The 129,988-nt window shown below is 44.3% G+C and overlaps 3 protein-coding genes across 10 annotated transcripts; 1 reads left to right on the forward strand and 2 right to left on the reverse strand.

The window, feature by feature from the left end:
• Nucleotides 1–3,812: 3,812 nt before the first annotated feature.
• Nucleotides 3,813–22,733, forward strand: LOC105090457 (signal transducer and activator of transcription 5A). 2 transcript variants are annotated; one of them, XM_031468751.2, is made up of 19 exons: nucleotides 3,813–3,939; nucleotides 4,765–4,902; nucleotides 5,227–5,383; nucleotides 6,477–6,566; nucleotides 8,938–9,112; nucleotides 13,296–13,426; nucleotides 13,658–13,809; nucleotides 14,265–14,420; nucleotides 14,840–15,019; nucleotides 16,332–16,419; nucleotides 16,520–16,642; nucleotides 16,974–17,066; nucleotides 17,481–17,687; nucleotides 18,275–18,369; nucleotides 18,463–18,593; nucleotides 19,031–19,186; nucleotides 19,855–19,906; nucleotides 20,216–20,323; nucleotides 21,352–22,733. In XM_031468751.2, the coding sequence occupies exons 2-19, from the start codon at nucleotides 4,775–4,777 to the stop codon at nucleotides 21,512–21,514; spliced, it is 2,385 nt and encodes a 794-aa protein (XP_031324611.1). In that variant the 5' UTR covers nucleotides 3,813–3,939; nucleotides 4,765–4,774; the 3' UTR covers nucleotides 21,515–22,733. The 2 variants fall into 2 exon arrangements, with proteins under 2 accessions (XP_031324611.1, XP_064351798.1); XM_064495728.1 differs by lacking the exon at nucleotides 16,974–17,066.
• Nucleotides 22,734–23,979: 1,246 nt separating this feature from the next.
• STAT3 (signal transducer and activator of transcription 3) lies at nucleotides 23,980–82,032 on the reverse strand. Of its 6 annotated transcripts, none has more exons than XM_031468750.2 (24): nucleotides 81,813–82,032; nucleotides 50,682–50,810; nucleotides 49,622–49,766; nucleotides 49,065–49,163; nucleotides 43,088–43,183; nucleotides 42,866–42,947; nucleotides 42,576–42,670; nucleotides 42,254–42,405; nucleotides 40,320–40,478; nucleotides 40,070–40,162; nucleotides 39,119–39,178; nucleotides 35,617–35,646; nucleotides 35,422–35,515; nucleotides 35,276–35,323; nucleotides 33,316–33,399; nucleotides 32,384–32,482; nucleotides 32,123–32,258; nucleotides 31,324–31,376; nucleotides 30,999–31,093; nucleotides 30,741–30,880; nucleotides 30,081–30,290; nucleotides 27,053–27,095; nucleotides 26,654–26,716; nucleotides 23,980–26,005 (listed from the first exon to the last, which is right to left on the reverse strand). In XM_031468750.2, exons 2-23 carry the CDS (start codon nucleotides 50,807–50,809, stop codon nucleotides 26,692–26,694), a joined length of 2,166 nt encoding a protein of 721 aa, XP_031324610.1. In that variant the 5' UTR covers nucleotide 50,810; nucleotides 81,813–82,032; the 3' UTR covers nucleotides 23,980–26,005; nucleotides 26,654–26,691. The 6 variants fall into 6 exon arrangements, with proteins under 6 accessions (XP_031324610.1, XP_031324608.1, XP_031324609.1 ...); XM_031468748.2 differs by having other exon boundaries at nucleotides 26,654–26,766; XM_031468749.2 differs by having other exon boundaries at nucleotides 30,078–30,290.
• Nucleotides 82,033–94,142: 12,110 nt separating this feature from the next.
• Nucleotides 94,143–106,866, reverse strand: CAVIN1 (caveolae associated protein 1). Of its 2 annotated transcripts, none has more exons than XM_031468745.2 (2): nucleotides 106,186–106,844; nucleotides 94,143–96,600 (listed from the first exon to the last, which is right to left on the reverse strand). In XM_031468745.2, the coding sequence occupies exons 1-2, from the start codon at nucleotides 106,654–106,656 to the stop codon at nucleotides 95,899–95,901; spliced, it is 1,173 nt and encodes a 390-aa protein (XP_031324605.1). In that variant the 5' UTR covers nucleotides 106,657–106,844; the 3' UTR covers nucleotides 94,143–95,898. The 2 variants fall into 2 exon arrangements, with proteins under 2 accessions (XP_031324605.1, XP_010980088.1); XM_010981786.3 differs by lacking the exon at nucleotides 94,143–96,600 and adding an exon at nucleotides 99,452–101,063 and having other exon boundaries at nucleotides 106,186–106,866.
• Between the last annotated feature and the right edge of the window lie 23,122 nt (nucleotides 106,867–129,988).

Raw genomic sequence — 129,988 nt, forward strand, 5'->3', positions numbered from 1 at the left:
AGGGCGGACAGGCTTCTCCCTGGGGACCCAGAAGCCCCTTTCCCTCCCCCACATTCACACAGATTCCCTCACCACGTGCACACACCCACCCTCCCTGGGTGCCACTCTGTCTTCAGGGACAAGAACCAGCTGTATTTCCACAGGGATGTACCAGGGTGAGGCGATTCCAGGAGAGGCAGGGACAATGGTCTCCAGGGTGTAGTATGTGCTGTGTGTGGGCCTGTGGCCCCCATTCCAGGAGCCTTGTGGGTGGGAGCAGAAGTGGAAGTGGATGGTCCCAGCAGAAGCAGGATGCGTAACAGCCCATGGGCTTCAGCTGTGCCCTCTCTGCTGGGGCAAGGAGATACTTCCTGGAATGCCTCCAGCTTTCTTGGGAAGGCTCTTCACCCCCCCACCACCACTCCCCACCTCCCCTCTGGATCCTACACAACAGGAACTCTCCTTGAAGAAGAGACTTGGAGCAGAGGAGACAAAGGCATCTCTGTACCATCTCCCCCCACCCCCAGGGATGGTTAGGTCAAGGTGGCCTCAATCCGTTCTCCCCAAGGTAAGGGCATCATCAGGGCCTCCTTCATGGCTAACCTCGTCTTCAAGGGCCAGAAAGAGGACTTGGGATAAATCTTCCCTTCCTGCATAACTGGAACCTACCTCCATGTAACACACAGGTCACACTGCCTCATTCAACAGCAGGAGACTGGCATGGCCATGGAGGTGCCACGCTTGGTGCCACAGAACAACCATGGGCTAGAGTGAAGACTGCGGTGTGTGCTCAGGTTGGGGAACATTGAGAAAGTTTGCACAGAGACCCTGCCCACAGAGCCAGGCAGCTTGGATCCTGGTGCCAGCTGTATACTTCCTGGCCAGACTAGACTACTGTGGACTGGACTTTTTTCTGGACTAATCAGAGAGGGTGCTGGCTCTGCCTTCTTACAAGTTGTTGCAAGAAACAACTGAGTTGAAGAGTTCAACCAGGTTTGTACACGAGTTTGCCAAGATTCAGTTCAGAATACGTGCATAATGTGTGAACTGCAAACTAGGCTGGGGATTATTATTATTCCTGATAAAATAAGGCCAGTCTTCTTTTGAAGACTGTATTCCTGTGAGACTTTTTAAAAATCCTTCCTCATTCCCCATGTAATACTGTGACTTGAAATTGGGGGTCAGGGGCCGTTAGGGACCATAACCTAGGACCCCAGATCCGTCCAGACACTAGGCAATTTTGGATGTTCCTGACCCCATCCCCTAGGCCTCAGTTTTCCCCTCTATAGTCTAGGCCCCTAAAACCACCAGGGTGCTTTGTGGTGGGAAATAACAGAGACCAAACCAGGGGACTGAAAGCAAAAAGAAACCCCAAATTTGACATTTCCGGGTAGTTGCGTTATCCGGAGTCACGACCACAGTCACCTCTGCCCCCAACCCAACTCTGACACCTTTCCCTCCTCCACTGTCTTGGTTGGCCTTTGCCCATTCTGGGAAAGCTCCAAAGCTCCTCCCCACCCACTGCATCTCAAAACAGGGGCACAAAGAAATGGAGAGAAACCCAGACAGAATTAAACAGAGAACCAGACAGAGACCTAGAGAGAAAGAATCAAAAGGAGGAGAATCAAAAAGCAAGAGGAGGAAACAGTCAATGAAGGATGCCTGGATTCAGGGCCTCACAGAGAGGCCAGGTGGAGAGAGATTCAAGGTGGCCAGGGAAGCAGCTGCCACCATTGGACCCAAGGTTGAGGGGAGGAGGAGCATGTGAGGACCCTGAAGGGAATGGTACACATCCTTTTAGGCCAATCCCTCCAGTTTTGTTTGAGGGCACCCCAATGCTAGCTTTTTAGGATGCAGGAGGACCCATCCCCTATCCAAGCCCAGCCCAACCCAGCCAGATGTTCTGTGGATGGGGCTGACAGCTGGAGCAGCAGGCCCCTGCAGGTCCTGGGGAGGAGGCTGGAAAGGCAGCTGCCTGGAAGTGGGCAAGCAGGGCCCTCACTCTGGAGTCAGCCCCCCATCCCACCCTCTCCAGATGCCCAGATGCAGGTGCATGGCATGGGTGGTCCTCTGCCTTTCACATGTGGCTCAGAGGACTTAGAAACCCAAAGAACCTGCTCCCACTGACTGACTTAGCCACCTGCTCACCGTGAGAGGCTGGAGGGCTCCAATGCCAAGTTGGGCCCACCTACTATGTGGCAATGGGTTTGGATCTGCCACTGATAGTCTTCTTGACACTGGTCAGATCACTTCCCCTCTCCAGCCTCCGTTTATCCATTTGTAGGGTCATCTTTATAGCTGTTTTCAGCTCTGACACTTGCCTGTCATTCCAGGTGACCCCCTAGCTGTGTGTCTGACCCTCCCCTGCCAAATCCATTGCACAGAGTAGGGGAAGGAGGGAGGCAGAGGCGCTGTGCTTCCTCCTCCCTAAAGCAAAGTTTCCCCAGTCCTTCTCAAACCCCTTTACAGTTTTCAATTCCTTTCCTCGTGATCCTGCCAGCTTAGAGACTGTGACCACACATGGAAGTGTGGGGCGGGTGGGGAGACATTCCAGCTTCTGCATCTTTAAACTTTGGGTTTTCTGTAACGTAAAAGAGTGAAAGTAGAGGGAGTAGTGAGTGGTAAGAGGATGGAGGTGGGAGAGGAGTCAAGTAGGGGAGGGAATGGAGAGAAAAGGGCATATCCAAAAAGGAATTAGGGACGGAGGGAGAGGAGAATGATTCCCCCAGGACATGAGGTCTTGGCCCAGCCAGCTGTGAGTGGGCAGCCAGGCTGGCCCCTCCCTTAATGCTTCCAATACCAGCTGCCAGGCAGAGGGGAGGCCCCAGAAGAGAGGGAAGCTGGGTAAAGGGGATGGAAGACTTCCAAGGCAGACTTGCCTAACTCTGCAGGCCCTGTAGTAGGGCTCTCAGGGAGGGGGCTGTGACCCAGGCAAGGCTCAGGGAGGGTGTTCCCTGTTCTGGCATGGCATATATGTTGTCCTGAGCTTCTGAGGATTCAAGACAGCCCTCCCTGGACCTTCTGAAGATAGAACGAGCCTCAGATGTGACTAGGCTGGGGTGAATGGAGGGGCAGGACTATGTATGGACCACAGTCTGCAGACTAGGCCATGCACCCACTGTGTGACCCTGGATGAATCCTTTCCTTTCTCTGGACTCCATTTCTTAATGCAAAATGTCCGAGTTTGAAACATTTGACTGCCAAGGTTCTTTCCTGTTTCGATTGCAGCGGGTAAGCGCAGGGTGGTGGGAGTAATGGAAGGTGGGGAGGTGGGGCCCTCGTGGTGAGCTGGCTTCTCTGGAATCCCCAGTCTTTCCCCGGGCTACAGCTTGGCCTCTGAGATCACAAAAGCTGTGTTCCCAACCCACATAAACACACACGCACGCACACGTTAAACTTTTTAAATCTAGAGACTCAAAAGATGACAAACCCCAGGGCTGGAAGTCATCTCCAGCTGGTCCAACCCTTCTCTCCTCCCTTTTGACAGATGAGAACACTGAGGCCGCGCTGTGGGATTTCCAGAGCCCGGGATTTCCCAGCCGTCCCACTTCCATCCTCCGGCCACTTCTGAGCCTCTTGCCCTGCACGGTCCGCGGCAGCTCCGCGGGACCGCGGGCGAGGGCTGGCTGGGACTCCCGGGAGACCCCGCCGTCGGGGCAGCCCCCACGCCTGGCGCCGCCCAGCCTCTCCGCCTGGGGCCCGGCCGCGGCAGCCGCCGTGCACTCGCCGAGGAGCCAGCCACCGAGGGCGGAGGCAGAGAGGGAGCGACCGAGGCTGGGAGGGGTGTTGGCGAGAGCTCGCGCGCTGTGTATGGTCTATCAGAGGCAGCTGACCTTTGAGGAGGAAATCGCTGCTCTCTGCTCCTTCCTGTAGTAACAGCCGCCGCCGCCGCCGCCGCCACCAGGAGCCCGGGCCGGGAGCGAGCGCCGGCCCCACGGCCGGACGGCTCGGCACGACTAGGTGGGTGGTCCGGCCGCGCATCCCCGGCGGCGTGCGCCGAGAGGGGGCACTCGACTGCTGTCCCGGCCCCTGCGCCCCGGGACCCGGAGTCCGGCGGTCGGCGGGGTACGGGGAACGGTCCCCGGGACCGAGAGGGAGTTTCGGCGCAGCGCGCAGCAGGGACAAGGGATGCGGAACGTGGATGGATGGACGGAGGGGACGAAGAGTGGGCGCCATCCTCGTCCTCATGGGCAGGGGGCGCTGTCGGACTGGACAGTGGGAGACCTTGGGGGCATAGCTGGGGGGGCGGAGAGGGGCGCAGCCCAAGGGAAGGAGCGTTTGTCTCTTCTGCCCTCCTTACTTGACAACCCCAGCCACGTGCCCGGGATAGCCGAGCCGTCCAGTGGGAACTGTCAGTGGTTTTGTCCTAACTTTAGGCTGGAATATCCCTCTTTCCCAGAAATTGGACTCGGGGGTCGAAGCATGGTAGGGGGATTCTTGCAGACCTCCCCAGAGGGCCCATGGGCCTCCGCCATCAAGTTTCTCTTTCAGTTTCTAGCTGTTCCCCCCCTGGGGAAGCCCCGATGGGGAGAAGGGAGAGGAAGAGGGGGAGGGCACCTGACTTTCGGGAGCCCCTCCCCAAGCCTCAAGCAGGTTCCTTGCTAGAGGGAAGGGCGGCCTTCCCCTCCTCACCGTCTTTCTTCCCGCACAGGAAAGCGTGTCTGTGGGAGGGGAGGGGCCTGGCCTGACCGCGGTCTAGGGATGGGTGGGCACGGCAGGGCCAGGCGCAGACCCAGCCCTCGCCTCTGCCAAGAAGGCACCTCTTCAACTCTCTGCTCGCCCTAGGTGAAAGGACATGGCGGGCTGGATCCAGGCCCAGCAGCTGCAGGGAGATGCGCTGCGCCAGATGCAGGTGTTGTACGGGCAGCACTTCCCCATCGAAGTCCGGCATTACTTAGCACAGTGGATAGAGAGCCAGCCGTGGTAGGTGCCCCTGCCCTGCACTTTCCTCTGCGGGCCCCTACCACCCAGGCCCCCGGGTCTTCAGGTCTCCTCTGTGGTTTGGTGTGATTCTGGTCCTGTATGTTGTCCCAGTCTGTGCGGAAGGGGTGGTGTCCCTGGGAAAGGGGAACAGGGAAATGGGAGTCTGGGAGGGGAGAGGGGATGTTTCTACACTCTGATGCCTGTGGAGCTCCTAGGAACAAGTCTTGTGGGCACAAGCCTGGAAATTCCATGTCACTCTTGGTGCCTGACCTCCTTGCCCAAGGAGGTGCCACAGTAGGCTTCTCTCTCCTGCGGTGCCCTAAGGGATGCCATCGACCTGGACAATCCCCAGGACCGAGCGCAGGCCACCCAGCTCCTGGAGGGCCTGGTGCAGGAGCTGCAGAAGAAGGCGGAGCACCAAGTGGGGGAAGACGGGTTCTTACTGAAGATCAAGCTGGGGCACTACGCCACGCAGCTCCAGGTGGGTGAGGGCTGTGGGCCATCTGCAGGGAAGCAGTGTCAGCCTTCTCTTTCCAGCACCAAAACCCCTGGGTTTTTTCCTGGTTTGGCCACTGACTCACCGTATGACCCTGAACTTATTAGCAACTTTTCAGTGCTTCAATTTCCCCCACCCCCTCTTTCTAAATCAGACCTGTCAGATTCCCTTAGCCTATTACAAAGCAAGAAGGTTGGGTGTGTTTGCCCCCCAGAGAAGGGGGATGGGTGAACTTGCATTCTAGGCAGATCAAGCAGAAGAGATGGAGGTAGACTGAGTCAAGATTTCTTAGTCGGAGAAAGGAAAGACTAACAGATTCTAGAAATGAAGTGGGGTGGGAGAGGAGCAGAGTTGTCCTGGAGGCAAGATCTGGATAAAGGAGGCTTTAATTAAGGGTTTTGATGTAAGATGTAGCTTCTCCTTCACGTTAGGGTTATGGTGAGGAGGAGTATAGGGGAGAGAGGAAGTTTTTGTGGAAGTAGGAAAGGGGTGTGGGTGGTAATCATAGTCGAGCATTTACTGGAACTCACTTGAATATTTGGAGGACTCTTCTTAAATATAAGGCCCAGAGTGCTAGGGAAATAAAAAGTCCATCCCAGAAGAGGGAGGAAACAGGAGAAACCTGGTGGGAAGAAGGAAGCAAAATAGGAAGCCAGGGCCAGGACTATAGTGGAAAGTAACTTGACCTTGACATTAGATTCCCTTGAGCATTGAGTCATCTATCTGCTCCCTCACTTGTTTGTCTCTGGGCAAGGACTTAACCTTTCTAAGCATCAGTCTCCTCATCTGTCAAATGGGGATAACAGTTTCTGCTTATGTCATAGGGTTTCTATGATGCAAACATCAAAGGAGATGGCAGGTTGGAAGTGCTTTGTCAACTGTGGCATTCTGACACACTGCAAACCAAATGTGAAGATCTGGGAGGGCAAATCGAGTCAAGGAGAGATTAGGGGTTCTGGTGACAGTTACTGAGGCTTCCCAGGGGAAGCTGAGGCAGAGGCTGGAGGAGAGGAATGGATGGGCATGACACTGCGATGGTCAATGCTGGCCACTGGTAGCTGCTGTTGGATTCTTTCAGAACACGTATGACCGCTGCCCCATGGAGCTTGTCCGCTGTATCCGCCATATTCTGTACAATGAACAGAGACTGGTCCGAGAAGCCAACAATGTGAGTGTCCCATGGGTATGGGGAGAGGAGCTGGGAAGTCCTTCCACCCATCTTTCTCTCCAGACACAACTATGTCTTATCAACACTGGCATGAGAGAGCACCAAAGAAATAAAGGACATGGGCCAGTGGGAGATGCAGTATCACATGTAGATGTAGAGTGACCCCCTGGCTTCAGTCCCTGGCTCTACTACTTACTAGCTGTGTGACTTGAGCAAGTTACTTAACCTCTCTGAGCCTCTGTTTTTTCTATTATAAATGGGGATAGTCATAATATCTACCTGATAGGGCTATTGTGAGGATTACAGGAGATACTGGGTGGACAAAGGATAGGCAAAAAGACAAATGAAACTGAAGAGGAAGCCCTAAAAAGACACATACACATTTGGAAATTCAATCGTTGTCAGAGATGGCATTAAAAATCACCAGGGAAAAGATTTGTCATTCAATACATGGGGCTGTGGCCAAAATAAAAAATTCCCTCTGATGCTGTCTGTGGGGAGAAATGGAGCCAAGGTCTGTGTCAGAAAGACTAACCCAGGCAAGCTCAGGGAGGCGCAGCCCAAAGAGGCAGAGGGCTGAATTTCTGAAATGTTAAAGGCATCAGATATCTGCTTGAACAATGGTACAAATGGTCTATCATCTCCAAGAAAGCAAAGTGAGTTTCATAAAATGATATCCCATAGGTAAAGGCCACAGAATAGTGCCTGGAGCACGAGTCCTATTTATTACTTTTTTGTTGTTGTGGACACCGATTTCAGAAATTTGAGTGTTCATTCAGTAAATGTTAATTGAGGCCCTGCTGTGTTTCTGACAATGGACTAAGACAGGAGAAACAGATAAGTCCTGGTCCCTGCCTAGCAGAAATTCCGATGATGATAGATTCTCTAGGGGTCAGCTGAGTGCTAAGGGGGCATATATGGAAAAAGGACCCAACTCAGATTGGGGCAGGCTGGCAGGGGGTGTCCTGAGGAAAGAGGTGTCTGAAAAAGGGAAAGGGGGAAAGAAGGGAAGGAGGCAGGATGAGTTTTCTAGTCAAAAGTAACCGCAGTATATGAGACAGTAGGAAGGCACCGGCCATCCTACTGCATGCAAAGACTTGCAAGTAGTCAGTGCTATTGGGGAGAAGGGAGCCAACTGGGGATCTCCATCAGTAAAACCAGAGAACGGGCAGAAGCAGAAGACAGGTCACCAAGGGTCAACTAGTACAACCCTTGACTTGGTGCAATGACAGAGCTATCTGTACAGGTACAAATGGATTCAGCTTCAATTAAAAATCATGCCTAAGATGCCAATGTTGTCCTGGTTGTGGGGAAGATCATCCTTCTCCCAGCCATCAAACTGTTCTTGAACATCTCTGATGTTCTGGGTTTGGGGGATTTTGTGGTGCACAAGATAGACAAGGTCCCAGCCCTTAGGGAGCTCACATCCTAGTGCAGGGAAGTAGATAAGAAAGAAGGAGATGCAAAAACAAGATAATTTTGGTAAGAGCAGGGCTACATTAAATTGGTTTGTCAGAGAAGGTCACTCTGAAAAGGTGCCAGCCGCAGGTACCAGAATGTTCCAGAATGATGGAATAACAAGTGCAAAGGCCCTGAGGCAGGAACATGCTTGTGTATTCAAGGAACACAAAGTAGCTAGTGTGCTTGGGCAGCAGTGGGGCTGGCAGTTGGAGTAGGCAGAGGCTGTCAGCAAGGGCAGTGGAGGCTATGGGAAGGAGTTTGGATTTTATTCTGAGAGTGGTTAATTGGAAAGGCCCAAAAGACTTGGTTGAAGGAAAAGATCAGACTGGGCCAGTTCAGTGTCTGGATCCACAAAGCCCTGTTGAAGCCTCCCCAGTAACTGCATTTGGAGTCTCCATTGGGTCTTCATTTGGGGACACTGCCTGTGAGAGGTTCATGCTGTCCCCTCAGTCACAAGAAGGTCTTAAGGGAGGACACAGATGATGTGTGTTCACACAGCCTTGTCCCCCACTATGTCTCCAGCACCTGGCACAGTCATAGCATCAGGTCAGTGAATGACTGAAATGAGGGGTCATCATTGTTAGTAGGAAAACTCAGGTAACTCCTAGGATGTGTTGGGTTCTAGTCTCTCCAAGAGAATTCAGATGGACCCAGTGTGGGATACTCTGGTGGAGGACTACAGTAGAAATTTCCACAATAGTTTATGAAGATGCCACCGTCTACCAGGTCACATAGTTCTCCTTCTGTTCCGCCATCCACCTCAATTCTGGCAACTCTTTGACTCAAATTCCCCTTCCTTCTTATTCTAGATTTGGAGTAGTAGTATTGACATTCCCTGAGGCCTGAGGTTTTCTCACATCCTCACTGCCCAGCTAACTGCTGCCCACACTCTCCCCTGATCTGTCTCTAGGGTAGTTCTTCTGCTGGGATCCTGGTTGATGCCATGTCCCAGAAACACCTTCAGATCAACCAGACATTTGAGGAGCTGCGACTGGTCACGCAGGACACAGAGAATGAGTTGAAGAAGCTGCAGCAGACTCAAGAGTACTTCATCATCCAATATCAAGAGAGCCTGAGGATCCAGGGTAAGGCAGGCATAGGAGGGCAGTGCGTGTCTGGAGGACCAAGTGAGACCACTTGCAGCCTGCAGGGTTGGGCCTAGGTCCATGTCTAGCTCCTCAGAACCTTACCCAAGGTGTAATGGCTCCCAGTGATGGAGCCCCTGCCATGGGCCAGGCTCCAGGCTGAATCCTTTGCGTGCATTATACAATTCAGTCTTTACAACAGCCATAGGAAATAGGTGGTTATATTATTCCTGTTTTGCAGATGGTAAAACTGAGTTTCAAAGAGAACAAGTAACTTGGCTGGGCTGCTTGTAAGTTGCAGAACTGGATCTTCCGTAGAGCTATGTCTGAAAATCCCTATACTTTATTAACCACTCTTCAGTGAATATATCAATGAATGAATTAATGAATGAATGAACATGGACAAAGTGTTTCCCAATCAGAGGGATGACTTTAGTTGGGAGTCCCCTGATTGAGCCAGGCTGGGGAGAGGTGGAATTTCAGGAATGCCCCTCCTTGAGCCTCACTGATATGAGGTAAAGCTGGGAGGAGGGGCTAACAGTGGAAAATTCTCCTGTCTCCTAGTTCAATAGTTTGCCAATGGCTGCCATGAGAAGGGTGCGGGGAAAGAAAAATTAACTTAGAAGGAATTAAGCCCGGGTACACTTTTAGGAGTTCTTAAAGGAGTACCTTGAAATGGCTCATCTTCCTCCACTCCAAATTGACCACAGAGCTATACCACCCCATCCTAGTGAGAACAGGAAGTGTCAAGCTGCCTTTTCCTTTGCTCTGTTTTTGGCTTCTTAAGGTAGACCCTTAGGTCATTGATTTAGACCTTTTTTCTTTTCTAATACATATATTCAGAGCCATCAATTTCCCTCTCAGCAGTGCTTTAGCTGTATCTCATGATTTTGGATATGCTTTATACTCATTCTTGTTCAATTTGAAATATTTTCTAGGATCTCTTCTGAGTAATTATTCTACCCATATATTATTTAAAGGTATATTGTTTAATTTCCAAATATTTGGTTTTTTTCTAGATGTCATATCATTATTGATTTTATTTTCATTTCATTATTGAATCCCATTGTCGTTGAAAACATAGTCTATATGATCTCTTCTTTTAAATTTATTGAGACCTCCTTTATGCCCCAGCATATGCTCTATCTTGGTGAATGTATTTTGTAGACTTGAAAAGAATGTATGTTCTGAAGTGGTTTCATTTTAAAAATAGCAATAATCAATTCACTAATGTTAACAGATATAATATATTAACATAATAAAATTTTTTAAAAATCCCAAAACTGAGAAACCAACATCTGTTTTACAAACCAAATTCAGTGAGTAGAGTGGCATTGCTTTATATTTTTACAAATCTCTTTAATGTTAGGCTTAATAGGAGATAATTGGATCTGGCTTTCAATCTGTTGTAATATAACATATCTTGCAGCATTGAGAAAACTCTGCTGTGAGGGGTGTGTATAACTCAAGTGCTTAGCATGCATAAGGTCCTGGGTTCAATCCCCAGTACCTCCTCTAAAAATAAACCTAATTACTTCCCCACCAAAATAAAAAAAAATAAGTAATACAATAATAAATAAATATTAAAAAATAAGAAAACTCTGCTGTATCCTTATAAATAATTAAAAGGAAAAAAAGGCAATAAAGTCTTATGACTTTGTAAAAATAGTTTTGGCTTTGTGGACCACCTATAAAGGTCTTAGGAACACTTCAGGGATCCCTGGTTCACGTTTTAAGAACCACTGATAAGTCTTTATTGATTTTCTTTTTTTTTGCTTAATTATTCCATCAGATGATGAGAGCTATTAAAATCTCCTATTATATTGTGGAATTCTCCAATTATTTATGTAAATATTTGCTTTATATATTTTGAAGCTTTGTTATTAGATGCATATACATTTATGATTAATGACTTTCTGATTGACATATTAATTATGGAATATTTTTCTTGATCTCTGATAACACTCTGACTCGATCTACTTTATCAGATATTAATATAACTACTTTAGCTTTCTTATTCTATATTGAAGCAGCATATCTTTACTCATACTTTTTAAAATTTGAAATATAGACAGCATATAGTTGAATCCTGCTTTTGTATTTATTCTCAATCTCTGCTTTTAATTGAGATTCTTAGTCCATTAATATTTAATGTAATATTAATATAAAGTATTGAGGTCCATATTTTAATATTTATTTTGCTTTGTCCCTTTTCAGTGTTTGTTCCTCTGTTCCTCCTTTTTTATTTTAAAATTTTAAAGAGTCTATTTTAATTTAACTATTTAAGCTTTCCTCCAAACCCTGCCCTATGAGTGTTTTCTACATCCAGAGGTTAGCACATTGCCTGAGTCATAGCAGGTGTTGAGTACATTGGGGGGATGATTCTAGCACATCTTTCTCCCATCTGAATCCATCCCAGATAAACCCGAAGAATGGACGGTCCTCTTCCTAGATTAGGGAACAGGAGGTTTCAGTTGTTATTTCTACCCAAGGCCTGTGACTGGTTGACAGTACTGATGATCCTGTCCTTGGGTCTTCTGTTTCCTATTTGTGCGTTTGGGTTTGGATTCTGGCTGGGTTTGTATCCAACGTGCAGTGTCAGCTCAGTCTCATTTATCAAGTGCACCCATCAGAAACGCAGACTATTGATCTGTTTGCGCAAGGGAAGTCTCAGCTGCCTCCAGTGGAGCAGACAATTGGCTCACGTTTTCTGGCGTCCCTCCCAGAACTTGTGCAGATTGCCAGGAGAGACCTAAGTGGTTCGCTTGCACAGGGAGGTCGGGCCCGGGTGTCGGGATCACCACCTCCTCCCTGCGGATGGCAGGATTCTGAGGTGGCCGTCCAGGTTATTCTGCTGCGTTCCTTGCCTGGACAGTACTCTTCCTGCTCAGTCCCCTGCAGTCTTTATGGAACCGTGTTTCTCAGTTCTCTTCAGTTCTGGGCTTTCCTGGCTGTCCAGAGCTGCTTTAGTCTGTCCCAGAGTGTGCGTCCACGGGGGCAGGGCCAAGGTCAGTGTGACATGGCCCTCAGAGGCCTGCCAGGAACTTGACCAAGACGTGCTGACGCTCACGCTTCTTGACTCAGCCCCAGGGAGAACACTGGGATGTTCAGAAAGGCTAGTGGCCGGGGTAGGAATCCCAGCATCCAGGATAGTGCTTACCTTTGGAGGGAGGGGTGGGTCTGCAAGCAGGGGAGGGTGTACAGGTGCTTGGACTGTGGGGATATTTGATTTCTTAAGCTGGATTATTGACACACAGGTGTTCCTGGTATCATCCTTTCTACTTCCCTGTGTCTTAAGTATTTCATAACAGATTTTTTGAAAAGGGAGTCAGCGAGGCCTCATTGCCTTATTCCTGCCATTGATGAGATTCCCAACAGCTGGTGTGGAGAGAAGCTACCTCCTCTCCTGAGAGCATTTTGCTGCTTTTGTGTCCCCAGTGGGCCTTGGTCCCTCTCCCCACCTCTGTTTCCCCCGGTTGGTCAGCTGAGCTCACAGTGGCCCAACCTGGACAGGCATGTTAGGCACCTTCAGCACCAGGACAGACCCCTCCTTCCCGAGGAGAGGCTGCTGCGCCCGGGAGTCGGGGCAAAGCCAGCGGAGCGGGGCCTTCCTGACGAGGCTCTGCCGTGTGAGGTTGGGGCCGAAGCTGCTGGTCTCCGCCACCCTTCAGTCCCGTCCTGTAACCATTAAGCATAAGGACTGCCTCTCACCTGGGGCGTACCCGTGCCAGGCAGCTTCTGGAGTGTTTTCTGTGTCATCCCTTGTTTAACCTCACGGCGGGCACAGAGGCAGCCGCTGGGATTCTCCCGTTTCACCCACGGGGAAACTGAGGCATAGGAGAGGGAGGGGCTTTGCCCGAGTTCTCCCCCCTGGTGAACGGCGAGGGCGCACTTGGGACCAGGCAGTGTGGCTCCAAGCTGGACCCTGGGTGGGGTGGGACGGCTGTGGGGAAAGGGATGCCATGGGCAGGATCCTCGCCAGCTGTACCCCAGGCCTCCGTCCCCCCATTTCCTGGAGAGGAGCTCAGAGTTGGGGGGGCCAGGCAACGGTGCCCACTCACCTCTGGGCACCCTTGGCTGTAGAACCCGACTCGCCGTTGGTCAGATGTGTCCCTGGAGGGTCTTGCCCGGCTTCCTGCTGGACTGTGGGAGATCATGGTTGCGGTGTCTGTCCCTCCTCTAGCTCAGTTTGCCCAGCTGGCCCAGCTGAACCCGCAGGAGCGTCTGAGCCGGGAGACGGCCCTCCAGCAGAAGCAGGTGACCCTGGAGGCCTGGCTGCAGCGCGAGGCCCAGACGCTGCAGCAGTACCGCGTGGTGAGTGGCTCTGTGTCCCTCTCCTCCCAGGTAGAAAGGTGACATCCCAAGCTGTCCTGGTGACCCCAGAGAGGGAGAGAGCCAGGAGGAGAACAGGAGGCCAGGTCCTCTCCTGTAGACGCCTGCGAGGCAGAGCCGTGGGGGAGAGGGGAGGGGCCCCACCTGCTGAGGGGGCCTGCAGGGTTGTTCTCTGGGAGCCCAGGAGGGCCTGCTGTCCCCACCGCCCTGCAGGAGCTGGCCGAGAAGCACCAGAAGACCCTGCAGCTGCTGCGGAAGCAGCAGACCATCATTCTGGATGACGAACTGATCCAGTGGAAGCGGCGGCAGCAGCTGGCCGGGAACGGAGGGCCCCCCGAGGGCAGCCTGGACGTGCTACAGTCCTGGTAATGGGTGTGGGGGAGGCGGGCAGGGCCCAGAGTGGTGCCACAGCTGCTATTCTGCTTCCCGCCTTTACACGTGCAGCCGGCTCCCTCTGTCCTGGCGCAGGTCTTACTTCACTGGTGCTTCTGGGTCCTGATAAGGACTTTGGTGCCCTGATCCTGGGCTACGTCCCCATGAGGGGAGTCACTGGACCGGGGAGTGGGGCAGGGCCTGATGTGCAGTGTGGCGCTCAGGCTGATTGGACCCAAGTCAGGGTCATTCCTCCTGTGTGCTTCTGGAAGGCGGGGCAGCTCTGCTCTGCCCGGTGGACGGGAGAGGTGGCTAAGGTGCCAAGGCTTCCTGGGGGTGGAGCTGGGTCTGGGCCTCCTCCCCAGCCTGGGAACCTTCCCGCCTCTGGCCTGGGGGATGTGGGAGTGAAGCCATTGTCCTTCCCGGTGGCCTCGGGGCACCCGTGCAGGTGTGAGAAGTTGGCGGAGATCATCTGGCAGAACCGGCAGCAGATTCGCAGAGCTGAGCACCTGTGCCAGCAGCTGCCCATCCCCGGCCCAGTGGAGGAGATGCTGGCTGAGGTCAACGCCACCATCACGGACATCATCTCAGCCCTGGTGACCAGGTGATGGCTGCCTCTTGGCCATGCCCAGCGCCCCAGTTGGCCTGGGTGGGGCAGCAGGGTCTTTGTGGACAGGGAGCTCCCACTTGAATCCTGTCTCTCTGCCTCGCACTCTCATCCCATCCCCCTCCATCCCCTGTTGCTATGGCCTCTGGATGTTGACCTTGCCCGGTGTCTCTCGTGGACACTGCATGGGCTGCCCTTGTCCCCTGCAGCCCCTTTCAGCTGCTGAGTTCATTTCGCTGCCTCCCCTCCCACCACCTTCCCCGACTCGCAGTGGCCTCCCAGGGATCGGGGGCTGTGCCATGTGCCACGTGCCCTTCCTTCTCCTGCTGAGCCCCTGCGAGGCAGCCTCCCTGTGGGGAGGGAGGGACCAGAGCTCTGTCCCCTGAGGCTGCACCCGGTCATTTGTGTGCCTGCAGCACATTCATCATCGAGAAGCAGCCCCCTCAGGTCCTGAAGACCCAGACCAAGTTTGCAGCCACCGTGCGCCTGCTGGTGGGCGGGAAGCTGAACGTGCACATGAACCCCCCCCAGGTGAAGGCCACCATCATCAGTGAGCAGCAGGCCAAGTCTCTGCTCAAGAACGAGAACACCCGCAAGTACGTCGCCCTCCCTCCGCCTGCTTATCCCCAAGCTCAGCCTCTGCTCTACGGCAGGAGTCCTGGGTGATGAGGACAGCAGAGCCGCCCTCTCTGCAGCCCTTTGCCCTGCATTGCTACGTGGTCCGGTGTCTCTCCAGGACACTCTGTGCTGGTGTTCACCTCCTGCTAGAGCCTCCCCTGTCCCTGCCATGCCTGGGACATAGTAGATCAACAGGGATTTCACTGCTGGGGTGTCCGAGGACCTGTGCCGAGCACTGGGACACAGCCGTAAGCCACACAGAACTTGGCTCTGTCCTCGTCTAGCCTCTAAACTAGCAGAGCAAGCAGCAGACACGAGAAATGACTAATGACTAGCAGGGGACAAGGGAGAGGTATAGGGCACGTGGAAGTGGGTCATGGAGCAGGTGGAGCAGAATGACAATTAGTCCCAAGGCTGCAGGATGTCTAGGAGGAGCGAGGGATAGGGCACGGAGAGGGAAGACTTTCAGGCAGAGAGACGTGGGCCTGTCCTGAGGAAGGAGCAAAGAGAAGGCATATGTGGCTAGAGAACCCAGGGGTCCAGGGGTCTGGCAGTCCAGCCACAAAGTGAATGAAGGAAGAGTGAGTGAATGGGAGCCGGGGTCATGTGCACTGAGGCCCACCGTGTGCTCTGGGGATAGGATGACAAATACAACAGAGGTCCTCACTCTCTTGGAGCTTATATTTGGGCTGAGGAGGGAGACAGTCATATATCCTTAAAAATCAGGCAGCATCAAAAGGTTATAGACTCTAGACAGAAAACTGAAACAGAGCCGTATCACAGCGTCTGAGTAGTCATCAAGGAGGGCCTTTCTCAGGAGATATTTGAGTCGAGACCCGAAGGAGGTCAAGAGTGTTCGAGACCATAGGAAGGGCAAGGACAGAAGTCCTGAGGCAGCACAAAGACTGCGTGTTCACAAACAGACAAGGCAGCAGGCTGGCTTGTCCTGAGTGAGGGGAGAGGAGCCCAGTGAGGCCAGGGAGGGGGGCAGGGTCATGACGTTTATCTCAAGTGGCACTAGAAGCTGCCAAAGGCCCTCACATCAGTCTCCATACCCAAGGAATTTTGATAGAGACCAGGCCCCACCCTTGGAGACCTCACTTGGGTGCTCCCAGGCTGATGAAAAAGTGAGCCCAGCGACACGTGGAGGAGGAACGGTCTCAGGGGAGGGGCGGGGGCTGCTGGCTGGGCTTGGTGGAGAAGCCCCGGCCTGAGGTGCGGACAGGACTGCGCTCCTGGCCCTGGCCCCGGCCCCCATCCAGTGGAGATGACTTCCTCTCCCCTTCGCAGCGAGTGCAGTGGAGAGATCTTGAACAACTGCTGTGTGATGGAGTACCACCAGGCCACAGGCACCCTCACTGCCCACTTCAGGAACATGGTGAGAACCGGGCCGGGCCATGGAGGGGGGCTCTGCTGGAAACTGAATCCCCATAACCAGCCGCGTTCTCCTCATCCCGCTCTGACCTCCTGCCCTGCAGTCGCTAAAGAGGATCAAGCGCGCTGACCGACGAGGCGCAGAGTCTGTGACAGAGGAGAAGTTCACGGTCCTGTTTGAGTCTCAGTTCAGCGTCGGCAGCAATGAGCTTGTGTTCCAGGTGAAGGTGAGGCCCTGCTGCTCCCCCATCCCCCACGGGCCTCCGGCAAGCTTGAGAAAGCCAGAGACTTGAATCCTCACCCAGGCACAGTCCAGGTACCCTGAGATGCTCTCAGAAAACCTAATTTCACTCTGCTGGTGCCTGTGTGCTGGGTTATAATCTGGCACCAGCCCACAAAATACAGGCAATGGGCCAAGAAGAATTCTGCTGTGTGTTTTTTGTTTGCTTTTGCTTTGGTTTTGCTGGGAGGGGCTTGAGGAATGAGGTTTGGGAGTCTTCCCCAAGTGGAGGGCAAGAGGGTAGTCATACTTACTCCTTGTTTCTTGGGCCCCCATAGACCCTGTCCCTTCCTGTGGTTGTCATCGTTCACGGCAGCCAGGACCACAATGCTACCGCCACAGTGCTGTGGGACAATGCCTTTGCTGAGCCAGTGAGTCCCCGCAGGACACCCCCCTCAGCCCCTCCAGGCCCTCAGAATCTCCCAGGTTCAACCCCTGGGCCCCTGCTGAGTGGTATTCCCCCACCCCAGGACCCGACCACAGGTCAGGGGGCAGCTGGTGTGAGCGCCCTACCCTCCACATATCCTCGACTCTGTCTGGGCTCCAGGTCACGGGACTGGGGTCTCCTTGGTTCCTCTAGGCTCTGGTCTGGGTCTGCATCCCTGCACACCCACCTCCTCTGCCCCTGTCCCCCGGCCTCTCTTTCTCTCATGTTTGTGTTTCCTTTTCTGGATTTTTCTCAGTCCCCTCTGAGACTAAGTGTGTGTGTGTGTGTGTGTGTGTGTGTTTAAATATCTCCTACTCCCTCACTCTGCCTTTTTTCCTTTTCTTCTCTCCCCCTCCAGGGCAGGGTGCCGTTCGCGGTGCCCGACAAAGTCCTGTGGCCGCAGCTGTGCGAGGCACTCAACATGAAATTCAAGGCCGAAGTGCAGAGCAACCGGGGCCTGACCAAGGAGAACCTTGTGTTCCTGGCGCAGAAGCTGTTCAACAGCAGCAGCAGCCACCTCGAGGACTACAACGGCATGTCCGTGTCCTGGTCCCAGTTCAACAGGGTGAGGGACGGGCGTGCGCCCGCTGCCTGCCGGGGACCACTCGTGCCCTGCCTCCTCCCCCACCTCACAAAGGGTTACTGCCCGTGGTCAGCGGCCCACCTCCACCCTCAGGCCCCCTCTCCTACAACCAGGAGAGACAGGGTTGCTACCCCAAGGAATCCCAGCAGCCATGAGAGCTAAAGCAAGGCAATGGAAGGAGCCAGAGCTGGGTGTCAGCATCCTGGGATTCCCATCCTAGATGTGTTAACTGATTTGCCCAGCCCCGTCCCTCCTCTGTGCTGCAGTTTCCCCATCTGTGAAATGAAGGGGTGGGGTAGGAATGACTTTGGAGGTCTCGTCCAGCTTGGACAATTCTTTGCACTTCCAACCTTCACTCCATGGGATTGCCCTGGACCCCTGGGTTTGAGAGGCAGGAGGCCTTTTTACTCTCTGGTTCTCTAGGATACCAGTTGGGGTGGCTGTATCAGTTTGTGGACTGCTGGAGTCTAGGGCTGGCAGGATGAGGAACTGGGAGAAGGTCTGGGTGAGGACCAGTGGGCACTGTTTTCTGGACCACCTGTAACTTGGGGTTTCCCGGGGGCTCTCAGGAGAACTTGCCCGGCTGGAACTATACCTTCTGGCAGTGGTTTGATGGGGTCATGGAGGTGCTGAAGAAACATCACAAGCCCCATTGGAATGATGGGTGAGGCATGGGGGCCCAGGAGTTGGGAGGTCATGGGCTCAGGGGACAGTGGCTGCTGGCTCAGCAGTGACACCGTATGCTCCATGCACCCAGAGCCATCCTAGGTTTTGTGAATAAGCAACAGGCCCATGATCTGCTCATCAACAAGCCCGATGGAACCTTCTTGTTGCGCTTTAGTGACTCAGAAATCGGGGGCATCACCATTGCCTGGAAGTTTGACTCTCGTGAGTGCCCTGTGTTGCCCACACTCCACGACCCTGTCTCCCATTTCTTTGTTCCCCATTCTCCATCAGGCCTGCATCCTTCAAAGATGCCCAATGGGAAAGATGGGAATTGAACTTGGAGGATGGGAGGAGTATTGCTCAGAAACACATTCCCTTTCTAGGGTTTTCCATTTGGGAGAACCTAAAATCACTGGCCCCCCTGACTCCAGAACTTCCAAGCGAGTCTTTGAGCAGTGTCTGCTCTCCTTTGTCTGTCCTGACGCAGCCTTGTTGGTATCTGCTCGCCCGTGGTCACCTCCTTGCCCTATGCAGAAGAGCACAGGGTGGGGGTTGCATGCAGGCTAGTAAAAGCCGGGATGTCTCTGCAAGCCTGCCGCCAGCCCTGATCCTCCTCCTGAGGGTGGTGGGTTGTGGGAACGAGCTTGGTCTCTTCACAGCGGACCGTAACCTGTGGAATCTGAAGCCATTCACCACGAGGGATTTCTCCATCCGATCTCTGGCCGACCGGCTGGGAGACCTGGACTATCTCATCTACGTGTTTCCAGACCGGCCCAAGGATGAGGTCTTCTCCAAGTACTACACTCCTGTGCTCGGTGCGTCCGGCCCTGGTACTCTTGGGGCTAGTCAATGTGGCCGCCCCAAGAAGAGCCCAAGGGCATTTCCCCTGTGGGTGTGGATCCATGGGACGGTGCAGAGCATGCACAGAGGATTTCAGGGCTCACAAGTGAAGACAGGGAAAGCGATACCTCTACCCAGCTTTATTCCCTGCAAAGCAAAACGCCAAGTGGACTCTCACTTCTGTGCCCTTGGTGAAAGAGGCTACGGGCTGGGGGGAGGAGCCGGGATAATGCAAACCCACAGATAATGCACTACTCCCCTCTTAATCAGCTGCCCTCACCACTCTCCACCCTCAGACCTGCCCCCAGGTTGAGTGGAGGAAGCAAAATGGATAGGTTTTTTCTCTTCAACCTGTCCCTGGTTCATTGGTTGGGTTTGCTCATTGGTGTTGATTCTGTTTCCTGGGTAGGGGGTGGGGGCGGGGAGAGAGAAAGCTAATGGCTAGAAAAGGAAGCTGGAGAAGGGATGAGCCAGGGGTCTAGGGGGGCCCTCAGGCTGATGTTAATTGGGAGTCTGTGGGAAATCTCATCCTTGCTAAGGCCCCAGGGCAATGTAGGGAGGCAGCAGACTGCATGGGTGGGTTTCCACCCACTGGGGAGCTCCCAGAGACTGGTTCTCATCACCGTCCCCTCTCCCCCTGCAGCCAAAGCAGTGGACGGATATGTGAAGCCACAGATCAAGCAAGTGGTCCCTGAGTAAGTGTCCCGGGTCCGGCTCTGCTCTTGGGGCTACCTCTTTTCTCCCCCATCCCCTCCCCACCTCCTCACCTCTCACCATCCCCCCTCCCATTGAGGGGCCCAGTGTTCCCTCCCCCTCACACCTGGCCCAGCCCTGGGGAGGGAACTGGGCCTACTCACGAGGGGGTCAGTACCCAGGGCTCCGCTCCTGCAGCCAGAGCCCCATGCTCAGCAGGCCTTTGTCCTTCTACACCTGAAGAAGACATGAAGATGCCCCCTGAGCCCCTCCCCACATCAGTTGATGCTCCGCTCTGCTCCCTCCCACAGGTTTGTGAGCGCCTCTGCAGACTCTGCTGGGGGCAGCGCCACCTACATGGACCAGGCCCCCTCTCCAGCTGTGTGCCCCCAGGCTCATTATAACATGTACCCACAGAAGTAGGTTGTGTTCTCCTGGGGCTTGGAGGGGAGGAACTGGGCACTTGGCCTCAGGCTGGGCCCCTGGAGGGCTGGTGGGCAAAGGCATCCAGAGTTCCCCTAGGTCTGAGACCACCCAGCCCAGGCCAGGCTCTGGCACTGGCCCAGGTGAAGGGTGGGTGAGATCAGCGGATAAAAAGCATAGAGCATTTTGAAACTACACATAGCAGGGTCCTTGCTGTGGTACTGACAAGCTGTGTGACCTAGGGAAAATTATTGAGCCTCTCTGATACGCAGTTGCTTCATCTGTAAAATGGAGGCAGGAATACCTACCACATGGGATGGGGTCAGGACTAAGTGAGAGAGCACAGGTAGAGTATTTAGCACAGATGAGGCTGTTGTAAGGGCTTGATACAGGGTAGCTGTGGATGGAGTGATTATTCTTAGGAGTTGTGTGGGAACGGGGTATCAATTGCTCTTCTCTGGAGTTCCCAGAGCAGAGAGTTACTTCTCTTTTGAGTTGTGGGTGGCCTGCTGCAGAGAGCTGACCGCAGGCTTGGGAGTCACAAACCGGAATTCCAATCCTGACTCCACCTGCCAACCAGGTGGCCCTGAACAAGTTTCCTAACATGCTGGAGCCTCAGTTTTCTTCTCTACAAAGTGGAATAAAGGCCTGCCTCACAGGTGGCTGTGAGGATTGGTGTAAGCTGGTTGAGAGGCCCAGGGCTTCACAGGTTCTCAGTGAATGGTGCCTGGGATTTCATGGATTAGTGTCGAAGGTGGGCATAGCTCACTCCCCCAACCACCTCGTTTTACAGATGAGGACAGGGACGGGGAAGGGAATTCCCTGAGACCATTCAGTGAGGTCGTGAGTGATGAAATTAGAACTGGGGTGTCTCCCAACAAGCCAATGAGTGATTCAACTTGGGGTGTGGGAATCTAGCCAGTGTTGCTCCTGTTCCCAGTAGACCCTAGTCCCCCAGCTGTCCCCAGGAGCTTTGGGCTGTGAGGCATGCCAGTGGCCTCTTACACTCCTCTCTCTCCACCAGCCCTGACCCCGTCCTTGACCAGGATGGAGAGTTCGACCTGGATGAGACCATGGATGTAGCCCGGCACGTGGAGGAACTCTTACGCCGCCCGATGGACAGCCTGGACCACCGGCTCTCCCCGCCTACTGGTCTCTTCACCTCTGCCAGAGGCTCGCTCTCGTGAATGTTTGAACCCCACACTTCTCTTCGGAAACAATACTCAATATGAAGAGTTCATATTCAGTGTGATTTTATTTTTCTATTGCTGTGCCTGTTGATGGCTTTGCAGGCAGCACACGGCCCTGTGCACGTGTGCGTGCGTGTATCTGTGTATGAGGTGGGCCCGCCTCGCCTTCGCAGTCCCAGGCACGTGGCTGCAGCAGCCGCTGCCTCTTTCTTCAGAGAGAGGTGTTCCAAGAGCCCACTGGGTCTGTCCTTTGCAGGTACTCAATGCAGGCAAACCAACTCCTGCCAGAGCCTTTGTCTGCCCAGCAGCTGTTTGGAAGAAATTATTCAAGAAGGGAAAAGAGACAGGTAATGAATGTCTCTAAGCTCCATTGTGACTCCTGAGTTAGAAGCTTCACCTCCCAAGTGTGTGTGCATCTGCTCTTGTACAGAGCAACATACGTGTTGGTCTCTTGATTCTTCCTCACAGGAGGGAGGCTGGGGTTCAGTTTTGAGAGATATTTTATACTTTGATGAATATGGACTTCAGACTTTTTGTGAACTGAGCTGATCTAGGCCATGGCCATGTTCCTAACAGCAGAAATGGGTGATTTTCGTTGGGGCCTGTTGGAGCTGCTCTGAGTATGGCGTTTCTAGGCCTCTTGGCCTCCAACCAGGGGGCTCTGGCTTCAAGTCTATGAGGCCACTGCCCACAAGCCTACTCTTTCCACCCATTACCCCCTTCCCTCCGGCCGGCCTCAGCCTTCTTTCCTCACCTGTCTTACTTACTTCCTACTTACTTATGGGAAAGGTGAAGGGGAGTGGGGGAGACTGCACTAGGACGTGGTGGTGACCAGAAGGCCCAGGGCTTGCAGGGTTGATCCCTTCCCCTCTTGGAAAAAAACCTGCTGCAAGAAGCAGCATCAGGGGCCTGCCGCACGCCTGTGGAGTCTGGAGTGAGGGGTAAAAGCTGATTGCCTTCCGCTGTGCTGGGAGGTGGAACCTGGAACAGGCTTCATCACAGTTGCATAACTGGCTGTGGTCTGAGGCCTGGCTCCCAACCTCACACACTTCTCCCTCTGAGGCTGCCGCGTGCAGCCCAGGGCAGTGACTGGGAGTCCCAGGTTGACACATCTCTAAAGGAAGGTGGGGATGAGAAGAGGGATTCTTTTGTACTTTGTACATAGGCCATACATCTGTGTAAACTGTGTTTTTGAATAAATTTTTTTTTCCATAAATTTGCTGGTATGGCTCCTGGATCACAGGGACCGCTGGAGTCGTTTTGTTCCTTTCCTCCCGCTTGGCTGGTGCTGCAATGTGTAGCCTGAAGCTGCCACTCTGCTCCCTTTTCTGTGGTTTTAAGGGTGCCACCCCCCTCCCAGTACTGTCAGTGCCTCTCAGAAGACTAAAGAACTCCACGTCTTAGGTAAAGATAGGGCAGGAATTACTGAGGGGTGGGGAGAACTTTGGTCCCTGCCTCTCCTTATCAGCTGCTGCTATAAGCAATCTTGAAGGTGGCAGCTGAGGGCCAGGGCCCAGCCATTCTCAATACCCCTGCCCCTGCTGGAGAGGGGTGGGCACCGCCAGAGTCTCACAGCAGCCCCTCCTCCCCTGGCCTCTCCCCAGAGACCAGCAGGTGGCACCATCCCACTGCCACTGCGTTTTCAAACGGTCGGCCTGAGAAGAGGACGGTCCCCCGTTTGGCCCCTGGCACCTAGAGCCCAGGGGCTGTCACTGAAGGCCTGGGTATGGGGAAGCAAGACCTATGACATGGTTACTTCAGGGATCAAAGCAAGGGAAGAGGGGCTCGCAGGGGCCCAGCGCGGGGCTGGCGGGGTGGGCGGGCGGGGAAGCAGCGCCGGAGCCCTGAGCGCGCTAATCTCCAGCCGCATCTCTGCAGGGGAAGGCGGCGCGTATCTCCCGCACGGGCTCGTCTCCAAGGTGCTCGGCGCGGGGGGAGGGGGAGCCAGCCGAGTGGGCGCCGAGGTCGGTTAATTATCACCGCCCACGGCCCCGGGGCCCGGAGCCTCGGCCGGTTAAGTGTTGACGACCGTCCCCACGGAGCGAACTGAAGAGAAAATGATAATGGAGTCAACTGTGAAAGGAGAGGCCTAGGGGGTGGGAGTGTCTGCGCCCCAACCCCCCTTAGGTAGCTTATCTGACCCCAAACAGGACTCGGTGGCTTGAAAAGGCCCCGGGAGGGAGGAGGGAGAAGGGAGGCGGGAAGAGGGAAGCGAGAGGAGTAAGGCCCCTGGCTCCTCCAGGTACCCCTGAGCTGGAGGCTGGTGGCCAACATAAGATGCGGGTGCTGGGTGCCCCAGAGGTGGGCCTGTGTCAACTAGGGCATGAGAGGCTAAGGCCACCAGCCTGGGAATAGGGGCAACCACCTCCTCTCAATACCCAGGCACCACCTGTGTGTGAGGCCCCCTAAGAACTGAAGCAGGGGAAGAGGGAACAGCCAGAGACAGAGCTGTCACACTATCAGACGGTTTGCTATATAACTTTTATTTCTGGAAGTTAAAGTAGATACAGCAATATACAAAAAAAAAAAAAAAAACCCACAATAATATAAATTTTTACACTATTAAGTAAGTATACATTGGAATCTGAATGCAGTGATCAGGACAGAATCTCACAAACCAATTGGGTAGGTTAGCTACCCATGGGAATCCCTCAGCTGCGCTGGGCAGGGGTCAGGCGGGGGAGGGGGGGGAGCCGGCAGGTCAAGGAGGACTGGGTTCTTTGAGGGAGGGGCCGGAACTAGTCTCAGCCCCTCTCAGGGCTTCTGCTACAATCAGGGTTTAAACCAGACACACAAGTTACCTAAAAGCCACAGATTTTACAATTTCTGTTCCAGCAAAGCCGAGATTCACGCCCCAGGTCCCTCAAGTTAAGCTTATGATTTAGAGAGTGTTGCTGGAGGGAGATTGCTCTGTACTACCTATCAACCCGTTTGTCTTGGAGAGAAGGTGTCGTCCCTTCAAAAACTGGCGAATTTAGGTATAATGAATAGCATTCCTTAGAAGCTCTCTGGTCAACTGGGACAAGGTGGTTTTGGACCACCCCATCCAGCCATGCCTCTGGGTCTGAGGAGGCCCCATATCAGAAACCACCTTGCAGCGTACCAAGTGGTTCTGCGATGCACAGTAAATGTGAGTTGTTCTGCCTCATTGCGGGGCCCCGTGGGGAGGGGACAGTCACCAGCGCTGGGGGGAGGCTGGGGTGTACACTCCCTCACCCAAGGGACAGACCTGGAGCTTATCATTAAGCCTTTGCCCCTGGGTTAACCAAGTGAAGTGATTACAGGTGCCGCAGGAAATCACCAAGAAACTGGGATAAGAACCATATTCCCTGAGCTCAACCAGACCCTTGACTAGGGCCCCAGAGTCTAATTCATGTTCAACCTGTAACTTTCTTCCTCGTATTCCAGGAGGTCCCGAGACCAGGATTCCTAAAGCAAATAGGACAAGGGACCTTTAGACACTGGAAGGAGCCATGCCACCAGGGGGGCTCAGGTGGACTTGGGGAAAGGAAGAATCACCTCCCCCCATCCCTTATAAGGCACCCACAGAAACCACCCAGGCTCAGAAACAGGAGCGAAGTCCAGGGAGACGGGGAGGATGGGCTGTAAGGCGCTCCTCTGCCCAGACTCACCTACTGATAGGCTAACACATCAAAGCGGAAAATAAAAACTTGGTTTATATAAAAAAAAAAGTCTAGAATGTTTAGGGTCTCTTTCAGACTTCCTATTTCAAAACCAAAGGCCAAGCCACATCTTCAGGTGTGTTTTAAGGGTTGGATCTGAAGCTCATGTCAGGATTTATATAAATTGTCAGCCTGAAGAAAGCTGAATGCCTAAAGCACCACAGAGGCTATTAACTGAGTTTTATTAAATACAGAAAAGGCTATGCCAATACAGTGTTTTTTGCCCTTAAAAAATTGTTTTTAACTTTAAAAAGAAACCTAGGGGCTTTGAAAGTCCTATCTTCTATTTGGACATTAGCAAGGTTAAAAGTGCAATGCCAGGAGTATGTAGCTAGAGGCGGCCCGTGGCATTAGCTTACAGAAATAGGCAGAGGGATGCCGCTGGCACCAGGAGGCACTTTTCTGACAAGGACAACAAGCTGCTGAGAAAGGAAGGCAGGGGGGGCAAAACCAGACAAGACGTTTCCTCTTTCTCCCTCTCACCAACCCTTCCACACCCCCTGATCACAATCTCAGACAGCGCATTCTTATTTGCATTTAGATAAAAGTGTGTCCCCACATTCACTCATTTCTCTATTTTAAAAGGTGCCCAGATTGCTCAAAGATAGCCGAAGTAGGAGACGAAAAGAAAGAAAATCTGGAACCACAAAGTTGGGAGTTGAGCTGATCTGGGGCTGGGCTGTTTAAGGGGCGGTGGAACACAGGTAGGTGCCTCGTCATCTCTCTCTGCGGCTTCAGTCCTCGGCTCCTCACATCGGGGAGGTAGCGCACTCCGAGGTCAGCTCCATGTCGAATGTGAGGGACTCTGGGAGGACATACAGGGAGGGCAAGTTCAGTCGCCTGAGCCCTCCAGCTGGCCGGGCATGCACCCCTGGCCTTTGGGGGATGGAGGCTCAGGCCACCCCTGCCATCCCATCTCCTGCCCCTTGGGGCCAAGACAGGGTCAGATCACCCAGATTCACTCTTCTCTCTACAGGGTCTTGCTCTCTGGAAGGGCTCAGCCTCCTTCCTACCTTAACTCATTCCCAGCTCGTCATGTTTAAAGAAGCTATAAGGATGTCCTGCTGAGTGCAGCCGCCTGGAGCCACTGAGAGGTAGCCACCCCCCCCCCAAACCGAGATGGGCTGTCGCCTTAAAACAGCCAGCAGATTTCAAAGACAGCACCCAGAAAGAACCTCATTTATTACCTCATTTATTTTTTCCTAACATGTAAAAATGCTACTCTTTTGAATTTATTGGGCTGAAGAAAATACATTCTTAAAATTAACCTCACCTGTTTTCATCACTGTTTTCAGTGTGGCTACTAGAAAAAATGTACACTTGCACGGGGCAAGCCTACCATTTCTATGGGAAAGGCTGCTTGAGAGCTCCTTCTACCAACGCGGGAGCATCACACCCGGGGGGGCTGACTTCCCTCACAGGGACAAGGTCCAGCAGCTGGATGGATACTCACCAAACTGCCCTCCTGCTGAGGGCTCAGCACCTTCACCATTATTTCCAAACTGCATCAATGAATCTAAAGTGCGGGGGGACATCGGCAGGTCAATGGTATTGCTGCAGGTCGTTCTGTAGGAAATGGGGAGCAGCAGGAGGGGAGAGGGCCGGGTTGACAAGACACAATGGAGAAAAAAAAAAAAGAAGAACAAAACACACACACACAAGCCATCAAACTCTGGTCTCCAACAGAAAAATAAAAGCTCAAGCTTTTTAAACACACGAGGCCACTTTGAGTACTGAACATAGCTCAGAGGGTTCCAACCCTTCATAAGAGAACTCTCACCCAGTGTTCTGTTCCCAGGGATAACTGAGGACATTAGAAATGAAGGCGGAATTGGGAAGGGAAGCCACTTACGGTGTCACACAGATAAACTTGGTCTTCAGATACGGGGCAGCACCTGGGAAGAAGAAAACTCGGGCTTACTGATGGGGGCCCCACTCTGGGTACCAGGCAGGAGGAAGCCGGCTGCCTCCCCAGGGCTGACTCGAAACTCACTCCATCCTTGACCAGAACTGTCTGGAGCCTCCACCACCACCCCCCCCCCCCCCCGAGGCGGCCCTCCTTCACTGTGTACTCTTCGATGTTCTAGCACTTGCAGCTTGAAGTTCAGTCCTTTCCCTAAAGCTTTCCTGAATTTCTTCAGCAGACCTTTGCCCGCACCCCCGCCCCCCAAGCCTAGACAGGCGCCAGCCTGGTGTTCATTCTTCCCTTAGATCACGTAAAGAGTTTAACTGCCTGTAAATGGACTGAGGATTGTATTCCGGCCTGGTGGTATCTCTTAGGTAACTTCTCTGTGTGCAGGACTGGGTCCACGCAGTCTGGGCCCGGCGTCTTGCTCAGGTACCCAAGTCACCGAGTCTTTAAGAGAACATGGAAATGGCTATTGCAGTTCCAAACTTGAGGGTTACAACTTCCGTTCCTATCAGCACTTCTCTGCCTGTATTACACTTTGAGCTGAGGGTATTAGTGCTCCCCCGTTGGACAGCGCTATCACATGGAAGAGCCTCTCTATACAGGGAGATGTCTTGTGGTGCCGTAAATCAGCGGTGGTCTGGGAGACAGGAGGCCTGGGCCTCGTTACATCTTCAATAGCTAAGAGATCCAGGCAAGGCGCTTTCTCTCTTTGTATAAAATAAGAAGGAGGCCAAAAAGGGAGGGACCCATCTCTGTCATTTATAGTTCTTGTTCTCTAGTTAGAAATGTGGAGGTGGAAATAAATGGATTTTAAGTGCCAAATGCTTATATCAAGAGGTCAAAAGGCCCTGGAGACACTGGCATGGAATTTGGGGGGTTCAGGTAAACAAATCACTTAAGAGGCACGGGTGGGGTTGGGTGGGCCAGGAGGAGCAGTTACAAAGCTTGGGGCTATGACTGAAGCCTTGTGCTGTACACCAGAAATTGACACAACATTGTAAATAACTATATTTCAATTTTAAAAAGTATATACACACACACACACACACACACATACACATACTAAGCTTGGGGCTTTTGGAGAAAGGTCATTGCACCAGGGCCCTTAGACTGCCATCTGAGCTTACTTTTAGCCAAGAAATAGAGTAACTTAGTACAGAATCCAAAGAAGCTACCAAGGCAGGGTTCTGGTGTCTTATAAATACATTCTGGCCCAATGCCTGAGGGGAGCTGACACCCCAGACAGAAAAGGACTTAATTCCCAAGGTGATCAACGTTGCTGGGAAAAATAGCTTCAGCTATCGCAACAGTAGAAGCAAAGGAGAACTAAGACAAAAAGCTGATTTATGGCTCTGTACAAGGTTGTAAATGTACTTTACCTAATTTGTAAGATAAGGGATTTGTCATTTCTATGGAGGAATCTCTCCCTTAGGCCATAAGGAAATACTGGGTGAGCTTCTAAGTAAGGAGGAGGGAAGAGTCCTGGAAAGATAGTTTAGTTTATCTCTGAGAGACAGTAATACCTTCATGATGGAAACAGAGAGGAAGCGGTCAGACGCTTACAACTCCTGAGGACTCCACACACCCCGGACCCCATCGCCAGGGGCACACTCAGGTCCTCAGTGCACACTCGGCTCCCCAGGAGGCAGGCAAAGCACTTAAGTAATTAGTTCCTTTCTGGTGACTGGCGTCTTGCCCCTGAGGAAGCACTGGAGTCTCCCGGCAGGAAAGGGCCTTGCCTCCTGGCCGCACAGGAGAGGCTGGGGACTTGGATCTTAGAAGCAAAAATTAGTCAGAGGACCTAAATGTCCTCCACAGAAGGAACAGGGCAGTGTGATGGGGGCTGATAAACAGATCTCCCAACTGAAGCACAACATGGAAAGAGAGATAAGCAGCAGGCAGGAAGTGAGAGTTACGTGCTCCTAGAGCGTGACCAAGACAGCCCTGAGCAAAGGCAAAAGGAAAGCCAGTTGTCAACTAGCTCCGGATTCCCTCTTCCAAGTCTCATTCTTTTCACCCTAAGAAGTTCCTCACAGGGAATTCCTATGAAAAAGTGGGAGGGCAGCTGGTGGGTTTGTGTGTGTGAGCTCTTTGTACAAAAACGGTTTTTTCAAAAGCAACTGGGGCAGGGAAGCCAACCTCAAAGGATCACTTTAAACCACTGCTGACTCTATGATTAAGAAAACGTAAGTAAAAACTAAGAATGGCAAATCAGTATCCTTGTCAGGATCCAGATAAGAACCCACAGAGTCCGAGCCTCAGACACTGATGGGAACAGACCAGGGGGCTCTGTCCTCCACCCTGGCGATGGCACCAGAGATCACGGGTTTAGTGTGGAAAAGTTTATGTATAACCCACATAAATGCACGTGCTCTTGCACATTAAAAAAAATCTTATTTTCAATAGCGGCACATTCTAAATACCAATTCCACCCTCCTCCCACCAGTTCCCGTCTTCCCCTGCAATCACTGCTTTCCTGAGACTCTGCTCTTAAACCACGTTCCAGCGCTGCTAACACTCATTTCCTCCACAAAGCCTTTCTTCATCCCACTTGACGCCTGCTCATACTGCTCAGTGATGGGGAAAAGGAAACACGCCAGACTCAAGTCTGAGTCGCAAACCTTCCAGCATCTGTTATGTAAGAAGCGCTGTGCTGGCTGGGCATCCTGTTACTAAAGAGCTCTGTCCTCACTTTCTCTCTGCCGAGTTTTAGGTATGTCTCGGAGTGTGTGTGCCATTTCCCCCTTCAGACTGGTGCTCCCTGTGCAGCAGAGAGTGGTGACTGGTTCCTCTCCTCTCTCTAGCCCCATCAGCCAGCCCCCAAAGCACTCGCTACCAAGTTCTTTCCTAGAAAGAGGAATAAAGGTCACCAGGTTCTTCAGGCTTTTACCTATTTGTCCTCTGAGGATTCTGCAATTTCCCAGTTTCCCTCAGAATTAAACACCTGTCATGGAAAATCAACAACTACCTGGGTCAGCTTCGGGATGCTCCTGGCTCTCTGGCCGACAGTACTTCCCGAACGCCTCCTCCTTTGGAATGTCAGGATAGAGATAGACCAGCGGAGACACGAGGATATTGGTAGCATCCATGATCTTATAGCCCATGATGATTTCAGCAAACGACATGTTGTTCAGCTGCTGCTTGGTATATGGTTCCACTGACTGGATCTGGGTCTTACCTGTCATGGGATATGGGATATGGGAAGGGAAGACTGGGTGATCTCAGAGAAAAACACCTGATCTATTTTCCCTCATGCCAACCTGGCACTCAAGACTCTGAATCTCCTGCAATGTGGAAATGTTCAGCTGGCTTCAGGAGAGGCTACCCAGTTGGGCCACAGGTAACACACTTGAATAATTACTGACATAAAATATTAACAGTGTAGGTAAAAAAAAAAAGAGATGAAGAATGAAATTTTCATTGCAAATTTGTAGGCAAATTAGCCCCTGGAGCAAGCAAAACAAAACTGGCAAACCAATCCTCCAGCTGGAAGAATTTAGTCATCCAAATGAGTCTGAGGCAGGGGGGTGTGACGCCATCTCTGCCCACGCGGGGGCAGTAGGTGCCTGAAACTAGCAGCAGCCAGGGCGGCCACAATTGCCACCAGGTGGGGTGGGCAAGAGCTTACCACTGATGTCCTTCTCCACCCAAGTGAAGGTGACTCCTCCTTCTTTGCTGCTTTCACTGAATCTCAGCAGGAAGGTGCCTGGGGGCTTGGTGCTCAAGATGGCCCGCTCCCTCTCCTTACTGATAAAGCCCATTATGTACCTGGAGCCAAAGAGAAGCAACAAGGTTTGAGCTGAGGTTCCCCTGCCATCAGCCTGCTGGGAGAGCGGGTGACTTGTCACACCTGTGTACTCAGCCAGACATGAGAGTTTCTACCTACCCTTCGTTCCAAAGGGCCAGGATGTACTTTTTCACAAGGTCAATGATATTGTCCAGCCAGACCCAGAAGGAGAAGCCCTTGCCAGCCATATTTTCCTGGAGAAAGGAATAAGGGGAAAGACACGTCTACCACCACCCTAGGCTTTTCCGTTCTAGGGATGAGGTGCCACCCAAATCCTCTGGTCCACTCAACCCTCAGGCAGGTCCTACTGGCCACTGGACCAAGAGTCTAGGGCCTTCAGGCCCAGCGCCCTCCCTGACAACCTTGCAGGTGAGCCCCTCTGCCCCTCCCTCTCCCAAGAGGCAGCCACACAGAGTTCACTTACTTTGCAAAATTTAGCCCATGTGATCTGACACCCTGAATAGTTCACACCAGGTCCTGAAGGGAAAAAAAAATAATAAAGTAGTATAATTTTTAGCTTTGAATCAAGAGCTTATTTCTTAAAACAGAACACACTTGTACACATTTGTCCCAAGATGGGCCATGAAAACATTAGTTTTCATGTATTTCAATGTTGCCACTGTTGTGTGCATATGTGTGTGTGCACGCCCTCCCAACCCCATCATTTGATACCCCCCCCAGTTGTTGTTGAACCCAGCAGAGGTGGTGGATTATGTATCAGGTGCCCGCTGCCCTCCCTGCCCTTGTGTGATGGTCCAGGGACGAGCAGCACGTATCAATAAGCTGACAGCTGGCATTACAGGGTCACATTTGGTGTCAGCATAGGACAAAGCAGGGGTAGCATATGAAATATTCTACCAAGATTTTTTTCCAGGGGGAAAAATTAAAAACAAGGCTACAGTTTCTTGAAGAAACAGAAAGGGATGCCAAGCCTTTAGCTCTGCCTTCTAACAAGCATTTAACATATCTTCCTAAGGCCGGACAAAGCAGTATTCTAGAAGGATGAGGGAGACAGCCACCAAGAGAAAAGCAGTCTGCCCTCCACCTCATAAAAATGCTCACCGTCACAGAGACCTCCTCTGCACCCTGACCCCCCGACATCCTGGAGCACAGTTTTCCAACCCAGCACAGCAATGTGCCCAGTAAACTCCCCTTCAGGAACAGCCCCATAGGCCAGATTCCTTTTCTGAGGAGGGCGGGAGGGTAAGAGGTGAAGTGCTGACCTAAGAGCTTCTCCGCCAGAGTCGTCAACTGCTCGATGCTCAGCCCTCGCTTGGTGGTGGAGGAGAACTGCCAGCTCAGCACCTCGGCCACTTGATCCCACGTTCCAATCGGGGGCTTGGTGAAAAAGTTCACGTTCTAGTGGAAATGACACGTTTGCATTTAGATATGAGGGCGGTGCTGGAATGAGCTACGCTTAGTACTGTGACAACCTCTGGGAGCCAAGAAGACTCAGGGGGATGCGGGGCTCCTTGGGGACTCACCTTGGGGTTGTTGGTCAGCATGTTATACCACAGGATGGACGCCCAGGCGTTGGGCATCTGACAGATGTTGGAGATCACCACAACTGGCAGGGAGTGGGTCTGCGGAGTAAGCAGGGAGTGAGCGGGGGAGGCAGAGGGCCCTCGTGGCTTCAAAAATCTCTTCACCCATTTCTCGCAGGGTTTGGAATAAAAGGACAGGCTGTAAACCACACCTGCTGCCAACTCTCAGGGAGGAGTGGGACTGAGTCAGCTCAACACCCAAAGCGGAAACAATGCCAAACTTGGGCCACATGACTCGGGTGCTGTCTGAACAGAACCAGGAACCTGTAAAGCTGACTTGCTCACAGCCCCCCGGACTGTGACTCATAGCCCACGGACTCCCCGTTCATAAAACCTGGGAGGCACTCGCCATGAATCGGAGCTGTATCCGTTTATTAGACAGAGAGGTCCCAGGAATCAAAGACTAGGATTCTTGCTATGAGCATGTAAATGCCATGATTGCCTGTATACTACAAACACAGGCTGTTGAAAGACTATTTTGCCCAAACTTTCTAAAGTCCTGAGTTCTTTCTTTTTTTTTTTGGATGGAGGTACCAGGGATTGAACCCAGGACCTTGTGCAAACTCAGCATGTACTCTACCACTGAGCGATACCCACCCCACCCCCACAAAGTCAACTATAATCAATTTCTAAATATAAATTTTTATATCAAGTTTGCTGAAAGCTGAATAGACATGTATCTTCTAAGCACTCAAGCATGATTTTACTCTCAAAAGGGATACTAAGGATATTTTGGAGAAAAAATTAGCAAAAGTAACACAATGCTTAGCAAAGAGTCATTATTCCACCTTCTGGAGTAAAAGCCCCAACTAGAAGTTTTGTCCTGAATCACCCCTGCACGCAGCCCAACCCAGTTCTGCTGTAGAACTCACCTCGAGGTCAATCTTGAGGCCTTGGTGATACACCTCGGTCTCAAAGGTGATCAGGTGCAGCTCCTCGGTCACAATCAGGGAGGCCTAGAATAATGAGAAGGACACGAGTCCTCAGAGAGAATGGCAGTCAGTACTAACAATCACAGCTACGCCAACCAGAAGGGTAACCCACCAGGCGGCCACGGACACACGTGGAGCCCAGGGACTCCCCAATGCTATGTTCCTCCACCTGATCTCTTACTGGCTTTATGCTGACACTATGATGATAATACATATGATGATGACATGATTTATTTTATCATAATAAATATGAATTTAAAATATATGTGTATGTTATAAATATATATTATCTAGTATAAGCACAATATGTAATATAAATAACCTTTCCAATAGGATTATAAAATGGGTAAGGCACAAAGAATGACAAAACAATGCACAGCTGTGTGCCTACCACCCAGTTTAAAGGAAAGGCCGCTACCCCTGAGGTTCCCTGGGAGCCCTTCCCAACCCCATCCATCCCTGTGCCTCCTCCCTCAGAAGTCACCGCTATTTGTCTTTTGAGTTTATCATCCCCTAGCTCTTCTTTACAGTTTTACCACGTTGACATCTCTAAACAAAAGGTATGTTATTGAGTTTGCAGTGTTTGTGCATCTTACACATATGGGGTCACACCCTGTGTCTCTTGTGATTCACTTTTCACATCCCCATGGTTGTGTGCACCTGTGATTTATCCATTTTCACACTGCATTGTGTTCCACTGTCTGACTACATCACAAATCAGTTATCTACTCTAGTGCTTATTTGGGCTGTAATGAGGGTTTAGAGTTAGCCTGCTGTGACATTTTGTACATGTCTCCTGGTGCAAATATGAGCAAAAACTTCTCTCTTGTTAAATCCTGGGAGTGGCACTGCTGGTTTATAGGGTATGTTCATTTTTAGAATGCCGAATTGTTTTCCAAAGTGACTGTAACAATTTATACTCCCACCCGGCAATATGGCAACATTATTCTGAATAAGAATTGCCAATGAATTCTTGGAAATTAAACTCCAATTCATTTTTAAAAGCCTCTTTTTCAAATTACAAAAATAATACGTGTCCAGTTTAAAATGCAAATATTACAGAGGTGGTATAGAGTAGCCTTGTAATAACAGCAGTGCAAATACTGAAGCCCTGTTTTGTATATATTCCTCTAGAATTTTGTAATGCACACTTGAATACACAAAAAACAGTGAATGTATTTTTTTAAACAAATAGACTAATTATACTACTCAAATCATTTTGCATCTTGTTTTTTCCTAAATAAATATGCCACATACATTTTGCCACCGTGGCATAGACTACCTCACTCTTTAACTGCTGTCAAATATTATAAATTCAGTTTTTTTTTTAAAGGCCTGACAGAGGGTAAGAATGGCTCAGGGGATATATATCAGAAAAACAACAGGGTGATATAATTTTTTTAAAAAGATTTAAAACTAGTTTTTTGGTCACATTTACTTTTTTTTTTTAAGTTGATTCCTGACACTAAGGATCCAATAATCTGAATCAACTGGGAGGTCGAGAAGATATAAGGGGGATAAAGCACGAGAGGTTTTTTTTTCTTTTTGTAAAATGTTTAACTCAGATTTGTTGAAACCGATCCCACCTCAGTGACAAAAGTGGGTCACCAAAAGCAGAGCCAGGCTGTGTCAGCCTGCAGAAGTTGGAAGGGGAATTTGGAAAGCCCCAGGCAAGGTGGAAGGCTTCTTTTCTACTAAATGGGTGTGGGCAAGGGACTTTCCACTCCTTAATGATGAGATAACTCCCAGGACTATCAAGGAAATGCTCTGAGCCAGAGAACTCCAAGGCACGTGTCACTTCTGAGGGGTGTATCTCTACTTTCAGGTGACAAGAAGGCTCTTTTTCTCTCTCCCTCAAAGAAAACCCTCCTATTTGGCTTTCCTCCCCAACAAAACTTACATCGCAATTGGCTCGGCCCCCGTTACCACATCTCTGCTCTCTCAGGGTCTGTAAGGAAAACAAAGAGCACCCCTGTCACGCAAGGCTCTCCCCAGCCGCGCCCCGGGCCAGAGGCCCTGGGAGACGGGGAGTCCGGGCGTGCATACCAAGTGCTTGAACTCTGCAGAGAGGCTGCCGTTGTTGGACTCTTCCATGTTCATCACTTTGGTGTTTGTGCCCAGAATGTTAAATTTCCGGGATCTGAATCATAAGACAAAAACACCAACCACGTAAGTGACTGAGTGGCCAGGGTACAAAGTTAGATGAACCAGAACAGGAGAAGGCCTGCAGGCTGAACTCACCCTCTGAGAGCCGCAACGTCCCCGGAGTCCCTGATAAGAACACAAACTGGTGTTAATAAAATAGGGCTGGCGTTTCTTCTAAAAGTTTACTTTGAACACCTGTAATTTACTCTGATGGAACAACTGCTGTTTTCCTGGAGGTTTCTGTAAACAACTGAATTACATTTTATATGCGAAAAATGAAAACCCCATACATGTTGAAGCAGTAGACACAGCCAGCTGCCTACCCAACATCTCCTCCTCCTTCCCTATCAGAACCTTGGCTCTGTTGAGTGATCCTTCCCATCCCTACCTCCAGGGGGTGCTGATGGTCAAGTCCACCAGAACATAGCAGGCCCCCAGTGCGGTGGTCCAGGGGTGAGGATAGGACCTATACTGTCTAAATCAGACCATGAAGGAATTCTATCCCAGGCTGCATTTACGTTCCATAGCTTCAGCTGCACACGAGCAAGGAGGCATGTAGCCTTAACTATGACAAGCAACCATGTTGCAACCTGGAAGGAAACCTTAGAATGCCAGTGATACTTATGGTGACAGAGAAGAGAGATGAAAATTCTGGCTCCCTGATGACATCGATGAGTCACTGATCTCACTGTCAGGAACTTGCCCTAACTTAGCATTTCCAGTTATACTGGGATGCAAATTCCCTTATTATTTAAGCCATCCTGGGTTTCCTATAGAGTCTTACTGTTACCTGCAACTCAGAGTATCCCATTGATACAGCTGGAAATATTCTTCCCAGACAATTGTTCATTGTTTCTTAACTATGTTTTTGAGTATTTTGTTTATACAGTCACATTTCTCAGTGTTTTCCTTTCTTCCTAAACTTTAGTACTGCTTAAAAAATTCTTCTCCATTGCTATATATTTACTTATGCTTTTAGAATTAGTAACAGCCAATATTTATTAAATAGTGCATTCCATGGGAGTTTACAGATTAAAGTGGATCAGTTTTTAAACCCTTCACTAATCCTTCCATATGTCACCTTGGGGGAAAGTTAGGCTTATTTATCTATTTAAGATTGAACCCAGGACCTTGTGTCTATTTTTTTTGAGGTGTAGTCAGTTTACAATGTTGTGTCAATTTCTGGTGTACAGCATAATTCTTCAGTTACACACTAATATACATATATTCATTTTCATATTCTTGAACCCAAGACCTTGTGCATGCTAAGCATGCGCTCTACCACTGAGCTATCCCCTCCCTGCCATATATCAAATTTTAGAGCTTAATAGTCCTCATTATCAGGAAATTCTCCCTCATGTATAGCCTATCCTTTTTTAAAAAACTTTTTTTTGCATTACAGCTTTGATTGTAATTGACAAACAATAAACTGCACTATTTAAAAGATACAATTTGATGAGGCTTGATATATGTATCTATACTATACACACCTGTGAAATTATCAGCCAAGATGATGAACATACCTATCACTCCCATTTCCCCACACCCTTTTGTAATCCATTCCCCACCCCCACACATCACCCACCTCTGTCCCCAGGCAATCAATGATCTGCTTTCAGTCACTAGAGGCTCATTTGCAATTCTAGAATTTTTTATAAATAGAAGCATAAAGTATGTGCTCTTTCTTCTTGGTCTGGCTTCTCTCACTCAGCCTAATTATTTTGAGATTTATCAATAGTTCACTCTTTTTTGTTGGTAATATTCCGTTGCATGGATATACGATAAACTATTTATTCAGTCACCTGTTCGTGGACATCTATCTACTAACCAAGATTCCTGTACAACCCTTTGTGTGGTTATATGCTTTCATTTCTCTTGGGTGAATGCCTGGGAGTGGAATGGTTGGGTCACAGGGTAAGTGCATGTTTAACTTTTTAGGAAACTGCCAAATTGTTTTCCAAAGTGGTTGTACCATTTTCTCCATTTTACCACCACTACGTTACATGTTCACCTACGCTTTTAAGACACTCTTGTTTTAAAGATGTAAATACATTTGGAATTTATTCTGATGGACAGTAAAAAGTAAAACTCTAATTCCTCACTCAAATTCCCCCAAAACCAAGTTGCCCCAAGACCACTTACTGAATAATCCATCCTTTCCTCACTGATTAAAGATACCATTTTAAACATATGTTAATTCCTGATATAAACTTGAGGTCTATTTCTGGACTTCAGATTTTACTTCAATGATCAGTTTATCCCTGCCCTGGTAACACGCTCATTTAGCAACTGAAACCTGTGGTACATTTTAATATCTGGCAAGGCAGCTTCCGGCACCACCCTCCATAATTTTTATTTATTAAAAAAATTTTTTTGGAAAGTAGAATGGTAGTTGCCAGGGGCTGGAGGAAATGGGGATCAGTTGTTCAAAGGATAAAGGGTTTCAGTTTTGCAAGATGAAAAAGTTTTGGAAATCTGTTGCACAACAATGTGAATAAGCTCTACACTGCTGACCTGTGTAGACTTTCAAATGGTCATATGTCAACTACATGTCAATAAAAAAGGAAAAAAGAAAGGAAGCCAACTGACAAAAAATATGAGGCAAGCAGGAAAATCTGAACAGTAACCAGCCATTTGATGATATTAAAGAATTATTTTGGGCAAGATTTAATATGGTTAAGATGATATAGTTTATGTTTACCACAATTAAAAATAAATAAATCCTTTTTTAAAACTATCTTTGCTTATTTTTTTCATCTAAGATATAACTTGAAAAGCAAGTCGAGAGTTTTTTAAAAAAATCCTATTCACATTTAGGTTGGTGCTGTGTTAACTGGGAAAAATCAACGTCTTTATAATAAAATTAAAAGTATTAGTCCAAAAGTATGACTTATCGCCTTACTTTTTAAAATATCATTTCCTCACTAAAATGTCATAGTTTTCTTCAAATAGGTCTTAAACATTTCTGTTAAGTTTATCACAATATATTTTTTTATTTTTGTTACTTATTGTGAAATCATTTTTCTACTATAATTTCTAACTGCTTGATGCTAATTTACGGTTAAAGTTATTAACTTTTGCTTATTTCTTTCTTTATTAAATGTACTACCTTTCTTAAGTATCTTATTTCATTAATAACTATCTTCCAGTTCATTCTCATGAAATTTCTAGATAAATAATTTTATCACCTACATTCTCTGTCCTAATCTCTTCAAAGGGTAAATGCATTTTAGTTTTTTAAAGGTATTTGCAAATTTTGAAAAGTATTCCATTACGTAGTGAAGTGTGGAACAACAAACAAATCAATTTTCTCATATGGTCTCAGTTTTATATAATATGCATAAATTACATTTATAAGTAAAAAATTAAGTAAAGAAAAATAGGGACCCGAGGTCACAACAGCAACTGCAACTCTAATCTGTACCGCCAGCCTTGTGGTTTTGTTCAGGCACATAAATGACAACGCACTGCAAGGTTTTGAAAACTTTCCTTTAAATGAAAATAAAGTCTCTAAGTTCACATGATATCCGTCAAGTTCTCATTTCTCTACTCCTCATTTGAAAAAAAAGAAAAAAGAGCTAAGATAAGGAGTACTTACTTGTCAATGCACACTTTAATTTTAAGCTGATAATTTAACTCGGGGAATTTGACCAGCAACCTTTTCCCAAAAAAACAAAAAGGTAAAGTTTCAGAGCCAAGGAAACAAAAATCCAGTTAAAAAAAAAAAAGACAGTAGCCCCGCCCACCGCCAGCAACTCTAGGTGAAGTAGTGTAAATAAAATTCATAACTCTTCGATTCTAAAGAAGTGAGTAAGTCACAACCCCAAATTCATCCTCCTGCCCGTGCTGTCTTTGATCTCAAGATGTGTATCCCTCCTTCAGGCCAAAAGGGACCGAAAAACTGCCTAAGGACTAACAATTTGGACAAAGTTGTGAGAAATTCACAAAAGGGTAGTAAAAGCCATTTCATGAAGAATATTACAGGAATACATACTCTGCAGCTGGTGTTCTTTCTATTAAATCTGAAACCCAACACCATTCTACCTTTCTGAAGAGGGAAATTTCACTGCAGAAGGGCAAACCCCAGCCTACCTATTCTGACCTGAATGTGAAAGTAACGCTCCACCTGCAGGGCCCCCACCCACCTGCCCTGTGGCTTCTTAGCTTCTATTATCACTAGGCTTTACTCTTTCCCTTACAATCCTCAGGGAAAAGTAGCCTCAAAGAATAGAAAATAACCAGCATCATTTTGCCCATTTTACAGGGCAGATGGGAGATGCTATGGCCTAAGACTTGAGGCCTGGAATCTTCAGAATACAGTGGGCCTTAATCACAGGAATCTGCCCAGGTAACCCCCAAAAGATGACCATTCTTTAGCATTTGACAGGAGAATCAAAGAGCAAGTCATTATGCCAACAAATTCCATGGCTATCATGGCACTGCCTGCAATGCCTATAAAGAACAACCCTGGCCACCACCTCTCCCCCCGCCCTGAGAGCGTCCCTCAGTATATGAATTCTTCGCCAGAAGCAGAGGCGCCCCGGCCCACCTGACTTTAGTTGTGAACTGGACCCCGGTCTTGATGACTAACGGCCGGTCGGGATGCATAGGCATGCAGGGCTGTCGCTCCACCACAAAGGCGCTGGAAGAGAAAGAGGAGGGCAGCGATTCACTTGCTGTGCGGGGGGCCAGTCCCTGTCCTGTTTCTCTGAAGTCAGCCAATCTCTTGTTTAAGGACATTTGTGGGGGAGTCAGGGGCGAGGGTGATGAAGGAAAGGGACCAGGACTCTCTAAGTTACCTTTTCATTAAGTTTCTAAACAGCTCCACAATTCTCTCCTCCAGCATTGGCCGGTGCTGTACAATAGGGTCACCTTTGTAGCTAACTTTCTGCTGCAGCTCCTCCAGTTTCTTAATTTGTTGGCGGGTCTGAAGTTGAGATTCTGCTAATGAGGTTATCCTGCCAATAAAATAAGGAAGTTTCCAGTTACCTACGCAAGTGTATGCAAGTGAATTAGAGAAAGGGAAGGGAATACAGATATAAACACATCGATGCAGTCCCCTCACGTAAGAAAAGGGTAATTTTTTTTAATTGTGGGGAAATATACATAGCATAAAATTTACCTCTTCTAAATGCACAGCTTAGTGGCAATAGGTAAGAAAAGGGAAATTTATTTTGCCTTTTTCTTTTTTTTTAGGTTTTTTTGGGGGGTTGGTGAGGGAAGTAATAAGATTTAATTATTTCTTTATTTTTAGAGGAGGTACTGGGGATTGAACCCAGGACCTCGTCCTTGCTAAGCATGTGCTCTACCACTTGAGCTATACCCTCCCTTCTTTACCTTTTTCAAATGGTCCCTTTCTAAAATTTTACATTTCAAAGCAGGAGGTAGGCATAGAGGAAGAAGTGCCAAAACTTATGTCACTAGGAGGCATTAATGGGGTTATCACTGGAAAGTGACAAACATTAGGACCCAGATATGGAGAACATGAAATATGCAGAACATGAAATATACAGTTTGGCACTCACTCTTCTAAGCCTAACTTGTCCTTCTACCAAAATGTGAGGACTGGGGAAACACAGGCAATTAGCCCAAGAAGATGGATTTGAGCCGGCTCTGTCCCTCACCACCTGTGCAAGCTTGGCCAGGTCCTCGTGGGCCTGGTGTCCCCTTGCCTGAGAGAAGAGGTTGAACTTCATGGTCCCCATGAGCCCCTTCAAGATCAACTTTCAATGGATCAAAGGGTGTGACGTGTTTCAAAATACTGAAACATGCATATAGAAAAAGTAGCCAGGGAGACAAAGGCTGATAAAGTCTGTCCCCAAGAATGGAGAGTATTAGTGTCTTTGCTCGTCTCCCGCTAGTTTACCAGAGACGTCCAAGAGAGAAGGTGGAAGGCAAGGGGCGGGGAGGTCAGCGCCAGGACTTCGGAACTCACTTACCCACCTCTGGCACTTATATTCGCCCATTCCCAGAACTTAAGCTTTTTGGTTTCCTGATCAGAAAGCATTTAAAACTGCCTTCAGTAAATAAGCAAAGCTCAGGGTTAGTGAGGATATGAACAAACAGGCATCTCATGAGAGTTGTCCTAAATTTCCAATTCCATGCTTTATTTGGGTTTCTTTTCATGTCAAGTTTCTCCTAGTTTAAGCTGGTACCATGTACTCACTACTGGGCTTGGCACACCAAGGGTGCTCAGTAAAAATTTGCTGAGTGAATGGAAGTCGAAGAGAAGATTACAGAAGAGCATATAAAGAATCATCCCACCAACGTGAAATATATAGATTTCTATCTACGTGTATATAGACAAAAACAGATGTCTAGAGTGGTGGTCATCAAAATTTGATTTGCATGATTTGATTTTTAAAGTCTTTTCTTCTCTTTATTCATTTTCTGTATTTGGGCTTTTCTCCCTTATAAAGAGCATGTGTCATTTGAGAGTATTAAAATAATTAAAATTTAAAATTTAGTCCATGTGTTAAATACAGTTAAACCAAAAGCTTTCTTTACATCAGTAAGTAAAATATATTTAAAATACAGTAATACATAAATACGCTTTCATTTTTACAAAATTATCCAAACAAAGTAAAAAGCTTTAAACCCTTAGACTAAGTGTGAATATGTTAAAGTCCCCAGCTCTGAAATTTAGTAGCAACTCTTTGCATCTGCAGCTCTGACCATGATTTAGCACCACTTGCTAGAAAGAAAGGGAAAAAAAGTCTCCTTTATCTTTTACCAGTTTTCTAGACGATCTAGGCAGATGTTGGGAGGGCCTCCAATGCAAGCGATCTGTTGCCGCCGCTTCCAGTCAGCCAGCTCTTCGTCCGTGAGAGTTTTCTGCACATACTCCATAGCTGACAAAAGCCCCGCCAACTCACTCACGATGCTCTGGTTGGAAACCAAAACAAAGTCAGAAAACATTTCCTCAGACCATCTCTAACCACAGTCTTCAGTCAATTCCAGAGAAGGAACTCATTAGAAAACAGGCAAGTTCATCCCTGAGATGCCAAAATCCCGCAGAGGAGTGAGACACGCAGGGGAAGGTGTCATGCTCTTACTCGCCGCATCTGGTCCAGTGCAGTAAGCATCTGTTCTAGCTGCTGCATCTTCTGCCTGGTCACCGACTGGTTGTTTCCATTTAGATCCTGCATATCTGAGAAGGAAGGAGAAACTCCCTGAGCACAGGGAACACTCCTTTCCCTAATAACTAGGCTCCCTTAAGCACCAGCAGCCCCTGAATGCTCCCTCCCCCAAGTCTGAACACAGATGAAGACAAACAAGTCCTGAAACTCAAGTAACACAAACTCACTTTCTACAGGAGATTTTAACGTCTCTAATATTCACTTGCCTCCTTGACTCTTGAGGGTTTTATAGTTGAAATCAAAGTCATCCTGGAGATTCTCTACCACTTTCATTTTCTGTTCTAGATCCTGTTTAAAACAAACAGAAGCAGAATTAAAAAAAGTTTTCCCTTGGGAGAGGGAAAAAAGTTTCTGAGAAGAATTAAAGCCAAAACCTCACAAAGGATACATGCAGGACCCACAGGCAATACCCCCAAGAAGCGCTTCACCTGGACTCGCTTCCGAACATCCTGTAGGTGCTGCTCCAGCATCTGCTGCTTCTCCGTCACCACGGCAGCTGTGGGGTGGTTGGCCTGGCCCCCTTGCTGCCAAAGAAGGGAGTCAACACACATGTGAACACAGGAAATATGGGGAGAAAAATACCTCTGAACAGTCTCCACTACCTGAGATGTTGCTGCCATTATGAGGGGAAGGGAAACAGAGCAGCGAGCGGGGCATGGTAGCAGGAAGTTACCTGGCGGCCGGGGCTCTCCAGGTGCTGTCAGTGTGGTGCCAAGAAGCTCTCATAGTCTTACCTGTGTCCTACCTCTAGGTCATACTATAAACCCACTCTTTTTTTTTTTTAACAACCCACTCTTTGTATTGTACCTGGAGACCATATGTTGAGCTAAGACACGGTCTCTACCTTCAAAAAGCTCTTAGAGGTTAAGTACATAAAAAAAATTCAGAACCATTTATGACAGCACATGTTGGATGCCTATTTAAATATATAGAGTGTCTGATACATTTCAGTGGGATAATTAAAAAAACCCACCTGTCCCAGGGATGAAATTCCCTATCAAGAGATATTATCTCAGGCGAGAAGGGGAGGAGGCTGGTGCCTTGATAAGGCTGAATAGCACAGGAAATTTAAAAATAAGTTTTGTCCAGACTCATAGAGAAAACAAACTTACGGTTACCAAAGGGGAAAGAGGAGGTGCAGGGATAAATTAGGAGTTTGGGATTAGCAGATATAAACTAATATATACAAAACTGATAAACAACAAGGTCCTACTGTGTAGCACAGGGAACCATATTCAATAGCTTGTTATAACCTACAATAAAAAAGAATATGAAAAAGAATATATATACGTGTATAACTGAATCACTATGCTGTACACCAGAAACTACCACAATATTGTAAATCAACTATACTTCAAAAAAAAAAAAAAGTTTTGTCAAAGTAATAGGATATCTTCTGACAAAAAAAAGACCATGTAAAAGCCATAGTAACCAAGACAGCGTGGTACTGGTGTAGGATGGAGACATCAACCAATGGAACAGAACTGACAGTCCAAGAAAGCCACTATATACCCAGTTTTCCAACTAGAAACTCCGCTGCCTTCAATTTCACAGTGAGTGACCGAATCTTCCTGGCTCTATACTCCGTAATCTCTCAGTTTGATCTCCAGTGCCACCAGCTCAGTTCAAGCCCCAACTCTTGATCCCTTTGCCTCTAACCTCTCTCACGTCCAGTCTGCTCTCTAAACTGCTACCAGATGTCTCCAAAATCAATCCTAAAGATGCCAGTTTTAGAGGGAGTCATTTTCTCCCTTTCCCACGGTCCTTGTCCAAGCCCACAGGATACAAACTTCCCTTAGAAGTTTCAGGAAGGCAACCTCCAACCTCATTCTCTTGGCAGCGGAGTGACTCATCTGATTGGTGAGACTGGTAGAAAGATTCTGTGCACACAGAGATGTTCAAAGAGCCTGGCATGTATGCTGGTGCCTCTCTCCTCCCACTCTCGCCTTCTGGGGCACACCCGGGGCAGGAGTGAGGGCCTGGTTTCCAGAAGTTCTAGAGGCCTGTGTCTCTGGGTTCAGTGGGTGTGACTGTGTGGTCTCTGAAGCTCCATATGGATAGCTGGGGCAGTGCCGCCCTGCAAACCCAATCTCCCCACCCTAGGACCTAACTCAGGGGGCCCCTATAGTCACACACCCAAGCCCTGCTTTCCAGTCTTGTTTACCAACAATACAGCTGATATTTTAATCTGCATTCGACTCCTACATCTATTTCTAAACTGGCACTGCACTTAAAGCAGGGAGATAGATGTGATCAATTATCACCCACAGAAAGCTGCTCCTAATACTTTAGTGAGAACTCTTGGCTCCCCACTGCTTCCGGGTATAAACAGCTCGGCCCAGCACAGTCAGATGTTTCATACTATTCAGCAACTTAGATCTTCCCCTCCTGTGCTTCAGCCACCCCAAGCTACCCACCCTTCCCCACATACAACATGTTTTCACTCTGACTCCCCCACACCCTGTCCACTTGGCCTGGCATGTGCTTCCGCCTCAGCACACCTGGGCTCATTCACCTTCAAACTCGGAGCGAATGTTTGCTCTCTGGTGAAATCTTACTCAATTTTCCGAAGCAAGAGGACCCACACTCTCTACATTTTTCTCACTGGAAGTGTTTGTATACCTATAACCCCAGCTAGACTGAGAGCCCTGGTAACAGGAATCCCATCTCTTTGTTTTCCTATCTCCTAGTGATTTACCCATGAATGACAGCTGGGAACATGCCAGATGATGTAAACAGAGAAAATCACAGTGAGGCCTGCGTTGAGGCCTCACATATCCAACTTGTAGCTTTATACCGAGGACTGTAAACTCTTCCTCCAAGGGCCAGGTGGTAAATACGATTGGCTTTGTGGGTCACACGGTCTCTGTCATGAATACTCAGTCCTGCCACTGCAGCGGGAAAGCAGCCAGAGACAATGCATACACAGACATGTGTGGCTGTGTTCCCCAAAAACTTCATTTACAAAAACACGCAGCAGGCTGGATTTGAGGCATGGGTATTGGCTGCCAGCCCCTGATCAGTATGACGGGAACATCCTTTTTGTAACTCTCCTGGTATGGTTGGAGCCTCTGTCCAAGTTGGCTTAAATTGATTATTTTTATCTTATGGAAGAGAATGAAAACATAAAGGTTCTCCACAACACAAAATTCTAGTGATGCACAGATAAGTGCCATTTGCTAACCTCCCGTCTCCAGAGTCCTGAACTGTGAGTGTTATTAGTTACCCTCTCACCCACATCGGAGCATATCAGTTTTCTACTTAAAATTCTTTAGTGGGTTCCCATTTCCTACAGAAGTGGGGATGATGATGATGATGATGATGACAGCAACAAAAAACAGTTAACACATTTATTTCCCATTTAGGTGTCAGGTACTGATGTAAGCTAAGCATTTTACATCCATGAGTCAACTTAATTCTATGAAGTAGGTACTGTTATCGTTCCCAGTGGAGGGACAAAGAGAGTAAAGAGTTTGCCCAAGGTTACACAGCAAATGACAGAGCTATGGGGTTCAAACCCAGATGGTCTGGCCCCAAGGCCCTTGTGGTAAACTGCCCTCCCAAGGCAAAGCTGCTCAGCATGACTAACTGGAAAGATTTTCATGATGTGGCCCTTGCCCAGCCAGATGCTGAACTTCCCACACTTCTCCCAAGAATACATGTGCTCTGTTTCCCTGTCTGAACATGGCCTTCGTTCTGACTAGAGTGCTCTCTCCTTATCGTCTGCCTGATGCACATATAATAAGCCTTAAGTCTCAGCTACAACACTACCTTTCCTTTCTCTGTGATGCCTTCCCTGACTCCCTCAGTTAGACCTAGATGTTCTTTCTTTGTCCTGGCTGCATTTTTGTCTTTAAAAAGAAAAAACTGTACACCCATGTTCACAGCAGCATTATTCACAATAGCCAAAAGGTGAAAGTCACCCAAGTTCCATCAACAAGTTAATGGATAAGCAAAATGCGGTACAGCCATACAATGGAATATTAATCAGCCTTTGAAAGGATGGGAATACTGACACAGGCTACAACATGGACAAACCCTAAGGATGTTATGCTAAGTGAAATAAACCAATCACAAAAAGACACTGTGAAGTAAGCCAGAAAAGAGAAAGAAAAATACCGTATGACATCACTTATACATGGAATCTAAAAAAAGACACAGATGAACTTCTCTACAAAACAGAAACAGATCAACAGACATAGAAAACAAACATGGTTACCAGGATAGGGGAAGGGGGTGAGATGGGACAAATTGGAAGTTTAAGATTTGCAGATACTAACTACTATATATAAAATAGATAAACAACAGGTTTATACTGTACAGCACAGGGAACTATACTCAACATCTTGTAGTAACCTACAATGAAAAAGAATATGAAAATGAATATATGTATGCATATGTATGACTGAAATATTATGCTGTACACCAGAAATAGACATAACATTGTAAACTGACTTAAAAAAAAAAAAGACACACACTGTATGACTCCACTTACATGAGGTAACCAGAACAGTCAAATTCAGAGACAGAAAGAATGGTGTCACCAGGGGCCAGGGGAATGGGGAGCTGTTGTTTAATAAGTATACAATTTTAGTTCCACAAGATGAAAAGAGTTCTGGAGATTAGTTGCACCACAATGTAATGAACTTAACACTACTGAACTGTATACTTCAAAATGGTTAAGATGGTACATTTCCTGTTGTGTGTATTGTACCACAACTTTTTTTAAAAGAAGAGGGAAAAAAAGGGAAAAAATTTCCCTGATTGTAAGATATTAAAGAAAATATCTCAGGGAAAGTAAAAAAGTCAAAAAAGTCTCCTATAACCAATGATGTTTGGTATATATCCTTCTAGACATTTTATGACACACATCAATAAATATGTGTATCATATCCATTTATTTTTCCCATTATGAATCAGATCTCCTATTACATCATCTAACGGGTTATTGTTGCTACTGTATAAGAGAACTACTGCGTCTTAAAATATTTATCTTAAATACAATCATCTTTCTGAACGCTTTGTTAGTTCCAATAGTCTGGTGGAGTTTTTTAAATGTTGTCTCTTGCTTTCCAGTATTTACACTCCCACTGCTTTTTCTGTCGTATTACATTGGCTGGATCCTTCAGAAAAATGTCAATGGCAGGAGGCATCCTCAATCTTGTAACTGTTTTCAATGAGATTACTTCAGTGTTTCACCATTGAGCATCACGTTCCCTTTGACTTCTGACAAATATTCTTTATTGTGTTAAGAAACTCCACTATTTTTTATCTAAAATGGACACAATTTTGTCATAACAAAAATACAATTTTTCTTCTTTAACTTACTAATTTAATGAATTACAATAGCATTCCTAATATTGAGCCATCCTTGCATTCCTAGAATATAAATCATGCTTTGTACATTAAGCAGGATGCAAAAATCCTAACCATTTTCTTTACTGACATTGTCTTCTTTAGGTTTCTATATTAGTGTTACTCCAGCCTCATAAGATAAGCTGGAAATATATATTTTTTTTTCCTACCCTTTGGAAGAGTTTAAATGATACTGAAACAATCTGTACCAAAACAATTTGTTAAAACTTTTAAACCATCTGGATTATTGGCTCTTGGTGGAATAGGGAGTATAATTTTTTAAGTCTTTTTCAATACATTTTTATGGTTATTGATCTAATTAAGTCTTTCCCTTTTTAAAAATCGTATTTTAATAATTTGTATTTTATTGCATTATAAAGTTGTCTGATTTTCCATTTCTCCCAGACCACAACCTCCTCTGGGGGAGGTCATAATAACTAGCACATAGTAGGATACACATGAACATACACACATAATAGATTAGATGATCTAGGTAGATAGATATGACTACCATATATCACTGTAAGTGTTATATGATATCATAGCCTTCTGGTCCAAAGGTGAACTATTATAGCCTTCAGGGAAAGCAACCCAGAACTAGCTATAAAATTTATATACATATAAACATACACACCCTTTGATCTAACAATTCCATGCTTGGAAATCTACAGTAAAGAAATCAAAGCATGAGTGCATATATAAAGATATATAGGGAGATACTGCAGCAGTATTTATAGTGGGGGGAAAAAACCCAGAATGAAGTGAATGTCTATCAAAGGGAGAATAATTTAATAAATTTCAGCAAATCTATACCACAGAATACTGTGCAGCAAATAAAGAAAATGAGCTATACCACTTGACTTAGAAAGATTTACATGACATAATAGTAAACAAAAAAAGCAAGATGCCGAGAAGTAAACCAATTTAAGTGTGTGTGTGTGTGTGTGTGTGTGTGTGTTTTCTATCATTTGTACAGAAGAGCAAGCACATCTTGGCACACAAGAAAGAAAGCACAAGTTCAACAGTGCTCTGTTTCTTCCCTGGCCTCACCTGGGCTGCAGTGGCTGCAGTTTGGAGGAGGCGGGACTCTTCCCACAGGCACCGGGCCACAATTCGGGCAATCTCCATTGGCTTCTCAAGGTATCTGCTCTGTAAGTTGGAGAGAAAGATAATGAAAAGTGGCAGTAGATTAAGGAGATGTGGACCAAACTTTGCTAACTTAAAGCTAACTTCCTCCTAAGTTAACAAGTCAAGGAGTATCCAGTTCAGTCAAACTTTAAGCATTTAAAAGAGAAAGAAATAAGACAAACCAACCAACCAACAAAAAAGATAAAAGAATTATCTTCCTATGAAGGGACCTGGTTACAACCATGTTATTAACATGCTAACATAATATGATTAACTAACAATCACATTATTACTTCAACTGACCAAAGAAGTGAATTTCAGGTAAGGATGCTCAAAGGGCTAGTTACTTCTCCTTTGATTTAAAGTACAGGACAGGTTCTCATTATTTAGCCAAATGAGAAAAGAAACACTTTCGGATAAGAAATCTTAAACCCTCCTCTGCGGGTTCAGTTTCTCCTCCACTCAGTTTCTCATCACACCTGAAGGAACTGCTTGATTCTTCGCAGGTTGTGCTGATAGAGAACATTTGACTCTTGGAGGAAGCGGCTATACTGCTGGTCAATCTCACCCAAGAGATTATGGAACACCAAAGTGGCATGTGATTCTTTGCTGGCTGCATATGCCCTAGGAAAAGGAAGAAGGATAAAGAATGATTCTGAAACCTACACACATGCACACACCCAGAATTCACCACCAAGAAGGAGGGAGAAAAAACAAGTTAAACCTGATGCTTTAACCCATTCATTTTAGATTCATCTTGCTCAGCAACAGTAAATATCATCAATTTAAAAGTTATCAACAATTATTCCAGATACTACTAGCCACTGTCATAGTTCTGTATTTTTAAAATACTTGAGTGAAGTAAACAGACATGCTATTTTACTTTAAATTCTCGGTCAATTCTGTAGTCGGCATTTTAGTAGCAAATAAGCAATCTCAGGCTAGGATGGCTTATTTCCAACATCTCTAAGTCACCTCCCTGGCCCCTCACCTAATTCTGGAAAAACCAGGTCAAAGGTGTGAATTTAACTAAAATTAATAGGTGTATCTGAATACATTAAAGTGAAGGAAATAGTTGTTGGGATTCTGTGCCATTACCTCCTCTATGACTGAATTTATTTCTCTTACTCCAGGTCTTGTTCCTTTAATGAAAGGGGAATCAGAAGTATAGACCCAAATTTTCACCCATGACAGAAGTCTCATTCAGATAAAATATATTTGTATCATGTTCCTGAAGTGTCAGAACACACAGAGCATCTCACCAAGTAAATGAGACCCAAATTAGCCTTTAAAACATCTACCAGCAAGCAGGCTGTTTCACTGTGCCAGAAGACAGCTGCCCATATGCCCTTCTAAATAAAGAAAATGATTTTGCAAAACTAAAACTACCTTTTTATCTTCTGATCTCTTTTGCCCCCTCGCCTGTGTCCGTAAGTTTTTCAGTGGAATGGCTAGCAAAGAGTTAAGCATTGAGCAGAACGTGTCTCTTGACTCAGACTAAAACCTAACGACTTGGGGAGTTTCTCAAGAAGGACTTACCAATCTTGACTCTCAATCCAAGGGGCCAGAAACTGCCGTAGCTCCATCGGGAAGCTGTCACTGTACAGCTGGTGAAGCTGCTCCAAATACCGTGTGTCGAGCTGCTGTAGCTGATTCCATTGGGCCATTCTGCTGGAATCAGGGGTCACAACCGTAAACCACAGTGTTCATATGGTCACTACGAGCCCTAGTAGTAGACAGTATAGAAACAACCCACCTCCCCAACACACATGTCAGTCTGTCATTAGGGACAGATGCTTTGGAAAGGACTTCGCATGTTTCTCCCAGTTGAGAACAACACATATACAGTCACAGTCTCTACCACTGGAACCACATCACAGCTTCTTTCTTCTAAACTAGGATGACAATGTGGGCATGATGCCAACTTCTAGGATCCATTATCTACCAGAGGTATGCGAAGCTGAAAAACTACTTAAGTTCCAGATCTCCATTTCTTCCTCTATAAAACAGTCATAATTCCATCCCTCGGGGCTGTTGAGATAATATTTCTAGAGCATCCAGCTCAGTGCCTAGTGCACAACAGATGCTCCACAGATGTCAGTTCCTTTCTTTCTACCATACACTCCTTTTAGGTGAACTGAGAGGTTTAAATACAGGAAACCCGAACTAAGACCAAAATGTGGGATGTGGATGTTCAGGGAAGACAGAGAGCTAATTCCAAGACTACAGGTTAAAAAGTATAAGCAGGGGTCTGCCTGGCATTATCCCACTCAAAAAAAGAGTAAATTTGTTTTTGGAATTTCTCAGTCTGGGGTGAGAAAGAAGAGAAGCTAAAAACCAGGCATTCCAGTTGTTCCCCAGCTCATGAATACCCCAGGGAAATGCTCAGGAAGTCAAGCCAGCTAACCACCCTGAGTCCCCTTTCTGAAAAGCCTGGGTCATGGAAATAGCAATACAGACCAAGTAGTCTTAAGAAGCTGTAAAGATAACTGTGAGTAGTAGCCAAAGACTAAGGTATGCACAGATCAAAGTATATGGAGATGGCCCTCTGGGACAGCGAGAACATTTACTGAAAGATAGAATACATATAAACATACAGGGGAGGCACAGTGGAGGCAGGTATAGCTCAGTGGTAGAGTGCATGCCTAACATGCACAAGGTCCTGGGTTCAACCCCCAGTATCTCTATTAAATAAATAAATAAACCTAATTACTTCCCCCCCAACAAAATTAAATACACACACACACACAAACACAAACATATACACTTAACTAGAGTGCTTGCTTTATTTCTCAGAGAAGGCATGAAGAAGCACCTAATTACTGGTCCTTTCACTGGTGATAAAACTGACAGGTCTTCTGTTCTCAAAGTAGCAAGTGGTTCAGGATCTGGTGTTCTGACAGAATCTGAGAGGGCTGTGCTGCTCCTCTCCCTGCCTCTCTTGGGCGGGAACAGACACAGAAGATCCCCTCACGTTGCTACTGCAAAGATGGCATCAACTGGTCAAGCTTTCAAGCACCTACTCAGGAAAGCAGGGACAATCTCTTCACAGCAGTCTTGTACAATGAGCAATTAAAAATCCTAAAGCAGCATTATTCAATAGAAATGTACTACAAGCCACATGTGCAATCTTAAATTTTCTAGGAGCCATATTTAAGAAGCAGGTAAAATATTTTTTTAATTTTGCATTATTTTTTACTGAAATATAGTCAGTTTACAATGTGTCAATTTCTGGTGTACAGCATAATGTTTCAGTCATGTATACATACATATATTTGTTTTCATATTCTTTTTCATTATAGGTTACTGTAAGACATTGAATATAGTTCCCTGTGCTATACTACATAAACTTGTTTGTTTTATGTATAGTAGCTAGTATCAGAAGCAGGTAAAATTAACTTCAATCATATGTTTTATTTAACCCAATGTATCTAAAATGTTATCATCATAACATGTGATCATATAAAAATTATTAATGAGACACTTCACATTCTTCTTTTTGTGCTAAGCTTTCTAAATCCTGTGTGTACTTTACACTTACACCACTAAGGTATTTCCCTCCTCAAGTACTAAGGGCTTAAATGCCACTGGTGAAAAAGTTCAGTAAAGCAAAGAAATGAAAATGTCAGTATGAGGTATTTGCCCCAATCAGACCAATTTTGTTTCCATAAATAAACTAAATCTTCCAATAATGTTAGAGGGGAATACGTTAAGTTCCCTGGGCTCTTGGGATTTTTTCTTTTAACGGTGTCTTCCTTCCTCTTAGGCACCTTCCAAACATTTTCAGCACCACTCCTTTGCAATTGTCCCTAGCCCCACCATCTCTCACCCCAAGACTAACCTGCCACAGGACCAACGCGATGCTACTTGGGCAGTGGGACATGTACACCAAACACTGGCTAATGAGAGCAGTAACTGAAGCACATGCTACCCACTGAAGCAGTATAACCATACTGTGTTTTACTCTCAATAAGAAATCAAAGGCCATTAAAACTCTTACAATATTCACATTAGGGCCAAGTTAAAATTTGCCTCCTAGGCTAAAAGCATCAGGATCTGCCTTCTGTTTCTTAGGACCTGATTTGCATAGAAATCTGTTTAAGATGCCAATTTATGTAGATTTCTACTGCATATGAACGTACGCAGTAGACCTACATAAGTCAATACCGTAGTCAGTAGACACGTGGTTATTGAGCATTCGAAATGTGACTGGTTCAAACTGAGATACGCTGTAAAATACACACTGGATTTTGAAGACTTAATATAAAAAGTAAAATATCTCACAAATATTGAAATATTAATATTCTGGATATATTTGTTAAATAAAATATATTATTATGATTAATTTCACCTGTTTATACTTCTTTAAAAGATATCACTACTAGAAACTTTACCATTACATATGTGACTTGCCACCTATGTTTTTTGGACACTACCCCTCTAGATTATGCAGTCAAAAAGCTGTGGTCCTCCTAATAGATGATTTAAAGAAACAGACATCTACTTTTCAAAATAAATTCCAGTATCATAAATCAATAAAAAGAAGACTAATTATTTAACTGCTGATCTTGGATACAAATGTAGAGCCATCACAGTCTGCTCCCTGAGGTTGCAAATGAAAACATAAAGCACTGTACCTGCTTAATTAAAGATTAACATTGAAGTCATGCATAAATATTTGTATTTTCAAACTAACATACCATTAAAAAATTACAAGTTGTTGAAGATTTGCCAATTCATTTCTAGCCTATAACTCAGAGGGGTTTTGTTATTGTTGTTTTGGTTTTATTTGGGGTTGTAGTTAGTTTCAGTAAGTAGTATAATAATTATGTTGTTTCTTAAACCAGAAACCAGCTAATAGTATTCTCCATAAAATTAAAGCACCAAAAATGACTGATTGTATGTTCTACCTCTCAGCCTAATCACTGTAGGTAATACTGTAATAGCTATCTTATATTTTTTTGAAAAAATCATTCCAATTTAAAGCCAAAGTGCAGGTAGTATTTTCAAGGAGAACATGGGCAAAGAGTCAAACAGTGATTTTCTTACCAGCTACTTAGCTACAAACCATATTTAACTAACAGGGGCCACAGGGCAACCAGACCAAACACTCTTCATAAGAACTGTATATCCTTAAGAGGTCACTAGCCAAATTGTCTAGGAAAACCACTGCCAACTAGCTTTGTGCTAATCGCTTTACTAGGGAAAAAAATTTTTTAAAGCCCACTTTATTTAACAATTTCAATTCTGGTTTTTCAAATTACACATTAATCTGAAGAACTCCACTAAATTCTAACTAAAGTATTTCTTATCTACGGAATAATTCTAAGTCTATGACTTAATAACCACTTTCACTGAACTCCAGAACACAGAAAGCGATTTGCACAACTATTTGAGTGCCCAGGACCATTCTAGGTGCAGAGGAGAGAAGTCAATTCATCCATAACGGTGGCTGGTTTAGGGTAACACACGCTCTTAATTCTCTCCAGGTGTTTATTCAGTTTAGGTTTGCAGACAGTAAATGTTAGCAGATAAAGGAAAGGTAAGTGTGATCCCGTTTTCTACAACTGAAGAGAAAAGAACAATAAAAATGAAACAGCAAGTCACCAAAGACTTTCTGAACTTTTCAAAACAGGAATTTCTCAACCCCTTGGGGATAACTTACCAACAACAAGTCATAAGGCAAAAAACTATTGTCTAATGGGGAACTTATTACTGTAAAGATCACTAAAAAAGTTTGTCCAAGTCACAGTTCTCATTTATACACTTCACTCTAAATAAACCAAGGGGTATGTTGAGAATCACAGGTCAGGACCACTTACAAAAGGTTTCATTATACCAATCCCATAAAACATCGTTTTAAATTAACATTTGTTCTTCACAGCCACGCACCAGCGGATTTACCAAAGGGCTGAGTGAGGGAGTGAGGGGTGAAAGTGAGGGGAGACACGAAAGCCAGAGACAATAATCCAGAACAGAAAGCGATCGAAAGATAGTTTCTGTTCCACCTTGCACTGTGTCACAAGATTTTTCTTTGGGTTTCAGCCATACTCTATGTTAGAAATACCTATATTGTAAATAGGACATATTTATATGCATTTGTATTTCATCTGTTCCTACACTAAGCTCCTCTCTGCTATCAGGAAAGGCCCAGGGACTAAGGCAACTCAAGTATAAAGTAACATAGAAATTGTACTGATTTCTAAAGAAACCAGTCTTTGTAAGAAGACATTTTTAAGGGATTATAAAAGTAATAATCTTCACTGTGGAAAATTTGAAAACAAACACCCAAAAGATAAAATCACCCATGTCCTATTATCTCACTATCTAGAACTACAATTGACATGTATATTGATATAATTCTTTTCAATCTATCTCCGAGTGTATATATATTTGTTTTTTCTTGAAAGTTGGCATCATAGTATTTTTACAACTTCGTATTCTCTTTTAAATCTTATTGTATAGTAAATATGTACTACAGAAAGATTTCTGCTTCAAGTCCACAGAACAACTGTTTGATTTCTATCAGTGCTTTCAATGTAATCCTGATAATTCCATTCGGAGCCACAGAATTTATTTATATTTATAAGCTCCAACAGTTTATTCTTACCATACCACATTCCAAAAATAGTATGAGGTAGCTACAAACTCATATTATTTAAAGTAAAATGAAAGTAAATTATGGAGGAGAAAAAAAGTGAGAAAAACTGAAAGACAATTAATGCTACAGAGACACTCAATCTTCTTGAAATTGTCACTGTTGAATCAAAGGCGTAATGAGTGATAGGGAGTCCACATTTAGATATTACAGCCTCAGCTATTTAACTACTGGTAATTCAACCATTCATAAACACCCCAGACATTAAAAATTTGGAATTTCAAATTTACAAAGATAATTCGAAATAAGTACACTTTTAAATATATAATTTCACGGCTTATAAATCCAAACAGCTCCTTTATAAAGTTTAAGACTAGATGTTTGCCTTTACAATAAGTCTATATAGAAATCTAGTTTTGACTTCCTAACAAGACAAAATTATTAACACTTGAGTGCCCAGTCTGAACTAACCTTATTGTAATATTCAAATATATTCAATTACAAATAATAAGATTTGCTTGAAAGTCAGAAACCAACTCTTCCTTGCAAAAATAGACACTCAAGATACAAGAGAACTTGAATTATATAGTTCCCTACTAATGTGGCAAAATTGAGTATGAGAAAGAAGTATCAAATAAATGACTGGGCAGTGGAGCTCGGAGAAGGCAGGGAAAGAACAATTTTAATAACACTGTGGAGCACACTCAACCCCTAAAAGTCTGCTATCCCTCATTCTTCTTATTTCACTTTAATTCTTGGGAAAGTCCAAGAATCTTGTGCTGAGCACATGACTTTTTCCATTCCAAATCCTGCCTCATGTAAGCTCTTACCACTGGCACCACTTTTGTATAGTTATCTAACTTAAATCCAGAAACACAGAGAACAAAATGTATCAGATTTACAGTTAACTGTAAGAGGTGGAGACTAGCAGGAATGTAAACTACCAGCAAAAAGGAAGGAAAACCTGGTGCTCTGATCCATGAAAGACAATCAGGATTTTCAAAACAAAACCAAAAGCACTGCCCCAAATCTAGTGCTCACCCAGCTACCTTTGGGAAAAAGATCCTGAAAACCATCTATTGCCAAAGCCTCTTATTATTTCAAATCTAATCGTGTTAAGGAGTTTAAAAAAAAAAAAACAAACCTGACGTATTCTCCATTCTTGATTTGGGATACGCACTACATTTGATCACAAATATTTCGGATTAAAGGAGCAAGAGCATAACAAACATAATTCCCTCAAAAACGAAAGTAACACAACTAGACACGCTTTGTCAATTATGGAGAGTGAAGCTTATGGTTAAAACTGCCTGAGAACAGGTCTGAGCTCTAGACAAAAACCACAAAAGAGACCAAATTGGTGTCACATGGCCTCCCCACTTTGTGACACATCCCTTCCCCCAATCAGACACAGCCCTCTGATGAATGTGGTGTGAAGCCAAGGACAGAGAGACCAGACACTGGCTGGACCTGGGTCCAAGCTCTGCCTGCCATTTCAGCTACTTGTTTGGGGGACATTACTTCACTACTGAACAGCCTTCTCCTTTAGTAAAATGGGGAAGCAGTCCTCTTTTAAGGATTGTTGCAAAAGTTTAAAAAAAATAAGGGATGTACAAGGATGCTTCCTTATCTTGGCAATTATAAATAATGTTGCTGTTAATAGCAGGGTGTATGTATCTTTTCGAATGACTTCTTATTTTGCGGTTGGCTTTATTCCTTTGATAACTACGTAAGTTTAAAAAGCTAAAGCTCTAAACGTTCTTAGAAACAATGAACAGGACATATATGTAAATTTTAAAAAATATGTGCAGTATATTGTGTATATGTATTTACATGCAATATATTGTATATGTGCAGTCAAATTGTAACAATTCTACCTAACAAAACAGAGAACTGAAAATTAATAAGTAAACCTAAAAAAAAAAATCAGGGATTACAGCATCCCTCCTACATGTGCTAGACACCCCTCATTGCTGTATTGTTTCTTCCCCTCAGAGCATCCCTTTCAACATTTCATATGCTAAATCCATTTCCTCAATGCCCTGGGAAACAGAGATTCATCCATCAGATTAGTCCTGTTAAACGGTAAAGTCCGCTTTCCCTGCTGGTAAAATACATGCATTTTCTGGGTCTCTGTACCATATCCTGAGGGAGGGAGGGAGTAATGCTGTGATTTGGCGTCTGGAAAGGGGAGAAGGAAGGGAGAAGAGAGAGTTGGGTGGTGACCTGATATCTCCATACATAGTCCACCTAATACAGCTCCACATTTTAAAAAGACTACAGGTCAGAACACTAAGTGATTTCCAAACGAAAGAAAAAGATGAAAAAGAAGAACGTTGGTTTAAGAGCAGTCCAAATAACTAATGATCATCGTTAATATTTATTTAGCACTCTTTTAAGCACTTGACATATATTTATTTCCTCATTTCATCCTCACAACAACCCTGTGAAATAGATACTACTTTTATATCCCATTTTACAGAGGAAGAAAATGAAGCACAGAATTTTAAGTGACACCCAAGATCAGACAGGTAGTAAAGGCATGGAGCTGGAATCCTAACCTAGCCTGTTTTCAGCATTCCTGCTCCTAACCGCTAGGCTGGGGGGGGGGGGGTTTAATTGATTTTAAGTAACCCATGAACCAACCATAATATTAAGCCGATGTGATCTTATGGTATTTCAACAGACGTATATAGTGTTTGAATTAAAGGGTCTATTAGTCCAGCTGTAACTGGGGCACACCTAATGATACTCTAATCGTATCACAATCTAAATGGCTCACTGTGAAACACACACATTCAGGAAGGGGCAATCAGGGTGTGAGGCGTCCAAGAACTGGAATATTTTGCCCAGTAAGAAGGCTTGGGTTAGAAGTGAGGTTAGGAGGGGAAAAGATAAATTACAGAAGAGTGGCTTTTTAAATATTTGATCTGTACATGAAAGGGTAAATCACTTAAGAACCAGAATCTGTTTTCCCACAAATTCTACTCCCAGATTCTGCTCTCTGGAGTAATTCTCTCTGTATGCAGAGGGTCCCCACCTGTAGGTTAAAATTACAAGGGCAGATATATATATATACATACACACACACACACACATATATATATATATATATATATGTGTGTGTGTGTGTATATATAGATTTTTTTTAATAAAAAATAAAATAGAGATGCCTGGGACCAAACCAGATTCCAAATCAGAATTGCTGAGGGTAGGAACCAGGTTTCAATACTTAAAAGCTCTTCAGATGATGCTAATACCTGGCCAGATTTAGCACCTCAGAATAAGAGCAGAGATCAGGACTCAACTCAGGGTGCAAATCAGAATCACCTGAGGGGCTCGGAGATGCTGGAGGCTGGTCCTTACCCCACATGTACTGAATAATTAGCTCCAAGGATGGGCAGCTGTAACGCAGCAGAACACTGTGGAGACTGCATAAGGGGACTACGGCATGAGATAAGGTCGGAAGGGCTCTCATGTAAGCCATACTCAGAAACAGGGACTCTCATCCAAGGGTAATGGGAAGGTCTGAAAAGTTTTAAGCAGGCAAGTGACAATTTGACCCACATTTCAGAAAAGATCCCTCAAGATGCAATAATCAAGGTGAAAGATGGAGGCAGTCCTGAGCTTGGGTGGTAGCATCAGAAATGTCTTGAAGGGAGCATTTTCCAGAGATACGAAAGGGAGATCTGATGGGGCTTGGTGATGGTTTGAAGGGCAAAGGTGACTCAGAGAAAGGGAAGAGTAAGGGACAACCTCCCAGGTTCCTTTGCGTTTGATGGTCAAATGGAGGTTAAATGTTCACCCTGAGAAATGGCACAGCAGTAATTCCAACACTGGGAGAACAATTGCTGGACAGCCTCTATGGACTGCTCAGTGTATGCGCTATGATCAGGCTGGATTCCCTCTAGACAACAAGGTTACTGCAATCCAAGAATAAGTGCTGCAGTAAAACTAGTAAGTTCATTCTTAACCAAAAAAGGTCCAGGGTTTTTACTCCAGTGACTGATTGACTCCTTTTCTGAGGGGAATGGTGGAGTTTAAGAAAATCCACCAGAAACCTCAGAGCCAAAATACACCTGCGCCACGCACGACAAGAGCTTTTATCTGCCTCCCCACATCTGCAGGCTTCCCTCCAACCCATTTTCCATACTGTGAGTAGGACACCTTTTTAAGACATAGACTTGATCTTGCTACTCTCCTACTTAAAAACCCCGCTAATGACTCTGCGTTGTTCTTAGGCTGAAAAACAAAACATGTGTTACTAAGGCAGCAGTGTGCTGTGCTTAGAGCCAGGATCCCAGAGCCACATGTCCAGGCATGAATCCAGCCCCACTGCTGAGATGGATGTGAGCTAGTGCCAGTGATTTAGCCTCTTTGCATCTCAGTTTCCTCATCTATAAAAAGGGCGAGAAAATAGGACTCACGCACAGGGCCACTGGCCACAGCTGGCACACAGGGTATAAGTGTTTGTAAGTGTGTTATTAAGTGACCCATGGCCTGGCTACCCCTGCCTTTCTTGCCTTGGTTGGCACCAGCCTACTGGCTGAGCTCCTGGCACTCATCCTGCTCAGAAACACTAGGGCCTCCCTCCACAGCCCCGCCACAAGCCTTCCTTCTACCACCATGACCATCACTTGGACCAGGGCACTGTGACTCCTTAACTTGCACTTGTAACCTCTATGCCCGAATGCCAGCTCGAGGAGAGGAAGAGCCTCAGCTTTTGCTCACTAGCGTGTCCTCCCCTTCACCCCCCAGCATCCAGCAGGGTGCCCAGCTCATAGAAGATACTCAAAACACACATACTGAGTGAATGAAGTGCTGGTATGAATTACAACTACACTGACTGAACCAGATTCTCCCAGGCAAGGACATTGCCTCCAGTAAGAAGTATTCCAAGGAGCAGACCAACTCTTTCAGACTTGCTGTTTGAAAAATTCAAGGATGACCTTTCAATAAGTAAAATCACTGCACATCCCAGCTCAAAAACACACACCAACTTCTCATCGTCCAATCCAAAATCTTTACCCCTGGCTAAGACTTCCCAACTCCTTAGCCAGCTTTGACCACCTCTAGCATCTCTCTCCAGCCTCCAGATGACTTTCAAAATGGCCTGTCTTCCTGAAGTCAACTTATTCCCCCCTCGCCTAGACTTTGTTCCTTTTCTTTCCATTCTCACAGATGTTTTTGCCTACAATATTCTCCCTTTGAGGGCATCATATGTCCCTTTCCTGTCTCTGTTGGAGAGGCATTCCCTGACCCCACCCCTGGCCCAGTCACGGCTTTGACTCTGAATGCCCACAGTACTGACATATGCGGCCGAGGCTTTTTCTTGTTTTGATTCCATCACCTCCACTTGACCCTCATGTATCATTCTAATTTAGAGCTTCCAACTGGATATTGGATTTAAGATACCAAATGAACATTTCCTTTGTAGTTTCCTTTACTCACATTTGCACACACACATAAATACCACCTCCACTGCAAAAAGTTCCTCCTGAACATCACTGATGGTGACAGTACTGAAAAGCATGGCACAAGTAAGGCAACTGCATCTAGGAAAACGAGACTAGCTCTACCCTATATGATTGGCTACCCAGAATTTGGGGGTTTTTCCAGAGAGAAGCAAAGCATCCTCCCAATGAGCTGTGACTGCTGAGGGACTCACCCTCACAGGAATCAGAGGCAAGGTGCCAACTTTTTAAAACAGGAGTAGAGCCTCTGAGAAACAGTTACAGGTTGGGCAAGCAAACCATCATGTCAAAATGTCCAGGCTTGAAGGCAACAAAGGGAGGAGAAGGACAAGTTGCTGAAAGAAAAAAAAAAAAAAAAAAAACCTGTGGGTACTGTTATCTCTCGCCAAAGCCCAAATATAAGACTCAAAAAGCATCCACTGATCTGGAATGCTATGTAAGTTGTTAATATTCTTTCAAAAGAGGCAACTAAAATAAAGCAGAGGAAGGGAATTCGAGTTTCTGGATCTCAGTGTCACAGATCCACAATACAGTTCAATACTTACTAAAGAGAAGGATGAACCTTTCCTCAAATTTATTCAGGTCACTTTCCCTATAAGAGATGTTAAGGTAACCAGGTCACTTAGCATGGAGCATGGATAACTAGGGCTGAGAATCCCTATTTGTGGACCCTGTGTTAGAACTCTTTCCTTCAAAGTAACTATGGTTTAGGGGCAGAACCTCAGATTCAAATGTGGTGGTTGTAAAACATGGGCCCAAATTATTTGCTACTCCTCCCTTCAAGAGAAGGGGTCTTTGTCTCCCACCCTTGAATCTGGCTAAGCCCATGACCGCTCCAACCAACAGAATATAACAGAAGTGTCGGTATGCAACTCTGAAGGCCTGATTCTCTTGGAGGGCTCATTCCCCAGAACCTAACCAACATTCGGTGAGAAGCCCAAAGCAAAAGGGGCCCCATGGGGGCATTTCGTCTACAGTCCCAGTTGAGATCAGTCTTTGATCCATCCTGGCCCAGGCATCAGGCATGTGAGTGAAGCAGCCTCCCCATGGTAACTGCCCCCCACCCCTCAATGTTCAAGTTTCCCCAGCCGGGGTCCCAAACTTTGTGGAACAAAGACAAGGCATTCCTGCTGTGCTTTCTGAATTCCTGCCCACAGAATCTATGAGCACATGAAAGTGGTTGCTGCTTTATGCTACTGAATTTGAGTTGGTTTATTGTACTTGGTGACTAGAACAACATTTTTACCAACAGAGTGATGGAATACCATCTTTATAGAGTCCAACTTCCATGAGAAAGGAAAGGCTTTGCTGTAAAAACTATCTGACTAGTAAACCTCTTCCTTCCTCTATGCACTCAATTTCTAAATGATTCATCCAGTTCCACTCCTTCAAAACAAGCCCTGACAATCTCCAAATTCACATCTCCAGCCCCAATCTCTCCCATGAACCCAAGTCCTCTAAATGCCTACACAATATCTCCACTTGGCTGTCCAACAAGCACCCCAAATTTAATGTATCCCAAACTAACCCTTTCATTAAAAACCTCTCCCAGACAACTTCCTCTCCAATCTTCCCCATTTTAGCAAATGGCAACTCCATTCTTGCGTGTGACCAGGCTAAAAACTTTGAATATAAGCCGTGACTCCAATATCTCTCCTCTTCCTGTTCCTCCTCCTTCTCTCCCCTCAATATCCAGTCCATTAACAAATCCTGTTAGCTCTACCTTCAAAATGTATCTAGAATGTAAGCAGTTCTCACCACCTCCACTGCTACAATCTCACTCCAAGCCACCATCAGTTCTGACCTCAACTACTGTACTAAATCCTAACAGGTCTTGATGCTCTCAACCTTGTCCCTCTACAGTCTACTCTCCGCATTATAGATCCTTTCAAAATATAAGTCAGATCATTTCATTCCTCTGCTCAAAACCCATTCAGAAACAAATTCCAAACTCCTACCATGGCTCACCAGATAATCCATTTTGCCCTGGATACCCCTCCAACCTCCTCTCCCACTGCTTTCCCACTGGCTTACACCCGCCTCCTTTCTGCTTCTGGAACACACCACACCCATTTCTGCCCCAGATTTTCATACCTTCTTCTCTTTCCTGGAAAGCTCTTCCCCTAGATACCTAGGTGGCTCGCTCCCTCACTTCATCCAGGTTTCTGCACAAATGTCCCTTGACATCACTCTATGTAAAATAAAACAGCATCTAGCCCTGCTGAATTTTTCTTCACAGTACTCATGACCCGCCAATATACCAGATATTTCTTTTTTGTTTCTCTCTTTCTACTGCCACTTGCCAGGGCTGTGCACTCCAGAAGAATAGATTTTTTCCTGTTCACTACTACTTCCCCAGCACCTACAGGATGTTCAAATATTTGTTGAATAAATGAGCAAAAATTAATAAGCTATAAAAATCTGTAACATACTTTCAGCACAGAGAAGACTGAAATACATTAAACAGCTAATTAACTTCACCTAATGGCATAAGCTAGTTTTCCTTAAGCACAAGCTAATAGATGAAATGATTCATGCAAATTTACTCTAAGAGACAAAGCAAATATATACAAAGTTTCCCAACAGAAGAATTTACATGAAAATGTAAACATCAAAAAAGTTTTTGCCATCATTCAGAAGTCCATAAACAGTAAATGCTGGAGAGGGTGTGGAGAAAAGGGAACCCTCCTATAAGCTGGTGGGAATGTAGTTTGGTGCAGCCATTATGGAAAACAGTATGGAGATTTCTCAAAAAACAAAAAATAGAATTACCATATGATCCAGCAATCCCAGTCCTGGACATATATCCAGAGGGAACGCTAATTCAAAAAGGTACATGCACTGCAATGTTCACAGCAGCACTATATACAATAGCCAAGACATGGAAGCAACCCAAATGTCCATCGACAGATGACTAGATAAACAAGCTGCGGTATATTTATACAACAGAATACTACTCAGCCATAAAAAAGAATAAAATAATGCCATTTGCAGCAACATGGATGGACCTAGAAATCATCATTCTAAGTAAAGTAAGCCAGAAAGAGAAAGAAAAATAACGTATGATATCACTCATATGTGGAATCTAAAAACAAAAGGAAAAAAGGGATACTATGAACTCAACTACAAAACAGAAATAGACTTACAGACATAGTAAACAATCTTATGGTTACTGGGGAAAGGGGGGTGGGAAAGGATAAATTTGGGAGTTTGAGATTTGCAAATGTTAGCTACTATATATAAAAATAGATTAAAGAAAAAAGTTTCTCCTGTATAGTACAGGAAACTATATTCAATACCTTGTAATAACCTTTAATGAAAAAGGATATGAAAATGAATATACGTATATGCATGACTGGAACATTGTGCTATACACCAGAAATTGACACATCATAACTGACTGTACTTCAATTAAACAAAAATAACAAAATTAAATAAAACAATACTCTGCCCAGTAAAAATATTTTTCTAATACAAGGCTTTTCTTATCACGCTAAACTGCTATATAGTAGATCTGATACTCCTAAACTTTTAATAATGAGACTCTAGCACCCTGCCATCATCTAAAAGAGGACATTTCATGACATGTGCCTGTTGGTGGTACCTGAGAACTTAAGAAATTATACTGTAACTAAATACTGTCATGTAGACACTGAAATGAGGCATCTCCTAAAACATTAAACCACTTGGATGAGTAAGTTTATTCTGAGATATTCCCAAAGTGAAAGGTCTAAGACCCAACCTAAAGTCAATCGTAAATCTCTTTACACAGTAAATCTGCCTGCTTTTCAGTGCTTTACCCTCAAGACACTTGGGCTCCAACTCAGTAACAAAAAGCATTTTGCTGTTGTTTTTGCTGTTGTTTAAGAGCTCTTGAAATGTATCAAATCCAACCTCTTCACTTTATAGACATGGAAATAGGCCACCGACATCAGCATTGGGAACAACATTCAATAATCAGCATCTTGACTTAGGTTAGTGTTACTTCCACCACAATATGACTTAAGAGGCGAAGAGTGGATCAAGCCTTCAACTTCACAACTGGAAAACTACGGTGAGAGGGGGAAAAAGCATCTGACTACAAAGAGAAAATCATCTATCCAGGCAGAAAAAAAGGGGCCACAATTGCTATTCTGTTAAAGTATTTTGTTGTTGGGGCTTTAAAAAAATAATGTTTATTATATAGCTGGAACCTCCATAGATAAAAACACACAGAAGCAAAATACACTATTTCTCAAAGGTTTTCTTTCCTTTTCTTTTTTCCCCAGTTTTAATGAGACATAATTGACATGGGGGGGGGGAGGGTATAGCTCAAGCAGTAGAGTGCACGCTTAGCATGCGTGAGATCCTGGGTTCAATCCTCAGTACCTCCACCAAATATAAATAAATAAACCCAATTACCTCCCTCTCATAAAAAAAAAAAAAAAGAGAGATAATTGACATATAATACTGTATATATTTTAAGTATACAACATAATTTGATAGACGTATGTATTGTGAAATGCCTACCACAGTAAATTTAGTTAACATCCATCACCTCACAAAGTCATAATTTTTCTGCTTGTGATGAGAACTTTTTAGAGCTACTCTCTTAGCAACTTTCAAATTTACAATACAATGTGGTTAAGGATAGTCATCATGTTATACATGACATCTCCATCTCAGAGGTTTTCTAGCCAACTGTGACATTTAGAAGGCCACGTGCAGTGCAAAGGTGTCTTGGGTTCACTGAACATGTGAGTGCCTCTTTACCAGGTGCTTTGCTAAGCCCTGAGGAAGACAGAATTGGAGAATTCATAGTACCTCTACCAGAGCAAGGGGAACGCATAACTCCAGGGGGTACTCCTGAGACATAACGCAAAATAACAAGGTGAATGGTGCTCCTGGACTTGTGCAATCTGGTCCCTACTGTCAAGGAAGATACAGTTTTGAAAGAAAAGCAGACGCGTAATGAGATAACTACTTGGAAGTGGAATGGTGCTACACCAGAAAGCACATACTGTACAAGGTACCGTGGCTCTACAGGAGAGCCAGTAACACTAAAAAGGAAGGGCTAACCAGTCCAAGTCGAGGGAACGGCATGTGCAAACACAGAAGCGTTCAAAAGAACACAACACAGATATTCTGGTTAAACATGACCCGAAAGCCTACTAAAGTGACAGTGAATCAGGGGTGATGGGTACAAATGCACAAGGACAAAGAATGGGACAATCTCACCTGATGATGGTAGACAAAAGATGTCAGTATGATTCTGGAATCTAGAAAGTGAAGTGATGGTAACTGACTTAGCACAGCTGAGAAAACTGAACAGTAAGGGCCTACAGAAAGGATTTCCAGCTGGGGTATGCTGTATAACCCTGAAAAAGCTCAAAGTTGGAGGTAGTAGGTATGGTTGAAGGGAGAGACAGAAAGTTTGGCTAAAAACGGGAGAATTGGTTAAAAAAAATCTGTATAAAAAGCATTTAGATTCCCCAGATAGCTACCTCTCTCCGAACCCAGCAGCAGATAGAAAGAAAACTTATTATCTGCAGAAAGCTAAGTCCAGACTTGGGGACACCAGGCACAGCTGGGAGCAAGAGAGTCACTGAACTAAAACAGCGGTAATTAGGTGAGAAAGTACAGACATCAGCTCCCGGAACTTCGGTAGCCAGGGCCTCTGCCAGTCACCCTGCAGGGAAACACAACAAGCAAATAAGACCATTCAACTTTAACTAAGAACTACTGCATCTTTTTGAAATTTTATTTTTTATTGAAGAATAGTTGATTTACAATGTTAGCTTCAGGTATACAGCAAAGCGATTCAGTTATATGTATATATACATACATATATATTTTTTCAGATTCTTTTCCATTATAGCTTATTATAAGAAACTGAATATAGTTCCTGATACTATATGGTAGGTCCTTGTTGTTGATCTATTTTATATAGAGAGTGTGTATCTGTTAATCCCAAACTCCTAATTTATCCCTCCCTCCCTTCCTGCTTTGGTAACCATAGTTTGTTTTCTATGTCCATGAGTCTATTTCTGGTTTAGAACTACTACACTTTTGAAGAAAACTTCCAATATGAGAGAGAGATAAACACAAGAGGAACCTAGGAATTAGAGAATACTAGGATACAAAATTTCACAAAACTATAAACTCTTTAGAGAAACAAACTATATATGTTAAACAGGGGCAGGATAGAAATGAAGATGAAAATGGCAACTGAGAAAGGACCCTTGAAACTGAAAATGACAGCCAGAATTTAACATTAAATAGATGGGTTGAAAGAGCCAAGGAAACCTCCTAGAATATAATCCACAACAAACGAATGGAAAATAGAAGCAGAGGGGAAACAAAACACAACTCAGATGATCTGTTCAAAAGATCCAATATCTGACCTAGCGGATTCACAGAAAAAGAGAAAGGGAAAATGGCAAGAGGGAGAATTATCAAAGAAATAATAAGAATTCCCCTTTCCAGACTGAAAGGAACTCATCTAGAACTCAATCTAACGAAACAGACCCACACTAAGGCACATTCTGTGAAATTTCAGAACAGTGGGAATAAAGAGGTCATACGAACTCCCAGAGAAAAGAAACGGGTCTCCTGGAGAGGATCAGAAATTGGAACAGCACCAGATTTTCAAATAGACACTGAAGGATTATTCAAAGCCAATTGAGCCATCAATGCCTTCAAAATGATGAGTACATGGTTCCGTGTCCACACAAACAATGATGCAAGTGTGAAGAAAGAATAAAGAGAATTCAGATACTCAATAACTCAAAAAATTTACTTCCCGTGCACCTCTTCCTGATGGCGTGTTACCAGAATATCTGCTTCAGTAAATGAAGCAATCAAGCCAAAAAGAGGAAGATCTAGGTAAAAGGGACTTCAATATAGGAGAGTGGTGAAAGGAGACCCGACTGCAGCAGAATGATGGGATGAGAGGGTTACCAAGAAAATGATGAATAGATCGTCACTGTGTTTAAGTATCTGAAGTAAAATACCAGGCATTTATTTGAGAGATCTGCTGGAACATTTGCAGAAAGTTAGCAATAGGTATAAGAAAACTTAAAAAAAATTTTTTTAAATAAAAATATTAACTCCAGAAAAACCAAATATTTGCATGCGAAAGGATACATAATCATAGTAAACTATTTAGCTTATCAGTGAACAATATTTAGTCCAAAAAAAATGCATGATTCATGGTTTAACTGAAGTGGTTTAAAAATTATGATTATACTGTGAAGTATGGGAAGGAAGAGTGGTGGTGAAAGAAATAAATCTTTACCAACGACAATAGGAAGTTAAAAAGTGTCTAAAACTTGATATATCAAAAACAGCAGTATAAGCTTATTACTTAGAAGCCTAGAAGTAAATACCAGAAAAAGAAGCTAAATGCTTTCAGTGGCTGTCTCTGGGAAGCAATGCTTGGAAATGGAAAGGGATGTGATGTAAGACTGTTGTTTTCAATATAAGTCTTTCAGTATTCTTCGACTTCTAAAATATTTGTATGTATTACTCTGGATAAAAATTAGAATTGTGTTTTAAAGTGAAATGCTTAGTCCAAAATAAAAGTAAATTGACATAATATCATTTTATCTTCTCTCAGAAGGAATCTGAATTATTTGCTCTTTCATTCATTTATTCATTAAAAAAAAACAAACCACTTGGTCTGGAACCAAGGACAGGGTATAGAGTGGTGAACAGGAGAGGTCTTTGCCCTCCTTGAGGCAGACAGATAAGTAAACGAGGAAGATAATTACCACTTGCGACAAGAACAGTAAAGATGGTAGGATAGTGGGTGACTGGAGTCATAGAGTTGGCCAGAGAAGGCATCTTGGAGGAAGTAAACTATTTGTTCTGACTCCTAAAGGAAAAGGGAACTTTTTTTGGTAAAAATCTCAGATTGGAGTTTCCAGGACCAAAAAGATAGTGTAAATTCAAATCTTAAAATGTGCTGCACTATGTTTAGGAATTCTTTTAGATTTGGCAGTTTCAACTCCTCACCAAGACCAAGTCCTGGTCTCCTCCCTAGAGTGGCTGTTAAACTAAAATTCTTTAGTAATGGGGATAGGTAAATGCCCTCCAACATCCACCCCTAATATAGGCTAACTTCTCTCTTATTTTGATGAAATTCCATTTGATTTTTGCCTCTGAAGATCTCCCTAGTTTTCTGGAGTGTTCAGTTTATCCAACATTTCTTGGTGTTTTGTACAGGAGGTTTTCAGGGTATCTAGTCTACCAAAGAACAGGAACAGAAGTCAGGATGAGACAAGTAAAGGCATTTAAGGAAACTTTAGAGATGGAACCAACAAGACTTGCTAATGATTTGAAGAGAAGCAGAGGCATGAGAGAAAGGGGGAATTAAGGATATTCCTAGGTTTTTGGGTTGTACAATAGGGAAGGTGGTGATGTCATTTACTTAGATGGGGAAAGCAAGACAGGGAGAACGGCACAGGTTTGAGATAAAAAAAGCTTAAGAGTTATGTTTCAACAAGATAAATAGGAGACAACTACAACTGTCCAAGGGGAAATGTTATTTAAGCAGCAGGACACAGGAATTGGCGCCTGGAGACACCTGGGTTGGAGATACACACTTAGTAGTTAGTCATCAGGATGGAGATAATAGTTAAAGCCAAAGCACTGGATAAGACAAGCTAGGGAGAGAATATAGAAAAAGAGAAGAAAAGACAGAGGCCTGAGGCTCTTCAACATTAGTGTTCAGGCAGAGGATGAACTAGGAAAGGCAACTGGTAAAGATCAGTGAGACTAAAGAAAAACGGGAGAATATGTTGTCACAGAAGCCAAGAGAAGAGAATATTTTAACAACAACAACAAAAAAAGGTTTTTCAGCTGATCCCAATACCACTACAAGGGTGGGCAAGACGGTGACAGAGTGGCATCCAATCTGGTAACACAGAGATCCCTGGTGACACTCTAGCCAACCATTCCTACTCCTTCCTTCAATAAGGATCTAGCAATTCCACTCCCTGGTATTTACCCAAATGAGCTGAAATCTTACGTCTACACAAAAACTGCACATGAATATTTATAGCAACTTTATTCATAATTGACAAAACTTGGAAACAATCAAGATGTCCTTCAATAGATGAATGGATAAACAAACTGTGGTACATACAGACAATGGAATATTATTCAGCAATAAAAAGAAATGCACTATCAAGCTTTGAAAGGACATGGAGGAATCTGAGTGAATGTTACTAAGTGAAAGAAGGCAATCTAAAATGGCTACATATTGTATGATTCTAACTGTATGATATTTTGGAAGAGATAAAACTATAGAGATAATAAAAAAAGATCAGTGGTTGCCGGGGTTCAGAGGAGGGATGAATAGGTGGAGCACAGGGGATTCTGAAGGGCAGTGAAACTATTTTGTATAACACTAATGGTGAATATAAGCTATTACACAATTGTCAGAATTTGTAGACTGTATAACAGTGAAATATAATGTAAACTATAGACTTCAGTTAATAATAATGTCAACAGTAATATATATCATATATCATAATACATCATAATAATTTATCAACATTGGCTCATCAATGGTAACAAATGTGCTACACTAATGCAAGAGGTCAATAATTGGAGAAACTGAGGGAGAGAGAGAAGGGGGTATATGCAGATTCTCTGTACTTTCTGCTCAACTTTCATGTAAACCTAAATGCTTTTAAAAAATATATATAGTTTATTAATATTTAAAATTTATTAATTGACCTTTATGAAAAATATTTTTAAAAGATAAATCTGACTCATAAAGTTTAAACTGTATTCAAGATGAGAGATAAGCTATCTCCCCAATTAGACAAGCTTTTCTATAAAAGTCTTATTAAAATGAATAATATACTTGGAAAAATAAGGGACTTCATTGTACATCAGAGTTTTGGATGATGTAAGCACTCTTCACAGAACAACTGATCTTATCCACCAGCATCCACACAAGAGAAAGAAAAAGTCTCAGTTACTCATGAAATTATAATCTGACAATGTTTAAGTGTGGCAGTGGGCATGGCTTAGCAAGAAGAATAAGCACTCAGAAAGAAAATAATTAAGAATTTAGAAACACTATTCCAGTTTGCATTGGGAGCAGCTTATGATCTAAAATCTAAAAATCACACCCATACACAACATGGCTTGAAGTATGAATTCACAGTGGATTTTCCAGTCAATCACTCAGCCAAAGAGAACCCTGAGGTTCTAAGATAGTATGACAATCCTATCAAGTAGGTTGTTTTTGTTGTTTTGTATTTTCTTACTTCAACTCTGAATTTTGATCCACACACTATTTATTATTTTTTTTTATGAGGGGGAGGTAATTAGGTTTATTTATTTATTTATAGTTGGAGGAGGTACTGGGGATTGAATCCAGGACCACGTGCATGCTAAGCATGCTGCTCTACTACTTGAGCTATACCCTCCCCCAAGTAAGCTGTTATTCCCATTTTACAGATAAGGACAAAAATGTTAAGTGACCATAACAGATAATGATATAACCAAAACACAAACTTGAAGTCTTCAAACCCCCAGGCTAGTGAAGTCAAATTACATGTTTTTAAGTCTTATCTCTGCTGTATAATCTCTGACAAGTTAAATTTCTCTTTGAATTTGTTATAGGAGTAATTACAGGAAGAAAGGAAAATGAGAGCTTTCCTTACATTACATGTACTAAACAAAAGTAAAAGACATGACTGAAACAGAGTAACACTTCTTACAGAATTTACAGACAGTTCTTTACCAGAAATGTCTTTAGAAATTAACCCAAACCTTCAGAAACTATCTGAATACGTTTGTGGATAGTCTCTCAATAAAACCATAAATGTTAATGTCGCAAAGTCATGATTCTTTCAACAGTCATAACCCATCCTTGATTTATATTCAGGTCCATAAATACTAAGTAGAATAAACAGAATAAAAAGAAATCTCCGAAGCATTTTTCTTTAGTAGATACATATCTATCATTTACCTTTATCTCCAAAACAATAATGACTTCTAAACCCGGTGGACATGACTTCACTAATCTGAAGACTTTATAACTTGATCCCTTAGAGCACATTTCTCAAACCAACGACCACCTGTATCAGAACACTGGCTGCCTGTTAAAAATGACTCTAGATCTACTAAATCAGACTCTCTGGAGAAGACCGTGAAATCTTCTTTTTCTTTTTTAAATGAAAATCCCAAGGGTTCTTATACTAAAATCTTTAGACCAGCAGCTCTCAAATTTTTTATTCTCAGGACCTCATTATATCCATTAAAATTGAGGACCCCAACAGCTTTTGTTTATGGAGGCATATTAATATTTACTGTATTACAAATTAAAACAGAAATTGAAAAAAATTATTCATTTATTTAAAAAACAATAAACCTATTACATGTTAACATAAATCACATTTCCATGAAAAACAACTTATTTTCAAAAAGAAAAAAATTAGTGGGAAGAATGGCATTGTTAATATTTTGAAAATTTCTCCAATGTCTGGCTTAATAGAAGACAGCTGAATTCTCAGTTCTGTTTTTGCATTCAGTCTGTTGTAGTAGGTTGTTATGGCTGAGGGGTAAGAAATTTTGACCTCACACTAATTGGAAAAGGGAGGAGAGTATCTTAATAACCTTTGCAGATAATTTTTGATATTCTTTAATACTACACTGAAATTTGGCAAGTAGTAGTTTCTTAAAGGTTAGATGCACTGTGGATTCTGAAACCACAGCAATGAACTCTCTACACTTAGTTACATTAAGATCCATTAGTCTATGTTACATTTTTGAATAGAATGTTTTCCCATGCATGATTTTGTAAGGTCATGCATTGATCATTTGGAAAACACTATTTTGGAGACTTATAGATCTTCCAAATGTCAACACATTTCATTATATATTATCAAAAAAATCACAATTATTACCATCCAAAAAATATATTAATATCAGGAAGCAGTATTAATTAATCCACAGTGGTGGATACAAGTTTTCTCAAATTCTAATTTTCGATCGAAAGCTTAAATTTTATTATCTGCAACAAATATCATCAGTTATTTTCCTCAAAGAGAAAGCTTCTCTCCCTTCATTTTTAATAAAATATCTACCAAGCTCCTCGTCAGTCTGTCAGTCACTCTCAAGTAAAAATAGTGTTTCACGAAAAAAGCCGTAGTTTGAGATAGCAACTCAGACAATTGCACAGTGTGCTTTTCTACCATACTTCTCTATGCAGCAGAAGTCCTTTATGTATGCCTCCCATTTCATTACAGAATATCAAAAAGACATCCTCAAGAGCTGAGAGATAATGAAATTAATATTGTTTACTGTTTCATCATGGACTTTAAGTAAAATCAGGTTGTTTTTTCTGACAGTGCTCTGAGCACAATGACCTCTAGTTTAAGTGCAAATGCCAGCTAAGTAAAAAACACAAATAATGCTATGAAAATAGTTTTGATCTCAAAGACCCATCCTGAAAGGATCTCAGAGACCCACTGGGGTCTGTGGACCTCATTCTGCAAACTGGGGCTACAGACAACTCAAACAGAAGCATCAGTGAGCAACCCATCCATGGGAACAATACAAAAACAGAAACCAAAACCCCTACCTCCACTTGCCAAAGGAATAAAGGAGCTTACAACAAAACTGTTGTGATTTAGGGATGCAGTGGTTGAGATTAATGGAAGCTGGGCCCTGGCACCATAGGTATATGAACAGAAAGCTTTAAAAAAAAATTGGAGGAGGGGGTGCTGCAACAATTCCTACCTGCCCAAGCGACAGGCAAACATTGGGGTTTCATTTAATGAGGTAGCTAGACTTCCCCAGAATTAAAGTTCAAGTTTAAGGGGGGAAATGTGCACTCTGTTAATTGAAAACCTACATTTCCAAACAGTATGTATACTATGATTAAAATATTAAAAGTGTATAGGTACACACCACATTGTACATCAACCATGATTCAATAAAAATTTTGATTTAAAAAAAGTGTACAGGTACAGATTTATTCATATGTGCCTAAAGACAAATATGATATTTACCATAACATTGTTTTCTGTCTTTAGATTCTGCAATCTATGCCTATCATTAGGAGATTAAATAAATTATGACATCCATAGCCTAGAAGGCTACTATGCAGATTTTTTAAATTGAAGTATAGTCAGTTTACAATGTTGTGTTAATTTAAACAACAATAAACTATAATTTTTTCCTCTAAGTTCTCTTAAGTGAGATCACAACAATGAATATTTAATACCACCCTAAATCCACAGTATGCAAATCTTAAAAACATGAGGTGGATATAAACATATTCACATAGAGTATTTTCTAAGATAAAGTGACAGAAAGTAAGAAGATTTCCTTCTGTGGAAGGAAAAAAGAGAAAGAATAACATGTTTGTTTGCATAACACATGCAATCACTGGAAAGATTAAGTAAGAAATAGGAAACTAGCTGTCTCTGGAAAAGAGAGTTCAGAGGATAAGGTAAAAAGGAAGATGGTCTACTTACTACACACCTGTTTGTACTGATTAATTTAAACTTCCCCCCTCACCCCCCAAATAAGAAAACAAAATTCTGAAACTGAAAAACAAAACTGGTATATTCTTGCTACAAATCTGTGGTTAAGCATTCATCTTTCCCAAGGAAAGGGAAAACCGGTTAATCCAGGGACTGTATGGGTTCTCTGATGCCCCACCACTAGTCTCATTCTCCATTACTTGGAAGATACGCCCACTGGGGAAGAGAAAGGCATTCTCATTGCAAAGCTTAGGGTACACAGAGGTAGAAGTCATTAGAATCACACTGCTGTAGATGGGGCACTTCTGATCCAGGACACCTCAGATATATTTGCAGGGTTTTTGTTTTTTGTTTTTTATTTTTTAATAAACCTGACTTTTTAGAGCAGTTTTAGGTTCAAAGCAAAGTTGAGTGGAGAATACAGGGTTCACCTAAACCCTATCTCCCAACAAGCACAGCCTCCCCTACTATCGACATCCAGCAAATCAGTGGTACATTTGAGAAATGAAACTTGTAGATGGCTCCGCGAACCTAGGATTCTCCAACATAGTAATTAGGACCCTAAAGTGTCCCACATGCTTCTGCACACAGGTCACTCTTATTTATGTATTCTAATGGAAAGGGACAATAATACGGGGAATTAAGAATAAATATACTGGGGAGGGTATAGCTCAGTGATAGAGCACATGCTTAGCATGCATGAGGTCCTGGGTTCAATCTCCAGCACCTCCATAAAAAAATAAAATAAGTAAGCCTAACTACCTCCTCCCAAAAACAACAACAAAAAAAGAATAAATATTGATATTTGGCTTCAGAATGCTTCAATTATTCCACCTGCTCCTGTGCATAAGTTACCATCCTAATTATGTCTTATTTTGGTTGTTTCAATAAATGTGCTCCCACTAAACATTTGATAAAAAGAGGCCCAAATATAAAACTGATTTGTCAGGCAAAGTCAGTCTGAAATTAAATATTTATTGTGTCTAAACCACAAGTAGAAAGAAATTCAATTTTAATGCTAACTCAATGCAATATTGCACTTTGCTTAGTAGTTTAGGGGAGAGGCAATTACACAGCTAATATCTGGGTTTTGAGGATTACATCTGGGTGGATTCAGGGTAGGGAAAGGAGAGAGGTACAAAGGAAAAGTCTGATGCTCTTAGATTCTGTCAGAAAAAAAGTTTTTGCTCAAAAGTAAAACAAAATTAACATCAGAAAAGAAATGAAATAACATGCATTTTAGGAAGCTTTCACCTAAGCAGGTGCTCAAAGTCACACTCAAATCCTCCAAATCTCATAACAAGAACGAGAGGTCAGGCTACCGAGAACTAATAAAATCAATCAACAAAGCGGGAAAACAGCTGGTTAACAGCAGACCGGACAGGGCTTTCCTAAATTGGGCTCACCTTCACTAATCTAAATCAGTTTTCAGAATTGGCTTCTACAAAAACTACCCAAACATCCCCCTAATAATTTGCACTCCTCCTCCACACCAGGGAAGCCATTTATTTACCAGAAGGTTTACTTTCTCTTTCAAACTCCGCTGGCTTCCTCTTGCCCCACATACAGCCCAGAAAGGACGAAGGGAGGCCTTTTCTCTCCTGCCTTCTCTGACCCCAAACTGGAGAGCTGGTGTGAGAGAACCTGTTTCATAGAGGAGCTGACTGGTTCTTCTTAACCAGGAGGCTATTTGGAGTACAGATTTGTTGGCAAAGGAAAGTTACAGGACAGGAAAATAAAGCTCTTCTCCAATGAAAACACACAGACTTATACACTTTGGCATACACAGAGGTGAAGGGACAAATCACCTCCCAGCCTCATACAGATCATTCATTCTCCTTAAGATGCTGTATCACCCCTAGGCTGTAAGCTTTCCCACCTTTCTTGCCTGAATCCTCCACCCCTCAAGCCTTTAATATTATCTTCACTTTCTGTACCCAGAAGAACTCCAAGGAATTGTTCAAATTCCTAAGTGGTCATTAAATTTTAATGTGTTGGATATTACTTCAAATAAACAAGCCACAATCATAGGTTTCGAAAGATGCAAGGAGGCATATGACAAGGGCATTGGTGTAAACAGGAATTTACGGTTTGCCTTGCCTATTCCTTTTACGTGGTAGACTCCAGCTCCTCCACCACAGTGTAAATCCCCTGGTCCCTCTATTCGTTTAGGTTTTTTTTTTTTCCTATTAGGTTAGAATCTCCTAATTACTCCTTCTCTCCTTTAGGTCATTAATGGCTACCGTGAATCATAACTTGCCTGACTTTGTAGCTAGACAGATACTGCAGTTTTTAATAATAGTAATTATTAGCACTCAAATTTTAGCCATCCCACAGGCACTGTGCAAAGTACTTCATATACATTATCTTGCTCAATCCTCACAACTCCCTTACAGTGGGAACTGGCATCTGCATTTTATAACGAAGAAACTGCAACCCGGAGAAGTTAAAGCAACAGATCCAAAATCTAAGAGGTGGTGGATCTGGGATAAAGCCCAGGAAGTCCAACCTCATAGTCGTTCTTTTAACTCCTATCGTAACTGTGGACCATGAAACCCTCAAACTCACCGCCCAAGTGTTTCAACACTACAGTTAACAGTTACCTTAGGAAAGCTCAAAACATAAGTTCCTTGTTTGATGTAATTAAAAAGTCAAAGGTCAGGTGAAAGTTCAGTGATTAGTAAAGCCAGTTATTCTTATTGGATAGGGGTAGCAGAAAGGAAAGTCAGATAATCCGAAACTTATTTTATTTCGTGGGCACAGCTGCCTTCCTTTATTATTCTTTTACTAGGTTGTTAAAAAAGGAATTTGCAATAAATATGTCCAAGATAAACTGGTAAATAGAAAAAGCTGCAAAAACTCTGGAGAAATATACTCCAAATTATTTACAGGACATATATATATATATATGATATATATATACATCTCTCTCTACATATAAAATATACATAAATTATATTTCTACAAATTTAATTTTTTTACAATAGCATGCATTACTTCATAAACAAGACAAAACAACTTATTTTAATGACATTTGAACTCAATTATTAACAGAAGAGAAGGGCTAAGAGCCATAGCTTCCTTTCCCCTCAGTTCAGTTCTCCTAAATTAAGAATTTCCACTTATAGCTCCCTGAACACACTATGCTGTTTTAAGTCTCCACACACTCATGTCCCCTTGGCCTTGAATGCAGCTGTTCACCACTCAACTTTGTTGGGAGCATTCCTATTCATCCTACAAAACCCTATTCAGGTGTCCCCATCTGAATACCCCTCTATGATAAAGCCTTTCTCTCACCCCTAAAAAGGGTTAATCTCTTTTCTTGGACAGTCAACAAAAACTTAGATTTAGGGAGTTCTTACTGTGTACCAGGCATTGTGCTAAGTATTTTACCTGCACTATCTCATGGAATCTTCAAAGCGCTAGGAGATAAGAAATGCTATCCTTTCTTCTTACAGATAAGAAAACTGAGGTTCAGATTCTGACTAAGAAGTGGCAGATCCAGGATCCAATCCCAGATGTGTTCGATTCCAGAGCCTGAACCTTGAACCACTGTGCCATCATCTCCCCTACCCTAAGTCCACACTGACACAGCACATACCCTGGTCCCCACAACACCACTTCCAATTCCATGAAAAAAGGGACCATATTTGACTATCCTTGGATCCTGCCTAGCACAATAATTGGCTCTCAATATATAATATATTTGCTGACCTGAACTAAGAGTTGTGATAATACTGATACATGAGAACTGACCATAACAGAAATTCTTTCTTCCATATGCTATTCCATTTAAAACCTGGAGACATTTCAAACAACTTACCTCCAAAGAACCATCTGGCCATCCTGACAAAAGTGCTCCATAGTAGGCCAAGGTTCCTTGTGACAAATGTGTAGCCACAATATTAATTTTTTTCACCATAACCATCAAAGACTGAAATAGCCCAGGGATATCATCCTGCAGGACCTCAACAAGGCTGCTCCAGGACATCAGGAGTTCTTGGGACTTGGGGAAGTCCTTCAAGTGCTCTTTGGCTGGTTTTTACACATGACCCCAAAGTTATGATTTTTCAAATATGGAAGACAGAAAATGTGAGTGGACATTTGTGGCCAATTAAAAATCTTCAAAAAAACACTCCTGCACTTAAACACACAAATCCGGTAAGTCAGGACACCTCTTTTTGGGTGTTGGCCCAGTTTATAAGGTCAGCTTCAACGACAGTTCCCCTGGGGCAGAGGCCATGTGCACTGATTTACCCTGTACAAATTAATCGACTTCAGGCACGTGCCTGACACATAGTAGTCACATAGTAGGCACTCTGTAATTAAACATCAGGATCAAAAATCTTTAAATTCTTTGGTCTTACATTCAAGATCTCTTATATGTAGGCACTCCTTCTCCCCTACTTACCTTCCTGTTCCACCAGGATTTTGTTTGTGCTGTATGCCCATACCTCCTCATCCCAAATTCTTTATACCTGTCAAATTCCAACCATTATTTGGAATCCAGATCAAACTCTCCTTTGGCAAGAAGGCTTCCTAAACGACTGCACGCCTCATAACCTCTCCTTCCTCTGAAGACCTATAGCACTTAGTGAAGCACTTGTCCAACAGAACTTTCTACGATCTTAGAAACATTCTATGCCTGTGCTATATATTTTTTAAAATATTTAATAGCTACCTTGCTGGACAGCTCAGGCTTAATGTCTCACCATGTCTTTGAGGACAACATGCTGTATTGCATGGATAAAGCTTTTATGAAATCACCTCAGTAGACTGCAAGTTCTGGAACAAGGCATCTTATTCTTTATAGCAACTTTCACAAAGTTGTAAAGAATAAATATTGCTTTTTACACCACCTCTGAGAAAGCCGTGAGGTTAAAAGATGCTGGACTCAGCATTTGGAATGATGGCCACTACCTCTGCTCCATCTCACCATCTGAATATCAAGACACACAGAGGCAGGGAAGAGAAAGCAACTTTCTGGAGACACAAATGACCATTGATCTAGCCACAAGGCACTTTGGTTTGTTTGTTTGTTTGTTTGTTTGATCGGAGGGGTAATAAGGCACTTTGGTTTAAATGACATTTAGGTCACAACTATCCTTCACCTACAAGCTTGCCTAAATAAACCCCTCTTCCCATTAGCAAATAGCTAAATTCTGATAAATTATGCAGACTAAAAAGTTAGTTACTTTCCAAATTAGACATATCAATTAGGGAAAAAACCCTAAGCAAACCCCATTTGTACTTCGTCTTTTCACCTGTTTATTAAATAGCTCCCTTGGAGCCTTATAGCCTATTGGTGGTATTTCACTGACACTTTTCCCAGCAGGGCCTACACTCTAAATCAATATCTAATACTTAATTATAGATAGTCAAAAGCAAACAAAATATACAAAAGGCGCAAGTCCCACCACTCTGATACTCTACTACCCTGGGCAAGTGTCTTGTTTCTTTGGCCTCAATTTCCTCATCTACAAAATAGAGTTAAGGTTATCTAAATTATCTACCCTTTATGGGTGAAATCATAACTGTGGATATTTCTAAATGGTTATTCTTCCCAAAAGAACTACATATAAAAATAAGAGATTTATAAATTTGCTAGTGGTCCTTTGTAGTGGATACAGTAGCAAATATAGGCATTAAGATCAAGACTCCAATATCTACAATTTTTTTTTGTATTGAAGACTTCTTTCCTCCATCCCACTGTTCAAATGTCTCAACAAAAATTCTTGCTAGTACTCCAGTCTGGCACATGTAACAATAAATGTATTCACTGGGAACACATACATAAAATAAAATAGAAAATTGGCTGAATCAAATCATAATGTAGTTTAAATCCACATACAAAAGATTGAGATGATTCACTGTTCTGATTTATTCAAACCAGTGCCTTATCAGACAGACAGCCAAGAAGTCACAACCCATACACAGAATATACTCTAGATGCACACACAATAAAAACCAGCAGGTACGTATTACATACATTTTCAGTAAGAATACATATGTCAACACCACACACTCACTTGATATAACACAGAGGGATGTGCACTAAACATGGAAAAAACAACTTGGGTGATGGTTTGAATTTTGCTAACTTAAGTGCAACCACACCCCCAAACACAGGTAAAGTTTGCACACATGACTTTGCCAAGGCCAGCCTGTCTTTGTTCCCCTCTCCTCTACATTTACCCAAGATCTTGGCTCTGAGACAGAAAACTCCCACTCTCTATTGGTTCATTCTGTCCTATGCAATTAGGCAACACCACAATCCAGTAAATGCAAGGGCTCAATTATTTATCTTCTGGCCAAGTTTGCCAGGTGTTTATAAAAGAACAATGTCGAGGAGGAAAACGGATTATTTCTCTCTAGAGCTGACTTGATGGGGATTTTATTTTGTTTTTTTTAGAATGAGGAGGAGAGAAGCACGATTTAACCTAGAAAAAGACGGGAAGAAATTTAGAAAGAGTACAAGACTGTCAATTTCCCTACAGGAAACTTGATTCTTATGCAATAATCCTACCCACAACCAACCAGCCTGTGAGGCTGTAAGGGGACAACACCTATTCCAACCTCCAGAGGGGCACAGCTGGCTCCTAAAGGAGCGGGAACAGGGCGAGGCGGAGGAAGTGGCTCAGCCTGGAGCCGCCAGCCGGGGGGAGCGGAGAGGAGGCACTTGCCAACCCCCCCCTCCATGAGCTCCACCGGCGTGACAGTCGCTCCTGTGGCCGGAACGTCCCCAGGGCCCCAGGGAGCAGGAAGTCGGGGGGCTGTCCCTCACTCCTGCCACCCCCACCCCAGAATGCCCTCGCCCCAAGGTCCTCCACCTCGAGCCCATTCTTTCTCTTCCTCTGTGTGTCCCCTTTCTCAGAAGGAAACTTCCCTCCAGCGCACCCAGTCCCTTCAGAGGCCGGCTCCTGTCATCCCAGGGAGTTGTCCCTTCAAAGCGACCCTCCGTGTCTCCTGGTATCCCCCCACTCCTCTGAAGTTTCCATACACAACTCCCCCAAACACTCAGGGGGCTCCCAGACCCTCCGCCCTCCTTCCCAGGATCCCCAGGCCTGGGGGCCATCGGGGGGGCGGCCCCACCCTTAACCCCCTTCACCTGCTTCTCGGGCTGAGGCCCGACAGGCCGGGGCTGCGCTTGCGCCGGGGTGCGGGCGGCGGGGCTCCCTCGGGCCGCGGAGTCTCTCCTAGCAGACGCGGGGAGAGAACGCAAACAGGGGTGCTCGTCAAAGATCCGGTTCGGGCTCGTTCCCTCCGCCGCGACGTCGGAACCCCAGGCTCCCCCTCCCCGTCTACGCCGCCGCAGCTCCGGAAACCGCTGAATTACAGCCCCTCCAGCCAATCCCCGCCCAGCCCCCAGCCTGGCCTCGACACGCCGCTTATGCATAATTCATGAGACAACTAGTTTTTTCGTCCACCCAGAGGCCCTAGTGAGGGTGCTGTACACCCGAAGCCTCACCCACCGGCCAATGGGGAAAGCCTCTGGGAGAAAGGGAGGAGCCAAAACGAGGCTGGGAACGCCCCTGTTCTGGCTGTTCCGAGGACTCAGTGCTCCTCCCTCCTCAACAGCTGGGCAAGAGCCCAGGCCTTGGGCAGAGAAGCCCGGGGGGAGGGAGGAAAATGACGGGAATGTCCTGCTGAAAACTCAGCTGAGTTCCTGGCAGTGCGTGACGTCAAGACACTTTAAATGCCCCTGCTGCGGCTCTCTTCTGCCTGCTCTCCCTTTTCCCGGCCCTTGACACCACGTGGGGGTGAGGTTGGGAGCCACTTACCACGTGAGAATCAGCTAGTTAGACAGTCCCCAGGTATCGCCAGATCCTCTAGGGGCCCAACGCCTGAACTGGGTTTCTGGGGACAGCAAAAAGAACATGGGTGACTCCTGCCTGCTTTGAACTTTGGTTTCTGCGTGAGTCGGGACACACACACCCGGAAACATGACGTGGAAATAGAGTAATTACTAGAGTGCGTGGGGAGAGGGTAGTGGATTTAACCCCGTCCTCCGTTCCGTCCGTCGCTTCAAGCATCAAAGGCCAACGGCTCACTCATCAGCCGGTTCACGAGAATGCAGTAGACACTACAGATGAAGACTGACACGTATACACATTGTTTTTATGCGTCTGAGTTGAAATACTTGAAATTGCGTGTCTTTTTCACCGCGTCTACGTGGAATGCAAGTTTTACTGCATTGAAACCAGTAGTTTATAGGAAATGTAGACATTTTACCTTACATAATAGAGGATGTACTTTGCATAACAGAGTGATCTGTGTGTGTGCTGATAGTATCAGGGTTTTAAAAATAACAGCTATTAGTGTTTGTGTTTGTTTAATACAAAGAGGTATAAAGATGAAATCTAAAAAGATCCTGTTATCTCACCACCCAAATAACCCCTGATGACATTTCTTTCAATGAAACTAACAAATTTGTGGTTCAGACGGTTCAGAAAAGTCGAAAATGAAAAATGAAAATCTTCCCCTTCCCCCATCAGTCTTTCTCCCTAAGGATAGCTATTCTTATTAATTTCTGGTGAGAAAATCAATGACCCTTAACCTTTGGTGGGGAGGGGTCACAGATCCTTCTGAGAGTCTGCTGGAGACTATGGATTATTCTAGCCCTAGAAATATACATTAGCTTTTACTCATAAATTCTCCTGGCTCCCAGGATACCTGAAGTCCAGACAAAGATTTCCAATTTAAATCTTTGGACCACCTTATGTACAAGTGAGAGGTCAGAGCATATATAGGGCAACTGGTAGGGTCACTCGTGATGGGGTTAAGTTTCCCATCGCCCTCCAGTAGACCCGGGCCACTGTGAAAGTTGTGGTATTTATCTGTAATATGTATGTCTGTGTGTATTGATGGCTGTATTTATCTTAATCTTCTCCTCAGAACAGGTATCCCCACCTTGCACCTCACCTAAACTCTGCTTTGGCTGTGCTATTCCATACAGTTAACTGCCTCCCTAATGATACAGGGTCTGATATTTGTTTAGTTACATACCACTTACAAAGCACTTATACACTCTACCTCTTTTCTTTCTCACAACAATTATGTGTAGCAGATAGAAGAGGCCATATTATTCACTGATAGGAAACTAAGGCAGAAATAGTACAATCTCAAGATCACAGATACTCAGAGGTAGGTTCAGAGCCAGGTTTTTGGACTCCACATCCCATCACTTTGTTCATCCACTCAAACCCTGCCCTCCACCCTGATTCCTCAGCAACTGGCCTTTCTTTGTTCCCCTTAATGCCCTTCCCACAATTCACACATTAAATCTACCCCTGAACCTATCTGTTCCACCTACGAAACCTCCCTCCAGCCCAGTCACCATGGCCTCTCTCCATACGCCAAGCCCTCTTTGGCTTAAATACAGCAGTGTCTCTCACTTGAGTCAATGCTTTGACCTGAACTCCCTTTTCCAGTCTCATCCCATCCATTGCACACACCTTAAGCACCTTAAGCTCCCACATTGAATTTATCACTTTCCTCCAACTTCATGCCTTGAATTTACATACCTTCTTCCCCCCACCTAGAAAACCTTCTCTTTCTTTATTCGCTACCTTAAAAATTCTTTCTCATTCTTCAGAGCCTAGTTCCATCATCACCTCCTCTGGGCTTTCCAAGATTCTTCCTGGCAGAGTTCATCTCTCCTGCTGGACTCCTTCAGCAGGTTGTTTCCCCATCTAGTTTAGCATTCTATACTTTGGACACAAATGAATCCATTTGTTAGCCTACTTCCTGATAAATAAAATTAATAATTAACATTTATTAAATAATCGCCATTTTCCAGGAACTGTGCTAAGCTTTTTACATAGATTATCTTGTTTGATCCTCACCAGAACCCAGGGAGGTAGGTACTCTTATAATTCTCATTTTCAACTGGGAAACTATGGCTGAGAAAGCGAAAGACTGGTCCAAGATCTCACAACTAGAATTACAGGAAAACTCAGAATGAGAATCAGGTCTGGCTGCCTCCAAAACCTGGACTCTTTGCCCACATACTTGAAAATATCTCCCCTAAGCTTTTGGCTCCTGGAAACCTGAACTCCTTCAGGCTCATTTTCGTAATCCCAGTATCCAGCCCAGAACACACCTAAGCCTGAGTCAGTGAAATATGAATAGTTATATCAGCAATAACTAACACTTGTAGTACAGTTTTTCCTCTGTATTAGCCACTGCTTCTGAGCATGTACTCATCTATTAACTCATTTGATCCTTATAATAACTCCGTGAGGGGGATGCTGTGATTTTATAGATGAAGAAAATGAGGCTTACCCAAAATTAAGTGACTTACCCATTTACTCTGGTAAATGACAGAGTCAGGATTCGAATCCTTCTCGATCATGTCTTAAATCCCGTAAAGGTCCTAATTCCATATCCCTGCATGTTTTGACTGCCAGGGTCTTTTGTTCCATCCTGACTGGGCCTGCAGCTCATACCTGTGCACGAGACCTGCAGATTGGAGAGCCTGAATAGCTGCTCTGCCATGACTGTATCTCCAGGCTTAACCTTCCTCTTGGATCCCCAAGAAAGGAAGGGTCTAAAGGAGGGGAAAAGGTGATGCTCCCCATTCTCCACCCATCAAATGAATAAAGGCAGAGTGCAGAAGTTCAGCCCATGGTGGTTTATAAACACGTCTGCAAATTATTCGACACTTCTCCTATCTAAAGATAGAGCCTAATTCCACAGTCTGAGTGACTCAGTTCTAATAAATAGAATACAACGGAAACGATGCTGCACGATTTCTGAGGTTAGGTCATAAAAAAGATACACCATACACCTGACTCTTTCTCTTGTGACACTCACCATTGGAACTCAGACACCATGTTGTGGGGAAGCCCAAGCTATATGCAGAGACCACATGAAGGTGTTCTGGCCAACAGTCCAGCCAAGGCCCTGCTGACAGCAAGCATCAACTGTGAGTCAGCCAGATTCCAGATGATTCCAGCCCCCAGCTTTCAAGCCACCCCAATGGAAGCCAAATGGAGCAGAAATGAGTCATTTTTGCTGAGCCTTACCCAAACTAAAAATTCATGAGCAAAATAAATGTTTTCATTTCTTTAAGCCACTAAGTTGTTTGGTTTTTTTTAATTGCAATAACATTGGTTTATACTATTATGGAACATCACATTTCTGTTTGTGTATACCCTACAGCATGTTCAGCATCCAAAAATTTAGTTCCCATCCAACAGCATACAGTTGATCTCCTTTACCCATTTTGCCCTTTCTCTCTGGTAATCACTGCTCCGTTCTCTTTATCTATGTGTTTGTTTTTATTTGGTTTGTTCATTTATTCTGTTTCTTTTTTTTTATATTCCACATATGAGGGAAATCATATGGTATTTGTCTTTCTGTCTAACTTATTTCACTTAGCATAATAACTTCAAGGCCCATCCATGTCGCAAAGGGCAAGATTTCACAATTTTTTATGGCTGAGTAATATTCTATTGTGTATATGTGTGTGTACAGACAGGTATCTTCCATATCTTAGCTGTTGGGGTGAATATACCTTTTCAAATTAGTCTTTTCTAATTCTTTGGATAAATACCCAGAAGTGGGATTGTTGGATAATATGGTAGTTCTATTCTTAATTTTTTGAGAAATCTCCATAATGTTTTCCATAGCACCAATTTATATTCCCACCAACAGTGTATGAGGATTCCCCTTTCTCCACATCCTTGACAACACTTGTTATTTTTTGCCTTTTTTGATAATAGCCATTTTAATAGGCATGAGGTGATATTCATTGTGGTTTTGATTTGCATTTCCCTAATAATTAGTAACGTTGAACATCTTTTCATGTGCCTGCTGGCCATTGATTGGTATGTCTTCTTTGCAAAAATGACTATTTATCTCCTCTGCCCATTTAAAATTTTTTTTTAATATTTAATTTTGGGGGGAGGAGGCAATTAGGTTTATTTATTTATTTTAAATTTTTTTAATGGGGTGAACTGGAGACTGAACTGGGAGTTGAATCCAAGACCTCATGTATGCTAAGCACACACTCTACCACTGAGCTATACCCTTCCCACCACTGCTCACTTTTTAATCAGGTGGTTTGGTTTTTTGTTGTTGAGATGTGTGATTTCTTTTTATATTTCAGATACTAACCCCTTATTGAATATACCATTTGCAAATATCTTCTCCCATTCCATAGGTTGTCTTTTGTTGATGATTTCCTTTGCCATGCAGAAGCTATTTAGTTTGATGTAGTCCCAGTTGTTTATTTTTGCTTTTGCTTCCCTTGCCTGAGGAGTCATATCTAGAAAGATATTGCTAAGACCAATGTTAAAGAGCATACTGCCTATGTTTTCTTCTAGGAGTTTCATGGTTTCAGGTCTTACATTCAAGTCTTTAATCCATTTTGAATTGACTTTTTGTGTATGGTATGAGATAGTGGTTAATTTCATTCTTTTGCTTGTGGCTGTCCTTTATTTAAGACTGTATGTTCTCCATTGTATGTTCTTACTCTTTTGTCAAAGATTAGTTGTCTTCTGAGGGGGAGGTAATTAGGTTTCTTCATTGATTTCCACTTGGAGGAGGTACCGGGGATTGAACCCGGGACCTCTTGCGTGCTGAGCATGCACTCTACCACTTGAGCTATGCCCTTTCCTCAAAGATTAGTTGTCCATATGTGGGTGGTCTATTTCTGGACTCTCAATTCTGTTTCATTGATCTATGTATGTTTTACTGCCAGCACCATGCTGTTTTGATTACTATGGCTTTGTAACATAGTTTGAAATCAGGGTGTACGATATCTCCAGCTTCCCCCTCCCCCCAGGATTGTTCAGTCACTAAGCTTTGAGGTGGTTTGTTATACAGCAATAGGTAACTGCTAAGTTTTCATTTATCACTTCAGACTCAGGCATGATCATCTAGATTAGGAACTGAGATTGATCAGACTTTGTAAAGTTCTAGAAACTTTATTTACTTCTTCTTCCTTGGAGGAACTAGCAGCAAAACTCTAAATCAAGAAAAAGGCATGGCAAGGAAGAGGAGTTTTGGAGAAGATACTTGGGGGTGGTGAATGGGTGGTAAGTCACCGCAATGACCAAAGGGGGCAAGGGGCAATTTATGTGGGTAATGGGACACCCCCAACCCAGGGACTGAGCAAAAGAAAGGCTCACACAGGGCTGCCCAATTGCCCTCTCTAAAATCACAGCAAAGAGCAGGGCTGTGCAACATGAACTCCTTGGACCTATGCTTTCTCTCTGCAAAAGCACTTCTCAGGCATCATCATGCAAGCATCTTTCTTTCCTCCTGTCTGAAAAACTCCCTACTCAATATTTTCAAGGCTAAGCTCTTTTCCTATGCTGCTTAAAGCATTATTCATACTATGTCATTCACATGAGGCTTAGGAATAAGGAGTTCTCCTTTTATTATCCCCTTCAAGGTCCCATCTACCCCGTCAACCTACCTCCTGCCTACTAAATTCCAATCAGTCCATTCCCCACCTCAGGCCCTTTGCATATGCCCTTCTTTTTCCTTCTCCAGCTGTGACAGAGCTAGTTTCTTCTGGTCTCACCTGTTCAGAGAGGCTTTGTCTAACTACCAGTCATTAGTCTCTATCTCTATATGCTGTTTCCTGTGGAACTCTTATCATAATTCTTTTTTTTAATCTATCTGTTTACAGTTTCTCATCTGTCTTCCTCATTATACTGTCAGTTCCAGGAAAATAGATCTTGTCTGTTTACTGCCCTCTTGTCTCCCCAACGCAGGGCACATTGTAGGTGCTCAAAAAACACATTGACTAAATGGGACTGCTCTTTGTTTCCCCTCCCCCTCTGAGCTTTGTCTGTTCTCCTCTCCCTTCTGACCTTTTCCACTCATTCCCTCTCTTCTGTCTCTGAAGATACTCCTTTTTTTAAATGGAGGTACTGGGAATTGAACCCAGGACCTCATGCATACTAATCATGTGCTCTACCACTGAGTTGTACCCTCCCCCCAAAGATACTCCTTCTTTCCTATCTTTTTTTTTTTTTTTGCAGTTTTTTCTTTGGGTAGGGGGAGGCAATTAGGTTTATTTATTAATGGAGGTACGGGAGATTGAACCCAGGACCTCATGCATGCTAAGCACACACTCTACCAATTGAGCTATACCCTCTCCACTTTCTTTCCTATCTTGACCTTCAAGTTACCCCCCTTTCCCAACATAGCCCCCATGTTCTTTCCCCAGCTTGCTCCACCAAGGTGGCTTCTGCCCTCTCCTCTCCATAGGACAGTGCTCTTGAAGGCCACGAGGGACCATCCCCTCACCAAAACTGATCTCTTCCCAGTCATTTTATTTAACTTCACTGTAGTACGTGTCAGGGCCGATCATTTCCCTTCCTCCCTCCTGGACATTCTCTCCTCCCTTGACCATCACAATAGTCAACAGAAGCAATTGCATTAAATAAAGGGCTGATGAGAGCTGAAGTGAGACACACTGAGTTTGAATCCTGGCTCTGACACAGAATAAACTTTGCAACCCTGGGCAAGTTCCTTAACTTCTCTGAGTGTCAGCACCCTCAGCTTCAAATTGAGAGCCTAAATGCAACTTTGGTAAATTTGCATTAGAGTGTTCTTAATTGGAAGATAGTCTCAAGTGAAGTGTGCAGTATGGCAGATGAGAGCCAGGTCCTGGCAGGGTCCACTGCTCAGCCACCCCACCTAAAGCAGTATGACCCTGGGCCAGTTGCTTAATCTCTCTGACCATCACTTTCCTCAACCACAGAATAAAGAATCTGAGAGCGCCTTCCTCATAGGTTGTTGTGAAGATTAAATGAGATAACCTGCAAAGCATTCAATACAGTGTTAGCTATTTTTATCTTATGAAAACAAACAAACAAACTTAACCCGAGGACAGGGTGAGGGAGATTTATTGTAAAGAAACAGATTCTCCCAAATTCCAATAAAGTGTTAAACAACCACAACTTACAAACGGCAATTCTGGGAGCCTCACCAGAGGGAATTAGTGAAAGTCCCACTAAAGCTCCGTCCTTCCCTTGTCTTGACTTGACTTGAGGCTGCTACTGAAACGTTCAGTCTCTGTGACTGCGGTCTCAAAATTCTCAGTTGCTGGCAGAGAGGATTTCATTGGTCCAGACAAGCACCCTTGACAAAGCAGCTGTGGACTAGGGCAGGGGTCCTGGTTACCCAGCAGTGACTAAGCCCTGGAGGGAGGGGGCAGGGGCTTTTCCAGGCACAGGAGCATCCAATTGCATCAGAATTACCTGAGATAATGTTTATGAAAGTGCCCTGCACCCAGCAAGATGTCCTTCTCCCTTTCTGACCATCCCACAGTCTAACTTTGCTGTTCCCCCCAGTCCTCTCCATCCTCTAAAGGTAGACATTCCTGCCTTTCATTCTAAAATCCATCCTCTTCTTTCCCTAATTCCCTCCCTCCCTTACAAACTCATCTATTCCTAGCACTGCAAAGACCACTTCTCTTCTGAAAACTCTTTTATGCTGAGTTGTATTAGGTGCAGATAAACTACTTTCTCTCCTAGGTCCACAGTAACTTCCTCTGTGAAAGGACTTTTCCACATCTATAAAACAAGACCCTTTTAGTTCTAACACTCCATAATTCTATTAACTGTTCTTCCATCATGCCTTCAGTGTTCCTGCCTCTGCCTTTCCACACACCGTTCTCTTTGCCTGGAGAACTTTCCCTGTTTCATATCACTGCTTTTGTTTAATTAACACATATTGAGTATCTGCTGGGTTAATAGATACCTCTTGGGTCCTGCCTGTTTCACAAGTCCTCCTTTCCTGGGAATTGCTCCCCTCCACACCCCCATCATATGCTGGAATGGGTCCCTTCAGCCACATCTGTATTACATAGTCCTGTTCTCCTGGCCATAGATGATTAAATCAAGGGGTGACCGCTGATGTTAACTGGTTAATCAGATTCTCTCCGCCAGGAATTTGGAATTTGAAACTGAGAGGCAGGCACAGAGCCTGGGAGCCCTTAGAACTGAGTTCTATTAATGTCAGCACTTTCAAGAGGGCCATCCATCAACTCCCTCTCAGAAGTCCCTGGAGATCCCCTGATTCCTACTCTTCCTAGCCTGACTGTGCAGTAATTCCTTGGAGTCCATGGGATACCTTGACAGCCTTCCAGTATAAGTTCCTTTTTACCCTTTTGGCCAATGCTCTTTTCTTATGCTTTCAACCAAATAACATTAACCAATACAATCGTATATGAGATGCCATTAGGCTTTGGTGACACAAGATCACGTAAAATACTGTCTGTGCCCTCCAGCAAATCCTACTCTGTGTTAAATATTGTAACTTATAAAGCCCCCTTCCTCCTTAAGTTTCCCCATATTCCCCAAGCAGGATGAATCTGTCTTCAGTATCACCATTGCATTTTGTTTTACCTCTCTTACGACTGTAAGATCTCTTGGAGCCATTTGGAACATCTGCCTCTCCCACTAATTGCAAGCCCTTTTAAAATCAAGAACTGGATATTTTGTCTGTCTCTTGGCTCCTAGCACAATATCACAAACAGATTATTCAAAAAGAACATCTGTTACTTTGTCTGCCTTTCATCCTCTCCCCTTTCTACTGGTAACAGCAACCCAATTTTCCTTTGGGAAATCATCCTTCCTCCACTCTCGATTCCATGCTTCAGGTGGGTTCTGGAAGTGGGACACAACCCAGCTTTGGTCAGAGGCCCAGTGACTTGAATATGTGACCCATCAGGACCAGTGTGCACCATATCTGAGATTCTGGAAGGATTTGAAAAGAAACCCTCTTAACTGGGGTGGTTCAGCTATAACCCTGCAGCTATTGATGGTCATCTTTGCAAACACATGGGGCAAATCTGATTATTAATGAAACAAACAGTAGAAAACTTGCATTCAGACACTCCTGGACTTACCATCAGGAACTTTATCAACTACATTGAATCTCTCTGTTTTCAGCTTTGGTTGGATTTTTGTTTTGTTTTCTTTACTGAAGCCCATTTGAGGTGAGTTAATGACATTTCAAAAAAGTCTTGTCATTCATTCATTCACTAACAAATGTTTATTGACATAGATATCTTCAGAAAGGGATGAGTAGTATGACTGGGTTGGAGCTGGGAAAGAGGTTGGTTTAAGAGGGGAGGTGGAAAGGGGAAGACTATTCCAGAGAGAGGGAATAGCTTGAGCACAGACCCACAGGACTGAAAGTGTGTGGTCCATTTCTGGCCAGCAGAATCCCTAAAGAGTATATTGACAAACAGTAAGAACTGGGGCAAAGACCACTCTTAAGGGACTTTGTAAGCCATGTCAAGGAGCTTAACCTTTTGGTCAAAGAAAGGTATTTAAATTGTAAGTTATGTTTTCTTTTAAAAAAATACTACCTTGATCTTGAGGGAAGGGTATAGCTTAGTGGTAGAGCACATGCCTAGCATGCCCAAGGTCCTGGGTTCAATTCCCAGTACCTCCTCTAAAATAAATAAACCTAATTACCCCCCCAAAACAAACATAAACAAACAAACAAAATCTGTCTTGATCTTGATCTCTACATCTATCTGGCAGCAACATAGGGAATGGATTGGATGGAGAGTCTAAGTCTAAAGTGAGTTCAAATGCTCCAGGTAAGAGCAGATGAGGGTCTGGACCAGATTGGCGGCAGCTGTCTTCTACTTACTCTAAAGGAAAGTTACCTCTTAGGAATAAGGACTTTGGAGGTGCTTGATAAATCAATGTGAGGCTATAGATGAACTTCCTTAGATCCCAAGTAATGTTTTATGGGATCCTTTAAGAGATAATACCCTGAGTTTATTGTCTGATTCTAACCATGGAAATAATGCTAACAATGGGTGGGCAAGTTAATGACTGGTTGATGGAAAAAATGCTTCGTGGGCATGGAACATTGGAATGCCCATCAAATCCTATTGGTAGGCAGTTGACTATTTCATCAGTGCCTGAGACCAACCCTCCCTCTCCCCTCAGCTGCAAGAGAAGAGAAGGAGTATTTTCTGATTTTGGGAGAGCTTCTAGAGCTGTGGCCCCTTACTGTGATGTAGAAGAGGAGTGCTATGGCTCAGGAGGCAACAGGAAAGTTGCTGTTCAGAAAATGAGAATTGCTGTTAACAAAGTGGTACCCAGTATAGAATTGGGTAGGGAAGGCATGACAAAGTGATTTGGATGGTATTGAAAGTGCGGTGGACCAGTGAGGGGGGTGGCTTGTGGACAAAGGGGGAGGGGCCATGAGCCTTATTGCTGTGGGTAAGAGAAGTAAACAATGGCCTGGTATCCCAGGGCCCTTCCTGGTTTCCCTCAGGCTTATTACTCTGCAGCTGGGGTCTTGACGTCATTCTCTGCTTCTCACAGCTGTACAACACATCCCAGAGGAAGAAGGATCCTTAATATGTCTCTCTTTGCAGGAGGGAAGTTTCCTGGCTCCTAGGCTCTGAATTCTCAGCCTCATTTTTCATTTCTTTTTTGTTTTAATTTAAAAAAAAATTTTTTTGTTTTTGTTTGGGGGAGCTAATTAAGTTTATTTATTTACTTATTTATTTTAATGGAGGTAGTGGGGATTGAACAGGACCTTGTACACGCTAAGCATGCACTCTACCACTGAGCTATACCCTCCCCACCTTCATTTCTTTTGGAGGGAAGCCAACCCTTCCTGGGGGAGTTAGAATTCTAGACTCTGCTGTGCTTGCTGCTGGGGGCAGGGGCAGGGGAGTCCAAGGGGAATGTATGGTTCCTGAGGAAGGACTCAGCTTGTTTGAGGTGGTGGCAGGAGGCTGGGATAAAGCCCCAGGAATGACTTTGTTTTTATGAGGGACACCCCTCCCCAGGTGATTCTGATGCTGGTAGAACCCACGTGATGATCAGAGGCCATTGCTGTAGGAAATCCATAACTTGTGGGCAGATAGGGCAGGCTGCTCATGGGGAAGAGAGGCTGTACAGTGAAACAGGTGTCCATCTCAAGGCTGTGGGGAGAATTAAGTATGTGTAACTATGTGACCATGACTGCCATACATAGTGTGCACCAGAATCCTTTCTCTATGATGTTCAGGCCTCAGAGTCCGGGCCTCTGACTTTTCAGCTCTCCCAGGCTGCCTCCTCTAGGCCTGATTTGGCAGCGTGAATTTGGGGGAAGCTCTGGCTGAGTAGAGAAACTGGTCATGTCTGGAGGGCTAATGCTCTGACAGCAGGGAAGTGGATCTGGATTGTACAGGGTTACAGACCATAACAGTTAGACTGGAGCCAGGCTACCTGACTTAGAATCCCAGCTCTACCATTTCCCAGCTGTGACCTTAAAGTCACTCTGTGTTTCTCCAGTTCTAAGTGGGGATGATAATAATAACCCAGCCCCACTCCCCACCCAAGTAAGTGAGGCAAGTTTAAAACAGCAGTCCTCTGTCTTTCTTTCCCTCCCTGGTTCCCTCCTATCCTCTGGAACTCATCCTAGGTAACTGCCTTTGGAGAATACAATCCAACACAGATCCTTTTAGAAAAGCAGGTTTATTGGTCGGGCTGCTCACCAGGACACAGCAACATGAGAGGCTCCTCAGAGCCCACAGGAAACTGTATCTGCCCACAACTCAGGCCCCTTCAGCCCATCAGCACCAAGGGACCTTGTCCCACAATCCCCATCCTCCCTCACCTGATGCGTCTCCAACCATTCAGAAGAAAGAAGAGAACCAGGAATGGGGGGGAGGGATAAAAAAGCAAAGCTTTGTATTGTAAAAAAGATGTGTCCCCAGGCTCCCTCCCTGCACCCCTATTAGCTGCAATTTTAAAATGCAGAGCAGGGAAGATAAGGCCGAGGAGGTAGGGGAATAAGGAAGGTGACTTCAGCTTTCTTCTTTGGGCTGTGACTTGCAGGGGCAGCGGCGGGGGGCGGGGGGGGGGGACGGCTGTACTTGCTTTAGATTAGCCATCTTTACTGTGAAGGAACAGGGGGACTGAAGTTCCTGAGGAAAACCTGGTTAAATGGACTACAGAAATCAAGCCTTCAGACTGCAAGCAGCACCCCTCTCATTGTAAAGATTCAGGAGAAGAATCCACAAGGCCAAGGAGGTCTTGGCAAGTTCTGCAGCTCTAGGGAAGGATCTTGGAAGAAACTGCTAGGAGTGAGCCAAGGCTGGGCTGCTCAGCACGCAGGAATACTATAATCTCCTCCCCTCCAGCTCTCAGCTTGGTGGCCTGGCCATTAGCACCTTACTCTTTCCAGTCTGCCTCCCCGCTAACTCCCAGCTCTCAGCAGTCTGGTGCTGCCCTCTTCTGGGAGCCTAATTTTCTAGGCTTTGAGAAATGGGCTGCCCCTAGGGGCACCATCCAGATTCCAGTTGAGTCCTGGGGTGAGGCTTACCTCTCTCTTCTTTGGCTAATGGATTTCTCCCATTGCCCTCCCTCCTTATCCTGAAAGTGGTCCTGTCCTCTGAGAAACCCAGTAAGCTGGGATTCTTGTCCTGTTTCTCATGTCTCTAATGAACTTTCTTTTTTCACCCATGTCCACCTTCTACTATTTCATGTTCTCCTTCCCAAAGCCATAGCCATGTTCTCCTGTGTGCAGATTCATAAACACGTAAGTGCCGCGCCCCACTTCCCGGCTCCCTAGGCCTCTGTTGGCTCCAGCTTTCCTTATTGGGATCTTTTACAGATACAGCCTGTGCTACACCCTCATCCAGGGTCATGGCTCACTCTGCCCTCTCTTCCCAACTGCCCCAGATTCTCCCAAAACTTGCTTTCAGATCCTTCCAGTATGCGGGCAAGGGGCCTCTTCAGGATTCATTCTTCCCTTTCATGGTAATTTTGGCTTTGAAGTCGCCAGGGATCAGGATGAGAAAGAAGAGTTCAGTGAGCAGGAATGACAGCAGCTGGGTATGAGTGTGATGGGGAGGTTGGGGGGAAGGCAGCCTGCCCAAAGGGGGAGCCCAATCATGTAAGTGACAGCAATTTCCCCTAGGATCCCCGACTTGGACCCCCAGGACAAGAAACACCGCCCTCTGCATTTCCAACCAGCCCATGCCTAAACTGGTGCTGTCTTAAGTGCAGGCTGCCTCCCTCTCCTGTCTTAACAGCAGTAAGACTTGGAAGGGTGCTTCTTGAGGGGAGGTGTTCTCAATTTAGAAACATCTCAGCCCATTTCGGGCAGAGAGAAAATGCGAAAGAGAATGTTCAGAGAGGGAAAGGAATGGGGCGGGGGCGGGGAAAGGCGGGGCGGCGCGGTCTCCTGGGCACAGCCCTGCGTCCCGCTCAGTCGCTGTCGCTCTTGTCCACCAGCACGGCGTCCGACTCCTCGGTGATCTCCAGCAGCGTGTGCACGTCGGGGCTGCTCCCGCGCAACAGGTCGGTCGCCTCGCCGCGCTCTGCGCGGCCCTCCTCCTCGTCTGCGGCCACCTCCACCATCTCGGTGGCCTTCACCACCTCCACTTGGCCCTCACGGATCTTCTTGACGTGGAAGGTGAAGGGCGGCACCTTGTAGACCGCGGTCTTGGAGCGCGCGTAGACCACGTGGTCCGGCGTGAAGGACTTTCGCAGCTTGTCTCGCGAGGTCTTGAGCTTCTCGCGCCGCTCGGCCGGGACGAGGCGCGTGCCCAGCTTGTTCATGCGCTTCTCCAGGGTGTGCCGCGTCTTCTCCAGGTTCTCCTTGGTCTTGAGGCGGGTCTTCTCCAGGTTCTCGCGCGTACGCACCTTGGTCTTCTCCATCTTCTCCTTGGAGAAGGCCTTCTTGAAGTCGTCCACGCGCCGCAGGCCGCTGCGCTTGATGCGCTCGGCGCGCGACTCCTCGATGACCTCCTCCACCTCCACCGCCTCGTCAGACGACAGCTCGAGGGCCGCCGCGTCCTCCTCGGGCCGCTCGCCCTCGGCCAGCTCGTCGCCCTCCTTCTCCGGCAGCGCCTCCGACTCTTTCAGCGACTTGCCGATGCTCACTTTGGCCGGCAGTTTCACTTCATCCTAAAGGAAGAGCAGAGCGAACAGATGAGGGGGAGCAGAGCGGGAGAGCTGGGCGAACCCCGCGCGGAGCGGTGGTGATCCTGGCGAGTGCGTGGTACCCGTGAAAGCGGCCTGGACTGCTTCGCCTTTATATCGCCAGCGCCTGGCACAGAGCGGGACACCTCATGGTCCCTCAAGAAATATGTTTTGAATGAATAGTAAGTATTAGACGGGGCGAGGAGGGAACTGAGCCTCAGATCCAAGCCTGATCGGCGTTATTCCACTTAAGTATCTCTGCAGCCCGCCAACCCGCTCATCGCGCCCTTCCTGCACCCGTTTCAAACCACTCCTTAGCTTTGCACAACTTAACACAACTTAACTTTGGAAGTGGGTATAGCGCCCTCTAGTGCACTGAGTCCCTCACTGCCGGAGCCAGGCCTAGAAGCATAGGCGTTTGGGCCCTTTGTTTAGGTTGAAGGGTGCGGGTAGGGGAATAGATCACAGCCACTCTGAGGCGGCCCCCAGGTAAAGTAACTTGAAGGCAAGGGAGTTCGTTTCCCAGACTTAATATCATTTCAGAAGAACCAGTTTTAGGGAAGGGGACCTGTTGCCCTTCCCTCCTCTCCCCCGACTCCCATTCTGCCCCGAATAATGTTTGGCTCAGGCAGAGTCATTCTCCACCACCAGGTAGAAATTGTGGAAGAAGCTGGCTGGGAGCCAGGGACATGTTTTCTTCCCAGCCTTAACGTTTCGTTTAATTCTGACGTCCCTGCCTTGGAATGGAAGGGAGGGACTACTTTTCCATTCTTGCTTTTTCCCCTGGAAACCAGAGCTCAGGGGGCCAGGAGTAGGACGATGGTCCCAGAATCCCTGAGATCCTGGAGCTCTGAGCCAGCTATACCCTTTTCCCCTGGGAGGACCTAGCATCGTTACCATTTTCCAATCCGGGAAGATTTTTCCAAGATGCTAACTCTGGGCCAACATTTCAGAATCTCAGGATCACCTCTCCTGAGAAGACAGGGTAGATTGAGCACAGAAAGGGAAATGGGGCATAACCCAGAATGTGAACAGGCTCTCCTCTTTGGCCCAGACTTTTTTTTAGGAAGGAATGATAGGCAGTAGTTTTTCTTAAGGGTTTTGGGAAGACTGTTTTGCAGGATTGTAAGAAAACCCCATCTGTGAATAATGAGGCAACATGAACTGACCCCTCTGCACAGGTACACACACATTCTCTCTCTCACACACACACACACACACACACACACACGGGTGAGCACGCACAGGCACATAACATGTATGTTGGCTGCTTGGTATCTCTGCACCACCTGCTATAGAAATTCCTTCCCCAGCCCCCAACCTCTTTCCTCTTCCCTCCTATCCACATTCCCACAGAGTTTCCTGGTTTACATTGAAAACTAGGAACACCTCCCAACTTCCTTCCCTCTCTGTCAATATCATTAGCAGGGACAAAGAGGGAATGTTGGCTCCACCTCCTCTTCCAAACTGGGCACCAGCTCTGCTGGGCACCAAGCCATCTCAGGCTCTCATTACTTGACTACACCTCCCAGCAGGCAAGGTGACCTGGGCTCAGGGCATGCTGGGACTTGTAGTCTCTACCTGCCATAGGTGGCTTGGTACTGTCATGGGCATCCTACGGCATTCTGTCCATCCCTCTGCCTCTTATCACTCACAGAGGCATTGAAAGGGTGTTTTCCTTGCTCTGAGTGTAGGAGGGCCCCAGCCTCTCTTAGCATAGCCCCTGGTTTCTAGGTGTACCCTTTGTGTCTCCTTTTGCAGTCACTTCTCCCTGCCTGCTACCCAAGTCCTCTCTTACACACCATTTTAGGACTCGCTATGATCTAAACTCTCCACTACTTCTTCATCCATCTCTACCCAGAATTTACCTGCAGCTCTAGTATCAAAAAATGCCAGCTCTGATCTCTCCTGCACAGGTTTCCAGTCTAAAAACCCACCCACGCTCCACCAAGGTTTGGAGAACGCCTCCTTTCACTAAGCTCAGACAATATGGATGAATTAAGGGAAGGATTAAGAGTGATGGGTGGGGAGTAGTCAGGAAACAGTCCCTGCTGCTGGAAAACAGATCCACATTGTCTCCCTGCCCCACCCCCAGCATCCCTGATTCTCCCCTCTGCTCCACCCCAACCCCTAAAGGCTGAGCTGCCTGGTTTTCCTGGCCTCTGGCTCCCTAGATAAAGGTCTTTGCCAGCTGAGCTTGAAATTGAACTCGGCTGGGGAGAGAATTGCAGACTTCTTGTAGCCAATCCTGTTTTCCTAGTGCCTGATGAAAGGTCTCGAATACAACATCAGGGAGCAATTCCAGTAAGGGGAGGTTTATTTCCTGGATTTGGGGGTCATCTCCTGCAGTCTGGAAAGGTACCTGGGAGTATAACGCCATTCCTTGCAGGCTTCCTTCAGAGTGATGGCTTACATCAGAGGAGCTACCTTCTTGGTGGAAGGTCAGAGGGTAGAGGAAGAAACTATTTGACCTAAGTCCTGGATAATATCCAGTGGATTGGCTCTGGAGAGGATATACCACCATGACTAGCTTTTCCCCTCCATTAATGGATTTTGTCTTTTCTCCCTGTTTCCAAGCCAGGTTTCCCCTATGACTCACAACTTTAGAGTGTTGTCTTGGGCCCACCCAGTTGGCCTATTGCTATAACAACCACCAACACAATCCCAAAGCACCTCCCCCCACCCTGGGCACATTGGCTCAGCACCCTTGTCCCACCCCTACTTCCCCTGGCAGAGCTGATAAGCCAAAGGAGGGGCCTCGGGGTGGCAAGGAAGGAGAGCTCTGCTTGTTCTGTTTCTCCATTTTTATTCAACAAAACCACCAGTCCCAACAGGCTTGGTTTCCAGAGTTACCTTTAATGACCAGGTCTGAACAAAAGCATGTACAGCTTCCCCTGCCCCCCACCAAGCACACACAGTTCCCCAGCCCAGGAAGACACAGTCCAGGATGAATTTAGAGGAGCCCCAGGGTGGCTCTCAGCTCCTCCCACTCCACTCCCCAATCCTGGTAGGTAAACTTAAGATCCTCTAGTTTAGGAAGAAGCTTTTTATAGGATTATAACTTAACTGAGCACCTACTATGTGCCTGATCCTTGGCCAGGCACTTCACATTTGTCAGGGAGAAGGGACAAGTGTCATACGGCTCTGGGTAGAGCCTCTCTTGACTCAGAGCTAACCAGTTTAGTCCCCAACCACTGCCTGGGACTAGCCAGAGAAGGCATTGGAGAGGTAATTCAGAGACCCAGGATCTACTTAGAGAGTATGTTAGAGGGTGCAGTCTCAGGGAGAGGTGAAAGAGGGAAAGTTCAAAACCCAGGACCTCTACTTTAGGTTGCCAAGAAAAGGGAGTAAGAAACACAAAAGGTAGAAGAGTCTTTCTTTTCTGAGATAGCATGATTCTCAGCAGGGGTGATGTTGCCCCCAAGAGGGTGGAAATCAGTTCTTGAGAGTAGATGTTGCAGTAGTTTGTAGTGCTCCAAAGAGTCCGCATATATAGTATATCTGTAATGTTAAAATTCCATAGAGGAGAGGACAATTGGGGGGAGGGGGAATGTCTAAAAGGACTCCTTATGGGAAGTGATCATATTTTTTAAAAAAGAGTTGAGAAACAGTGCCATAGAGAGGCCAGAAGATCCAAGCCAGAGCCAGGGAAAAATGTACCCCTTCTGGCCTCTCTTGAGTTGGCAGCTGTTGGGTGCCCCGCCCAAGACAGGGTCTGGCAAACAGAAGGGATCTCTTTGCAAAACATTTTCTAAAAAAACTGGAAAAAATAAGTGTAAATGTTTTCCCCAGCTGCAGGGAGGGGGTGGAGAGGGCACAGAACAGACCCCAGGCCTGGACCTCCTGAGGGCCCTCTCCAAAGAGGCTTTGAGCCAAACTGGCCTGTCCCTGAGGAGGAGGCCAGAGGGGGAGGGGAGGGGGACTCAGAAGCGTGGGCAGTTTCAGGCAGTCTCATGCAGGCAGCAGTGGGTGCAGCTCAGGTGTGGTGTCTGGGGTGTCTACTATTAAGACAGAAACCAAGAAGTAGGGGAGGGCCCCTTCCCGTCATCTCCCACCCCCATAGCCTGAACTCTGCATAATACGAGAGTGTTTTCACAATATCCGTCAGTCACCCACTCACAAGGGGCAGTAGCTTGGAAGAGGCCGGCCATCCCAGAATGACCCTGGGAATCAGTGAGCTGGTGGTGGATGAGGGGCAGGACACCCCTCGCCCACGGCCCCGTGTGACCCAGGAGACCCTAAGCACGCCCACCGGCTGTCGGCTCCTCTAGGGTTGGCAGAGGCCCAGGCTCTGGGTAATAGGGCAGTGTCCTAGGCGTCTGGTCAAAGTGTGGGAGCTCAGGCACTGTCTCAGGCTTCAGACCAAAGGGCTCAGTCTCAGGCAGAAGGTCAAAAGTCACGATCTTGGGTGTGGCCAGGTCTGAGGGTGCATTCAGCTTCTTCTTGGGCTAAGATGAGGAAAAGGGGTTTAAGAGGGGCTTGAGATGGGTGCAGATGGGGTGAGAAGGAGGAGGCCTTGGTTGGCATGCAGAGTTGGGGCTGTAAGTAGGAAGGAGGGGAGCACACAAGTATTAGGATGGAAAGAAACCATGTTTTAAATGCTTCATCCAGAGGGCCCTGGGGTCTAAAAGGGTGGGAAAGACCCTGGTCCATGAATGAATAGACACAATTTAATCAGAACCCCCTCCCTCCTTCCTTCTAGAATCTTCCCTGGTCTCATCCTTGGCCTCCTACCTTCTATCCCTACCCAGCTGTGGTCGTGGGATGATGCTACTGGGGTTGGAGTGATGAGGGAAAGAGGCTGCTGGGGGCGGGGAGGGAGTTTTCTAAGAGGCCACTTGTTAGACTCCAACTGGGGAGGCTCCAATGAGCAAAAGGGAAGGCGAACAACTTCACTGTCTTGAGTCAGACGCTGCTTATCCCCCCAGGCAGGGTGGGCACAGTGACGCCACGAATAAGGAGAGGGAGAGGCATGGCAGAGGGATATCCTGGCTATTTCCCCTTGGCCACGTCCCCACCTCCTGCCTCCCTTGCTACGCATCCCCCACCCACTCATGGGCTATCAGACACCGAGATGCACAGAGAAATCAGGACCCAAAACCAAGCTGTTTTTATGACAGGTGGGCCTATGTCCTGGGGCACCCAGCAGCAGCTCCCAACTCCCTCCTAAGTGGCTGAGCTGCCCCTCTTGCTTTGGACAATCAGGAGAAGTCAGAGGATAAGGACATTTGGGGGCACTACCAGATTCTGGGGACAACAGTGTTGAGTAAGGCATACAGCCACAAAAACCCAAAGCAGCAGGTGCCCACCTTTCCTGTAGGGTCCAGGGAAAAGGTAGGAGTGGCAAGGAGGCTGAGGAGAAAGGAGCCAACATGGTCCTGTCTTAGCCAGGGAGCTCCCCTCCTTATTCCCTGCACCCCTACCCTCCACTGCCATTAGGCCATTGCCTCTGCTTCAGCACTATGAGGCTGAGCAGCTAATGGCCACCAACCCTAGCCACTCAGCCAACAATGTGCGCGCGCGCGCGCGCGCGCACACACACACACACACACACACAGCAGTCCCAGGGCCAGGACTGCACAACTATCTCCATCAGAGAATGAAGGAGCCAGAACTACCCTAGGTTGGGGCTAGTTCCCCACTAATTTCTGCTGCAGAGTCTGGGAATGGAAGGAGGAGGCAGGCAGCAGAAAGTATAGCAGAAGAAGGGGTACACCTGGGTTCTGGCCCCAGCTTTGACCCCCCAAACACTTGAGTGACAGTAGGCAAGTGATTTCTTCTCTCTGGGCCTCAGCTTCCTCCACTGCATAATGAAAGAGCTGCAGTTGATTATCTCCAAGGCATCTTCCAGCTCAAAAAGTCTACAGTGACAGAATGATTAAATACTCACAATGGTACAGTTCAAACAAAAAAAAGGAACAAACCACCACACATCTCTGTGGTTGGTTGCCTAGCAACAATATTCCCTCTCGTCTCCCTATCAGTTGCCCACTCTGTGCCATCTCTTCCCTTTTTGATTTTGACCTTTACAATAGTCAGACTTTATTTACTTTAAAATCAGAGAGAGGAGTATGATTTCCTTTGGTTTTAAGAATACCCCTAAAAATATGCTCCCATGCTCCCAGCTTTGAATGCTGTGACCAGGAAAAATTACCCAGCTTTTCGGAGGAAGGGTGTGGTAAGCACTTTCTCCACTAGGCTTAGGGAGTGAGAGGGACCAGAGCCCCAAGTAGGGAAGAGTTTTGCACAAAAGCGTGGCATTCTTCTGAAACAGGGTAGCCCTGATTTGCTTTGAGTCCAGGAAGGAGCTATAGGTTGGGTTAGGATTTGGGGAGGAGAAGCCAGCAGGCCCTCATTCCAGCCCTGGTGTCTCCTCCCCTTTAATACCCATGAGCCACCTAAGCCCTTAAATGCTTCCTCCTCTTGTCCTCAGGCCCTTGGAGCAGGTCTGATGGGTCTACATGTAGGTCACTAAGTGCTTCATGAAAAGTACGGAAGACGTTTATTTCCATTTTAGCTTCCTTTCTGGATTCTAAAAGAACTCTTAATAATTTCCAAATCAATAGTTGTCTGGGAGAATTGGCTCTTTAATGACCACAGCTCCTCCTATTTGCCTGGTCCCAGAGTCTGCCTGATCTTCTCAGCAGTTCTCAGTCCACTGACCCCTCGCTACTAGTAGAATTCACTTCTCTCCTTCACTAGCTGTTGCTTACCTAGGAGTCGCCTGGGATGGGATTCCAAACTGCTAGTTTTGTTTGGGAGACAAGGAGGGAAATGCCGAAGGACAGTAATGACTCAGAAGTGAGTTCAAGGTGAGGGCTTTGATATTCTGCAGAGGGAGGGGGTGACTTTCTTGTGTGTGTGTGTGTGTGTGTGTGTGTGTGTGTGTGTGTGTGTGTGTGTGTGTGTGTGTGTGTGTGTTAAACTTAACCTATGAAATCATGTCTAGCAGTTCACTGACACAAAGGGATTCCCTCCTTTATCCTCCAGGAAGAAGGTTATGGGAGGCCAGATGGTCTGATCCCACAGCTGGGGCCTTCCCACCCTTTCATGCTCCTTCCACTCCACCCCCAACCCCCCCCCCCCCCCGCGCTTGCCACATCATCACCTCCCACATCTGCAGTGGGGAAATACAGCATCCCCTCCTCAGTTCCCACACTGGAAAACTCACACCATCCCAGGAGGCTTTTTCCCAAATCTCTCTGCCTGGCCACCCAAACATCCTACCCCCTCAGCCTGAGTTGATAGTGAATGTTGCCGCCCCTAGTCTTCCCTATTAGGCCTGCCAAGGCACAGAGCTATTTTTACCTCATTCTCTTCCCAGGCCTGCAGCCCTCAGGGAGGAGCAGCCTCTGCTTTCCTCCAGCAGCTGAGTACCCCACCCCCTTCCCCCCACCTGGAACATCTGCTTTGCAGCTCAGGGAAGTTCTGCTTCCCTGAGCCCCACCCCTGTTGCTGGAATCTTTTCCTTACCTCTGAGCTCCTCTGAGTGGGGTGGGACCACTTTAGCTGTTAGTTATTTCCCCTGTGGTTTAGGGGCTCATGGTCCCCACCTTGAGCCATTCCTTCTACTGCAACTCTGTCTCCCACTGGCCTTGATGTAGTCAGAGCCACCCGGTGATTAGACCTCACCATCACCACACACAATGCACAGGCACAGATCTGCTAACTGCTGAGAAGCAGTAACAGACATGCCATTGGCATCTGCACAAAAGTCTGTCTCTCTATAACGGTCCTCTCAGAATCTCCGTCTTCGACATAGGGAGGTTTATCTCCAGACTGAGAACTTTCCCAGGTCCTGTGGTCTGGGACATTAAGAGTGAGATGGGTCACCCATCCAAGTCCTTCATGGCACTCCTCTACCACGCCAGGCTCTGGAGAAAAGATAGAGCTGGCTTGCTGTCCCAGACCTCTGCCTTGTTCTCCTTTCTTTGATGCACCCCAGTGCTAGGCAGGTCTCTTAAAAAAATCTCACACTCACCCCCCATCCTACTTCCTTTCAGCAGTGAGGTTAAGTAGAAACAATTCTAGGCAAATATTTTCTACCAGATAGTGCTGTATGGGGGAAAGCAAACTGCTTAAAGCCAAGTACCTCTTGGGAGGAGACCCTGGGCATTGGGAGTAGGGGGAGAGAACCGCTTTAGCCTCTGCTCCACCACCATCACCTCCTCAGATAAGTGCCAGCTCACTTAGGTCCACTGCCCCCAAACTTACTTGTCCCAGTCTGCATTTCTTTTGGCTGTACCAAATTGACCAAGCCAAGGACTTCACCGCATCCCTGATGTACACACAGAACCCAGCTTGACCAGGGCCTCTGAGTGGTCAGTGAAACCACAAATCCCTGACAGAGGTCCCCTCCCTGGGGTGTAGTTGGGGGTGGGGTCGGGTGTCTGGGCTTCTTTTCTTTCCATTCCCTTCAGTAGGGAGAAGAAGGGGAAGAGGGATCATTGACCAACTCCTCCACCCCCACAAGCTCACCTCCTTGGGTGGGAACATCAACCGGGCCCTCAGAAGCAGGAAGGAGAAGAGACTGGGCGCATTCCCACCCCGCTGAAGATCGCTGAGCACTCATCTCAGACCCACCCTTAATGGGAATAGGAAGGGGGCGTGGAGAGGAGCAGAACACTGAGATCCCCCGGTTTACTTGGGGTTACGATACAAAAACTCCATTTTTATACAGGCGGGAGGAATAGGGGAGAGGGAAGCAACAAGCTGCCTGGGCGGAGCCTGGGGCGCGCCAGCCTCCTCCCGGCTGTCCTCCCGCCTGTCCTCCAGTTCCTCGGCCGCCCCCGCAGGTATGCGGGGTGATTCAGCGCGCCCAGACCGCAGGCTGGGCAGGGGCTGTTTCTGCCGTCCACCAGCCCCTCCAGCACTCTTCATGCCGCCGGCCACCACCCTCCCGCCGACTTCTTCCAACAGGCCGAGGGTAACCTCATGCCGCGGGCTAGGGTGTCCCCAAGGGCAGAAAGTGCCGGGAAGCGGAGGCAGGTCGCAGCAAGAGGCCGGAGTAGGCAGCGGAGGCTGATGCGGGGGCACGGGGTCCGCAGGGGCATGCCGGCAGTCGCGTCCCTCGCCTGGCTCAGCCCCTGTGGTGCGTGCCTGAGCCCTGAATCACCCGCTATATCGGGCGAGCAGCGCCGGAGGCCCCAAACCCGGGTCGCACCGCCAGTGTCTGCTTACAGCGGGCCCCAACGGCCGCCAGGCACTCCGGCTCTCCCCAAAACTTCCTCCAAGTAGGAAGCCTTTTGACAGCCAAGTCGGGAGCGATCTGCGAGTGACAGTGTCCCCAAGTCCAGCCCCCTAACTCGGTTCCACTTCGCGTTTGACCCCGTAGAGAAGGGGCTGGGTGAGGAGGCGCGGGGGGCCGACCGCACCTCTCTGCTCGGCGCTCTCGGGGAGCCCGCCGCCCACCCTACCCCAGCAGCGCTCGCCGGAAGGAAAGTGGGTTCCCTGAGCCGGGTCAGAGGGGTGGGAGAGCCGCGCCGCGGGCATGCCCCCCCCCCCCCAGCCCCAGTCGGGGGACAGCGGGCCAGGCGCGAGCCTCTGGGCGCGGTCGGCCCGCCAACTCACCTGGTAGATCATGACTTTAAAGTTGCGGCGCCGCAGGAGCTCGGCCTCGTTGACCTCCAGCTTCTTGATCTGGCCGGCCTGGCGCTCCAGGCTGCCGCGCACAGTCTTCACGTTGACGCTGACCTTGCGCACCTTCTCCAGCAACTTGCTCACGGTGTTGCTGGTGGTGGCGTGTGCCTTGCCGAGCTTGCTCAGCTCGCCTTGGATGCTCTGCACGGCGCCCTCCATCTCCGCCTGCCGCTCCTCCAGCTGCGCTTGGGTCAGCTGGATCTGGTCGACGGCGCCGATGATTTTGTCCAGAAGGCTCAGTACCAGCACGCCGTTCACCTGGTCCGATTTGATCAGCTCCTCGGAGCCGGCCCCCGACGGCTCCTCCGCCGCCGGAGCCCCCATGGTGGAGGACCCCTGGTCCCCGGCATCGGAGTACCCGGAAAGCGGTTGCTCGATGATGTGGAGCTGGGTGTCCTCCATGGCTGCCCGGAGCCGTGCGGGGCCGGCCGGGTGGAGCTGGAGCTGGAGCTGCAGCTAGAGCGGGAGACCGGGAGAAGAGGAAGAGCACGAGGGGGGAGATCGAGAGAGAGCGGAGAGCGGAGGAAACTCGAGCAACGTCCGTGCGCACCGGGACGGTGGCCAGAACTGTGGGGCGGGGGATCGGTGAGTTCCCCGGCTCCCAGGCCAAACCCGGGAATCTCGTCGCCCATTGGCTGGCCCGACCCTAGAAAGGGAGGGACCGGGGCAGAAGGGGAGACCGATGCTGAGGAAGGGGGGGCAACCCAGGGGACCCAAGAGCCGAGCGCCCCACCCTTCCCGGGATGGTTGGAATAGTTGGAGCGGGAGACTAGGGCCTCCGTTGGCTGCGGAGGCGGCGGTGGCCAGACTAGGGCGGAGGAATGTGAGCTGGCGATAGGAAACAGGTCCTAGAATGTTGCTCTACTTTTCTCTCTCGCTCTTTTTGCTCATCCGGACCCCCCCCCCCCCCCTTATCCTTGTAAGTTCTAGAGCGGGTCGTCAGGTGGGACAGGAGATCCTGAAATTACGTGCAAAATATTGTATTGTATTTGCCTGTGTCCAGTTTTTGAGAGGGAAAAGATCCCTGACTTCCACAGTCTTTTCGAAGGGGCCTCTTACTATCCACCCTACCAAGTTACTGACCACTGTTCTAGAAGTTTGAGGGGTCGTTTGCAGAAGGGAAGGGAGAACTTAAGGTAAAGTCACAGTGGTGGTGAGGGGCTGCCGAGTTCCTCTACGTTCCTCTTAGAATTATTCTAGCAGAGTAGGATTAAGATGGGCAATAAAACAAAAACTAAAGACTTTTACTCAGCTGTCACCTCTCTCTAAAAATCACCTTTCCTTGGGTTCCCACCTTCCCCAGAGGTCTGGCTGACACTAACCTCTAAGCAGGATCCAGGAGTGCATCCATCCCTCTAGAGCCCAAAGACTTGCGCTCAGCAATCAGAGGTATGAAACTCCACCTCCTTACTTGACAGACCTGAAACAGAGGGTCTGGAGAAGGCAGGTGACTTGCCAGGTTACCAGCAGGTTAGCATTGGCTTGGTGCTCAAACCAGGTGCCAGGACTTCTCTCTTGCACTTCCCACTTTAGCATGCTGTACCTTTCATTGGGACAGGAAGGGGCAGATGCCCCCACCCATATGTTCTGGGAGCTGATGACTTGAGGATTAACTACAAACATATTTTCAACCATGATATGGGTACCAGGGAGCAGGCAGCTCTGAGCAGGATCAAGGAGGGCCCTTAGCGCAGACATCCAGGGAAGAGAGACTGCCCATGCTCCCTCATCTTGCTCCCTTGTTGTCCCTGGAGCTGTGAGGTCCCTGAAGCAGCACCAGCCCCCTTTCCCCCAGAAAATCTGCAAACCTTTCCTCTGGTTAGGAAACCAAGCTTGGGTTTCCCCAGCTGGATAGGATGATGGTCTTGGCAAAAGGTCACTGCTAGTCTGGCATGCGTTATCATTAGGAAGAGTGAAAAACTTCTTGGTGGGGACCTTGGGCCCCATTAATCCAGTCAGAGAACCCCCCCCCAACCCAGAAAGGAGCTAAAAAGCTCACTGTCTGGGATAGTCTAGAATCATCTGGGATTGCCTGGGATAATCTGAAATAGCCCCAACAGCTATTGAACAAAATATTTACCCTGAAACTTCAATAGCTGTTTCCACAGAAACAAGTGGCTTTCTTGTCTGACAGTCAAATAGAATGGATTGGTATATAAAATCACATGTACATATATGCCAGAACTGACTATTACCAATTTATTTTAGAATTTGAGAGAAAATATGTTATAGCAGTTTAAGCTCCTTCCATTGAGGATTGATAAGACTTCTAGAAAAAACCAAGAGTGACAGTAGAGAAACTTACTTTAAAAAAAATTGATTAGATTATTTCATAGGTGACACATAAGGTACAAACTGCAAATATCTCACAAAGAAATTTAGTGAAAAGAAATATTCTTTCTACCCCTGCCTGCAGCAAGCAAATTTCTGGCTCAGGAGACAACAATTTTTATTATTTTCTTGTGGAATCTTCTATAGAAAGTCTCTGCACATATGATATAGATATAGGTATACAATATCTCAGCACTTTGCTTTTTGTCAGTTACTAATATATCTTGGAGACTGTTCTGTATCAGTACACGTGGAGCTGCCTTATTTTCCAGTGTAGGGGTATACTATACTTATGTAACCAGTTTTCTATCAATGGACATATACAGATTATAGTTTAGACTTCACTTGGTGGGTGAGGGGTTGCTGAAGAGGAGTTTTAGTGGTTGATTTGTTTTTTGTGGTTGCATGCTTGCTAAAAGGAATTAAGTCCATATCATTCTGACTTTCCCATCGGCAAAGTATTTCTATTCTCCAAAAAGAAATGTCCGCATTTGTGGATGAGTCAAATTATGTCACAGGGATAATCTAGTGAGTACATCCCTGACTCATTCAATGCCTCCTTAACAGAGAATTTTGCAGAAAGGGCCCTACCCACTGCATGTCTCTATCCAAGAAATATTTGCATCAGACAAGTTTCTCTCTTCTTACTAAATGCCAGATAAATCCAACAGGGGGCGTGCTGAGCCTTGGTAGCTTTATCAACACGGACACCCAGAACTGGAGCCAAATAATCCTTCCCGGAGGACTTCCCTCCATTTCAGTGAAAATAAGCATTTTCTCTTCATTTGGAATTGCGTTCAGCGTGCCATTGCTTGCATTCAGGGTTGATGCTCTGCATTTTCCATTGCTCACTCTCTCTGCTGAAAGGCACACTGTTCCATTGTTTGCTTTCAGCTGGTGAGGCAAAGTCTGTAAAACGGATAGAGGTGAAACAAACAACCCTTTGGCCTAGAAAAAGCACACCAGGATGTAACCCCGTCAGCAGCTGGAATCTCACTGCTCTCTCTCGTGTTCCTCCAAACATCCATTTGTTCAGCAAAATGTGACTATTTACCATGAGCCCACTACTGGGCTGAGGACTTCAAGGAGGATGAATAAAGCCCAGTCCCTCCTCTTGAGAAGCTCATAGCATAGCAGGGGGACAGATGTTTATACAGATTCTGATATAAAGTGGAAGGTGCTCCAGCAGCTCAGGGAAGGTTGCCACTTCTTCCTGGGAGAGTGGGGAAGGGTTCACTGGGTACACCCTCCCCAAATCCCCCCAGTGACAAAGGTGTGAAAATGCCAGGCTGGGTGGGAGTAGGAGTGGGGAAATAACCAGGCTTTTTCATCTCATATCGTGGTTCTGCCGTAAGTCTTACCAGTTTACATTTAGGGAGATCCAATGAGCTGTGAGGGGTGCAGCGTGCAATTTGTTCCATTCAACTTTGTGCTGTCTGTGCTGGCAGAGATCCTAAGGAGACAGTGTGTTTTGTTAATAATAAATGATTGGGATAGATGATGTGTCTTCACATCAGAAAAACCATCACGAATGGAAAACCAGTTCTCAGCAGCTGGCTCACAGCTGCCACAGACAGCAGCGTTTCTGTCACTATTTTTGTCCCCCTGACATATATGAAAAGTGCCTATAGTATTTGTAGATTTCTCTTTCTCAAAAATTCCTTCCTTTCTTCTCCTTCAAACATTAACATAAAGGGTAGCTTTCCTGTGCCAGAAAGCAATCAAAATTATTTATTAAGTGCTAATTTATGCATAGCTCGGTGCTAGAAAACATTCAAAGGACACAGCTGTGGAGTGAGAGTTTTAGTCTTAGGGAGGCAGTGGTTCAGGCTAATAAACAGAAAAATCAAGAAAATAAATGAATGAGAATGCCATAAAATCTCTTCTCCTCCTCTACCTTAAGCATGCACTGGTCTAATACTAAAAATAAAAACAAACAAAAAGTGCAGTCTTAATTGGTTTTACCTTACTTCCTCCCCAAGGTTGGGGCCATCTGCTTTCTCCTGTTCAGATTTCATTGTTTTCTAGAGCTGCTACATATCCCCAATTCAGTCCTTACATTTCTGCAGTTTATCCAAAAAGGTGGCTTCCCCTCTACTGATACAGCACTTAAAAGTCACTGATAAACTCCATATTCTACCAATTGTCTCTCCTCTTCTAATTTTATTCAGACTCCACAGGATTTAGCACTGCTGACCAGTTTGTCCTTGAGACTCTCCTTCTTGGCCTTTCTGAGGCTGTATTATTTGTATTTACAGTGTTCCTTGTCCCATTTGCTAACTTTTTTTTTCTTTCTTTCATTGTTTTTTTTTTTAAGCCAGCTTTTAAAAGCCGCTCAAAAAAAGTAAAAAACAACCACCACCACCAGCTTTATTAAGATATAATTCACATACCATACAATTCACCTATTTAAAGTGTACAATTCAGTGATTTTTAGTACATTTACAAAGGTGGCAACCATAATCAATTTTAGAACATTTTTATCACCTCCAAAATAACCTTTCAAATAAAAGCAAATCCAGAGTTAGTAAAGCAAGACTTTATTTAAAAGGATTATTGCATGGGAGGAAAGGGACTATTGCAATCAGGGTAGGGGGTCTGTTGTAATAAAGAGAATGGGTGACCATAACATCTGCAGCTGTCTCAAGGGCCAGGCAAAAGGAGATTTTCTTTTATAGAGAGGAGTAAGCAAAGCTAGAAAGAACCAGGCTCAGGGACTGGGATGAAAGGGTGGCATGATTAGAGCACAGATCAGAGAATGCTTTTCCCTGAAGCCAGCCTATCCTCAGGAGGGGTTGTATGTTGGCTCAGGCTGAGAGTGGGCCAAAGGTCAGGGGACTGGAAGGAGAGAAGTTTAAGCAGAGTTTGGTTAATAAGCATTTTGTTCCAAGTGATCAGTTGGGACAGGCAGTTCATTTAATTACTCATAAGGCAAAGATGGGAATGTGGAGGGTATGTGTCTGTCTTTATCACAGGTAAACAGGAGGGGCATCTGTGAGTCATAGGGAGAAGGGCAGTTCTTTGCAGAACACAAAGAAATAAGGAGAGTTGTTTAAACCTCAGTGTTTTCCAGGAGCACAGGTCTCAGGTAAAATTCAGCATTGTCACCCTATACCCAAGAAGCTGTCACTCCCCATTCCAGTCCCTGGCAATCACCAATCTCCTTTCTGTCTCTAAAGATTTGCCTATTCTGGACACATATAAATGGAATCATACAATATGCAGCTCTTGTGCCTGGCTTCTTTCACTTAGTATAACATTTTCAAGGTTGACCCATGTCAGCATAGATCAGTACAGTACTTCATTAGTTTCAGTGACCGAATAAAATTCTTTTGTGTAGATATGCTACATGGTGTTTATCTGTTTGATGGACATTTGGATTGTCTTCATTTTTTTTTTTGGATATTATGACTAATTCTACTATGAACATTCATGCTATTTTCTTTTTTGTTTTTATTTGTCATGCTTTTTTATTGAAGTATAGTTGATTTACAATATTGTGTTGGTTTCTGGTGTATAGCATAGTGATTCAGTTATATATATATATATATATATATATATATATATATATATATATATACACATTCTTTTTCATTATAGGTTATTACAAGATATTGAATATAATTTCCTGTGCTATATATTTGGACTTTATTGTTTAATCTATTTTATATGTAGTTGTTTGTATCTATCAATCTGAAACTCCTAATTTATCCCTCCCTCTTCCCCCAACCCCCAGTAGCCAGAAGTTTTTTTTCTATGTCTGTGAGTCTGTTTCTGTTTTGTAAGTTCATTTTGTATCATCTTTTAGATTCCACACATAAGTGAGGTATGATATTTGTCGTTCTCTGTCTGATTTACTTCACTTAGTATCATAATCTCATAATGCTGCAAATGGTATTATTTCATTCTTTTTATGGCTGAGTAGTATTCCACTGTATATAGCTACACCACATCTTCTTTATTCAGTCATCTGTCAGTGGACATTTGGGTTGCTTCCATGCCTTGCCTATTGTAAATAGTGCTGCTGTGAACATTGTGGTTGTCATGCTGTTTTCTTAATGTAGGTATTTAACATGGATTCTGTTCTGGTTCCAGTCATTTTCCCTCTTTCCTTTTCATCTTCTTTTATGGCATCCTCCTTGTCTTTTATGACTCTAAAATCAGTGTCTCTGATCCTGAAATGGGGAGATCTCAAAAATATTTAAAGCCAATGGCACAGACATCAGCTCATCAGAATGGATGCTGTTATCTGTTGTGCTAAAGCAGAGTTCTGGTGGTCCCTGCTGTACCAGGTATTACGACGGGTCCTAAAGTAGTTGCTGAATTCTGTGAGGCCAGGATGTGCAGTGTTTGTTTCTTCACCAGCCTGTCCAAAACTATTTCAGTATTTTAACAGTCAGCTTTGGATTCCGATATGTCTCCTAAATGCCAGGCTCTCATCTCCCACTGCTTCTAGCCCTAGTTGGGTATGCCACCATCATCCCACCTCAACACTTATATAATCTATATTTTATATCTTTCCTCTCAGAACCCCTCAGGACTTTCTTACTTCTATTGGTGGTACCAACTTCCTCTCAGTCACCAAACCTCCAACCTTGGAGTTATCTTTAACTCTTCTCTCTCCCTCACCTCCCAAAGCAAGTGAAATCCCAAATCCTGCCTGTCCTTCCCCCAAAACTGTTCTCCTGTCATTCCCATTTCTGTGTTTCTCTCTGTCACTAATCTCCTCCCTCCAATTCACCCAGCATGCACAACGCTGCCAATTAATCTTTCTAGAATGTTACTTTGATTGTTATCTCCCCTCTGCAAAAAAATAAAAAATAAAAATCTGTGGTTTACCTTCTTTACTCAAGATAGTGGAGATTTATTAGTTTTTGGTTGCCAGATTTTGTACGATTTAATACACATGGATTATTATTATTAATTCCTTATATTCCTTTACATTACCATCCTGTGATTCCAGTTTGCCTAGTAAACCCTGTTTGAAAGCCATGCCATGAGCATCGTCCCCTTTGACATCTCTTGCATTATTATTTCTTTCTGTGTTTGTCTGCTCTCTCAACTAAGTTTTTACAAGCTTGGACTTCTCCGAAAACTATGCAGTGCCTAGCACAGTTTGATACATTTGAAAGTTACTCGGTTTAGAATTATGGCTTGAAATCAGTGAATTATGGAATCAGTAAGGGATCCTACTAGTGCAATATTCTTTCTGTTACCAAGTCCAAACTCCTTCTGCTTGCCGCACAACAGGCCAATAAATCAGGAGACAAAGGCATTGGGGCAAGGAATAGCAACTGTATTCGGAAAGCCAGCAGCTGGGAAGATGGCAGATTAATGTCCTGGAGAACCATCTTCCCCAAGTTAGAATTCAGGCCCCTTTTAAAAGGGGGAGAGGGTATGCTTGGTTGTTGCAAACTTCTCGATGTAGGAATTCTTTGTTCTTGGAATCCTTTGTTCTTGCAGCTGTCCACATGGGTCAGATCATCGTGTCCCTGTAAAACCTCCAACAAAACAAACGTTATTTTCTATTCTGCAACTTATCTTTCTATGAATGGTAAAGTGTTAATGCCCTTAAAATTCAGAGCCTTGAGAATAGGCTATCCTGTATATTTCAGGCTATAGGCAACATTCCTTTACAAAAGGTACAGAACCAGCAAGACTAAGCTAAGGAAATAGAGCACAGGGTTAAAATCAAAGGAGTCAGATTTGTTCTTTTCTATCACATTTCAAGATCATGTATTACCTTAGGGATTATCTGATTAAATGTTTTTCAGATGAGGAAGGCCCAAAGAGGTGGAGTTCATAAATGGAAGCTTGATTCAATGTGAATCATTTTAGAAAATCATTTTAGAAGATGAATTAGCAGGATATAAATTATAGAATAGTAAACAATTTTGAAAAGAATTCAACTTTATTATATCCTGTTGTGTATAGTTACTCTGATCACAAAAAGTTTTCCTAGTAGAGATTATGCTTCATCCTTCTGTGATAAACAGATACGTGGAATCTGAAATTAGAGCTATTCATTTGCATACCAGCAATACTTAACACAAATCCTTCTATTACTTTTTTTTAATGAGTCCAGTGTCATCTATAGGCAGAATTGGTGGCAGTAATGAGTTTCTCCTAAGTAACCTGGACTTATGGCTATCCTTTGAGAGTTTGACAAATTTAATTAACACAGTTTGAATGTTCACAATGTCTCCTGGACATTGAAAATAATGGCTTGCTTGAGTTTAATCAGAGATACCAGCAAGCCAAAGAAAATAAGGATCCTGGGCCAGGATAACAGCAAAACTTTATCCCAGTTCAAACTGAATTATAATAAACAGTCCATTTATCCAGAAAGATAAAGGAGGGTTCCTGTTAATTTAATATTTGGTTAGTTGAATGTACATCTGATGAGAATAAATAATACGCAATCTGTTAGACCAGGAGAAATCCATTTTACACGAAACATCTGATGAACAGAATGTTTATTCACAGTTTTGCCTCCAAATTGGTGTGTGAATTCAAGCAAATGACTTTCCTTCTCTTAGCTCTTCACCTCCCCCTTAGTTCTTAGTTTTTTCATCTGTAAATGAAAAAATAGGCGTAGACGATTTCTAAGGTTTCTTCCAGTTCTGACATTCTGTGACTCTGATTCTAATCTCTGATAACTCAGGAAGCCCTTTGGGATCTTATAGTACTTCAGAAAAAGTTCATTTTGAACATCAATTAATTTAAGCAAACATTTAACAAGCAGTTTTCAAGTGTGTATAAATTGCTAGTTGTAGTGCTCAGAAATGGGGACCCGAAGATGGAAAGACATGGTCCTTGCCATCAGGAGCTTATAGTCTAATATCGGAGCTAGATATGTACCTCAGCAATTACAATTTAGTAGGATCACTGCCATGGAAGGCAGCATATACAAGGAGCAACGGGAGCACAGGGGAAAGAGTGCTTACATTCACATAAGAGACACAAGAGACATTTCAGAAGAGTTGAGCAGTGGCTTGAAGAATGAATAGGCATTTACTAAGCAGAAAAAGGTAGCTGGGGGTTAGTATTCTAAGCAGAGGAAAGGTCTTGGTAAAGACATGAGGACATCTGAGCCTAAGGCAAAACAGCTAATTGAGGCTGGAGTATAAGATGTTTGGAGGCAGAGAGGCTAAAAGTAAGGCTGGGCAGGAAAATGTCGCCCAATCACAGAGCATCTGGAAATCATGCTATGAGATCTGGACTTTATCCTAAAGGTTATAAAGTACTATTTAAGAACTTTAATCTAAAGAGGGAGAGGAATTGATTTGTATTTTAGAAAGAAAATTGATTTGAGGAAATGTAAATGATAGTTTGGAAGGGGCTGAGACTAGAAGCAGGGAGACCTAGCAGGAGGCTACTACAATAGTCCCAGCAAGAGAAGATGACTATCTGAACTAAAGCAGTGCAATGTATACAGATGGAAGAGATCTGATGGGAGAACCCTATAGGAGGAAAAATCAGTATGGCTTGATGACGGATTACATGTAGAGATCGAGGGAAAGGGAGGACTCTAAAGTATTACAGTTTTCATGATTTAGGAGTATAGGTGTAGAAACCATAGAAGATTGAAGTATATATGTACTAATCCTATGCTATTCCCTGGAAATGCTTTTATTTTTATCTTTTGTTTATTTATTTATTTTATTTATTTTTTAAACTTCAGTTTTATTTATTTATTTTTATATGTACATTTATTTATTTATTCTTTGTTTTGTTTTGGTGGGGAGGTAATTAGGTTTGATTATTTAATTTTTTTTAATGGAGGTAATGGGGATTGAACCCAGGACTTCATGCATGCTATGCATGTGCTCTATCACTTGAGCTATATCCTCCTCCCATTTTTTTTGAGGTGTAGTTGGTGTACAATATTATATGTTTCAAGTGTACAACAGTGATTCACAATTCTTAAAGGTTATATTCCATTTATAGTTATTTTTTGTTTTGTTTTGGGGGAGGTAATTTATTTACATTTATAGTTATTATAAAATATTGGCTATATTCCCTTTGTTGTACAATATATCCTTGTAGCTTATTTATACCACTACATAGTATTTGTACCGCTTAATTCCCTACCCCTATCTTGCCTCTCCCCTCTTTGTTCTTCCCTCTAGTAATTGCTGGTTTGTTCTCTATGCTTGTGAGTTGGTTTCTTTTTTGTTATAGTCATTAGTTTTTTTAATTTTCCAGATTCCACATATAAGTGATATCATACAGTATTTGTCTTTCTCTGTCTGACTCATTTCACATAGCATAATACCCTCCAAGTGCATCCATGTTGTTGCAAATGGCAAAATTTCATGCTTTTTTATGGCTAAGTAGCATTCCAGCATGTGTGTATAGATATACATACACCACATCATCTTTATCCATTCATCTGTTGATGAACACTTAATTGCTCCTGGAAATGCTTTTAAAAAGAAATTCCTGATGTTAGTTTATTTCTTTATAATTAATCTCTTTCTCTATATAAATAGCAAAGTAAGTATAGAAAAGCATTGTTAGCAGGGAGGGTATAGCTCAATTAGTATAGTGCGTGCTCAGCATGCACGAGATCCTGGGTTCAATCCTCAGTACCTCCATTGAGTAAACAAATGAATAAACCTAATTACCTTCCCCCTCAAAAAAAAAAAAAAAAGAAAAAAGAAAAACATTATTAATTTACTTTTCCAGTTGTTTGATTTCAGATAATATATATCAAATATGCTTAAATCCATGACTTCAGAATAATGCTAAACAAACAAAAAACTCTCTGGAAATCATCTTTGGAAAATACTAGAGAGCCAACTTATTCTGAAAACTGGAAACAAAGGGAAATAATTAAGCACTTACCCTAACTTTTCTGTGTGAATTGTATCTCAGGACAATCAAATAGTTGGTGAGGGAAAGTTCCTATGTATAGAATAATATCAGCCCATAAATGAAGAAGAACTATAGAGTGAGAATGCCACTATTTTGTAGCCTCTAGTGAAATAATGATCTAGAAAATGATCATTAATGCCTGCTAAAAATATTAGGTGGAAACTGATGGATAATTTTATAATTGTAGTTGTTGTATCAGACTAACAACACCTAAACCCACTCATTCATCTTTTTCTGGCAGAGGTGGTGGGGGAAATTAGTCTGTCTCTTCTTTTGCTTATTGAATAAAGATTCAAGAAAATGCCCCCCCATACTCATTAATTGTAACATCACAAAAAGAAAAGTGATTGGTATTATGTGTCTGGGGTGTGATGTAACAGGAAGTACACACCAACACTTATGACATATTCTTGACAAAAACAACAGCAAAACAATCAAACTTGAATCTGACCAAAAATCCAGCTCTAACCACCAGTTTATAGGAAACATAGGGGTCAGGAAAATATATTAAACAACACTGTAAGAATGCAATAAGCAAAATCCAGAGGTGAGAAATTCTACAGGAAACAACCCAGTTTCTCCAATAAACAAACTGTAGAGAGAGAGGAATAGGGGAAGAGGAAGAGATGATGATGAAGGGGGAAACCACTAAATAGTCCTGTATTGCATATTTACATATGCATTTTCAAATATTGCATATTTGAAAGTCACTAAGAGAGTAGATCTTAAAAGTTCTCATCACAAGAAAAAAAATTCTGTAAACTATGTATGGTGATAGATGTTAACTAGAATTACTGTGGAGATCATTTCACAATATATACAAATAGCAAATCATTATGTTGTACACCTGAAGCGAATATAATGTATGTTCCCCCAAAAAAAGCCTATTAAAAAAAGAAAAAGGAAAAAAGAAAAAGCCAGTCAACCAGTTACAATATATGGACCTTATTTAGTTCCTGATTTGAACAAATTGTAATCAAAAAAGGTTTATGAGACAATCAGAGAAATTTGAACACTGATTAGGTATGTGCTGACGTCAAGAAAGTATTATAAAATTTTAAGGTGTCATAATGGCATTGTGGTTATGCTTGAAAAATAATCCTTATATTTAAGAGATACATACTGAAGTATTTACAGATGAAATGATATCACATCTAGGATATGATATAAAATAATTCTGAGGGAAGTGGATGGGGATATAGATGAAGCGAGGTTGGCCATGTATGAATAATTGTTGAAGTAAGCAGTAGGTGCATAGATATTCATCATATTATTCTCCCTACTTTCGTCTACATTTCAACTTTCCCATAATAAAAATAGTAAGGTTGTTTGAGGATGAAATGTGTTCATGGCACACGTCTGAATGGTTGAATTGGTGGCAATAAATGTGCATGACCCTTTTCCCTTTGGTGCACTTGAACCGGTCAAGAACTGGTATTCAAAAGGACTTTCTGTTAAACCCATTCTGTTGCACATGAGAGGACCCCCCTCCCCTTCCTTTCAACTTTACAGTTGGAACCAAAACCAGATTCTTAAAACAAGACACTCTCAATAAGCATAGTTAGTATTTAGCAGCTATGCATATTAAGCAAAACCATTTTATTTGTGGAATCTGGCCCTTTCCCCAGGAAATGATGTTTCCATTTCACAATGTAACAGAACAGGAAGAGTGTGAACCTTTGTTCGGATATAGATTGCTGGTGCTCCACTCAGATTCCCACATTTCCATTGTGGCCTAGGCGGGTGTGAGAGTCCAGCTGTGCATTGGTAGAATGACTCATTTTTCCACCAAGGCACGTATTTCTACAAATCCCAGGGGCTACTGATTGGTGTGAAAGGGCAATCAGCACAGACTTGGTGCCTGGATCCATCATATGATTTAAGACAAATAGTTTAAAGTATTTTGTATGGACTCAAAATGAAAGAGCCAATTCAACTATTTAGATAATTCATGCTCCAAAACCTTAAGTGTTTACAAGTAGTTATTAAGAGCAGCTACTTGATACCACAAGGAAATACAAAGGAAATAGAGGCAAAATTACATCCTTTGGGTGTTTAATACTCTTATTGAGAAAATAAATGCACAAGAAGTAGAAGGAGTTCCAAATAAGTAGATGATACCCAATACAAATGTATATAAAATATATCCATTGATGTTTAGGAGCCCTAGGATAATAAAGTGATCAAAATAGAAAGAGGCTATCTGGAAATTTTTTTCACTTACCAAATTGTAAAGTTTTAAAAAGTTACAGAAAAGCTTCTTTAAGTACAATAAGATCATTTTTTTCTGAACCATTTGAGAATTAGTTGGCAACCCGATGTCTGGTCACCCCTGAATACTTTAGTATGACTTTTCTACAAACAAGGACATTCTGGTACATAGCCACAGTACAACCATCAAAATCAGGACATTAATACTGATACAGTCCACCATCTGGTTCTCAGCAGCCTATCAGATGTCATCATTTGCCCCAGTAGTGTCCTTTATAGCTTAATGATCCAATTTAAGATCACACTTTGAATTTAGTTGTCACATCTCTTTAGTCTCCTTCATTCATAGGAATAGTTCCTCATTTTTTACTTGACTTTCACAATGTTGACATTTTTGAAGATTATAGGACAATTATTATGCAGAATATTGCTCAGTTTGGGCTTTCTGATGTTTTTTCATGATTGGATTTAGGATTTTATCTTTGGCAGAAATATCATGAAAGGGATGATAAGTTCTTTTCATTGTATCCTATCAGGTGGTATACAATTTCGATTTGTCCTTTGCTAGTGATACTAAACTTGATCAGTTGGTTAAGGTGATGTCTGTCAGACTTTTCCAGTGTAAAGTTACTCTTTTCCTCTGTCATCCATAAGTAGTTTGCAGAGTGGTATTTTGAGACTAAGTAAATACTCCATGTTCCAGTTCCTTGAAAAACACAAAACCACAACTCACCCAATATGAAATAGAGAGTTTGGGTAGCTCTGTAACTGTAAATAAATTTGATTTGTGATTTAAAAGTCTAAAAAAGGGAAATTTCCAGGTCCAGATGGTTTTGGTGGAGATTCCACCAAACATATAAAGAAGAATTAACACCAATTCTACATAATCTTTCCTCAAAAATAGAAGAGAAGAGAACCCTTCCCATCCCATTTTATGAGACCAGTATTACTCTGATATAAAAAAGCCAGATAGACAATATGAAAAAAAAAAGAAAACCACAGGCAAATATCCCTCATGAATAAGTATATAAGAATCCTTAACAAAATATAAGGAAATAGAATTCAGCAATATGTAAAGAAGAATTATATACATGGCCAAAAGGGATTTATTCCAGGGTTGCAAGGCTGATTCAGTATTCAAAATTCAATCAGTATAATCCACCGTATTAACAAGGTAAAGAAGAAAAATGGCACGAACATATCAATTGATGCAAAAAGTATATTTGACGAAAGTCAACACTCATTCATGATAAGAACTCTTAGAAAACTAGGAATAGAGGAGAATTTCAACTTGATAAAGAACATCTACAAAAAAAAAAAAAAACAACCTACAGCTATCATCATATTTAATGATGGTAGACTGAATTCTTTCCCCCTAAGATTGAAAACAAGTTGAAGACATCTGCTCTTATCACTCTTATTCAATATAGTACTGGAGAACTAGCCAGCACGATGAGAGAAGAAAAGGAAATAAAAGGGATGCATACTGGAAAAGAAGAAGTAAAATTGTGCCTTTGTGCAGATGGTATGGTGTTCCATATAGAAAATCCCCAAGAATGTATTAAGGAAAAAAAAAACCAAACTAGAATTAACACATGAGTTCAGCAAGGCTGCAGGATATAAAATAAAAGGACAAAAATCAATTGTATTTCTACACAGTGTCACTGAACAAATGGAAACTGAAATTAAAAATACAATACCATTTATAATCGCTCAAAAAATAGATATGAATCTAACAAAATGTGTAAAATAAAGTAAGTTTTGTTCATTTATAGTTTTTAAATAAAATCACCCAGTCTATTAAAATTTTATTAACATTTATTAACAATTTATATTTATTGTGGGGGAGGGTATAGCTCAAGTGGTAGAGCACATGCTTAGCATGCAGGAGGTCCTGGCTTCAATCCCCAGTAGCTCCTCTAAAAATAAATAAATCTAATTACCCCCCAAAAAATGTTTTTTAAAAGTCAACAATTTATATTTATAATTTTATATAGTATTTTCATGTTTTACATTTCTTCCATGTCTGTTGTTAAAACCAATTCTCATTCTTATAATATTTTTAATCTTTCTCTCACTCCCCTTACCAGATGTTTTCCTATTTTTTTATTAATATTCAAAAAGAATAGGCTTTTATATTTGTTATCCTTTAAGTCATTTGTCAAAATATATTAATTCTGAACTCATGTTTTAGTACAAGAGGCTTGGTTTTTTTATTTTTAAATACATTCCTTGGGATTTTCTACATAGACCACCAAGCCATCTGCACAAAGGCAAAATTTATTAATTTTCTCTTTCTGCTTTCTTGGGTTTATTTTGTTGTGTTTTTAAAACATGTTGAGAGGGGAGTGGCCAAGATGGCAGAGTAGGAAGACCCTGAGTCCACCTCCTCCCATGGGTGGACCAAAATTACAACTATTTGCAAAGCAACTATTGATAAGAAATACCTGAAGACTAGTAGAAAAGATATTCAACAGCTAAAAGTATAAAGAGAGAACCGCAACGAGACAGGGAGGAGAAGCTGAGATGTGGTATAGTCCTATAGACCCATACCCCAAGGTGGGCGACCCACAAATGGGAGGATAGTTACAACTTTACTTGTGATTGAGGGTTCTCACCAAGGAGCAAGGGGTCCAAGCCCCACGTTGGGCTCCCCGGGTCAGGGTTCCTGCACCAGAAAGATAAGCCCCCAGAACTTTTGGCTTTGAAGGCCAACAGGGCTTACTTTTGGGAGAGCCAGAGGGCTGTAAGAAACAGAGACTCCACTCCTAAAGGGTGCACACAAAATCTAACACGCTCCAAGACCTAGGAAAAAAGCAGCAATTCAAAAGGAGATCCTGGAGAGACTCCCAGAGAAGCAGGAGGCATCTGGAGCTCACCCTGTGGAGATACAGACACTGGTAACAGTCATTTTTAGGAACTCATTCTACTATGAGGATACTGTTGCTGGCTAGAACAATTTTGGAATCTTCCCTCTAGCTTATTAGCACTGGGACCTAGCCCTGCCCACTAGCCTGTCTGTGCTAGTACTGGGTGACCTCAGGCCAAGCACCTAGCCAGGTAGTGCACAGCCCCACCCACCAGTAGCCCAGCTCCCTTAAGGCTCCTTGGTCCTCCAATGTCCTAGGACCTGACCCTGTCCACTGGTGGGTTCGTATTAGCCCCAGGACCAGCCTCAACCACAAATGGGTAGGATCCAGCCCTAGGACCCCCTGAGCCTCAGCCCCACCCACCAGCAATCATATCAAGGGCTGATATCAGCTTCAGGATACCCTGGATCCCACAGAGAGCTGTGTCAAGAAACAGCCTCATCCACCAGTGGGTCAACACCAGCTCCAGGACTCCCAGGGCCCTATATACAGAGACCCTGGGACCTAGCTTTTCTGACCAGTGAGTCTGCACTAGAACTGGGACCATAGGGCCCTGGCCCGACCCACCAATGAGCCAACACCAACTCTAGGGACCCTAGGGCCCTGCAACCAGAGACCCCAGGACCAGTTCTACACACTAGGCCAGCAGTAGCCCTGGTACACCCTGCCCTGCCCACTAGTAGGCTGACACTAGACCCGGGACCCTTGGCCTGCAACCACTCATCCTGGAACCTGGCTCTGCCCACCAATGGGCCAGCACTAGCCCCCAGACCCCGAGGGGCTCCATAGCCAGCCACCTTGTGACCTGGCCCCACCCACCAGCAACCAGCAGACTCTACGCAAGGCAGGACCTGGTAACCAACTGGACCAGGGGCCAGCAACACCTACCAGACTACCCACAGTAGTCAGCTCACTATAAAAGAAGGGCACATGCAGCCCAAATAGGGGGCACCCCTAGAGAGTATAGCTCTGGTGACCAGAGGAGAATGCATTGCTGGGATGCATAGAAAATCTACAAAAGGCCACCTCTCCAAGGTTGGGAAATGTAGTCAGCCTACCAACTATATAGAAATAAAAATAGCTAATTAGGCAAAATGAGGCAACAGAGGAATATATTTCATATGAAGGAATAAGCTAAAACCCCAGAAGAGTAAAGAGGAGATAAGCAATCTACTTGATAAAAAGTTCAAGGTAATAATCACAAAGTTGCTCAAAGAACTTGGGAGATGAAGGATGAGCAGAGTGAGAAGTTAGAAATTTTTAACAAAGGGAAAATATAAAGAAGAACCAAACAGAGATGAAGAATTTAACTAATTAAATTTATAAAATACACTAGAAGGAATCAACAGTAGATTAGATGATACAAAGGAACAGATTAGTAAACTGGTAGACAGAGTACTGGAAATCACTTAAGCTGAACAGAAGAAAGAATTTTTTAAAAATGAGGACATATTAAGTGACCTCTGGGACCACATCAAATATACTAACATTCACATTATAAGGGTCCCAAAAGGAGAGGAGAGAGAGAAAGGGTCATAGAACATATCTGAAGACATAACAGCTGAAAACTTCCCTAACCTGAGAAAGGAAACAGACATTCAGATCCAGGAAAAGAGAGTGTCCCAAGCGGGGTTAACCCAAAGAAGACCACACCAAGACACACTGTAATTAAGATGGCAAAAGATGAAAGAAAACAAGAGATTATTAAAAGCAGCAAAGGAAAAGTAACAAGTTACATGCAAGGGAACTCCCATAAGGCTGACTGACTTCAGCAGAAACTCTGCAGGTCAGAAGGCAGTGGCACAATATGTCTGAAGTGGTGAAAGGGAAAAAAACTACAACCAAGAATAAACTTCTCTGCAAGGCTTTCATTCAGATTTAATGAAGAGATAAAAAGTTTTACAGACAAGCAAAAGCTAAAAAAAAAGTTCAGCACCACAAAACCAGCTTTATAAGAAATGTTAAAGGGACATCTCTAAGAGGAAAAGAAAAGGCCACAACTAGAAATATGAAAATTATGAAAGAAAAATCTCACTGGTAAATGTAAATATACAGTAGAGGTAGTCAACCATATATAAAGTTAGGAGAGTTAAAAGACAAAAGTGTTAAAATTATCTATATTCACAATAAGTAGTTAAGAGATACATACAAAAAAGATGTCAAATATGATGTCAAAAACAATAAATGTAAAAAGGGTGGAGTAAAAACGCAGGGTAGTTAAAGTGCATTCAAATTTAAGAGATCAGCAACTTAAAATCATCATATATATATAGCTATATATAAACCTCACAATAACCATAAACAAAATCTACAATAAATACACAAAAAAGACACTAAAGATAGTCATTAAACAAGGGAAGAAAGCAAAGAAGAAAGGAACAATAAAGAATTACAAAAACAATGAACAAAGTGTCAATAAGTACATACTTATCAATAACTACTTTAAATGTAAGTCAGCTAAATGCTCCAATCAAAAGACATAGAGTGGCTGAGTGGACACAAAGACAAAATCCATATATACACTTCCTACCAGAGACTCATTTCAGATCTAAAGATACACACAGAGTAAAAGTGAAGGGATGAGAAAATGTATTTCATACAAATGCGAATGAAAAGAAAGCTAGGGTAGCAATACTTACAGGAGACAAAATAGATTTTAAAACAAAGACTGTAACAAAAGACAAAGAAGGACATTATATAATGATCAAGGGGTCAATCCAAGAAGAAGACATAACAGTTGTAAATATGTATGCACCCAAAATAGGAGCACCTCAATACATAAAGCAAATATTAATAAATATAAAGGTAAATATTGACAATAACACATGCTTACATGGCAGTTAATCTATGACAAAAGGAAGCAAGAATACACAAGGGGGGAAGACAGCTTCTTCAATAAATAATCTTGGGAAAACCAGACAGCTATATGCAAAAAAATCAAACTAGGTTACTCTCTCACACCATACACACAAACAAAAAATTCAAAATAGATTAAAGACTTAAATTTAAGACCTGAAACCATAAAAATTTTTGAAGAAAATATAGGCAGTATACTCGTTAACATCGATCATAGCAATTTTTTGGATATGTCTCCTCAGGCAAGGGAAATAAAAGCAAAAGTAAACAAATGGAACTGTATCAAACTAAAAATCTTTTGCACAGCAAAGGAAACTATCAGTTAAATGAAAAGGCTGCCTACTGAATGAGAGACGATATTTGCAAATGATATATCCAATAAGGGGTTAATATCCAAATATACAAAGAACTCATACAACTCAACATCAAGTAAACAAACAACCCAATTAAAAAATAGGCAGAGCATCTGAATAGACATTTTTCCAAAGAAGACATACAGATGGCCAGCAAGCATATGAAAAGGTGCTCAACATCACTAATCATCAGGGAAATGCAAATCAAAACCACAATGAAATATCATCTCATGCCTATGAAAATGGCTATTATCAAAAAACAATAGACAAAAAGTGTTGCTGAGGATGTGGAGAAAAGGAAACTCTCGTGCACTGTGGGTGGGAATGTAAATTTGTGCAACCATTATGAAAAACAGTATGGAGGTTCCTCAAAAAATTTTAAAAAATAGAACTACCATATAATCTACTACTCCTGGATATTTATCCAAAGAAAACAAAAAAACACTAATTAGCAAAGATATGCACCCCCTATGTTCATTACAGTATTATTTACGATAGCCAAGATATAGAAGCAATATAAGTGCTCATCAATAAAGAAGATGTTTTCACAAACAATGAAATTTTGCCATTTGAGACAACATGGATGGACCTAGAGGGCATTATGCTAAGTGAAATAAGTCAAAGAAAGAAAAATGCTATATGATTTCACTTATATGTGAAATCTAAAATCTAAACAAATGCACAAACATAATAAAACAAAAACAGAGTTATTGATACAGAGAACAATTGACACAGAGAACAAACAGATGGTTGCCAGAGGGGAGGGGGATGTGGGGAGGAAAGAAATCAGTGAGGGAGATTAAAAGGTACAAACTTCCATTTGCACAATAAATGTGTCATGGGTATGAAACGTACAGTGTGGGAAATATGGTCAATAATTACATAATATCTTTGTATGGTGACAGATCGTAACTAGACTTATCTTGGTGATCATTTTGAAGTGTATTGAAATATCAAGTCACTATGTTGTGTAGCAGGAGCTAACATAGTGTTGTAGGTCAATTATACTTCAAAAACAAACAAATAAACTCAGAAAAAGAGATCAGATTTGTGGTTGGGGTGGGTGAGGGGGAATTGGTTAAAGGTAGTCAAAAGTACAAACTTCTAGTTATAAGATAAATAAGTGCTAGGGATATAATGCACAACATGATAAATACAGTTAACACTGCTGTATTTTTTTTTTTTGAGTAAAAGTAGATTTATTTAGAAAGATACATACTCCATAGAGTGTAGGTTGTTTCAGAAGGTGAGAGAAAGGCCATGAGGTATGGGGGTTGGGTGCTCAGGTTAAAGAAAAAGCAGATACACACTCAGGAGGGAGAGCAGCCAACACTGCTGTATTTCATATATGAAAGTTAAGAGAGTACATCCTAAGAGGTCTCATTACAAAGAAAGAAGTTTTTTTCTATTTCTTTAATTTTGTACCTATATCAGATGGCCACGAAACTTATTGTGATAATCATTTCATGATGTATATAAGTCAAATCATTACCCTGTACACCTTAAACTTACATAGTGCTGTATGTCAATTATACCTCAATAAAACTAGAAGGAAAAAACATGTTGAGTTATGCTTATTTAACTTACTTTAATTCTTTCTTGTTTAATAAACACATTTACAGGTATAATTATTTTTCTCTGCGACTTTAGTGATATCCCATAAAATTTCATATGTAGTGTTGTCATTATTAAAAGATTGATCTTTAACTCGATCTTTTTATTTTAATTTTTTTAATGAAAGTACTGGGGATGGAACCCAGGATCGCGTGCATGCTAAGCATGTGCCCTACTATTGAGCTATACCCTCCCGCCAATGCAGTCCTGAAAGAAACAATTTGTGCAGAGGTGGTGGAGTCACTCCCAATGCTGGCAGAGAACAGACCAGGTTCATAGTCTGTTCACAGGCAAACAACTTCTTATCCTTTAAGACAACTCAAATTTTATCTCTGTAAAAGTTCCAAAGCATAGTTAATGATGCCTCTATCAGAGCATCCGTAGTACTACCTAGATATTGCTAACAAAGTCCTTATTGTATTATGGATTCTGAGCTCCTTTGGGTTAGAGGCTTTGTCCAATTTCCTATATCTAGGCCTGGATTATATCAAGCACAAAACCTTTTACTGAATGACAGAGTAGAAGAGAGGCATATACAAGTTGCCTAGAAAGCTCCTAAAATTCACTTTCCTCACAGATTTTATTATTTATTTATTTAATTATTTATTTACCTATTCTTATTGACACATAGTTGCTGTACAATATTATATGCTACAGGTGTACAATATAGTGATTCACAATTTTTAAAGTTTATACTCCATTTATAGTTATTATAAAAATATTGGCTATATTCCCTGTGTTGTACAATATATCCCTGTAGCTTATTTATTTTATATATAGTAGTTCTGTAACTCTTAATCCCCTACCTCTATATTATCCTTCCCCCTTATCCTCTCCCCACTGGTAACCACTAGTTTGTTCTCTACATCTGTCAGTCTGCTGCTTCTTTTCTGTTATATTCACTAGTTTCTTGTATTTTTTAGTTTCCACACTGAAGTGATAACATACAGTATTTATCTTTCTCCATCTGACTTATTTCACTTAGCATAATGCCAAGTCCATCCATGTTGCTGCAAGTGGCAAAATTTCATTCTTTTTTATGGCTGAGTAGTATTTCAGAGAGAGTGTGCGTGTGTGTGTGTGTGTACACACATACCACATCTTCTTTATCCATTCATCTGTTGATGGACACTTCAGTAGCTTCCGTATCTTGGCACTTGTAAATAATATTGCTATGAATGCTAGGGTGCATGTATCTTTTTGAATCAGTGTTTTTGTTTTTCTTCAGATATGTACCCAGAAATTCCATTTTCTGGGTACACAGATTTTACTCAAATGTGGTGTTCTCCATAGCTATACACATTGCCAGAAATTTTTAAGGTCCCAAAGTATGTTTTTTAAATATAAATAATTGTTCACCTGTATTCAGAATCTCTAAGACTCTAAGCAAAAAAGAAACTTGTAATGAAAATACAGCTCAAGGCAATCTCCAACTGAAGGTTTCCTTTTGGATAACTTTCTGCTTCCCCTAAGAAAAAATTTCTTCTCTGAAGACCATGCTTTTATACATCCTCCCTACAAGTTTCCTGCAGGCTCCCTTCCCCACCACTCTCCCTCCTTAAAATCCCACACAAGTCGGGTAAACTGCTTTTATAAAACAAAAACAACCCAACTGTAAAGCATAGCAATCTCCAGCCTTAAATAATTGCGTGACTACAAATACAAATAACCCACATCAGTTCATCACAAATTAAGAAACTGAACTCCCAATTTTGCTTCCTTTCTTTCAAAAATATGTATTACGTGTACACTGAATGCCAGGCACTAAGTTAAGCAGTAGGACTACAACAGATCAAGACAAATCTATCCCTTGACCATTGAATCAACCAGATTCAATGAATCTGCTGGAATTTTCCAATGTATTTCTTTACTACAGATCTCACCTCCTTTCTCCAAGTCACTAGAAACCCAGTATAGAAACATTTGCCAGATTCTCTGCTGCAGAAATCTTGAACTCACTTCTTGTTTACCTGGGCAAATATTTCACGTCTAATGTCACAGAGAGTTTTCTCTGCCTCATGTCACTCAGTCCTTTCCCTCCTTCACATCTCAAGTTTTCTCAGTTTTATTACTTTAAGAAGCCTCCTTCCATGGCATTCTTAACTCCCACAAGTTAAGAGGCTCCTTGTCTCATGTGTTGGTCACAAGTCTTAAGGGTTGCATAAAATGTCACATGCCTTGGGCTCATTCATATCCCCTTGTGGATGTAATCATTACCAGAGCTAAAGGAAGCCGACATTCCTTGAGCTTCAAAGGGAGCCTCAAAATCTATTTATGAGTATATTTTTACTTAAAGACTCTCATTTGAAATGTTAACAGGCTTTGCAAGTAAGAGCAGAGTCTTATCCTGAGGAACTCAGAGTGAAACTGCAAAAGGAATTGCATGTCTCTGTGAATCAATATTTCAAGAACAAAGGTCAAAGCTGATAACAGGTCACCTAGAGGCTGTGGCAGGAGAATTCTCTCATTCAACACTCGAATCAGATCCTTGGTAGAACAGTTTCAGAATTAGAGTTCACTTTTATGTTAAGAGGAAAAACCAAAAAAAATTATTTGACTGGACACATAAAATCATTACACTCAGCTACTGTCACTCAAAGAATGCAAACAAGTAGCATT

This window comes from Camelus dromedarius, chromosome 16 (assembly GCF_036321535.1).
Source record: "Camelus dromedarius isolate mCamDro1 chromosome 16, mCamDro1.pat, whole genome shotgun sequence".
NCBI lineage: Eukaryota > Metazoa > Chordata > Mammalia > Artiodactyla > Camelidae > Camelus > Camelus dromedarius.

Bases quoted from the DNA above. Each gene is read 5' to 3' on its own strand.
- LOC105090457 (XM_031468751.2), top strand. From the start codon at position 4,775: ATGGCGGGCTGGATCCAGGCCCAGCAGCTGCAGGGAGATGCGCTGCGC. The intron at 13,427-13,657 runs GTGAGTGGCTCT...ACCGCCCTGCAG, and splicing joins CGCTGCAGCAGTACCGCGTG to GAGCTGGCCGAGAAGCACCA. The intron at 17,688-18,274 runs GTGAGGGACGGG...GGGGGCTCTCAG, and splicing joins CCTGGTCCCAGTTCAACAGG to GAGAACTTGCCCGGCTGGAA.
- CAVIN1 (XM_031468745.2), bottom strand. From the start codon at position 106,656: ATGGAGGACACCCAGCTCCACATCATCGAGCAACCGCTTTCCGGGTAC. The intron at 96,601-106,185 runs GTGAGTTGGCGG...CTCTTCCTTTAG, and splicing joins TTAAAGTCATGATCTACCAG to GATGAAGTGAAACTGCCGGC.
- STAT3 (XM_010981785.3), bottom strand. From the start codon at position 50,809: ATGGCCCAATGGAATCAGCTACAGCAGCTCGACACACGGTATTTGGAG. The intron at 42,948-43,087 runs GTGAAGCGCTTC...TGTTTTAAACAG, and splicing joins ATGTTCGGAAGCGAGTCCAG to GATCTAGAACAGAAAATGAA. The intron at 35,647-39,118 runs GTAAGTACTCCT...TGTTCTTATCAG, and splicing joins ATTAAAGTGTGCATTGACAA to GGACTCCGGGGACGTTGCGG.